Source organism: Ascaphus truei, chromosome 2, assembly GCF_040206685.1.
Source record: "Ascaphus truei isolate aAscTru1 chromosome 2, aAscTru1.hap1, whole genome shotgun sequence".
Lineage (NCBI taxonomy): Eukaryota > Metazoa > Chordata > Amphibia > Anura > Ascaphidae > Ascaphus > Ascaphus truei.
This window is the reverse complement of record NC_134484.1, coordinates 480,351,082-480,456,117: the sequence shown is the minus strand read 5'-3', so window position 1 is coordinate 480,456,117 and position 105,036 is coordinate 480,351,082. Positions and strand designations below refer to the sequence as shown.

General features: G+C 46.9%; 1 protein-coding gene and 1 long non-coding RNA gene across 3 annotated transcripts; one reads left to right on the top strand and one right to left on the bottom strand.

The window, feature by feature from the left end:
* Positions 1-21,874: 21,874 nt before the first annotated feature.
* LOC142488424 (uncharacterized) lies at positions 21,875-54,832 on the bottom strand. The gene is made up of 2 exons (XR_012799413.1): positions 54,767-54,832; positions 21,875-22,101 (listed from the first exon to the last, which is right to left on the bottom strand). It is a non-coding gene; the product is annotated as an uncharacterized LOC142488424 (long non-coding RNA).
* Positions 54,833-60,304: 5,472 nt separating this feature from the next.
* Positions 60,305-104,344, top strand: LOC142488404 (uncharacterized). Of its 2 annotated transcripts, XM_075588894.1 has the most exons (7): positions 60,305-60,663; positions 60,715-60,889; positions 71,916-72,127; positions 72,563-72,676; positions 73,573-73,686; positions 84,794-84,907; positions 100,867-104,344. In XM_075588894.1, exons 3-7 carry the CDS (start codon positions 72,109-72,111, stop codon positions 102,378-102,380), a joined length of 1,875 nt encoding a protein of 624 aa, XP_075445009.1. In that variant the 5' UTR covers positions 60,305-60,663; positions 60,715-60,889; positions 71,916-72,108; the 3' UTR covers positions 102,381-104,344. The 2 variants fall into 2 exon arrangements, with proteins under 2 accessions (XP_075445009.1, XP_075445008.1); XM_075588893.1 differs by having other exon boundaries at positions 60,305-60,889.
* Positions 104,345-105,036: the final 692 nt, after the last annotated feature.

Here is a 105,036-nt window from a genome sequence, read left to right as displayed (position 1 = left end):
TTCCCTTTTTCAGAAATGGAGGTTGACGAGGGCCCAAATAAGAAGGGGGAAAAGGAGGAGTGCTGTAAAATTCCCTTCCCCATCACTACTTTGGTAGGGAATACCCCAAATCAAGATGTTGAGCAGACACTTACCACCCCAGAACCGGATAAGACCCTCGCTGACATAGAGGTCAGTCCTGGGAGTTTTAAGAAGGCCCAGTGGGAGGACCCCACATTAGCGGTAGCAAGGGGAAATATACGGGACCAGAATAGTACTCCTGGCCAACCAGATAGGTCACTTGCTTACCCCTACTTCGAGGTAGAGAACGACCTAGTATATCGGGTTGATAAAAGGAAATCAGTTACAACTAAACAATTGTTGGTACCACGGACATTCCGTAACGTAGTATTACACCTCGCACATAGTCATCCATTGGGGGGACACCTAGGGGTGGAAAAGACAAAAGAAAAGGTTCTCCGAAGCTTCTATTGGCCTGGGGTTCTGGCAGAAATTACGAATTATTGTTCCTCATGCCCAGCATGTCAGATCACCGCCCCGTTCAAGGCGTACCGCAGCCCATTGGTACCCCTTCCCATAATAGAGGTACCATTTGACCGGATTGCTATGGATCTAGTAGGACCCCTAATAAAGTCTGCTAGGGGACATCAGCATATATTGGTAATATTAGATTATGCCACCCGATATCCGGAGGCAGTTCCCCTACGTAGCACCTCAGCTAAAAACATAGCAAAAGAGTTAGTAGTTCTGTTTTCCCGGGTCGGGATTCCTAAAGAGATTCTATCTGACCAGGGAACACCATTTATGTCCCAAGTAACGAAAGAGCTATGTAAACTCCTAAAAATCAAGCATCTCAGAACCTCAGTCTATCATCCACAAACAGATGGTTTAGTGGAAAGGTTCAATAAAACCTTAAAGAGCATGTTACGGCGGGCGGTTGATAAAGATGGGAAAAACTGGGATTGTTTGTTACCGTACCTGTTATTTGCCATTAGGGAAGTTCCCCAATCATCCACTGGCTTCTCCCCGTTTGAACTATTGTATGGCCGACACCCAAGGGGCTTACTGGATATAGCCAAAGAGACTTGGGAACACGAGGTTACCCCTTACAGAAGTGTAATAGAGCATGTTGCCCAGATGCAGGACCGCATTGCTGCAGTCCTACCCATAGTGAGGGAACACATGGAGAAAGCTCAAGAAGCACAGAGGAATACATATAATAAGGGTGCTAGGGTCAGAATTTTTTCTCCAGGTGATAGGGTACTAGTTCTGGTTCCCACCGTGGAGAGTAAATTCCTTGCTAAATGGCATGGGCCATATGAGGTCTTGGAAAGAGTGGGAGAAGTAAATTATAAGGTAAGACAGCCAGGTAGGAGGAAACCTGAGCAAATTTACCATATAAACCTACTCAAGCCCTGGAAAGATAGAGAAGTCTTGTTAACCCTAGTACCCCCAGGTCCGTCAGAGAATCAAGAAACTGACCCAGAGGTTAGCATAGCTGAAACCCTGTCTGTTCATCAGAAACGAGAGGTTCAGAATTTAGTGAAAAGAAACAAAGAAATCTTCTCTTTACGGCCAGGTAGAACTAGCGTAATTGAACATGACCTAGTCTCTGAACCGGGGGTCCGAGTTAACCTTAAACCGTACCGAATCCCAGAGGCCAAAAGAAAGGCTATAAGTTTAGAGGTTAAAAAAATGCTAAAACTAGGTGTAATTGAGGAATCCCAAAGTGGGTGGAACAGCCCTATAGTCTTAGTCCCAAAGCCAGATGGTACAACAAGGTTTTGTAATGACTACCGGAAACTAAACGCGGTGTCAAAATTTGATACTTATCCTATGCCCAGGGTAGATGAACTTGTAGAGAGACTGGGCAAAGCCCGATATCTCACAACCCTAGACCTAACAAAAGGGTACTGGCAGGTTCCCCTCACAGAAAGGGCAAAAGAAAAGACAGCCTTCTCAACCCCAGACGGCCTCTTTCAGTATAAGGTGTTGCCTTTTGGCTTACATGGAGCTCCCGCCACATTCCAAAGAATGATGGATAAAATTTTAAAACCACATGCTCGGTATGCTGCCGCCTACCTGGATGATGTGGTAATCCATAGTGAAGATTGGCAATCCCACCTTCCAAAGGTCCAAGCTGTGCTTGACGCAGTCCGGTCTGCTGGACTAACTGCTAACCCCGCTAAATGCACTATTGGTCTGGAGGAGGCCAAGTATCTGGGATATTCTATTGGCAGAGGTTTACTCAAACCCCAAACACTCAAAGTGGAGGCGATACAAAATTGGCCAAGGCCAGTTACAAAAAAACAAGTAAGGACCTTTTTGGGGTTAATTGGGTACTATAGAAGGTTTATTCCCAATTTTGCAACTAAGGCAACCCCACTAACTGACCTCACAAAAGCAAGAGGACCGCTAATGGTAAAGTGGTCCCCCGAAACCGAACAGGCCTTTAGAAGCCTGAAAGAAGCTCTCTGTGCCCAACCAGTGTTGGTCACACCTGACTTCTCCAAAGAGTTCGTAGTCCAAACCGACGCATCTGAGGTAGGGCTGGGGGCGGTACTCTCCCAGGAGTCTCAAGGTGAGGAGCACCCCATCCTTTATTTAAGTAGGAAACTAAATCCCCAGGAGAAAAATTACTCCATAGTAGAGAAAGAGTGTCTCGCAATAAAGTGGGCTGTAGAGACGCTCAAATACTACCTGTTGGGGAGAAAATTCCGGTTGGTCACAGATCATGCACCCCTTACCTGGATGTGTCAAAACAGGGAAAAGAATGCTAGAGTGACCAGGTGGTTCCTAAGCCTACAACCCTTTAAATTTTCTGTGGAACACAGGTCAGGGCACAAACATGGCAATGCTGACGGGTTGTCAAGGATGCACTCCCTAATATCCATGGTCGCTCATCCCTCGAGGTCTGAGCTGGGGGGGAGGATATGTGACAGAAACCAGGGGATGGTAATAAATTCCGTATATAGGGCTCCCAGGATACTAGACAGTTTCTATCCTGTTTGGCCTGGGAGTGCAGCCTTATAATACATACACTCCATCCCACAGTTTGGCAAGCGCTGGAACTGAGGGATGAGAGATCCAGACCAGAGTTTGTCTGCTGCCTGATTTCTGTCACCTGTCATGCTAATTAGGAATCAGGTATGAAAGACTGATTTCCTGTTTGCTCTGGTCTCCCCACAAGAGCCAGGAGGCTGGAAGGCTGCTGAACTACAGAGGGGAGAAGCCTCTTCCCCAAACAGGTTCAATCTTTCTGTTCATTTGTGTAAGACTGCAAAAGTACCGTGTTTTGATGTTGGAAGTGGAAAAGCCACTTCCAACCCTGAGTCAGGGATATCTAAGTTAAGTTATCGCTCAGGTGAGCAGCTTTTGTTTTGATCTGTTTTCTGTTGTATGCACTGTGGCAGTCTCAGTGCCTGGGACTGAATAAACCAGGCATAGCCTGTTTAAAGGAACAGTACGTGACGCCTCATCATTTAACCTACCCTAAAAGACCGTGTTCTAAACAGTCCCGGACAAACGACGGAGCCCCGGAGTAAGCCGTTTGTCACAATATATATATATATATATATATATATATATATATATATATATATATATATATATACACACACACACACACACACACACACACACATCTCTATCTAGACAAATCACCCAAAAATCTACTCGCCCCAGTCCCGCCTTTTAAAAAAAGAAATGGAATAAATTCCTAGTAAGAACTAATAACATTTGTTTTTGACATAACCGTTTATTTATTTATTGTATTACATTTATACTTTACTACAATTAGTCCTTGTTACTGTACATAGTTCCTTACGTGCGTGTGTGTAAGGGAAAATATTGGATGACCTCACTAATCTTGTAAAAAAAGACAGATATAAATGAGTGAGAGGGTGGGTGACGGAGAGTGTGGGTGATTGTGGGTGGGTGGTTGACGGTGAGGGTGGGTGACTGTGAGGGAGAGGGTGGGTGGGTGAAGGTGGGTGACTGTGAGGGAGAGGGTGGGTGGGTGAGGGAGAGGGTGGGTGGGTGACTGGGTACTTGTGGTGACACACACACACATATATATATATAGATATATACAGTGTTCGACAAATCACCCAAAAATCTACTCGCCCAACCAAAAAATCTACTCGCCACCTAGTCCCGCCCACAACCCCGCCCCCAACCCCGCCCCAACCCCGCCCCTAGTCCCGCCCCCAACCCCACCCCTAGTCCCGCCCCCAACCCGCCCCCAACCCCACTTTAAAATAAAATATATAAATAAAATACATTTAATAAGCCACAGGTGAATGACTAGTTTCCTGAACCCCTTAACCAGTGTCTGGACGTCCCCGCTTCACAATATCTAAAGCAGCAATCCCGCCTGGGATCTTACCTGATCCGCAGTCCCTCAATGTCCAGGTACCTCATTCCCGCAATGTTATAAGTTGGAGGGGATGTGTTCCCTACCTGTCTTCTGGGTTAGGGGGGATTCCGATGTCTTCCATGTGAAGCTTGAGTTAGATCTGGAAGAAAGCAGTATAAGTTATTTTGGTGTAGTATAGGACAGTTACGATATATAGGGTAAATAAGATATCCAGATACAGAGAGGGGGAGAGAGAGGGAGAGGAAGAGAGAGAGGGAGGGAGGGAGAGGGAGAGAGAGGGAGAGAGAGGAAGAGAGAGAGGAAGAGAGAGAGGAAGAGAGAGAGGAAGAGAGAGAGAGGAAGAGAGAGAGAGGAAGAGAGAGAGAGAGGAAGAGAGAGAGAGGAAGAGAGAGAGAGAGGAAGAGGGAGAGAGAGGAAGAGAGGGAGAGAGAGGAAGAGAGGGAGGGGGAGAGGGGAAGAGAGAGGAAGAGAGAGAGAGAGGGAGAGAGAGGGAGAGAGGGGAAGAGAGGAAGAGAGGGAGAGAGAGGAAGAGAGAGAGGAGAGAGAGAAAGAGAGAGAGGAGAGAGAGAGAAAGAGAGAAAAAGGAGACAGAGGAGGGAGAGAGAAAAAGAGACAGAGGAGGGAGAGAGAAAAAGAGACAGAGGAGGGAGAGAGAAAAAGAGACAGGAGGGAGAGAGAAAAAGAGACAGAGGAGGGAGAGAGAAAGAGACAGGAGAGGGATGGAGACAGGGGGGGGGGAGAGAAAGAGAGAGGGGAGAAAGAGACCAGAGAGAGGAGAGATGGGGGAGACCAGAGAGAGGGGAGACCAGAGAGGGGGGAGACCAGAGAGAGGGGAGACCAGAGAGAGGGGAGATGGGGGAGACCAGAGAGAGGGGAGACGGGGGAGACCAGAGAGAGGGGGGAGACCAGAGAGAGGGGGGAAACCAGAGAGAGGGGAGACGGGGGAGACCAGAGAGAGGGGAGACGGGGGAGACCAGAGAGAGGGGAGACGGGGGAGACCAGAGAGAGGGGAGACGGGGGAGACCAGAGAGAGGGGAGACGGGGGAGACCAGAGAGAGGGGGGATACCAGAGAGAGGGGAGAGGGGGGAGACCAGAGAGAGGGGAGACGGGGGGAGACCAAAAAGAGGGGAGACCAGAAAGAGGGGAGACGGGGGGGACCAGAAAGAGGGGAGACGGGGGGAGACCAGAAAGAGGGGAGACGGGGAAGACCAGAAAGAGGGGAGACGGGGGGAGACCAGAGAGAGGGGAGACGGGGGAGACCAGAGAGAGGGGAGACGGGGGGAGACCAGAGAGAGGGGGGCAGGGGTGACTGACTGACCGGGACAGGGGTGACTGACTGACCGTGGCAGGGGTGACTGACTGACCGGGGCAGGGGTGACTGACTGACCGTGGCAGGGGTGACTGACTGACCGGGGCAGGGGTGACTGACTGACTGGGGCAGGGGTGACTGACTGACCGGGGCAGGGGTGACTGACTGGCCGGGGCAGGGGTGACTGACTGACAGGGGCAGGGGTGACTGACTGACAGGGGCAGGTGACTGATTGGGGGGGAGGGTACCTCTGGTGTCACACACATACTCCCATACACACATACACATTCTCCCATATATATACACACACACACACACCCATATATACACACACTCCCATATATATACACACACACACACACACACACACACACACTCCCATATATATACACACACTCCCACATATATACACACACTCCCACATATATACACACACTCCCAAATATATACACACACTCCCACATATATACACACACTCCCACATATATACACACACACACACACACACTCCCACATATACACACACACACACACACACACTCCCACATATATACACACACACACACACACATATATACACACACACACACATGACAGGGGGAAGAGGAAAGGCAGCGGGACCGAGCACCACCACTGCCCCGCTCGCCACCGCTCCCTGTGACCATCTCCAGCCCCGCGCGGGACGCCGGGACAGCCAGAGAAGGGGGACACACCCCCACTGCGATCTGCTGCCCCGCGCGGTACGCCGTGACAGCCCGAGAAGGGGGGGGACACCCCTACTGCGATCTGCTGCCCCGCGTGGGATGCCGTGACAGCCCGAGAAGGAGGGGACACCCCCACTGCGATCTCCTAGCCAAGTTATGCGGGAACAGGGAGAGAAGGGGGAAGAAGGGGGAACAGGGAGAGAAGGGGGAACAGGGAGAGAAGGGGGAACAGGGAGAGAAGGGGGAACACATGCCTCGCGCGGGGAGCAAGGGGGCTTGCAGGGAAGGGGAGTAAGGGGGCTTGAAGGGAAGGGGAGTAAGGGGGCTTGCAGGGAAGCAGCAGTGGGGCCGCAAGACAGAGGATTGGAGAGTACTTACTTACTCTCCAAGAGCTCCGGCCGGAAAGAATGGCTGCTCGTTGGGAGCGGGCTCATAGAGCCTGGCCGCGCGCCCACAAAGCCTGGGAGCGCACGCCAATCAGCTGTCAGGTAGGGGAGTTTTTTTTGTTTCAGCTCGAGCAGGGGAAATTTCAGCGCGAACGGGGGAAATTTAAAAATAAAACACGTGTGCTGCTTGGGCCAATGTTTACTCGCCTGGGGGTTAAATCCACCCGCCCCGGGCGTGTAAATGTATACAATTGTCGAACACTGGATATATATATACACATATATATATACATACACATATATATTGTGACATAGTCCAAAGATGTTAGGCAGCTTTCTGCCCCATTTTAGAGCAGAAAGTGCAGGAATAGCTAAAAATGATCCGTTCCACAGCTTCACATTAACTCAGGCAGCTGGATGGAAAATCCAGACCACAGATTACAATGGCTCTAGTTCTCCCTCACCTGCTCTTCTAATCACATGCACAGGTATTTAGAGCAGAGAGGTTTTGCATTTCACTCTCTCTCCTTAGAGCCTGGAGGCTGGGGGTATCGCTGCTCCCCTGTTTCCAGTTTCGGGGTTGACGGCCCCTCCAAGTATCACAGTCCCAGAGGATTTGCCGGACACCTGGGTCCGAGTACCCACCACAAAACAGATAAGCCAAACAAAGATGTATTACTATTTGTAATGGACTATGCTGTATCTAGTGACCCTAATTGAGAGGGCATTATTTTAAGCTGGGGAACCAGGTTAGTTGGCCAGCAGCAGTTAGAGACTGATTCTATGTGTAGTTAGATCCCTGAGAGGGATAGGATTTTGTTTATATCATTTGGTTTCTTTTTTACTTGAAATAACAATGTGGGAAATACTGTAACACTGAAATGTGTGAACTGCTGAATGAAAGTATCTGAGTACCTCTAACCTTCACATGTTAAAGCTGCAGTACATTACTTGGATGAAAATAAAGCAGGCAGAAGCCTGAGTTAAGCAGCTTAATACTTTGCATGATCCTGTTTTTGTATTAAATAACCCTAGAAGACTGTGTCGGGAAGAACCCAGACAGGCGTCGGCACTACAAAAGAGGGGCGTTTGTCACAATATATACACACAGACACACACCAAAAAAAAAATATATATATATATAGCCTGGCCTTTCGGCAGCTATTGCTAATTCTGGGCCTTTCCTCTGTCAGTCCTGTTAGAATAGGCAGTGGAAAGGTTAATTCCTTCAGTTGGCCTGTTTGTGAGTTTCAGCTCTGAAGTATTGTAGCAATATTCAGAGGAGGACCTAAGCAACCTGTGAGCATGTTAATCCAAAGGGTGGATATGGGTTGGAACACCCCTTGATGTGTGTGTGAGCAAATCGGTATCCAGCTTTGAGTTGTAATGATTCAAAGTTAGAGACACTCCCTGAGGATATTCAAATTGAGACATGTCTCCAAAAATATAGTATGTCAGTTAGTTAGTGAGGAGTAGGAGAGAAGAGATTGAAGAGAGGGGACAGAGAATCGTTCTCCCCCTCTTGCCCCACCTGGGTAAGGAGGGGGGGGGGGAAGTTAAGCTGCCATGAGCAGAAATGCAGAAAGCAAGATCAGGCCTATGATGTTTTGTTGTATGCTGTGTATGCTGCTCTGAATAAAGAACCACAGAAAGAAGCAGCTGTGTGTGTGTCACTGTCCCTGGTGTGAGGAGTGTCAGTGGGGGTCTCTCCTCTGGAGACCCCAGGGGATCCCTGCTGGCTGGAGGCGCTGTGCACCCTGAGAGAACAAGGTAACCTGTCCCACACCTCCTGTCCCTGTCCTGGTTCTCCCCACAACACCGCGGAGCCCTCAGCCCTCCTGTTTACCAGCAGGTCACAGCACCCAGACCACTCAAAGTGACCAGAAGGAGTGTACCCCCAATCTCATGTCGGGTGGGGTACCATAGAAGGGTTACATATATATATATACATACACACACCACACACATATATATATATATTTATATCACACACACACACTATATATATCACACACACACACACACACACACACACACACACACACACACACACACACACACACACACACACACACACATATATATATATATATATATCACACACGCACACACTATATATATATCACACATGCACACACTATATATAACACACACACACACACACTATATATATATAACACACACACACACACACACACACACACACACACACACACACACACACACACACACACACTATATATATATATAACACACACACACATACACACTATATATAACACACACACTCATATATATATATATATATATATATATATATATATATATATATAGCTCACACACACACAAACCACCTCGCTGCAACCCCCCCCCTCCCGGCGGCCGCGCAACCCCCCTCCATCTTCCGCGTGGGCAGGGAGGCAGCCACGGTGATCAGGGGCAGAAGGGAGACACATCACACGCTCCCGCCTTCTCCCCCCCCCCCCCCTCTGGGGCAGTGCAACCCCCCTCCATCTCCCGCGCGGGCAGGGAGGCAGCCACGGTAATCGGGGCAGAAGGGGACACCACACAGCGGCAGATCGGGAGTGAGCACACGTCACTGGGAGACTCATGAATATTCATGAGCTTCCACTGACTGACAGAAGCAGAGGAAAAACAGATCCCTTCACTAATTATGTCACCAAATTTCGCCGATCAATAAATGGAGAACGAATTGACCTGCAGCTATACAGTTCTTTAGGTAATTAGAGATTGCCCACATGAAACTATTAAAGTAAAAAAATAAATTAAAAAAAAAGACTGAACTGCAGCTTTAAATTAATCATTATTGTCGAACCCACAAAATCTTCAACAAATGGAAAAGGAACTGACCCAATATTTTGAAATAAATAACACCCCTGACGTTTCCTCTTTTACCCTTTGGAAGGCCCATAAGTCAGTGATTGGAGGTAAACTAATTGCTCTGGCTTCTCGGAATAAAAAGGGAAAAACTAAACAAATTGAAACGCTAACACAAAAATGATCAGAACTAGAAACTATCCATAAAACAAACCCCTCCCGAAAAAACTATAGACAAATAATATCAGTAAGAGGCCAACTAAACCTTTTTGTTAGTGACAAACGCAGAAAGAGCTATAAGATGGACTCAACAGAAATATTACGAAAAAAGTAATAAGGCAGATAGAGTGCTGGCACGTAAGTTAAAGCAAAAACAAGTTAAAGCTAAAATCCATAATATTTACACCAAAAATGGATTGGTATCTCATAGCCCCAAAGCTATAAGTGATGCTTTTAAAGAATATTACACATCTCTTTACAATCTGTCTCGCCCAGTGGGAGACTCAGCTGAAAACAAAAAAGCGAAAAAGATTCATAACTTTCTAACTGAATGCCGACTCCACACATTGGACCAAATTATATCATAAATCTTGAAAAAACTATAGAGCCCCCTGAAATTTTGGAGACTATCAAATCTTTGAAAAATGGGAAGGCCCCTGGTCCGGATGGATTTTCAAATCTTTACTACAAGAAATTTTCCACAATACTTCTCCCGTACTTAACCAAGATATTTAATGAGATGCTTCTAGGCCTCCCCCCACCCAGAGATATGCAACGAGCAACCATAGTAGTAATCCCAAATGATGGAAAAGACCCCCTGTTGTGCTCTAGCTGCAGACCTATCTTCCTGTTAAACACAGATCTAAAAATATACGCAAACATTTGGGCCACTAAATTAAACAGTATTCTTCCAAGATTGAGCCATCAGATCAGGTTGGTTTTGTTTTGGGCAGGCAAGCCCTTGACAACACAAGGAGGACGGCGCACGTAGCAAAATAAACCACACGCCCATCTTTCATTAGATGCAAAAAAAAGCGTTTGATAGACTGGATTAGCAGTTTATGAAGGCCACGCTCTTACAAATGGGATTCACTCCCCAAATTTTAAACAGCATAAACACGCTATACTCTGTCCTAACGGCCATAGTAAAAAGAAATAACTCCTTGTCTAACCCTTTTCCAATATCAAATGGAACCAGACAGGGGTGCTCACTGTCCCCCTTGTTGTTTGCTTTGGCCATAGAACCATTAGCCTGCCAGATAAAATTGAATCCCAATATCACGGGTATTCCTGTTGGAAAGGAGGAATTCAAGATAGCTCTTTTTGCGTATGACATACTATTGACGCTTTCAAATCCTCTTATTTCACTCCCCAACCTTTTCCAAGTTTTATCGGAATTTGGCTCTCTCTCAGCATACAAATATAGCCAGGGTCCCTCCGGTTCCCCTGTCTCCCGGTTCCTTTTCCCCTTTTGTGTGTGCTGCTGTGGGAGCGAGCGCGTCTCCGAGGGCTCCCGGCAACATCAGTGGCAGGGCACCGCCATCTTTACTGTGTCCATGCAGGCGCGGAGGCTCGCGCATGCGCAGAAGTGCCACAGCGGCCAACTTGCGTTTGGCGTTAGGCTAGCGCGTGCGCAAATGCGATACGGCAGCCATTACAGGGAGTGAGAAGAGGCGCTCCATAGTCAGGGACATCCCCCAGTTCGCACATGCGAAGTTAGCAACGGCGGCAGCCATTACACTTTGTACACGCGGCCCAAATGTTAAAGAGGGCCATAAGGGACTACAACCCCCAGCAGCCTCTGGAGACTGCCCTATGATCCCTGTCACATGCAGCGAGACAGCCAGTAGAATTTGCAGCTTCTCCTGCTGGAGAAAGATACATTGTTGTACACAGACCATGCGAGTCAGTAGGAGCTGGGGTACAGAGAGGCATGGGAGGCAGACAGGGGAGTAGGTAGGTGTGCAGGGTCAGTGACCAATGCACTAGGCCAGGGTACCCTTCCCAGGCCCAGATAGCCCTGAGTCACCAGTGAGTTGGTGCAGCTAGGGACAGACCCAAGAGAGGGATGCTGCCACCTTAGCTGAGCAGGATAGCCAGCTGAGACAGTGTTGCTTTGCAGTGCAGCCACAGCAGTTTGTTTGGCAGTTTCAGGAAAGGCCCCTTCAGTGCTAGGGGGGGTTGCTTTCTATAGAACCCAGTTCTATGTGATATCACCGGTGCCAGTTGCACGCAGTGATCGCGGCCTGCGTCTGGGCTCAGACAGGCTCTACAGCAAGAGACTTTCCAAAGGTGGATCACTCCATGCGGGAGTCACCCACTGCCAGGCAGAGTTTCAGGACGTCCCAGAGGATATCGCAGAGCGGCGGATCCTTTGTGAAGAATCTGCAGCCCCAGGTGCTGGAGCACTGGGGCAGATATCGTATTATACGTGCACCAACAAAATCGGTACATCAGGCGCTGATCCCGCCTATAGGTTCTGGGTCTCTTAGTGGACTCGTGGGACTCTGGGTACACGGTGTTGGGGTAAGAATAAGGTGTGGGGATTAAGGCACTGTGAGAAGATGGATAGTAGTGCTTAGTAGTGTTACAGGGTGACACTGTTATTATTGCTGATGTATATGTAATGTGTTATGTTTTATTCTGCATATAGTGAACTGTGTATATATACTCCGGTGTATGTGGTTACTATATGTGGGTTCTGTGTGGGGAACATTCTACATTCCTAGAATCCTACAGTACACAGGTGGAGGCGCTGTAAGTAAAATCGTTGCAGAGGATTCACCCCAGGCTCTCACTGGCGGAGGCTCAGGTCTCCTGTGAGCCTAAAAGGTATATTGCACCACACCTGGTAACATATAGGTTCCCCCTCACATGCACTCTATATGCGATTGGGTGGGGGAATACCCGTCACACAAAATTAATCACTCTAAATCTATGGTCCTTAGCTTAAACCTTCCCAAAGATATGGTAAAACAACTCCAACTTAATTTCGACCTCAAATGTAATCAGAACCACATTAAATATTTAGGGGTCCAAATAACAAAGGATTACTCATTCCTAAATAAAATAAATTTTAAACCTTTTTTCGACCAAATTGCAAAAGATCTGACCACTTGTAATCCATATATAATAGCCTGGTCTGGAAGGATAGCCACTATTAAAATGAATATTTTACCTAGATTACTATACCTTTTCCAAACTCTCCCAGTAAAAATCTGCCAGAAGGATCTAAATAATATTCAAAAGAAAATACTGAAATTTGTATGGTAAAATAGACGTCCCAGAGATGTCCGCAAAGACATCCTTTATAAACCTAAGTTAGAAGGAGGCTTAGCCCTCCCAAACCTACAAAAGTACTACAGAGCTGCACAACTAGGGCAATTAATTAGTTGGCATTCGAACCCAAATGACAAAAGATGGGTGGAACTAGAAGAACTGATCTGCTCCCCATTTAAAATTAAGAATCTCCTCTGGCTTAATAAAAAATCTAGACCAGCCGAGGTTTGCAAAAACCCGGTGATATCCTTTGCCTGTAATCTTTGGGACTCCCTTAAAGGTAGGTTTCAACTAACTAGTCTCCCATCCCTCATGCAACCTCTGTTTTCAGATCACTCTCTCCCTTTTTACACTGATAACCACCAATGTAACCCTTGGGTCCAAAAAGGACTCTTAAGAGTCAATGATATTCTCATCAAAGGTAAAGTCCCTCCATTCACCTTGTTACAAACGAGCCACGACATTCCCTCCTCTAAATTTTTCAGATTTCTCCAAATTAGGCATTATATTCAATCCATCTACAAGCCAAACCAACCACACGTGTTAACTCTATACGAAGACTGGTGTCTACACCAGCCTCTTATAAAGGGCATTACTTCCAGGCTATATCAGTCTGACTCCTGTCAAAACTAGCCAAACCCCTGATAAATACATGATATCCTAGGAGGAGAAGTTAAATACCAATTTGGACCTTGATGTCTGGAAAGATATCTGGGAAGCCGCTTCCAAAAATTCTTCCTGTGTTGTGATTAAGGAGAATATTTACATGCTAATATTTAGATGGTATATGACTCCTAGGTTGAACTATTTTCTCCCAGGTGTCTCTCCTCTATGTTGGCGTGGTTGTGGTAAAATGGAAAATATACTGCATATATTTTGGTCATATCCAAAAATTCAGCAAACATGGAGGGAAGTATTTGCTCTAATACATAGGATTCTGGGAATCACTGTCCCCCAGGACCCACTAAATATATTATTGGGAAAGCCAAAGGCCAATTATAATAAAAAAGAAACTAAAGTCGTCTCCCAAATTTTAAATGCTACTAGATGCACAATCACCAGAAACTGGAAACAACCTATTCCCCAATCCCTTAAACCAAATAAATAACACAATCTGGCATATAGTCTACATGGAAAAACTCTCAGCCTACCTAAATGGTTCCACTTCACAATTTTCAGAAACATGGGCTCCTTTGTTTAGACATGCAGGTATATCCCCATATTTAGATTAGATTACTTTGAACAGAGTAATTTATGTTGAATTGACACTGTCATTTACTATGCTTTATTGTTTCAAATGCTGTCTCCTTCCCCCACCCCTAATCCCATTCCCCCCACCCCTAATCCCCTTCCCTTCCTAATGTGTAATCATCAGATTACTTGCAACATTGCATTATTGTATTTTTCCCTTCCTTTTTTCTTTTTGTACCTCTTTTTCTTACTTTTGAAAAAAAATGAGCAATAAAATGTAAGTAACAAAATTTTTAAAAAAAATAAAGGCCTACTCCGCTTTGGAGAATATCTAAACCTTTACTCCAGCCCTCTTTAACTGGGTGGATAGCTAAGATAATTACCACCCCAAACATATATATATATATACACAACAGTCCAACAAGAAAGTCTCTTATCTGTTTCTGTTGTAGCTATAGGGGAAGCCCTCTCTGTTCTCCTAGGTCAGCACCCTTGTGCACTACGGTAATGTCCATGTCCAGGTATAGAGGTCTTGTCCCCTTGTCTTGCTGTCAGCATACAGTCCTTCTGTGCGCATAAAGTCATCATCTTTTCCTCAGGTCAGCCCAGTTCTGGGCTAAGTAAAATCTCTCTTCTGTTTCCAACAGGAGACTTTTCTTACAGTCTTAATTGGCCAGGTGGAGTCTGGTTAATTGCCTGCTGCAACTTTTAGAAAGACAGGTAGGGTCAAGCTTTCTGTTTTTGAGTAATGGTATACACTGGCGACACACTTTATTCGAGCTTGGCTAGTCCCACGAATTCGGGTATACCCGGGTGTATTGAGGTTTGTGACTGTTTTCTGCCCGAGTGCATTGAGTTATTTTCCAAGCAGGGATTGAAGCATTTTATTCCCGCTGGCTGCAATACTGCACAGTATATATATATATACTGCATTACAATTCATGAATTTATGCCATCTGGTAGACACGCGAAGCATTGCAGCCTATTCAATCCTAATCATTATCATTTAACAGATCAGCCGCCCATCAGCCAGGCATGAACCCAGGCTGGGAAGGCAAACGCAACGGGGCTTATCAGAGGTGAGGAGCGGCGCATTCCAGGTATCTGCCAGGTACATACTGGGTATTTGCTCGAATAAAGTGTGTCGGTGCAGTAACTGTTGCATGTTTTGAAGGAGGGGGGAAAGGAGCCAGAGTAGAGGGAGGAGTTTACAATGTGTTTGAGCATAGGGATTATAGTAGGAGCAAGAGGTTTTAGGAGATGGGAGGGAATGGGGTCAAGAGGGCAGGTGGTAGAGGGAGAAGAGGAAATCAGCAACGACAACGACATGATAGTGGAAAAAGAGTCACGGAAGACTGGAGGAGAGTTAGGAAGAGGTGTAGGATGGATGGAGGATAGAGAGGGGATATCCTGACATACTGCACCGACACACTTTATTCGAGCAAATACCCAGTATGTACCTGGCAGATACCTGGAATGCGCCGCTCCTCACCTCTGACAAGCCCCGTTGCGTTTGCCTTCCCAGCCTGGGTTCATGCCTGGCTGACGGGCGGCTGATCTGTTAAATGATAATGATTAGGATTTAATAGGCTGCAATGCTTCGCGTGTCTACCAGATGGCATAAATTCATGAATTGTAATGCAGTATATATATATATATACTGTGCAGTATTGCAGCCAGCGGGAATAAAATGCTTCAATCCCTGCCTGGAAAATAACGCAATGCACTCGGGCAGAAAACAGTCACAAACCTCAATACACCCGGGTATACCCGAATTCGTGGGACTAGCCGAGCTCGAATAAAGTGTGTCTCCAGTGTATGGATTCCACCTTTTCCTTGAAAAAGTCAGCAAAGTCCTGAGGTGAGATGGAGGAAAAACAGGCAGCAGAGGGTGGTCTGCGTAGGAAGTCAAAAACAGAGAAGTGTCGGCGTGGTTTAGACTTGTGCGTGTTGATTAGTGAAGAAAAGTAGGGTTGTTTAGCTTGAGAGGGCAGAGTTGAAACAGAATAGCATAAATTTGTAGTGAAGGAAGTCTATGAGAGTGGGAGATTTCCTGTAGAGGCGTTCAGAGGAACAAGTGCTGGAATGCAACATGCACGGGTGGCAATTTAGCCAGGGTCTGGGGTTAGATGGGCGAGAACGTCAGAGAGAAAGCGGGCATGTCGATCAAGAGAAGAGGATAGGGCAAAATTGTAGTTCCTGACCAGGTTGTGGAAGTCTGGAGCAAGGCTGAGAGAGGAGAGAGAGGAGCGTAAAGTGGAATCAAAAACTGGTAAGTTAATAGAGTGCAGGTCTCTGCAGAAACAAGGGGTAGGTGGAAAAAGGGAGAAGTGAGAGAGAAAATTAGATGTGATGGTCAGAGAGAAGGGGGAAATTGAGAAATCAGAGAGAGAAGTTTTTTTAGTGAAATCCAGATCTAGGTATTGGCCATCCGTGTGGGTGCTGGCTTCAGTTCACTGTTGAAGGCCAAAAGAAGAGGTTAGAGTGCGAAAACGGGAGGACGAAAGGAAAGAGGGGTCATCAATATGGCAGTTGAAGTCCCCAAGGAGAAGAACAGGGGAGTCTGAGGAGAGAAAGAAAGAGAGCCAAGATTCAAAGTGAGAGAGACAGAAGGGGGGTTGACTAGAGCTAGGTGGGTGATAGATGAACACCACGTGGACAGGGATGAGGTGAGAAAAGCTGGACAGTGTGAGTCTCAAAGGAAGGAATAGCAAGAGAGGGAGGAATAGGAAGGGTTCAGTAATGGCAGAGGGAGGAGGAGCCCCACACCTCCACCCCTGCCATCAGAAAGGTGGTAGAAAGAAAGGCCACCATAAGAAAGGGCAGCTTCCAGAGCAGTGAGAGAGAAAGAAGTCATGCACAAAGAGGAACTTGTTAGAAAGGGGGCAAGCATTCGAAAGGGCACAGGAGAATGGGAGAGGAGAGGGAGGGTGCCAGGGGATGGGTATGAGGTTAGAGGGGTTGACATCAGAAGGAGTAGAAGTTGCATGTGGGAGGCAAGGACGAGAGCATGTAGAAATAAAGCAGGGACCAGGATTGGGAGAGATATTCCCAGAAGCAAGGAGGAGAAGCATGGCTAGAATGAGAATGTGTGATGATAATTTGTAGGGGTGTGTTGTAGTGAAGGGGGTATAGCTGTGTAGTAACAGAGGGCGCAGGTAAGAAAGGAGTTCATTTGAATTGAGAAGTGGCGAAGGAAGGAGAGATGGAGATATTTGAATAGATTTAGAGACATTGAGATGTGCAGTCTGGGTTAGATAATGTCCTCCTTTCCAGCGTTGTTCAAATCCAGGATTCAGGCCCAGTAGGTGTTGTTCACTTGTTTCACTCCTGTTGAACTCCCTGTTAAACTCCACACTGCTTGCCACTTAAAAAATGGCTACTTTAAACAGGACCTGCTTTAAAGTATAGGATGCTGCCTCTGCATAGGCTGCCTCCCCAGTGTGTCTCTAGTTATATAGGTCTTACAAGTCACCTGACTGAATTAAGTGCTACCCTGACAGCTCAATTAGCACATGTTCGGCACATAAAAACAAATGGTATTTCAAAACAGACTGTTGTCCTACTGATGTGTTACAAGTTGAATTTAATTAAGATAGACACAGTAAGTGGTGATTTGCAGAGACCGGATTGAAATATGGGTTTTACCTGAGAAGAGAAAGATGATGTATGTTAGGGTAAGAGAGAGAAAGAGATGACTCCAGTAATCCAATAATCTTCTTCCAATAAGCATTTTGTGTGTAAAGAGTAGGAAATAAATATTTGTAGCCATATTGGTCATTCGACCTTATGTAAAAAAAAAGTTGGGGAGAAATACTTTAAGATGAAGTGGGGCCTTCTTACGCATTATGTCTACATAAGGGAGAATCCTATGTGGGAACATAAAGATTACCTTACCAGGTACTAGCATTAGCACACAGAAGAGAAGCCTTTTGCTTATACTGTATATGCTGTTGAGAAAGCTTCTAACATAATGGGAGCATCTACACAGCCACTGGTTCATACAGAGTAGAAGCCTTTGTTTTCAGTAGACTGTGGGAATCAATTTAGCCACAAGGTAAGACACCTCCTACATCAGAGAACTCACAAAGGGTAGAAGCCATTTGTCTCTCTGGACAAAGTGTATGGATAACTTCTAAGAGCCCAAGGGCCACATGCATCAATGTAACAGCTAATGTTGCATTTCTTCCTTGAATAAAACATAAAAGATGACTGCATATACTGATGTCTCCGTACTGGACCACAGAGAAAAAACAGAAAACGTATTTTAACAATTATCATTTCAATATTTATCCTCCCGAGTGTGGCCCCATGCAGACTTATTAGAATGAGGACCCGCATAGCACCTATATCACAAAGGGTAAAAGCACTCCTGTGTCTTGTGGGGTTCAGAGTGGGGTGACATCACCAAGATCAAAAGATGGGCGTACCCTAGGAGGAGGAGCAACAGTTACAGTGAGGTTTGCAGCAGAACTAATGTTATACGATTAGACGTTAAAAAATAAATTTAGGTTAGAATTAGGTTTAGAGTTACACATGAATTAAGAGTTAGAAACGAAGTTAGAATTGGAAATGTGGTTAGGAATAGCGTTAGCGTTACAGCTAGAACTATGCTTTATAATAGACATTTTGATCAGAACAGGAGCGCAGGTCTCGAGATATGTAAAAGAAAAATAACACAAAATAGTGCAACAGATTCACAATATTCAGAGATCTGTAACTAGTGTCAGATGCACACACAAGTGTGTAGTGCTTTTCATCATACTTGAATCAGAATAGCTAGTAGTTGCTCACGTGAAGGTATACGGGGGATCAGGATACAGCAGTATGGTCGGTCTCGCGGCTGCGGGAATGTGCTGGTGCAGTATATAGTATGCAATGTCTTGTCAGTCCGCGGCGCACCGCAGAGCAGTCAGTAATGGCCCATCGGGATTAACCCAGCGGGGGTCCCTGCGTCTGAATGGGACTCGCGCTGTGTGAATCCTACCGGGCTGCACCTGTCTGTAAGGGACACCCACTAAGAGTGAGACTGAATCAGTCACTGTGACGGTAGGGAGTAGCCGGCCTTCATTAATAAAGGTGGAGCCTGGCTGGCTGCCCCTGAAAGAGGGGCAGAGAGGATTATGAGGAAGGTCTGAGTAAGAGGTGGGACAAAAGTGGTTATGGTAAATCCCAGGACCGGGGTAGAGATGACAGTACACACACACCAAAAAGATTTAAATCCACTTCTAATGATAGAAAGGCTAAAACAGAAATTTCTAAAAGAGAGACCCCACCACCTCCCCCAACACTACCACCACCAAAGAGAAAGGAAACTGATAATAGAATAGATAACACCAGAGGGCCTAGAGAGAATAGACACTACGAAAAAGAACATACCCATCACTACAGACCATACCAGTCTTATAAACCTCAGAACTATAGAGGGGACAGGGGTATGAATACCACGATAGGGGAGTGTACCCTAGAAGGGATCGTAGGAGTCGGGAGAGATCTAGAGACTGGGAGATGCGATTGAATAATGGGAGAGACCACAGGGGAGAAAGAGAAGATAGAGGATATAAACCTCATGGGAGAGACGAGAGAGAAAACCACTACGCTAGTGTAAGGAATCCGCTCCGCAGTTTACTGGTTGCCTTACCTTGCAGACTGTGCAGTCCTGGAGCACCTCTCCTGATGTTTGCTGCAGCCTGGATTCACTCACCAAAGCAATACACACTCCCTCTGGTATCTATTGCAGCTGTGCAGCCTATCACTGCAACCTAGACTTGCATTCACTCATTGGAGCAGTACCTTCACACCCCCCTCCGGGGATTGGCCCGCTGGCCTTTAAGTACTGTCTTCCCACAATGCTCCCTGCCGAGCATAGTCCTTACCGGATGTCACTACCTGTTCTGCCACAAGCTTCCGCTTGTTCTCCTGTGCTGAAGTGTAGGTCCCGCCCTGCATCCTTCAGCTTCCTTCAAGCTCCCGCTTGTTCTCCTGTGCTGAAGCAGAGGTTTTGTCCCTGCGTCCTTCAGCCTCCTGGATTCCTGCACTGAAGCGGAGGTTTCCCTGTGTATCTACAGCTTCCTGGTTCCTGGGGCCTACTCTTTCCCTAATCTAGAGAGGTCGTGTCCTGGTTCCTGCGCTGTTACAGAGGATTCTCCAGCCCGCTCAGGACTCTTGCGCTGTAGCACTGGTGCACCCGTGCAGCAAAGCGGTGTGCTACTCTGGTCTGCCTACCATCTCCTGTGACCAGTACCATGGGCCATGGTTGTCGCTCGCGCAGAGGCCAACCCCGCGCTCCTAAGCTGAAGCGGGGCTCTCCTGACTACCTGTTGCCGAACTCTTGCCTGAACAATGTTTATCCTGATGTCTCCTGTCCTGACCCTGGCTTGTGCAACGACGACGCTGTCTTCTCCTTCCCTGATCCTGCTACGTATGACAACGAACTGCGCAATCCGGATCAGCCTGCGCGGTCTCAGGTCGGTGCTTTTACAACCCTACCTCAGCCACGCGGTCCGACCCTGGTTTGTGGCGAGCAGAACCCTGACAGCTAGGACCAAAAGAGAGACAACGAGGGATAGAGATGGAGATAGGGGGGGGAGAAGAAGGTATGCGAGCCGCTCTCCCATTAAGAGCCCAGTTTGGGAGAGGCCCAAGCAGAATACAGCGGTGACTTTTTTAGAGCAGAGTCCCCCGCACCTACTACAGACACAGAACCGCTTCGAACCACTAACAGAGAAAGAGAAAGAAGGGAAACACTACAACAAAAAAAGAGACAGAGAGGAAAAAGAGGAAGAAGGAGGCCTTCCAAAGAAACAAACGAAATAAGGGTTTTTTTTAATATCAGTATTCACAGACACCCAACTTGGGCTAATAGGGAGAGGTTTAAATTTTGCCCCAAGCATAAAGTCCAGTGGTTTTAACATGTTTCTCGACGCAAATACATTTTTAAGAAAATTGACAGTTAAACGTTTTTTTTTAAACAAAGATGCCCAGTCCAGAGAAACACTGGGAGGAAGCCAAGTCACACTACAAAGCACACTGGGTACTCCAAGTCCAGAGGATAATTTTATCCACTCAGGATTAAGAGACAAATCAAAATTTTATCCAAGTAACAGTAGGGGACAACATCTAGAGGTCTTTACGCAGTTGGTTTTATAAGACCTGGAGAAAATTGCAGGACAGCCAAAAACGAAACGAGACAACCTCAGTAAGGAAGAGAAAGAGGCTCTAAAAACACTAGGAGATGACAGATCCATCACCATCAAACCAGCCGATAAAGGGGGAGGTGTGGTGGTGATGGATACGAAATACTACCTTAAAGAATCAGAACGGATTTTGGGAGATTCAGGGACCTATCAAAAATTGAATGGAGATCCAACAACAAAGGATAAAAAAATCATAGACGCCATCCTAGAGAGGGGTAAAACACTGGGCATATTAAACCTAAAGGAGTGGAGTTATCTAAAAAGAGACAATCCCATCCTGCCTGTGTTTTACTTCTTACCCAAAATACACAAATGCCTGGAGACTCCCCCCGGGAGACCAATCATATCAGGCATAGGTTCCCTCACTCAAAATCTATCCGAATACGTCGACACATTTCTGCAAAAATATGCCACAAGCAGTAGATCATATCTTAAAGATACCTCACAGGTTTGAAACATTTTAAACAACATTCAATGGCAGGACAACTACATTTTACTTACCTGCGATGTCAAATCGCTCTATACCTGCATCAAACACACAGACGGGGAGGGAGCTATAGAGCGAGTATTAATAAAAGACCCCACCATCCCGGAGGAACAATGCAAATTTATTTTAGACAGTATAAGTTTAATTTGCGGCACAATTCTTTTTGGTTCAACGGCGACATCTTTCTCCAGTTGTGCGGCACCGCGATGGGGATAAGGTTTGCGCCTAGTTTTGCGAACATTTTTATGGCGGATTGGGAGGACAGTCACATCTGGTCCGAACACCCGCATGGCGCGAATCTTGTCTCCTGGCATCGCTATATTGACGATGTGCTGCTCATATGGAGAGGAACAGAAACAGAGTTAGAGCATTTTATCAGTTATATTAATAACAATCAAGTTAACCTAGAGTTCACTTCAGAACATAGTAAAATCTCTCTACACTTTTTAGACCTCACGATTTCCGTGGAAAACAATATATTGAAGACAAAAACCTTTTTTAAACCTACTGACGCGAACAACTATTTATTGAATACTAGTTGCCACCATTCGAAGTGGCTTAAGAACATCCCCTACGGACAATTACGCAGAATAAAAAGAAATTTCACAGACCCAGAAATCTACCAGGAACAAGCCTCACTTTTAAAAGAAAAATTCTTAGAAAGAGGTTATGAACCTACCATACTAGATGATGCACTAAAAAGAACGGAATTAATCCCAAGGGAAAACCTTTTAAAACCAAACATTAAATCTAATGACACAAGTTTCCCTTTATCTTTCATTACAGATTATAGCACTGACTCTGGCAAAATAACAGCAGTTTTAAGGAAACACTGGCACATAGTGCAAAAAGATCCCATTTTAAAAGACCACATTCCGCCTCTACCAAGGGTCATTTTTAGACGGGCACCAACGATAAAAGCTAAGCTAGCCCCGAGTGTTTTTAAGAGGGAAATAAAAAAACCCACACAACATTGGCTACCCCCCCCAGTGGGTTTTCATAGTTGTTTTAGTTGCAAAGCCTGCAAACAGGCAGTGAAAGACGACAAAACCAGTTTCATCTCAAACGTCACAAAGGAAAAATTTAACATTAAAATTCTAATTACATGTCGGACGGAATATGTGGTATACCTGCTGGCGTGTCCATGTGGGCTCCAATACGTGGGCCGGACATCCAGGTCCCTGAGGGTCCGCGTGTTGGAACACATGGGCAATATACGTAAGCAGGTTATGACCCATAGCGTCTCCAGGCATTTCAGTCTGTCACATGGAGGGAATCCAGAGGGGCTTTTATATAAAGGCATAGAGAAAGTTGAGGCGCATTGGAGGGGTGGAGACCAGCTCAATAAACTAGCACAACGTGAGACCTTCTGGATATATAGACTCCAGACCCTAGTACCAAAGGGTCTCAACATCGACATAGACCTAGGGGCATCTCATTGATCAGGTAGCATTCCACCCCATCCCCTCTCATTTTAGAAGTATATTATCCCCAGTTATTTTTAGATGCTCAGCCGGGATGTCCTTCCCTGCCCTTAGTCCTTTACGGTACCCTGCCCCCCCCCTGGCCTATCACCTCCCCCCCGGCCTTTCGCCTCCCCCTCGTTCCTTCCCGCCCCCGCCCCCCCCCTCCCCTTCCCTCTCACTCAATATGTATATGTAATCTTTCAGCACATGGAAATATCACCTAGATATATATAGATACTTTTTACTAGTTGTATACCCCATACCTAACTATAGGGTACTAATTATGTTTTTGATTCATCTTGCAGATTTGGATCATCTAATAAACTTTTTTACAGGTTAAGGATTTATTTTATATGTTTAAAAAGCATCTTTTATATACAACAAACTATCAATACATCGGAGGTATTTTAATACATCAAAATGTATATACACGACCATGCAGGATGTGTATTAGGACTTGGACACTAAACTTTGATCCTTTCTTAATTATATTACACCTTTTTGCTGAATTAAGGAATAACAATGATTTCCTTGGGATAAAATATATTCATGTTACTGTACTGTACAAATGAACGCTTTTAAGTAGAGATAGCTATACCCTAATTAGAATGTTGCTTTTAGCTAAAAAAGTATTTTAAAACGAGTCCCAGATGACATGGCAATCGATCTATGTAAGATCCAATTAGGCTAATCCACACACCACACATGCCTAATGCTTAATTAAGATAAGCTGATTCTAGATTGAGGGGGGCGTAGTAGTTAGGATGACCACAGCATATAAAAGTGGAGCGGCGTGTCATACCCTTCCTAACTACGTAGCCTGAGGAAGCCCATAGGGCGAAACGCGTTGCTCGAAATCCCCCAACCATTTTGATCCTTTGCGGCCACCGTCGGGAGCAGGACAAGGGAAGTACAGAGCTCCATCCGGACGCGGAGCGAGCTACTGCAGCACCACGAGCCCTGCTAAATATCCCACAAAGACTGGCCTTCCACCCCTTCACACACCGCAGCTCACTGGTTGAGCAAGCGGGGGGGTCTGTTGCATACCCCTGTTTTTATTGTTTATTTATTTGTTTATTTGTTTATCTGCTTTAATAAAAGTATAGCCTTGATACTTTGGGCTTATAATTTCATTCACCAATCTGGGAGCAAGGAATCCACAACAGGAGCGGCTACAAACTCTCCAGCATAGGACAACAGGAACAACTAAAGATACCTTTTCAAGTGTGCACTCACACTTGGCCGTGTGAGTAGTAATACTTTATTATTGTCTTCCATTATTCACTTGCCACTGAGTCAGGTTTTGCAACTTGGAGCAGTGGGACCACCTCTGGGAGCCCAAAGATACCATTCCTTAGAGTGCACCCACACATGTCCGTGGTGACATCACACACAAGAAATAGGAGAACCAGCACGGACGAGAGGTGGAGAACTACAGGACAGAGCAGGAGAAACCATACCAACAAAGAAAGAAAGCCCAGACGAGAGACAGAGATCAAATCCATAAAGAAAAGAAGAGAGGACGTAAAGATACCTTGATGCGCAAGCATTCGCACAAGGCCGTGTGAGTGTTTGAGACTTTTTATAGATTTACAACACCCACACCAGCAGTTCAGAGTCTTACACACCTGAATCAGACTACACCATACATTATCATTCCACCTGTGCTCCCCCATCCCCTCTTTCTGCCCCTGAAAGTGTATGGCAATGGCTGAGAGTGTCAGCTCTTGTGTCTAATATTGTACCTTACTGTGTTGCCCTGTAATTTTGTTCCCCTTATACTGTCCCTCTTAGGGTTTTAAGCTAGGAACTGTGGGGTTAACTGTGTAAGCCCAGTGGGCTAGTTAATGCATTCTCTGTGTATTCCCTTTGATTCATGGGCCCGTAGCTGCCTATGCAAGCTTATAAGTGTATTGCCTTGTATGGGTGGCCTCTTATGAGAAATAAGCTGCAGGGCAGAGACTTCTGGAACATGAGGGAAAAGGGGGATATTTTAACCTGTATTGCCTGCCAGCAAGGAATTAGAACCCCCACATTTTAGGTCCAGGTGGGGGAGTGCAAGCTCTGGGGACCAAGGGTTAGTTTTGCTGTTTTTTTTTAAACTACAATGCATTTTCTGTTTGTTCTGTGAGAAAAAACAGTTTGGTGACAAAAGGCAGACAGAGATTGATTAGAATATCAATGCAGACCAGCAGATCAGGTAATGGTATTTCCTGTGCAAAGCCATGCAGGTTGTAGCACATGGCGAGGGGGGGGAAGGGCTGTGGACTGGCTATCTTCTGGAAAACCTTTGTTTCCCCTAGACCCCAGCCTCCTCAGTGTATTAGATAGGCAACAAGCCCTATATAAGGAAGAGCAGTGACGCAGCTCTCTTTCTCTTTTCCTGTTGGAGATTTGAAGACAAGACTCTGCTGGCGGGCATCTCAAAAGTGCTTCTGAAGTGAAAGAGCTATTCACACAGGGAAGCATGGAGAGGCCCAGCCAGCAGGCAGGTTTCAGTCCAGACGTTCAGTCCAAGGGTCCTTTCAAGGTAAGCCTTTACTGAACCAGGCACCTTGCAACTAGGAAAGCCTAGTTGTTACCCCCAGACTCCAGTAAGTGTGTATATTCTCTGTATTTTGTATTTCTGTGTGTTTCTGAGGTCTTATCCAAATAAACCTCATATTATTTCATTGTGTTTTGCCTACTGAATGATACCTTAAATATAAATGTGTTAAGAGACCTGGTCTACCGTGACAGTCACTCCACCTGCGCACCTCTAATAGGAGATCACGCAGTTTTTATTTTATTTTAATAACATTGTATTGAAGCAGGGGGTCTCCGGAGCTGAACCGCATTAATTTCAGCTCCGGGGAAAGTGACTGATTCAATGAGCGTGACCTCCTCCCCCGCGCAGTCACCGGCAGGAAAGTGAGGGAGAGAGGCAGCAGCAGGGGATGGCATCCTGTGGACGAAGGAAATAGGCGTCAACCTGCGGACGGAGGAGAGAGGCAGCAGCTGTGGAGCAGCAACCTGTGGACGGGGTAGAGAGGCAGCAACCTTTGGACAGAGGAGAGAGGCGGCAGCTGGGGAGCAGCAACCTTTGGACGGAGGAGAGCCGCATGTAGGTGTTGAAAGAGCCACAGGTTGCCGACCGCTGGGATAAGACAAAGTCTGCTGGGACGTGATTCTGATAAACTGTCCCTAAGGGATTCCCTTTATTACAGATTTGGGGTGGCAGCTGTCAGCTCTTAAAATGTATTTCTGGAATTCTTCTTGCGAAAGATGTCATTTGTATAAGTTTTTGCTGATCAATGAATAAATATAAATGTAAGTAATGGATTTGATGAAAATCATAATTATGTGTAAAGTGCACGTTTAGGTCGTTATTATTCAGATGATTAATAAAAGATAAAAGTGATTGTGCTTCCCATTTCCAAACAAAAATTAGATCTATAAAACGCTTGTAAAATACGATCTGATCTCTGAAAGGATTTCTATCTACAAACACGGGGAACGACTCCCACCATCCAAGAAATAAGTTGGCATACGATGGTGCAAAACTGGTAACCATGGCCGTTCCATGTGTTTGGAGATAGAAAATCCCATCAAACAAAGAATAATTGTGGGTGAGTAAATAATATACAGAATCTAAAATAAAAGTTCACTGTGCCGGTGAGAGATTGGATCTTTCCAAGAAAAATTTGACAGCTGCCACCTCTTTTTGATGTTGAATCACTGTATATAGGGAAGTATTTTTTTTTCTATGAATCCTAGCAGAGGCAGGATTGGTCCCCACAGGCACATACTCTCTCCAGGACAGACACGGAGACAGATGATGGTACAACTGGTATTTATTCCTCCTCAATTTTCCTGGAGCAGACTCCAAGGGCTTGAGGCCCCAAGAGTCCCTCCACTGCTCTTTTACCCACTGACGGGGCACGGGGAATTACTCCCACTCAACTGAGGGAGGGACGACACAAACTCACAATTTGGTGGAGTGCCAACTTTTATACACAGGGGAGGGGCTTGTAACCCTGCCCCATAACAGGGCAGGTCCAGGTACTGACAGGCATCATACCATCTGCATGTGACCCAATCAGTACCCTCCCCAGGTATGACACTCCAATCTGGCGGTAGGCCTGCCCCTGGACATGGCAACATTGTAACCATCCTGGCTAAAACTGCAAGCTAGGCCCAGTGCAGGAGTTTAACCCCAACACTGTCTGTTCCTATCAGGACTTATAGTGTTGAGGCCAGCGGAAAGGCTATAGCCAGGGGCACTTGGCTACAAAAGCCTGGTTGTACCATCTATGGAAGCTGAACCTGAAACATTGCTGCTCCCTTCACCATATGCGGAGCCTCAAGTTCCCTGGACTAATCATAGGTGAGAAAATTTGGAGACACGCTCCATAACTGTGCTCTAAAAAGGGGCATCAACCATCTTATCAGAGATGTAAATAATTCCAAGTCATTATAATATGAAACAAATTCCAACTGTGACTGCAGGCAGGCATGTAATCCGTATGCGGTTACTAACCAGTGTGTCAGTCATATAATGCTCCTAGTATGGGGAAGAAAGGTATCATCAGTGATAAAGGATAAAGCAGTGGAATGACCAAGTATCCAATGTGAATGGACAAGTGGCCCCCCATTAATTCCTAATGTCCTGAGATATTCCCCTGGTGCTAGACTGAAAGAACTCCAATAGATCAACACATGAAAGTTGATTGTAGTTCAAAGTACTCACACTTGGTAGCCGCAGATCCTGTTGACGTCACAAGTGGGGCGGGCCATTATGGCGACGGATTCCCCTATTTATACTGGCATTATGGGAGAGGAACTATACTCTTTGACAAAGGACAGGCCAGCCCGAAACACGTCAGAGGTTCCTCTCACATGGTTTGTGTGAGCGCTTGTTGCATGTTCTGACAATAAAGAAAACTTTTTTTATCTACTTTTGGATCCAGCCACCGTCATTTTTTTCATTTCCAACAAGCTGTGCACTGTCACCTTCCCTTCTCTATCACAGGTGAGCTCCAGCTGGAGTGTGTCCCTATGAATGTCTCTTGAAGGGGCTGTGGTCTGGTCACAGGCCGCATACACCGAGTGGCGTCCTTCACCGGGGTACTATCACTAAGCAACTACTGGGAAAGTGTCTCTATCTAGGGGCCTTCCCTGCAGCAACCACAAGCTGGCGGGACTGGGGCCTGTCTGGGGCAATCTGGCCTAGTCCAGGGAAGAAAAGTGTGTTTGCTCCGTGGTCACAGCATCTCCAACAGCCAACGCATGGATGAATAAAAAAACTTTATTAGCAACTAGTAATGAACATCAGCAAGAGCCACTCTGACGCGTTTTGTCCAGGCTTGGACTTTATCAAAGAGTGATTCCCCCTGCACATTGACAAACCTTATTTGCACTGCACTGTTCCCTGGACACTACCTGCTCCATTGAGGTCCCTCCTCCGACTGAGAGCGAGGTGCCTAGCGTGCCAAATGTATCAATCCCCCTGCAGGAGATCCTGGGAGCCCTATTGTTTGTCGCACGTCATACAGTATGTCTCTATCTCCCAGAGCATGTTGGGAGATGTAGTTCCCCTGCGGAGCCCTTTCTAAGATGGCTACCACAACTCACTGCCCATGCGTTGTGGACGTCTTGTGCATGTGCGAGTTTCAAAGATGGCGACGCCCTGTATAGGAGTCTGCCGAGGAGCTCCGGTGTGCCAGAGCAGGTCCCCAACTAGCCGCAGCTTCCCCGCCCGAACCGGAGGTAAGCGGGGAGTCAGGCTACATTGTCCCCCTGGTGGAGACTCCAACGTCTCCGCTTGGGAACATTGTAACACAAAGTTATATAATAAAAATGCAGGTATATTATACAACTTAACACAACCATAAAACTATAAACAATGTTATACAGCTCTGTAAAAATATTTATGACCGAAGCCCGCTTGCTCCTAGCCAGCTGCTGAGACTCATAATGGGGTTCCCCTAGCGAATCATATGACACTCTAGTGGGAGGGCGTTTCACTCACTGGCTCCTGTGAGTCTCTTGTTCAGCATTGTGGCAAGAGTGGCGTTAATCAGGGCATTAATAAAGGTATTATACCCGGCTGATTAACCCCACCTCGTATTGGGAGTGAAGGGGTTAAAAGTATATGCATGACACTAATTTATTTGCCCCTGTCCCAGCCTTTTTATCACCATTTTGCAGGCTGCTCGCTGCCTGCAGTAATAGAAATAAATGCAAAGTGTGCTATAATCTTTTTAGGCACAAGATGGCGTTGAGAGCGCCGAAGCCAGCGCTGATTGAATAAGCGTGGTTGGCGCTGGGAGGTCTGTTTGACGTATGGGTATCCATTTCCAAGCATTCGACTCTGTAACTGCAAGTCAATTGAATAAGTGGCATGCGGTTAAGGTTAAAGTGGTTTACCGATAAAATGTATCCGTACCTTGTTAGCTCCCGTAACTTGAAAGGCAGAAAGTCTATTGACGTGGGAAGTTGGTCAATTTACGCCAGAAGTAGGCGAACTTGGCTTCCCACCAGCAAGCCTTTCAATTAAGCAGGCTAACTCAGGAACGCAGGCAGCTAGCACTTTGGTGTAAAAGTCTAAATAAATAAACCACTCAGACACATATAAAAATTACAGTTGTGGTATACCCAGAACATATTGTTTTAATAAAGTGTATAATAGTGTAAGTTTAAAATGTACAGGCAGGAACAGTTTTTTCTGTGAGCCTGGGAAAAATCCTTTGGCATGTAAATGTGCCAGGGGTAAATGAGCTGAGGGTATTTTCCTTCCTACACTTCAAAGACACCCTGTTCAGTGGGAGACTGTAATTCTAGTGGAGTGCCGGGAATGAAAAGACTCAGAGGTCCAAATGGGGAAAGTGGCCGGGATGTTGCTGAGTGCCAGATACCGGTACTCAGCATGAGCCTTTCACACCATGGAGCAAAACCCCAGACCAAGGGTCGCCAGTAAAAGGGTGTACCCCAGGTATGCTAAGTCGCATGGGTGTCAAGCTCACACAAGCGCGGTGCAAACAGGAAAGCCTTTTTGCCCGGTTTTGCAAATTATGGGCAAATCGGAGATTGGTGGGTTAAGAGTTCCCACGGAGGGGATTGGGCAGGCATGTTATAGATAGGTCTGTGAACCCTATATGACTGCCCGCCGAGCTATCCCCGGTGTGATTCATGACGTAACCAAGCTTTGCACAAGATTCTGTTCGTGTACAGTGGTAGCGTTTCCAGAACGCAAGGGGTTAATAACATCACAACCCAGGATTTACCCCAAACTCCGGAATTCGTTAGCCCTGGTGACTCCCGAACAAATTCTTACGAACTTTCAAGAAATTCCTTTATTTGGCGGAGTTATTAGATTGGCAAATTTTGATCTAGCCAAACGGACTTTAAAGAGACTGCATTTCTTGCGCTTTCTTGCAAAGGACATTTTAATTTCTTTTCCCCATCCCAATAAGTGTTGTATTAAGTGTATTCTGAAGCTGTTGTGTGTTTGTCTTTGTCATATTCTCTAGCCTGCTGTACCCATGCTTGGCCACCGGGACTGCTGCCACTCTAAATGTATTGTTATAGCATGCAGTACCTAAACTTGTCCACCGGGATTGCTGCTGCTAAACTAGGAACATTCCAGAAGCTGATACCTGACACCTCTGCACCTGTGCTCCACCTCTCAGCCTGCCTATATAAACCTCCCTTTCCTGTTCCTCTTTGCCTGTTTATACTGGTTCCTTAGCTTCTGCAAGGTTCCTGTGTTTACTGCTGTGTTAGCTATTGCTATCATCCTGTTCCAGTTTCCTCGTTGCCGACCTCTGCTTGTTTCCTGACTTCGCTACCTGCCGCCTGCCTCGGACCCCTGCTTGTTTCCTGACTTCGCTACCTGCCGTCTGCCTCTGATCTCTGCTTGTGACCCCTACTTCGCTCCCTGCTGTTCCTGCCACTGGGATCCACTTCAGCCGAAGTCCAATCCTTGACAGAATAAACAGGCCCTACCATGGATTCCGCTGGAACAGACCCGACTCAGGCTCAGACACTCCATGACTTACAACATATCATGGTTGGTTACCAGGAACAACAAAGACACGTGTTTAATCGTCTTGGCCGCTTGGAAGAAAAATCCGCCACTGCGGAAGCTGAGAATCGTGAACTATGTGCAGCCTTAATCACATTGTCTGGCCAAAACACTGTGTGTGTGCAAACCGCACCCCGTATATCCCTTCCAGAAAAATTAGGGGGGAAAAAACAATCTTTCCGGAATTTCCTTAATCAATGCAGACTTGTGTTCAAGCTTCAGCCCATCATTTATCATACCGAAGAAGCCCAGGTGGGACTGATCATAACCCTGCTCAAGGATGAGGCCCTTGCATGGGTCTCCCCTATGTTAGAACAAGATAGCCCACTACTAAGGGACCTGGAGGAGTTCATCGAAGCCATGAGTCTTATTTATTTTTTTTCCACAAAAAGGTTTTTATTGTTGGACAACAGTACATTGCATACAGTGTCTACCAACCCAATGTCATTTTTTAATGTACCAGCATCCAACTTTTCTCGTTTCCACCTTCCTCCGGTCTTACAAAGACAAACTGGGTAGACCAACTCACATACCTAACACGTCACACAGACATACAAAAGGAAAGGTGGGGGGGGGGGGGAGCTCAGTGTCTTCTGCCTGTTCACCGTCTCACCTCTTTCTGTCCTACTTAGGAGCAGCTCTCAGCTGCGGGAGTTCCATGGATGTCTTCCCTACCTGTACCCCTATTATGCGCCGTCTGTACTGGCACATCGTAGGAGAATGCATTTAGGTGTATTATGGCATGATGGTGGTGGCACTCACCCCTGGAATATCGGAGTGGTCTAGCCACTTGGTCCAGATTTTCAGGAAATTTGTGCCGGTGTCGTTGACCAGACTTGTCAACTGCTCCATCCGGCAAATATACCAAATTCTGTTTCGAATTTTCGGAATGGTGGGTAAGTCTGGGAGCTTCCACAAGGCTGCGAATTCGCACCGCATGGCTGTTGCAAAATGTGCAATCAATTTTTGAGCCGGTCTGCCTATTCCCCGAGTGCGCCTGCCCAGCAGGAACAGCCAAGGGTCCAGGGGGACCGACTGTCCGAGAATACTCGTTAGCCAATCTTGGATTTCCTCCCACAAAGGAGCCACTTTGGGGCAACCCCACAGCATGTGAAGCAAGTCTGCCTGCTCCCCACATTGTTTTGGGCACAATGGAGGGTAACCTTTGACAAACTTTGCTAATCGTGTAGGGGTGAGGTACCACCTCATTAGGACTTTATATGCATTCTCCTTCAAGGTGGTGCATATGGAGCTTTTCGCTGCTGCCAGTACTATAGTGGACCAGTCCTTGTCTTCTAATGTCTCCCCTAAGTCCGTTTCCCATCTGGTTCTGTATGCCAATTTAATGTCTACGTCTCGTCCAGGACAGACCACCTCTCCGTATATCCGAGAAGTGAGTCCCGTGGTGTCCGTGCCTCTGGAACACAGCTGCTCGAAATTTGTGCGTTTAGGGCGTTTGGGGATTTTAGCGTAAAATGCTCGCACCTGGAGATATCTAAAAAAATTCGGAGTGGGGCATCTCTGTTTCTGCTCGGATTTGTTCGAATGATTTAATATTTTGGTGTCTCTCCAGGTGTAATAATCTGGTGATACCTTTTGCTTTCCAGACTGCAAGGTTCTTGCGTAACAGACCCGGAGCGAAATCGGGGTTCCCCATAATCGGGGTCATAAGTGTGTGCTGAGTTGTCAGTGCACACTTGTGTTTGGTGTTCTCCCAGGTCGCCAACGAGCTATTCACTGCGGCCAGCGGCTCACTCACTGTCAGATATGTCTTTTTGGGTAGCCAAATTAGGTCTTGTATCTCTACAGGGTCACAGCATGCTTTTTCCAGCTCCACCCATCTGCGTAGGCTTGGGTGCATGTGCCACTGAATAATTTGGGTTAATTGCGCCGCTTTGAAATATGATATCAAGCAAGGTACCCCTAATCCTCCTCTAACTGTTGGCCTCGTGAGAATGCTACTTTTTATTCGTGGTTTTTTATTACCCCAGACAAATTTCACCATAGAGGACTGTAAGCGGAGGATGTCATCCCTGATCACTTGTATCGGGAGGGTCTGAAACAGATACAAGATTCGGGCTAGGAGATTCATCTTAAGGCATTGGATCCTGCCGATCCACGAGATTGTGTGGCCTGACCAGATCCGAAGATCCTCCTTTAAAGTCCTAATTAGTCTGGGGTAATTGGCTTTGTATAGGGCTGAATATTCTTTGGTGATATAGATACCTAAATATTTAATGGAGGATGCTTGCCATTTGAAATTAAAATTCAGTTCTATTAATTTTTCGGTGACCTTTGGCAGGTTGATGTTTAATGCTTCTGATTTTGTCTGATTGATTTTGAACCCCGATATCTTATTAAATTCGTCTAGTAAGCTGAAGACATTTGGCAGGGAGGTAAGGGGTTTGGACAACATTAGTATAATGTCATCTGCATATAGGGCCACTTTGTGTGACTGATCTTTTATCTGTATACCTGTTATATCTGGAGAGTTGCGGATATGTGCCGCTAGGGGTTCTATACATAATGCAAAAATAAGTGGGGACACGGGGCATCCCTGCCTGGTGCCGCTCTTTATTGGAAAGTCTGCCGAGGGGAAGCCCTGGTGTCTGACCTTCGCCCTTGGTTCCCTATAGAGAGCCAGAATAGTGCCCAACATTCTCCCCCCTATGCCGAACACTCGCAGCGTCTCTGTAAGGTAGGGCCAATCAATGCGGTCGAAGGCCTTTTCAGCGTCTAAACTCAATGCCATAGACGGGATGTGTTTTTTCTGTGCCAAATCAATTAAATCTATTATCCGTCTGGTATTGTCCATAGCTTGCCTGCCGCATATAAATCCTACTTGATCGGGGTGGACCAGCTTCGGCATGACCGAATTCAGACGGTTGGCTAATAGTTTGGAGAAGATTTTCGTGTCTGAATTGATAAGAGATATTGGCGTATAACTTTTACAGTCTGCTGGGTCCTTTCCTGGTTTAGGGATCACTGTTATAGACGCCTGGAGCATTTGGCTAGGAATAGGGGCACCATCTAAAAATGAATTGAATAATCGGGCCAGGTGAGGTACTAAGGTTTTTCTGAATTTTTTATAGTACAAGTTGGAGAAGCCATCCGGGCCCGGGGCTTTGGCTGGCTTTAGTGCTTTTATTACCTCGGAAATCTCCTCACCTGAGAAGTCTGCCTGTAATGCCTCCCTTTCCAATCTGCCCAGTCTGGGTAGTTTTGCCTCAGTTAGAAACGTCCTCAGCTGCCTATGAGTGTTCTCACAATGGGAGACCTTCGCCCCGTCATACAGGGTCTCATAGTACTGTTTGAATTCCTCTACAATTAGTTTAGGATCAGAAGTAAGGTCACCGTTCTTGGTACGAATGGACTGAATATGGAAGTTACGGTTACAATTTTTGAGTTTATTGGCAAGTGGGGTATCTGGCTTGTTCGCTTTCTCATAGAATTGTCGCCTAGACCAGGTCAGCTCCTTTTCAGCTCGGGAGGACATCAACAGATGCAATTTAGTTTTAGTGTCACGCCAGGCCTGTAAGGTCTGCGCTTGTTTGGTAGTTTTGTGTAGGGCGGAGAGGGCTGATAGTTCGGATTGGAGGATCAGAATTTTCTTTTCCCTTGCTTTTTTCCGCCTACTAGCTATCCCCATGAGTTCTCCGCGGAGAGTTGCCTTATGGGCCTCCCATAGGATGGATTGGGATGTCACGCTACCGACATTCTCCTCAAAATAGACCCTGATTTTATCCCTTATTTCTGTTTCAATTTCAGGGATTTTTAGCAAGCATTCATTAAGCTTCCATGTCGCTGCTGGTCTGTCTAGTCTGAAGTCTGTGCACCGCAGCTCAATTGGCGCATGATCTGACCATGAAATATCATGGATGCCCGTATGGGAGATCTGTGAAACCATTCTGTTAGACACAAAGAGGTAGTCTATCCTGCTGTATCTGTCATGGGGGTGCGAGTAGAACGTGTACTCTTTTGCTCCTGGGTGTTGTTCCCGCCATATATCTACCAGCCTATTTGTCTTAAGGCCTTGGTTCCAGATTGCTCTACTTTGTGTGTGCTTCGGTGCTTTGGGTGTGCACCTGTCGGCCTTGGGATCTAATGTCAGGTTGAAATCGCCCCCTAAAACTATACCGCCTTGTGCCACTCTATGTAGGATGGTGAAGAATTTCGTGAAGAAAGTATCGGCTCCCTCGCTGGGGGCGTATACGTTAGCAATTGTGAGGGGCTGTCCTCCCATCTCGCCTACTACTATCAGGAAGCGACCATTCTTATCCTTTTTTGTTAGCGTGATATTGAATGCCAGGTGATTATGTAATAGGGTTGCTACTCCTCTTTTTTTTACGTTTGCTGTTGCGGAGAGCCACGTTCTATATCTGCTATCTAGGAACTTGGGGGAACTGGTCTTTGAGAAGTGGGTCTCTTGGAGTAGTATTATGTCGGGGTCTTGCCTCCGGTAGTCTGTGAATGCCAGTTTTCTTTTCAGGGGGCTATTAAAACCTTTTGTGTTGTGTGATAAGATTGTAAAATCCTTACCCATTGGTGTTTTCAATAGGAATTGCTGCTTTACCTCTTTCTAATGGGGGCATGAACTTCCTCAGAGTATGATCTTGTGAACTGCTTTGTATACTGCTCATCTGCGTAGGGGAGAAACACTGGGGTAAACACAATGGGAACATTGGGGAGACAACAAATAAACTTTGATAACTTTCGGTGACCTCAGAGGACCGAGATCCCCTGGGCACCTGAACTGCCCCACGTGGGGTTCCGGTTCGGGCGGGCCCACCTCCGATCACGCGAGGTTGAGCCTTACCCGTGTTCCCCGGCCCACCGGGGTCTTGCATGAATCTCCTGGGGTCTATCCCCCAGGTATCCATGAGGAGACTCATGGCGACTGCAAGAAGGAGGCCACCCCCCCCCCCCCATCAGATTTTAACCAAACTTATGGCAACTCGTTATAATCAATGTGAACGTCCGGCGTCTTCAGGACTGCAAGCTGAGCTGGTGTATATGTATACCCTATCTATGTGGGGGCTTTACCCATTGCTTAGCTATTATGTGGCGTGTGATATCTCTGTGCCCTGTGACCACTATCTATCCCACGGTGTATTACGGCCTTTTTTACGTGCTAGCTCTCTCCGAGCCCCTTCCTTACTGGCCCCTCATTTTGGAGCATAAGACTAGGTGGCCCTGCTCCCCTTTAATTAGTGGTGTTACTGCTGTCCGCTGTGTGGTGTTACTCCTCTCTGCCTTGCCGCACTGGGGTATTCCTCCTTCCCCTTACTTCCCTCGACATATCCTATCCCCTTGTCTAAGTTATGAGAGGGTAATGGCCTTGTCCATCGGGGGGGCGTCTGCATGCGGGGCCGGGGTGTCTTCCGGCGGGGAGTCTGCGGCCGGTGGGTCTGCGGGCAGGGCGACACTGCTCAGTTGTCCGTGGGGCTGTGCCTTGTTGTTTATGTGCTGCCGCGGGCATCCGGTTTCTCTGGTCTCAGGGCTGTTCCGGCGCCGTCTCGTGACGTAGATCCTCTTTTCCCACTGAGGCGCCTCTACCAAGATGGCCGCACGGCCATATCCGGTGACATCCTTCCGGTCTTGGCTCATTCACCGCCGGACGTCGACGGAAGTGGACGTCTTCCCGCGCTGGGCTCCTCTTCTTCCAGCCGTGCAGGTTGTTTGTGTCTCGCCACGAGGCGCGATGCCTCCATCTTTCCTAGGTGCGTGTCACGCGTCTCTTCCGGGTTGCGGGGCAGCCATTATCGCCGGAATTTTTGGTAAGTCTTTTCTTTTGCAGGCTTAGATCTGAACCCGTGGAATAGGATCTGTGTATCCCGCCTTAGATAGGTGTAGTTGTGGCATTACTTATGCCTACTCCGCTACTCAGCGCTTCAAGCTGTTAGCAGTCCTGAGAGTCCCAACTGTAGGCCATAACTTGTAGGCAACCAAAACTGGTAACAAAACATTTTATTGGAGCTGAGCATTCTTTGTTCTTTATTTGCTATTTCACTCCTTCTCCTGTTCACTGGCGGCTCGGGTCTTCCGGGATGTGCCGGCCTGCTGCCACTCATTGTCCGGCTCTCTCTCTGCCCGGGGGCTCCTGGGTTCTCCGGTCGTAATTCCCAGCCTGCGCAGGAATTCCTCCCCCTCCTCCAGGTTTTTCATTGAGGTGGCCTTTCCGTTCCTGATGACTAGTAAGCCGAACGGAAAGGTCCACCTGTATCGGATGGCTTTGTCCCTGAGGAGGCGGGTTATGGGCTGTAGCTTCAGGCGTCTGGCCAGGGTCAGGGGGGACAGATCCTGATAAAGTTGTAGTGAGATGCCCTCGAATTTACAGGCTTCCTCTCCCCGGGCTTTCGTAAAAACTGCCTGCCGGGTGCGGTAGTAGTGTAACCTGGCGATCACATCCCTGGGTTGCGCATTCGCCAGCGGTTTGCTCCGTAGGGCCCTGTGGCATCGATCTAACATTAGTTCAGCCGCTGGAGTGTCAGGGAGCAAACTCGTCATCCATCTTGTGAGGAAATCTTCAATCTCTGTTATTTCCTCTGGTATGCCTCGGATGCGAATGTTGCTCCGCCGGTCCCGATTCTCAGCATCCTCCTGTCTCTCGGCCAGCTCTGTGATCTGGTTTTGTAGGTATGCAGCACGTTTGTCTGATTTTTTAATTGTGGAGGATACCGCCACCATTTTGTCCTCCAGGGCCCTAGTTCTTGTTCCCAGGCCCTGTACCTCCTGTCGGAGTTCTTGGATTTCGGCTCTAAACAACGACTTCATGTCGTTGTACAGCCGGTCGAAATCACACCGCTGCACTGGCCGTTGCTCTGGTGTCTCCTCCCGGTCCTCCTCTCGTTCCGATCCCGATCCTGGTGCCGAGCCGGGCGCCATTTCTGCCCTCCCATCTCTGGATGAGGATCTACTCAAATACCTCCGCAGATCCCCTGTGTTCTTTTTTTTTTGTTGATGGTGGGGCCATCGCGGTGTATTCTGGCGTCGGTACACTTGCTTTTTCTGTAGATTTAGTAGTTTTGGTTAGCGTTATTTGAAAAAATGCTTTGGCGGGGGTGGGAGCTATACGATTAGGCAAACGTTCCCCTCACCATTGCGCATGCGCCTCCTCCATGAGTCTTATTTTTGATGACCCAAATCGTAGTGCAACCGCTGAGGCAACTCTGAACAATCTTCGTCAAGGAAGACGCTCGGCAGCTGAATACGCCGCTGAATTCCGCAGATGGGTTAACGATACTGAATGGAATGAGGCCGCGCAGAAATATCATTTTCGGCAGGGTCTCTCGGAGCAAGTTAAAGACGAACTAGCCCGGGTGGAGCCCCCAGAGAGATTTCAGGACTTTGTCCGTTTATGCATCCAAATTGATCGCAGGCTTACGGAAAGACGATTGGAGAGACAGGGGTTCATGCCAAGCAACCCTGGGTTTAGAGATGTCAGTACCCCAAGACGTTCCAGGGAGACTGAGGAGGAGCCGATGCAAGTAAATACACTGCGGGGACCCATCTCAACCGGGGAAAGGAATAGACGCCGAACAGAAGATCTCTGTTTATATTGCGGAAATGATGGGCACTATCTCGCTGATTGCCCAAACAACTCCAGGCGGTCTTCTTTCCAGAGCCCTAGGAGAAATCAGCTGCACGCTATTTCAAAGACTGTTTTCTCTGCTTCTCAAGGGAAAGATAACCCACATTCGCTACACCCTCACCTCCTGGTTCCTATTATAATCGAGGAAGGAACACATCGTTTTTCAACCACAGTAATGGTTGACTCAGGGGCGGCAGGGAATTTTATGGACATAGAATTCGCCAAGAACAATTCGGTATCATTTGTAGCCAAAGAATCGCCAGAAAGGATGGAAGTCGTTGACGGTTCTCCCTTGAGCTCTGGACCTGTTACCCATGAAACCAGTAACTTAACACTAATCATGGAGCCCAATCACCAGGAGAAGATTTCTTTTGGTCTCATTCCATCACCTTTGTTTCCAGTGATTCTGGGAATTCCATGGCTCATGATCCATAACCCACTAATTGACTGGAAGACAAAGACCCTCACGTTTCCATCAGAGCACTGTCAGCTAGCCTGTCTACCTAAAACTCCTATACCAGAGTGTGTAGGAATACATAAGATTTCCTCGTCTCAAGAAAATCTTCTGCCGGCTCCTTACTCTGAGTTTTTAGATGTGTGTGACAAGAAGAACGCAGATACGCTTCCCCCACATCGCTCTTATGACTGTCCCATTGAATTATTACCGGGTGCTGCCATTCCGTTTGGAAGAATCTATTCCCTCTCAGAACCGGAATTGAAGGTCCTCAATGACTACCTACAGGAGAACCTATCAAAGGGTTTTATCCGACCCTCTACTTCTCCAGCAGGCGCTGCGCTCTTCTTCGTGGGAAAGAAAGACGGTTTTCTACGCCCCTGCATTGACTATCGGGAACTAAATAAGATTACGGTGAAGAACAGGTACCCATTACCTCTGATACCTGAACTATTGGAAAGAATTTGGTCAGCCAAAATCTTTACCAAATTAGATCTCAGAGGAGCGTATAATTTGGTCCGCATTCGACCCGGTGACGAATGGAAAACAGCCTTCCGAACCCGTTATGGGCACTACGAATATCTGGTGATGCCTTTTGCACTCTGTAATGCCCCTGCTACCTTCCAGCATTTAATTAATGATGTCCTCCGAGAGTTATTGGACCAATTTGTAGTGGCATACCTGGATGACATCCTTGTCTTCTCAGATAACATCATGGATCATCAGAGACATGTCCGAATTGTCCTTGAGCGTCTCCGTAAGTACAAATTGTACATCAAGTTAGAAAAATGCGAATTTGAAAAGACCAACATGCAATTTCTCGGTTACATCATCTCTCCCGAGGGTTTGAGTATGGACCAAGCCAAGATTCAAGCCGTGGTGGAATGGCCAATCCCTCGAAATGAAAAGGACATTCAGAGATTTGTGGGTTTTGCCAATTTCTATAGACGTTTTATTAAGAATTTCTCTGGCATTATTGCTCCAATCACCCAACTCACACGGATAGAATTCCCCTTCAAATGGTCTCCTAAAGCGGATGCGGCATCCGAACAATTGAAGTCACTCTTCACATCTGCCCCTATCCTCATCCATCCAAATCCAGAATTACCATTCATCTTGGAAGTGGATGCATCAGACTCCGCTGTTGGTGCCATTCTGTCACAAAGAATTGGACCCAAGATGCTCCTTCAACCATGTGCTTTTTATTCATACCAAATGTCAACAGCTGAACGAAATTATGACATCGGAAACAAAGAACTCTTGGCTATAAAAGCTGCATTCTCTGAGTGGAGACATCTACTGGAGGGGGCCAATCATCCAATTACGGTCTTTACGGATCATAGGAACTTAGAATTCATTCGATCCGCAAAGAGACTGTCTGCGCGACAAGCCAGATGGGCTCTCTTCTTTGCAAGATTTCAGTTCCACATCTCATACCGCCCTGGCTCCAAGAATGGGAAAGCCGACGCCTTGTCATGGTCCTTTCCGAATCCTAGTTCAGACAAAGAGCAAGAAGAAACTATTCTTCCAAAAAGAAATTTTTGGGGTGTCACATTCTCTGCCGATCTCCTCACACGAATAAAGGGAGCCTACTCAAATGACACTTTTCTTAAAAACCCTCCTCCGGAAGCAGAACTATTTCTATGTGATGGTCTCTGGAACTGTAATGATCGTCTGTTCGTCCCTAAGGAGGTAAGATTAGAGGTGCTCCAATTAATGCACGACTCCCGACCCGCTGGTCACCCAGGTGTCCTCAAGACACAGGAACTGTTGTCTCGCTCTTTTTGGTGGCCTAAATTAGCACAAGATGTTAAAGACTATGTCCTCTCCTGTGAGACTTGTGCTAGGACCAAGACCCCTCGAGCATCACCTGTGGGTTTACTGCAGCCTCTTCCGGTTCCAACTCGTCCTTGGGGGTCCATATCAATGGATTTTATTGTTGACCTGCCACGATCTAATGGACATAATATCATCCTGGTAGTGGTGGATCGATTTACAAAGATGGCTCACTTCATTGCAGCACAGAATCTTCCTTCTGCAGACCAGACAGCCAAGTTGATTGTGAAAGAGGTGTTTCGGCATCACGGGGCTCCTGATGAGATCATATCCGATAGAGCGGTACAATTCACTCCAAAATTTTGGAGGACCTTCTGTTCCTCTCTAGGAATTCGTTTAAATTTATCGTCTGGCTATCATCCACAATCCAATGGCCAGACAGAAAGGACCAATCAGACTTTGGAACAATACTTACGATGTTTTGTTTGTCATCTCCAGGATGACTGGATTGATTTCCTACCATTAGCTGAGTTTTCATACAAAAACTCACATCATTCATCGACTCAGAAGAGCCCCTTTTTCTCAAATTATGGATTTCATCCAACCTTTATTCCTCGTTTTCCATCTTCGGGCCCCATTCCGGCAGTTACAGAGAAACTGGAGACTCTGCGAGACATCCAGGAAACCCTCAAAGAGACACTTCGTGAGACTCAAGTAAAGTACAAAAGAGCAGCAGACCAACACCGCAGACCCTCCCCAGAATTTCAAGTCGGGGATAAAGTCTGGCTTTCTACAAAAAATCTACGTCTAAAGGTTCCAACCATTAAATTGGGCCAAAAATACATCGGGTCATTTCGCATCTCAGCACTAATAAATCCAGTGTCCTTCAGATTAGAGCTTCCTGAGACCATCAAAATACACCCTGTGTTTCACTCTTCTCTGCTGAAACCTTCCCGTGAGAACCCGTTTCCTGGACGGAGACTTCCTCCCCCTGAACCCGTCCTCGTGGATAACGAAGAGGAATTCATTGTGGAAAGAATTTTGGATTCCAGGTTACACCGAGGGAAACTACAGTACCTGGTTCACTGGGGGGGCTATGGCCCAGAGGAGGGGTCTTGGGAACCCAAAGATTTTGTACATGCTCCGCGACTAGTCAAAGCTTTCCACCGACGATATCCAGACAGCCTAGCAAGGATCGTCCGGAGAACGCTCTTGGGAGGGGGGAGTAATGTCATATTCTCTAGCCTGCTGTACCCATGCTTGGCCACCGGGACTGCTGCCACTCTAAATGTATTGTTATAGCATGCAGTACCTAAACTTGTCCACTGGGATTGCTGCTGCTAAACTAGGAACATTCCAGAACCTGATACCTGACACCTCTGCACCTGTGCTCCACCTCTCAGCCTGCCTATATAAACCTCCCTTTCCTGTTCCTCTTTGCCTGTTTATACTGGTTCCTTAGCTTCTGCAAGGTTTCTGTGTTTACTGCTGTGTTAGCTATTGCTATCATCCTGTTCCAGTTTCCTCGTTGCCGATCTCTGCTTGTTTCCTGACTTCGCTACCTGCCGCCTGCCTCTGATCTCTGCTTGTGACCCCTACTTCGCTCCCTGCTGTTCCTGCCACTGGGATTCACTTCAGCCGAAGTCCAATCCTTGACAGTCTTTCAAGGAAATAAATGACAATTTATTTTGCCTCTTTGTCGTGTTCAATCGAGAATCCCAAAAATATAAAATGTGTTGATAAGTTTTGGTCCACCGTGACAAGCATTCTCTGCGGTGGAGAGGCTATCATCGGCTTGAGGCCCTGGCTCTCTCATTAGGGGTGAACCTGGGTTAACAGTGTTTCTACTTGGCATGAAATTCGGACTTTGGGGGTCGAGTGGCCGGCTTGTTGAAGCCACTGGGGAGGGTACCTGAGGCACAGGCCCATTACACTTTTATTCTGCTGGTGGTGCCCACCAGTCTCCATTGTAATTAGTGGAGGTTCCTTCCAAAGGATCTTGGGGGGATTCTACTAGTGAATCTGGAGTCTCTATGGACTCTTCTGGATCACTGGCTGTTACTATAGTCTCTGGTTCAGGATTGATTTCTCCCACTTGTGGAATGGATAGCAAGTGATTTTTGTGCCAGACCTTTACCCTGCCATCGGTGTCTCGTATGTGATAGATAGGGAGGCTCGGCATCTGGGACTCTACTTCAAAGGGTTCTTAAAACTCTGTGATACCCTTGCTCCACTACGCAGAATAAGGGTATGGGGGGCCCACCTTCCATGGGTTACAACTGACCTTATAGCACTCTACCAGTTCAGGGATGCCTTGTGGAAAGGCTACAAAGTAACTGACACTACCAAGGATCTCAATCACTACAGATGCCTGCGGAACATGTGTACAAGGCAAACAAGGCATGCAAAAGCACAATATTACTCTGAAAATCTATACCAGAACACATCAAACCCAGCTAACTTCTGGAAGGTTATCAACAATATATTCCAGCCTTCTAACCAACAACAACCAAGTAATATCACTAAATGGGATATTACTCTGACAAACCCCACTGACATTGCAAATGCATTCACTGATTACTTTGTGGGGTGTGCTACTAACTTATTAGCAAAACGCAACCCAAATCACAAATCTGAATCTCATCCTGGGAGTACCCATATAGCCCCACCCCCTCCCAACACTGCCCACAATTTTCAATTTGGCCCAGTATCCGAAGAGGAGATTGCACAAGCGCTCCTCAAATTATAACTAAGCAGCCAATGTGGACCTGACTTACTACAATCTAGGTTCCTAAGACTTGGTGCCCCAGCCATTGCCAAACCAATTGCTTCCATAGTCAACTCTATCCTGTCTATATGCCATATCCCTAAGACCTAGAAAACTGCCAGAGTTGTCCCAATCTTCAAAAGTGGGGACAAAAACACTGTCTCAAACTACAGGACAATCTCCCTTCTCCCAATACTATCCAAAGTCATGGAGAAATGTGTCCACTCCCAATTAAGCGATTTCTATAACAAGACAAATTCCCCTAGCCAATTCCAATCTGGCTTTCGCCTCAAACACTCCACCGTAACTACCCTGCTAAAAGTTTGCAATGAAATCTAGTGTGGAATGGAACGGGGACAACTCACTGGTGCAATATTCCTAGGGAAGCATGCTTTAAACTGGTTTCGGTCCTACCTATCAGGTAGATCCCAACATGTGTCCATCTCAGGCTCTAACTCCAACCCCCTGGATATCACCTGTGGTGTCCCACAAGGCTCTGTTCTGGGGCCCCTACTCTTCTCAGTGTTCATCAATGATCTTCCCACAGCTTGTAAGGAAGCTTAAATACATACATACATAGTCATTTGCTGACTATTTCAAGGAAAAGATGGAATCCATTCGTCAGAACATCCCCTCTGTTTCCTCCTCCCATCCTACACTGCTTCCTAACTATCCTCCTGCCTTCCTTGACTCTTTTTCCGCTTTCACAGAGGATGTATCACTACTGATCTCCTCTTCTCCCTCTACCACATGCCCTCTTGACCCCATTCCCTCCCATCTCCTAAAACATATTGTTCCTACAATAGCACCTATGCTCACACACATATTTAACACCTCCCTCTATTCTGGTACCTTTCCCTCCTCCTTCAAGCATGCAACAGTCATACCATTACTCAAAAACAGCAAGCTTGACCATACCTGTCTTTCTAACTATTGAACTGTCTCCCTCCTGCCTTTTGCCTCCAAACTCCTTGAACATCTTGTATTCTCTCGCTTGCTCCACTTTCTCAACACCTATTCTCTCCTAGACCCTCTACAATCTGGCTTCCACACTACTCACTCGACTGAAACAGCCCTCACTAAAATAACTAATGACCTCCATGCTGTCAAAGACAGAGGTCATTACACTCTGCTCATATTACTCGACCTCTCTGCAGCATTTGACACTGTGGACCACCCTCTTCTCCTCCACATTCTCCATACTCTTGGTATTTGTAACAAAGCTCTATCCTGGATCTCCTCTTACCTCTCCCATCGTACTTTCAGTGTCTCTTCTGCTAACACCTTCTCCTCCTCCATAGATCTCTCTGTGGGGGTGCTGCAGTGTTCTGTCCTGGGATCTCTTCTCTTTTCTCTGTACACGCTTTCTCTAGGTGACCTAATCACATCCCTTGGGTTTAAATATCACCTCTATGCTGACGACACACAAATTTACTTTTCAACCCCTGACCTTACACCTGCTGTACAGACCAAACTTTCTGAATGTCTCTCTGCGATATCATCCTGGATGGCCCTACGCTGACTTAAACTTAACATGACAAAAATAGAGCTCCTATTACTTGCTCCCAAACCTTTCCTTACTACCTCCTTCCACATTACTGTTCGAAGTACCATTATTCACCCAGTAGCCCAAGCACGCTGCCTAGGGGTCACACATGACTCCTCTCTCACATTCTCCTCTCACATTCAAAACGTTTCTAAAACCTGTTGCTTTTTCCTCCGCAATATTACAAAGATTCGCCATTTCCTCTGTTGCTCGACTGCTAAAACTCTGACTCAGTCCCTCATTCTCTCCCGTTTCGACTACTGTAACCTCCTGCTGTCCAGCCTTCCTGCCTCTCACCTGTCTCCCCTACAATCTATCCTAAACGCTGCTGCCAGAATCACTCTACTCTTTCCTAAATCTGTCTCAGCGTCTCCCCTGCTGAAATCACTCTCCTGGCTTCCTATCAAATCCCACATCACACATTAATTTCTCCTCCTCACTTTTAAAGCTTTACACTCTTCTGCCCATGCTTACATCTCATCCCTAATTTCTCGCTATGCACCATCCCGATTCTTGCGTTCTGCTCAAGGATGTCTTCTCTCTACCCCCTTTGTATCTAAAGCCCTCTCCCGCCTTAAACCTTTCTCACTGACTGCCCCACACCACTGGAATGCCCTTCCCCTCAATACCCGACTAGCACCCACTCTATCCACCTTTAAGACCCACCTTAAGACACAGTTGCTTAAAGAAGCATATGAGTAGCACCGTAGATATTACTAGACACGATACATAAAGCTTGGCCCCCTACAGAAGCACTTACCAAAATTCCCTCCTACTGTTTCTGTACATTCCTCCTACATACCAATTAGATTGTAAGCTCCTCGGAGCAGGGGCTCCTCTTACTAAATGTTACGTTTATGTCTGAAGCACTTATTCCCATGACCTGTTATTTATATTTATTTATTATTTGTTATTTATATGTTTACCACGTGCATTACTACTGTGAAGCTATACAAATAAAGACATACAATACAATACAAATACACATGTGACAGATGACACAATCCTATATGCACACAGCCATAGCCTCTCCGACCTTCAACACATACTTCAGTCTGACTTTTTGACTCGAAAACTGGATTTCCCAAAACAAACTGTTTTTAAACACTGACAAGACTGTAACAATGGTATTTGGGACTGTAAGAGACGTGTTCAAAGGTACACAATGGAGACCGTTTAAAGTGAAACTAAAATTAGGCTTTATTGTGCCTGTCCCTTTAACACAGCAAAACATATGAAAATAAGCCAAACAAAAAACAATCTCCGTTTTGGAGACTATCTACAGTACACATGTAATCCAGCACTCTCTAACTGGGTGGTTAGCTAAGCTATTTACCAGCCCCAAATATATAAACATATATACAGATATATAACAGTCCCATAAGAAAGTCTTATCTGTTTCTTGTAGCTGTGGCCTGGGAAGCAACAATGTCCGGGGCAAAATCCTTGACTTTGGTTAGGCCACGGCCTACCGCAGGGTATGTTTGTTTCTGGGGCACAGCCTCGACAGGCCAGCACTTCCCTCGGTCCACAACCTTGTAAGGGTAGTGGTCCATTTCTCGCCGGGAGGGGGCGCTACTCACCGGCGCAATCGCAGCATAGTCCCGGTCCGCTCTGGCGGTCAACACGGAAGTGATGTCATCAGGTGGAGACATCTCGGGATCCCGGTAGAGGGCCAAGTCCCGCACCGGAAGTACGTCATGCGCAGGACCTGGGCCTCGTCTCTGGACTCCTCTGCAGCAGCCTGTCGGGAGTAAGGGGGTGGTTCCCCACCGCTCCGCTGGCTCGCGATGGTCGTCGGTTCATCTGAAATAGTTGCAGGTACCGCCTCCGCATCACTGGGCACCACCATGGCCGTGGAATTTTGCCGCGGTCCTGGGCGCACCAGCGCTCGCCGTGTGGTGGTCTCTGGACTCGGCCGCTCTGCATTGCAGGTAGGTGGCTCTTCCTTCACAAGATCGCTGGGGTGGTCCGCCGGTTGGCGCATCACCACCATCCTGGAACTGTCGTCATCATCCACTGAAGTGGGTAGATACTGCTTCGCTGAAGACAGGTACCTTGGTACTACACATTGGAAAGCGGCTATGGAGCAAGGGCCATCGGACTTTGCTGACACCAGAGGCCCGTCTCTGGCCTCGTCAGGTTCGGTCACCTTCTCTGTGGTGGGTTACGACTCTGGAACCGGAATGCATGGACCCCATAGAACATTTATTATAGCGTACGGGCCCTCCACATGGATAGCATCAATGCGGCCCACTTCATTTGGCGTAACAGGTGGGCCATCACCCACTTTGGATATGGAACCCCTGCTACTTTCACTGCCAGGAGATTTCCGGACAGACTATACTTGAGAAAGTCACAGTGTGCCATCTTGGGCGTGAGTAAGGTACTTGGAGGGAGCAGGACAGGTAATATAAGTCCTCTCTCTTGAGTAACTCTGTGGAACCGAGGGTGCGGCAGCTTGAATCTGGCTCCTCCCCCAGTGACATTGATGGATACGGATTGAAGCTCACTGTGCCGACTCCCTCTGGTGAAGTTTAGAGGAGGGGCACACGATAGCATGGTGTAACTTCGGCTCCACTCTGAGCCATTCACAAAGTAAGTGGGCGCGGCTCCTGCTTTCGCGCGACTCACCTCACAGGGGTGGGACACTGCTTTTCGCGCTGAGGCCCGCACAAGTTTTGCAGATGATAGCATGCAACCTTCTGCAAACAGTCCATGCGGTCTCACAGGGTGGCGGGAACCACCATTTTGGATCACACTGCAGTCCATGCTCACTACAGGTTTAACTTGCGTAGTTATCACCGGCTGGAGATCAGGCACATCGTTTGCAGTCTCACACATAATCACAATGTCCTCACTGTCTGCTCCCTCTGGTGAACCCAGAAGATCCATGCAGGACAAAAAGGGCGCAGCTATGGCTTTCGTGCCATTCCATAGCAAACTTGCAAAAGTCAATTGTACATTCGCAGCATGCGGTGCACTATCACTCATAGCAGCTGCCATTTTATGTTCAGACAATTCTCACGTTGTGCTCCCTTGCTGGGCAATCGCCATCGTTGGTGAAATAAAGTATTCCAGCTAAGCGCAAACCGTCCTATGTAGTAAAGGGCAAGCTCTCCTGGTACATCTGCAGCACATGATAGTCTCTGCCTCGTGGAACGTCAATGTACCTCAGGCTAGGCAAAACTCTTTCATGTGTAGCATACTGCAAACAATTGCAGACCAATGCAAGTACTCTGCAGTTAGTAGTCTGGTTACTGGCTAGAAGTACTCTGGGGTCTACCGGCAGCACTTATGGCGTCACCTACTGTTGGCTACACATAGCGCAGATCCTACCAGAAGTTCCTGACCCAAGTTAACCAGGCTACCCCCTTAGGCATCATACAACTATCTGCCTCAAGGTGACTAGGACAGCTATAGCCCTGTCTCCAGATCTACTTCAGCATACATTATTTCTGTCAGCTTGTTTAGCTGAAAGCCTGTCCTGTTACTCTCAGCAGCGCCTCCAAATGAAACCCTGTTTCCCCCCCAGCCCCCCAATCTCACATAGGGACTCGTAGGGAAAATGCTACTCTGGTTACTCATGATAGTGTGGTGCAGACCTGCTGGTAACAGGGGGCCCTGAGTCTCCCGCGATGGTATTGGGAATAACAGAACAGCTTCTGAGGTAGAACTGAGTGGTACTCACAATAACAGCGGCTCCATCTCTTGTAAATCCCCAGGGCTGTGGGGAAGAACCTCTGCAGGAGAACTTCTCTCAGCTTCTCGTGGATAGATTCCAGTCTCAGGCAAGAAGTATGTTGAATCAAGAATATACTTTATTTCACAGTGATAGCACACTGCCCAGCATAACAGCATACTTAGCAGCACATCACAGCAGGTTGTCTCCTTCAGGATGTCAACACCGGCAGACACCTCTGTTGGCGGCCCTGTGTGGGATTGTGTGTGTGAGTATTTGTGTGATTGTGTGTGTGTGATTTGTATGCAGGGCTGCCAACAGGGGGGACTGGTGTTGGCGTCCTGGGCCCGGCCCCCCGGGCCCCCTGTGGAGCCGGGCCAGTTTATTTAAAAAAAAAAAACGCTCTCTGACGGCAGCGCCGGAAGTCAGCTGGGCTAAGCTTCCGGCACACCGGCGTGAGAGGGAGGCCCGGCACGCACGTGAGTAGCCAGCATGGGACAGACAGGTGCCTGCAGCGGGGCAGGGCCGGCGACAACTGCTGTGACCTGCCACCGGTCCCCCCACTGTCAGCCACGCCCCCCCTCCCCGCAGCACCGGCAGCCACCTGGCCCCCACCAACGCCCCCCACTGCCAGCCACCGCCCCCGCCGCAGCACCACCAGCCACCGGGCCCCCACCACGGCCCCCCCGCAGCACCACCAGCCACCGGGCCCCCGCCACCGCCCCCCCGCAGCACCGCCGTCCGCAGGGCTTTATCCTGTATATGTGTGTATCTCTCCTCCCTGCCTTGTTTTTCTATATATATATATATTCCCAGTAAAGTCAACCCCACACTGATGAGACCCATCAAGGTTGAAACAGCTGTCTGTGGGTGATTTTCTGGGTATGCACCATAACCCTGGCTGTGCTCAAAGCTGTGACCATGCAGCAAGCTTAAGCCTATAGGGAACCATGTTAAAAATGGTTATTGAGGCAAAAAGTGACACTGTGTGCTCATTTGCATGTCATTTCCCAGAATCCCTTGCTGCAGTGGAAGTGCTGTATGCTGGGTGATGATGGGGAAAGGCGGGGTTGCAGACCTGCCTAAGACATGCAGATGAGCATACAGTTATATTTGCATATATATATATATATATATGGGGGGGAAACAGGTCCTGTGTCAAGGACCGAAACGTCGGGTTTATGTGCCGGTTTTTCTACTGAATACACGCTGCTTTTTGTACCTTTGAGTGTGCTTCTCCTTCTTGCCTCGTGATCTTGGGATCCTGGATCTACTCGGTAAGGAACCTATCTATACTTTACCTGTATGGGACAAGCACCTTTTTACCACATATGTGTGTGCCATCTGTTTATTTTTATGTCATGACTTTATGAGATGTGCACCCGATTCAATTACCCTGGTGGTTTCTGTTTTGCTTAGGAAACCGCCTCTGTTTTTTGATACCATTCAGATTTTCATCTATATTTATTACATGGTGATTTTTATAAAGATGGAGGACTTTACGGACATGTCCGGGATTTTATCATCTATCTCAGAGAGTGTCAGCTATAGTGAGGCCGAGATTGCAAAAATAAGGTTTACTGATACCTTTGAGGAGGCATTAGGGTGTGACAAGGCACCAGATGTCTATAATGAGCTTATTAAATTGAAAAAGAGGGATGTTGACTATTATCTACATGGGGTCACTCTGTCGCACTACCACAGAGAAAAGTTGATCCCAAGGGGATTTCGCATTAAGAACCAACCCACAATAGGTCGTACTGACCCTGAATTTTGCAAAAAATGGGTTGGTATTCTTAATAAATGTTCATTTGACCTCATGATTTTAGTTATTCAACAATCAAGCAAAGAAATGGCACGTTTAAAGAACGAAATAGCAATCATTACAGACCAACATGCTGTTACATTAGCTTCCGATACATCTACCGATTGGACCACCAAAATACAAACAACACTTGACTCTTATCGTGATACCCTCACCGCATATAAACGTGAAAAACTTAAGCAGGTGAAAGGTGATTATCAGGATAAACGTGTCTATAGGTGGCTCCTTGGGCTTAGTGAACCAGGGATTGGTCGTGGTGGCTATAAGAGAAGCTACTCACGTTCAAAAAAATCTCAAAAACAACACACAGGTTATATCACCAGTGATACAGATGCCTCTGATACACCCGAGAATGCATCAAGGGATCCTTTTTTAAGAGACAGCACTGGAATGGCGCTCAGACCACCGATACCAGACTCAGACGTGGGAGAAAGATCAGGCGAGGGGGCAGGAAGCAGAAGATATCTGGAACGGGATTCAAAGCGGGGGAGAGGACGCACAAGGAGGAGGTAATTTTTAATCTTTCCTCCCATCAACTTACTTCAGCTGAGCTAAGTGTCCTCCAGAAAGGCCTCTCATATGTGCCGACCAATTGTCAAAATCCATTTTACTGGGAAGTAGACTTATTTAAATTGGATCGACAACTACGTCTTAAAGACTTTTTTCCAGGACTGAGACAGCACACTCCAACATCCTTCCATCTAACACGGCTATACATAAATTCAAGAACAAAAGTTCTTTCGACCCAGTAGTCACTAATCACAGCATAACGACCTTTATGGGATTAGTAGGTAGTGACACTAGACATCATATCAAGAACCATAAGAGGAGTTTTTCCAATCTGTCTGTTGAGGAAAAACAAGCCATCAAAACACTCCAGGCTAATGATAATATCATAATAAAACCTGCTGACAAAGGTGGGGGCATTGTGATTTTGAACTACATTGATTATAGGAATGAGATCATGAGACAACTTGGGGACCCTTATTACTACAAAAAAACTTAATGGTGACCCTACAATGAACTATAAGCGTGAAATTGGGAGTTAGCAACGCATGGATTTCTGAAGAAATCGGATCCTTCCTAACACAGTGTCATCCAGTGATACCAGTTATTTATGTACTCCCAAAAGTACACAAATCTAGCCAGAATCCACCTGGTAGACCCATCATAGCAGCGATGGGGTCCTTGTGTCAACCCTTATCCCAGTACGTTGATCACTTACTACAACCGTTGGTGGTCAATATGAGATCGTACATTAAAGACACTACATATTTTATTAACCAACTGGTTAAGATCACATTTGACACGTCTGATATGTTGCTGGTGACACTGGATGTCACCAGTCTTTACACGAATATCCCACACGTGGAAGGATTGGATGCCATTCGGGAGCATTATTCCATGATCACCAACCATGATGGTCCTCCCACAGAATATATTTTGCAGCTAGTAGATATCATTCTACATAAGAACTTCTTTCGTTTTGAACGTGATTTCTATCTACAGCTCACTGGGACGGCGATGGGATCAAATATGGCACCTTCGTATGCTAACCTGTTCATGAACAGCTACGAACAAGTACATATTCTAGGTGATGCCCCCCTTTCAACATACATTAAGCACTATGTACGCTATATCGACGATATCTTCCTCATTTGGGGAGGCTCAGAGGGAGAGCTTTCACAGTTTGTTACATACTTGAATCTGATTCCATCCACGATCCGTTTCACTGTCACTAAAAGCATGGACAGTATCACTTTCTTGGACACGATGATTTATAAAAAGGATGGCAAATTGGAGACTGCGATCTTCCAAAAACCCACTGATAAAAACTCCTTACTCTATGCCACCAGCCACCACCCTGAGCCACTCAAACGTGGCCTCCCTTATTCACAAATGCTGAGGGTCAAGCGTATCACCAGTGATCCCTCACTTGTTGAAGCCTCAATTTTCAAAATGGCCCAAAGGTTCATGGATCGGGATTACCCTAGAACGGAGATTGATGCGGCCTTAAAAAGAGTTCAGGCCGTTAAGAGGGAATCTCTCCTTCTACCACGTACAGCCATTAATGGAGATCAATGCATCAACATCAGCAGTACCTACTCAACAGCTTCTAATTACATTAAGCGAAATATTCGCAAGAATTGGCATATCCTAAGCAATGATAATCAAATTGGCCAATTGTGCAAAGCACCGCCACGTATGTGTTATCGTCGTGGTAGAAATCTTCGAGACGCATTGGTACAGGCTGATCCATCGAGCAAATATACACCGACTCCATCATGGCTTAGGAGGAAACCTGGCACGTATAAATGCCATGGCTGCATCAATTGCAGCTTCATGCAGATTGGACAATCATTCTCCCACCCACACAATGGGTATCCAATTCCCATCAAATCTTACATTAACTGTGAGACACGGTTTGTAGTTTATTTCATCAGATGTCCCTGCGGACTCTATTATATAGGGAAAACAAGCCGGATGTTTAAGGAAAGGATGGCCGTTCATAGGTCCACCATTAGAAAAGCTTTGTTGGATACTGACAACGGTGATGACCTACAACACCTTCCAGTGGCAAGACACTTCAGGCAATATAAGCATGGTTTATCCACAATGAAGTGTATGCCTATCCTACAAGCCAATACATCCTCACGTGGGGGTGATAGGAATAAGTTGCTGCTTCAACTGGAGGCCAAAATGATTTATGAACTAAGAACAATGTCACCACACGGTCTCAATGAAGATTTTCGCTTAGGATGCTTCATCTAATATGATAAAAAAACTCAACTTGACACTTGGGACATTTTTTGCACATTGTCTTTATTTTTATGCCATTTTTGCTTTTTGCTTTTGACTTTCTGTTTTTGTATTGGTGCATTATATTATCTTTGCAATTTTTTCTGCATTTTTTACACTTTTTGCGGTTCTACCACATTAGCTCTTTGTTGGTTGTGTCTGTAATTTTTTGCAATTTTTTTCTATTTTTCTTCTGTTTTGTTGCTTATTCTCCTTTCTATTGCCCTATCCACCTTATGTCCACTGTATTTAATAGTGATGCTTTATTAGTATGCCTCTGCTTTCATCTTGTGTCCAGTCCTCTGTCTTTCTGTCTCATTTTTATGCACTCACTCCCCATGTGTCTTGGGACTCCATGGTAACACTTCCCTTCCCGTCCCTTTAATTTTGTTATTTTTCCCTCCTTAACTATGGTTACCTGATGTTATGACACCTGTTCTATATTTATGCTTTTTAAACTCATGCTAGCCATGCATGTGTTATCATGCTTGCTTTATTTACATTGCGATTGAAGTTGCTGTTTGTGTCTTTTTGACGCTTTAATTAGGTATGATATGCGATGCTTTGCCCATGTGTTAGGTTGCCTATTTGAGCCAGCACTGTGTGCACATTGGTCGCTTGCGTCTTTAAGGATATTTCTCCATAGCTCATTGCAGTTACGTATGCTGTGCATGCGCGCCATTGTTGTTTGGCAGTGGTGGTTAACTGGTTACGTTTGACGCCATTCGACATGGTGTTTCCCAGTGCTGACGCCGGTATTTGAATGTTAGTCTCTACAGCTGCTATCTCAATTATGTATTGTTAGGATATGTTCCACAGATATGCTCTGTTGACCTTTTTGTGCAAACTAACATACGCATTGAATGCCTGTGCCTTCTAGGTATTCCCCTTATTTATTTAGTTGCGATGTATGTTTGTCAGGTGTCATTATGTATTAGCACTCCCTTGAGAAAGGTCCTGTGTCAAGGACCGAAACGTCGGGTTTATGTGCCGGTTTTTCTACTGAATACACGCTGCTTTTTGTACCTTTGAGTGTGCTGTCTCCTTCTTGCCTCGTGATCTTGGGATCCTGGATCTACTCGGTAAGGAACCTATCTATATATATATATATATATATACTAGCTGAGAGACCCGGCGTTGCCCGGGAGTCACACTGCCCCCCCCCCCACACACACACACACACTGTCCCCCCCCCCCCCACACACACACTGTCCCCCCTCCCCCACACACACTGCCACACACACACACACACACTGCCACACACACACTGACACACACACACTGACACACACACACACACACACACACACACACACACACACACACACACACACACACACACTGTCCCTCCCCTCCCCCACACACACACACTGTCCCTCCCCTCCCCCACACACACACTGTCCCTCCCCTCCCCCACACACACACTCTGTCCCCCCCCTCCCCCACACACACACTGTCCCCCCCCTCCCCCACACACACACTGTTCCCCCCCCTCCCCCACACACACACTGTCCCCCCCTCCCCCACACACACTGTCCCCCCCTCCCCCACACACACTGTCCCCCCCCCCCACACACACACACTGTCCCCCCCTCCCCCACACACACAATGTCCCTCCCCCCCACACACACACACTGTCCTTCCCCCCCCCCACACACACACTGTACCTCCCCCCCCACACACACACACACGGTGTCCCACACACACTGTCCCCCCCCTTTCCCCCCCACACACTGTCCCCCCCCACACACACACTGTCCCCCCTCCCCCACACACTGTCCCCCCTCCCCCACACACACACTGTCCCCCCCTCCCCCACACACACACTGTCCCCCTCTCCCCCACACACACACTGTCCTCCCCTCCCCCACACACATCCACACACACACTGTCCCTCCCCCCCACACACACTGTCCCCCCCTCTTCCACACACACACTGTCCCTCCCCCCCACTCACACACGGTGTCCCACACACACTGTCCCCCCCCTCTCCCCACGCACACACAAAGCCCCCTCACCTCTGCCAGGACTCACAGCACCGCTCCTCTCTCCCGCACTCCTCCGATTGAGTGTGCTGTCTCCTTCTTGCCTCGTGATCTTGGGATCCTGGATCTACTCGGTAAGGAACCTATCTATATATATATATATATATATATACTAGCTGAGAGACCCGGCGTTGCCCGGGAGTCACACTGCCCCCCCCCACACACACACACACACACACTGTGTCCCCCCCCCCCCACACACACACTGTCCCCCCTCCCCCACACACACTGCCACACACACTGCCACACACACACACACACTGACACACACACACACACACACACACACACACACACACACACACACACACACACACACACACACACACACACACACTGTCCCTCCCCTCCCCCACACACACACTGTCCCTCCCCTCCCCCACACACACACTGTCCCTCCCCTCCCCCACACACACACTGTCCCCCCCCTCCCCCACACACACACTGTCCCCCCCCTCCCCCACACACACACTGTTCCCCCCCTCCCCCACACACACACTGTCCCCCCCTCCCCCACACACACTGTCCCCCCCTCCCCCACACACACTGTTCCCCCCTCCCCCACACACACTGTCCCCCCCCCCCACACACACACACTGTCCCCCCCTCCCCCACACACACAATGTCCCTCCCCCCCACACACACACACTGTCCCTCCCCCCCCCACACACACACACACTGTACCTCCCCCCCCCCCACACACACACACACGGTGTCCCACACACACTGCCCCCCCCCCTTTCCCCCCCACACACTGTCCCCCCCCACACACACACTGTCCCCCCTCCCCCACACACTGTCCCCCCTCCCCCACACACACACTGTCCCCCCCTCCCCCACACACACACTGTCCCCCTCTCCCCCACACACACACTGTCCTCCCCTCCCCCACACACATCCACACACACACTGTCCCTCCCCCCCACACACACTGTCCCCCCCTCTTCCACACACACACTGTCCCTCCCCCCCACTCACACACGGTGTCCCACACACACTGTCCCCCCCCTCTCCCCACGCACACACAAAGCTCCCTCACCTCTGCCAGGACTCACAGCACCGCTCCTCTCTCCCGCACTCCTCCGATTGAGTGTGCTGTCTCCTTCTTGCCTCGTGATCTTGGGATCCTGGATCTACTCGGTAAGGAACCTATCTATATATATATATATATATATACTAGCTGAGAGACCCGCCGTTGCCCGGGAGTCACACTGTCCCCCCCCCCCCCCCCCACACACACACTGTCCCCCCCCCCCACACACACACTGTCCCCCCTCCCCCACACACACTGCCACACACACACACACACACACACACACACACACACACACACACACACACACACACACACACACACACTGCCACACACACACACACACACACACACACACACACACACACACACACACACTGTCCCTCCCCTCCCCCACACACACACTGTCCCTCCCCCACACACACACTGTCCCTCCCCTCCCCCACACACACACTGTCCCCCCCTCCCCCACACACACACTGTTCCCCCCCTCCCCCACACACACACTGTCCCCCCCTCCCCCACACACACTGTCCCCCCCTCCCCCACACACACTGTTCCCCCCTCCCCCACACACACTGTCCCCCCCCCACACACACACACTGTCCCCCCCTCCCCCACACACACAATGTCCCTCCCCCCACACACACACTGTCCCTCCCCCCCCCCCACACACACACACACTGTCCCTCCCCCCCCCCCCCCACACACACGGTGTCCCACACACACTGTCCCTCCCCTTTCCCCCCCACACACTGTCCCCCCCCCACACACACACTGTCCCCCCCTCCCCCACACACACACTGTCCCCCTCTCCCCCACACACACACTGTCCTCCCCTCCCCCACACACATCCACACACACACTGTCCCTCCCCCCCACACACACTGTCCCCCCCCCTCTCCCCACGCACACACAAAGCCCCCTCACCTCTGCCAGGACTCACAGCACCGCTCCTCTCTCCCGCGCTCCTCCGATTGTCGCGCGCCTGGCCCTTCTCTGCTCTCCCTCCTCCCGTCCGGGGAGCGCTGCGCACGCGCCCCCTCTCTGCAGAGCCGCCGGGAAACGCAGGGAAGGTGCAAGGCCTGTCCGTGTGACGGGAGTGACGGCCACCGGGAGGGGGGAAGGTGCAGGGCCTGTGAGCGCTGCGCACGCGCCCCCTCTCTGCACCTGTGAGCGCGAGCCGGCGGGAAACGCAGGGAAGGTGCAGGGCCTGTCCGTGTGACGGGAGTGACGGCCACCGGGAGGGGGACGGTGCGGGGCCTGTAGTGACAGCCACCGGGAGGGGGGAAGGTGAGCTGCGGTCCGGGTGACGGGGGAGAGTGACGGCCACCGGGAGGGGGGAAGATGAGCTGCAAGGGGGCCTGAAGCAGTGGTGTGAGTGTGTGAGGCCAATGAGAGGTGTGCGGGGGCGGGCGGTGAGTGTGTGAGGCCAATGAGGTGTGCGGGGGCGGGCGGGCCAAGGGACCAATGAGATTGCCGCTAGGGACAGGGAACACAGTACAGACAGAGAAACATACAATGCTTTCAGAAATATATAGTAAGATAAGACTGAAATAATGTTTGTGTGTGTATTTGTTCCCCCTGTGATTGGCCCACCACCTCATTGGCCTGAGGGTGGACTGATGTCACAGCAGGGCCTGCCCCTCACACCGCATGCTCCTCGGGCTCACTTGGAGTCGGCAGCTCACTTGGCAGGACCACACACTGACTACTTTGCTACTCACGCTCCTCGCCGCTGATCTCACCCTTCCACCCGCTCCCTTACTCACTCTCCCCCGCTCCTCACTCTCTCTCACACCCCATTCACACCACTACCCTCGGCATTGGCGGCACCGTTCTCCCCCCCCCCCCGTCTCCCCCTTCCTCCGCACCTCTGCGAGGGGGGGGGGGGACAGTCAAGAGAGAGGGGGGCAGCACCAGACTGACTGCCACACACACACATACACGAACTGACTGACCGACTGCCACACACACACATACACGAACTGACTGACTGACTGACTGCCACACACACACATACACGAACTGACTGACTGACTGCCACACACACACACACATACTGTACACGAACTGACTGACTGACTGCCACACACACACATACACGAACTGACTGACTGACTGACTGCCACACACACACATACACGAACTGACTGACTGACTGCCACACACACACACATACACAAACTGACTGACTGACTGCCACACACACACATACAAGAACTGACTGACTGACTGCCACACACACACATACACGAACTGACTGACTGCCACACACACACATACACGAACTGACTGACTGCCACACACACACATACACGAACTGACTGACTGACTGCCACACACACACACACACATACACGAACTGACTGACTGACTGCCACACACACACATACACGAACTGACTGACTGACTGCCACACACACACACACACATACACGAACTGACTGACTGACTGCCACACACACATACACGAACTGACTGACTGAGTGCCACACACACATACACGAACTGACTGACTGACTGCCACACACACACATACACGAACTGACTGACTGCCACACACACACATACACGAACTGACTGACTGACTGCCACACACACACATACACGAACTGACTGACTGCCACACACACACATACACGAACTGACTGACTGACTGCCACACACACACATACACGAATTGACTGACTGACTGCCACACACACACACATACACGAACTGACTGACTGCCACACACACTGACTGAATGCCACACACACACACTGACTGACGCACACTGACTAACGCGCACACACACTGACTGACGCACACTGACTAACGCGCACACACACTGACTAACGCGCACACACACTGACTAACGCGCACACACACTGACTAACGCGCACACACACTGACTGACGCACACACACACACACACTGCATGAAGCTGTAAAGCGGGGGGGGGCGGGAAAGCTGTAAATGTGGGGAGGGGGACCGGATTGATGTGAACGGGGGAGAGAGAGAGGGGAGGTTTGATAGAGAGGGGAGGTGTGAGAGAGAGGGGAGGGGTGAGAGAGAGAGGGGAGGTGAGGTGAGAGAGAGGGGAGGTGAGGTGAGAGAGAGGGGAGGTGTGAGAGAGAGAGGGGAGGGGAGCGGGAACCTTACATCCCGGGCATCGCCGGGTATATCAGCTAGTCCTGTATATATGTGTAGCCCCTCAGTGTTATTACAGCCTCAGGGTTTATGTCATATCCAGGTTACCTCATTGCTATCAAAAAGGAGGAACTGAAGCAGCTTTTCTGAAAAGAGAGAGGAGAGGGAGAAGAGAGAGAGAACAGAGAGAGGAGGGGGGGAGATAGGAGAAAAGGGGGAGAAGAGAGGGAGGGGGAGAGAAGAAGAGAGAGGAGGAGATTAATCGATCTTGTCTATAAAAACTACAACTCCCATGATCCCCTGCGTGTGAGCATGCACAGTAGAACATAGGGCTGTGACCCGGATGTAGTAGGCAGCGATGGGAGGAAATGAGTCCTGCACACAGACAGTCCTGTGAGAAATGCAGAGGATCTGTGAGTGATGCAGCAATGAGAAGTCACTTACTGTGCTGCCCTGTCTGTAACAGGGGGATCTATTCCTGCACTGGCCTCACCCGGTGGGAGGAGATTACTGCCAGTACAGAGCACTTCCATAGCTCACTGTGCTTATTGCTGGGACCCATCCCAATCAGGATCCCCCATAACTTACATTCAGCTATCTGTGTGAGGTACACCTCTCTGCCCTGTCCTGTAGGAGGTTAAGTTACAGCTCAGACATCATCTGAACATCTCCCCAGCACCCAGACCTGCACCCACAGAGGAGAACCACAGGTCCAACATCTACCCGGCACCCAGACCTGCACCCACAGAGGAAAACCACAGGTCCCAGCTTCTATACCCAGCACCCAGACCTGCACCCACAGAGGAGAACCACAGGTCCCAGCTTCTATACCCTGCACCCACAGAGGAGAAACACACGTCCTAGCTTCTGAAGTTGAGACAGATGAGAACCACAGGTCCAGCTGCTGCCCATCGTGCATCCAGAGGAGAACAACAGGTCCCAGCTTCTATACCCCCCTCTTCCCCTCCTGTGGCACTTAACCCCTCACCCCCTCCCGTAGCACTTAATCCCTCCGTCTCCCCCACAATGAGCACTTAATCTATTTATTACAAGGTTTATATAGTGCCCTTATCTAGGGTGCTGTACATTAGTTAATAAAACAAATGTGGGGTTATATATGGAACATTTCATGTGATGTGCATAGAGTAATTGTTAAGACGTCTTTGTGGTGGGCAGGGGTGGGGACATTATGGTCGGACTATGGTGGGAAGGGGTTGGGATCAAGCCTCTGGATGTAGTCTTGTGGGGGCATGGTGATTGGTCTGACAGTGAGAACTGGAGGCGATTGGTGAAGTGGGTGACTTTGGAGGGCTTTGGAGAGACTTTAGGAAAGGGGGAGGGTAGGGAAGATCATGGGCATTGAGGAGGGAGGGGATGGGATAGGAGGTTAACGTGGGATCGTGGAATGTGATGAAGAAGAGATGAATTTTGATTTGGCTTCTGAAGATAGTTATGGAGGGAGCAGATTGGATGTGGTGGGGGAGCTTCTTCCAGTGGAGGGGGGCGAGTAAGGCAAATTATCGGAATCAAGAGTGGGCTTGGGTGGGAGTGAGGGTTGTGGCTGGGAGCTAAGGGGACGGGAATGTGTGTAGTGAGAGTTGAGTGCTGCAAGATAAGAGGGGGGGAGACCAAGGAGCTATTTGTAGACAAGAGTGAGGAATTTGAAGAGGGTACGTTGATGGATGGGTAGACAGTGAAGTTGGAAGAGGACAAGGGTGATGTGGGCAGAGCGGGAGAGATTGAGAAGAGTAGAAGGGGAGACCCAGGAGAAGGGAGTTACAGTGGTCGAGACGGTAAAGATGAGGGAGTTGATGAAAAGCTGGGCTAGTAGAGGGAAATGAGTGGACACATTTTTCTTATGTTATATAGGTGGTAGCGACAGGTGGTAGTGATAGAGGTGATGTGTTGAGTGAAGAGCAGGGAAGAGTCAAAGGTGACTCCTATGTTGGGGGGCAGAAAGGGGGAGGAGATGGAAGGGATTGGGGTGGATGGGAGGGAGGAGGAAAGTAGTGAACTTCAGTCTTAGACTTTAATTTGTAGGAAGTGGAAGGACATCCAGGTGGAAAAGACAGGTAGAGATATGGGTGGAAAGTTTGGTTGAGAATTGTGGTAACGAGAAGTAGATTTGGATGTCATCTCCGAAAAAATGGATGTTGAATCCATGGCAGGAGATGGGAATAGTGTACATGGAAGAGGAGAGGACCAAGGATGGAGCATTTGGGCACAACCACTTGGAGGCTGGAGGGCAGAGAGGATGAATTGTTTAAGTTGACGGAGTAGTGGTGGGAGAGTTGGATGAAGCCATGAAAGGGTGATTTCACTGATACAAAGGTTTGTGAGGGTGGCGATGAGAGGGAGATGACAAAGGTGTCAAAGGCTGAAGAGAGGTCGAGGAGGATGAGTTTGGAGTGGTGACCATGGGAGAGAAAGTTCGGGGTGGGGAGGAGGGCAGTTTCAGTAGAGTGTGAGGGACAGAAGTCAGACTGGACAATGGCAAGAAGGGAATGGGTGCAGATGAAGGTGGAGATTTGGTTGTGCACGATGCGCTCAGAGTTTGGAGAAGTATGGACGGAGTGAGAGGGAGAAAGTTGGAGGGGAGGGCAGGGTTGAGAGATGTTTTTTCTTGAGTAAAGAGATGACCACAACAGTTTTGAAGAAGTCTGGGTATTATCCGTGGATAGGGAGAGGTTGAACAAAGAGTGATAGGGGAGGGAGGAGGAAGTGTGAAATGGGATCAGAAGGGTATGTGGTGAGATATGAGCATTTGATGATTGAGAGGAGATCATCGTCAGAAGTTGGGCGAAAGGAGCGGGTAGGGGTGGTGCATGGATGGGGGGAGGAGTGGTGAAGGAAGCACGGATGTTGTTAATTTTTTGTGAGAAGTATGATGCAAACTTCGTGGCGGGAAGGGGGCTTAAGCGAGATTATTTAGGATGGAGAACAGTTAGTGTGGATGAGGTTATAGTGAGGTGATAAGGGTGTAATAGTATATTTGTTTTTGTTATTTGAGAGTGGTTGTGTATTGGTGAAGGATGGATTGGAAGGTGGTAAGTGAGGATGGGGAACGGAAAGATTTCCATGAACTCTCGGCTGTGCGAAGGGAAAGATTTTTTGAGTTGGCAGGTGAGCCAGGGTTGAGGTGGCTTTGTGGTTGGATGCACAGCGTGGAGTGGTGCAATTGAGTCAAGGGAAGAGGATAATGCAGAGTTGAGGGTGGATAGGGCAGGGTTCAGTGGGAGAGAGGAAAGTGATGAGGGGGAGGAGGTAAGAGAGGATGGATCAATGGATTTGAAGTTTCTGCAAAGGATTGAATTGGGTGAGGAGGGTAGAGGAGCAGGGAGAGTGATGCAAAGGATAGTGGAGAGGAGGTGATTGGCAGGTGGGACAAGGAATGTGGAGGGGGATCTTGTCATGAGGATAAGGTAGACGGGTCTCCGTGTATGTGGGTGGGGTCAGATTCAGTGAGAGCGTCAAAATGAAAGGATGAAGGCCGAGCCAGAGGTGGGGTTGTTGAGGTGAAGGTTAAAGTGACCGAGGATGATGAGGAGGGGGGTTGATGGAGGAAGAGAGGAAATAGTCAAACTCATTGAAAAGTAGTGTGGGTGAGTCAGTGGGACGGTAAATTACGATAATGGTGATTGGTAGGGGGAAAGAGAGAGCAGGCATGGAATTGGAAGGATGGAGGGGAAGGAAGGAGGGTTGGGCGCAGGTGTCCAGGATGAGGAGACATGGGGACCAACTCCTCCAGTGCCGGTGTGACGTGAAGTATGATTGCGTAGATGTGAGGGCAGCACGGGTGGCAGTGCTTTTGGAGGTGATCCATGTTTCAGGAGAGGATACTTGGTGAGGGACTGATGATTTGTGAGGTAAAGATGAACAGTGGTAGTTCAGCAAGGGTTATGGGTAATTGTGGGGATAGTGAATGGAGGTGTCTGTTAGTGATTGGGTAGTCTGTAGGGGCAAAGGGTACAGTTAATGGGGAAATAATTTGTAATTGGGACAGTCATTTGTTAGCATTTGCGACAGTAGTCAATTTTGAGAGAACTGGGAAGGGAACAATCAGCTTGGGAAGCAATGGGGAGGGGAACAATTAATTAGCAATCACTGGGGAAGGGAACAATAAAATTAGGAAGCAAAGGGGTAGGGGACAATCTATTAGGAATAATTGGGGGAGACGACAATGGATTTTTTAGTACTGAGAACACGAAGGGAGGGGGAGACGGGACGACGACGATATAGAGTGGAACCACTGGGGAAGGGAGCAATCCTATAGATATTACAACAAGAATTAGGTAAATGTTGAAGCACATGGAAAGTGAACAATGAAAGCAAGGCACTGGGGGAGGGAACAATGTGTTTTGAGCATTGGGCGGGGGAGCAAGAAAAATATATAGGTGACGCAGGAGAGGAAGGAGGGGAGTATAGTTATATATTATTTCGTTAACAATAGTTATAGTTAATAACAATAAGCAAGAATATCTGATAATTGGTCAGAATAAGTGGTAACTGGTACAAGAGTCAATTGGCAGTTGGTAATATTGCTTAGGTAGGGGGAGATATTGATGGGGGGTGAGAGGAGGAGTCCTAGTAGTTCTGGTGGTTTTCGTTGGGGCGAGGCACTTTTGTTTGCATTTGGTCCAGGTGCTGGCACTTTTGTTTGCATTTGGTCCAGGTGCTGGCACTTTTGTTTGCATTTGGTCCAGGTGCTGGCACTTTTGTTTGCATTTGGTCCAGGTGCTGGCACTTTTGTTTGCATTTGGTCCAGGTGCTGGCACTTTTGTTTGCATTTGGTCCAGGTGCTGGCACTTTTGTTTGCATTTGGTCCAGGTGCTGGCACTTTTGTTTGCATTTGGTCCAGGTGCTGGCACTTTTGTTTGCATTTGGTCCAGGTGCTGGCACTTTTGTTTGCATTTGGTCCAGGTGCTGGCACTTTTGTTTGCATTTGGTCCAGGTGCTGGCACTTTTGTTTGCATTTGGTCCAGGTGCTGGCACTTTTGTTTGCATTTGGTCCAGGTGCTGGCACTTTTGTTTGCATTTGGTCCAGGTGCTGACACTTTTGTTTGCATTTGGTCCAGGTGCTGGCACTTTTGTTTGCATTTGGTCCAGGTGCTGGCACCTTTGTTTGCATTTGGTCCAGGTGCTGGCACTTTTGTTTGCATTTGGTCCAGGTGCTGGCACTTTTGTTTGCATTTGGTCCAGGTGCTGGCACTTTTGTTTGCATTTGGTCCAGGTGCTGGCACTTGTTTGCATTTGGTTCAGGTGCTGGCACTTTTGTTTGCATTTGGTCCAGGTGCTGGCACTTTTGTTTGCATTTGGTCCAGGTGCTGGCACTTTTGTTTGCATTTGGTCCAGGTGCTGGCACGTTTGTTTGCATTTGGTCCAGGTGCTGGCACTTGTTTGCATTTGGTCCAGGTGCTGGCACTTTTGTTTGCATTTGGTCCAGGTGCTGGCACCTTTGTTTGCATTTGGTCCAGGTGCTGGCACTTTTGTTTGCATTTGGTCCAGGTGCTGGCACTTTTGTTTGCATTTGGTCCAGGTGCTGACACTTTTGTTTGCATTTGGTCCAGGTGCTGACACTTTTGTTTGCATTTGGTCCAGGTGCTGACACTTTTGTTTGCATTTGGTCCAGGTGCTGGCACTTTTGTTTGCATTTGGTCCAGGTGCTGACACTTTTGTTTGCATTTGGTCCAGGTGCTGACACTTTTGTTTGCATTTGGTCCAGGTGCTGGCACTTTTGTTTGCATTTGGTCCAGGTGCTGGCACCTTTGTTTGCATTTGGTCCAGGTGCTGGCACTTTTGCTTGTACTACGATATCTCAGTGGTAGAATGAAACCTGCTGCTTCTGTTGTACGGATGACGTTGGGCTCCTCAGACGTCGGGCAGGCAGACGCACGTGGAGATAGTTGAGTAATTGATAGCAGGGAGCAGGTCACAGAGGACGGATGACAGAAGTTTGAAATGGCAGAGATATTTGATTTATAATGTTAGTCGCAATTAATCAAAATTTAAAATTTGTATTATATGTTAATCCCTTCCCCCTGGGACACTTAACCCTTTATCCTCTTCCCACCCTGTGCATTTAATCCCTTCCCCTCTCTCTCTTGAACCCCCCCCGGGACTTAACCGCTTCCCCTCTCATCATCCCCTCCCCCGCTGGGGCACTCAATTCTATCCCCTCTCTCCTCCTCTGGGGTACTCAATCCCTCTCTCCCTGGTACACTTAACCCCATTCCCCCCTCCCCACCTGGGGCACTTAACCCCTCCATCCTCTGTCTGGTACCCTTAACCCCCCCTCTGCCAGCTGTGACTCACCCCCCCCCTTCCCCAGGGGAACATAACCTCTTCCCCCCTGGAACTAAACTCCCCCCATCCTCCCTCTGGGACCCTAAACCCCTTCTCCAACCTCCTTGTGGGACTTTTAACCCTTCCATCCCCACCCTCTCTCTGAGACGCGTACGCCCTCCATCCTCACTGTGGCGATGAAAGGGTTAAGCAGGCCATTAATAAAGGCATTATACCCGGCTGATTAACCCTAAATCGCGTTGGGAGTGAAGGGGTTAAATGTATGTGCATCACCCCGATGTGTTTTCCCCTACACCACCTTTCTTGTCCCCATTTTGCAGTCTATTCCCTGACTGGTAATAAGAATGAATACAAACTGTGCCATTAGCTTTTCAGACACAAGATGGCATTGTGAACGCTGAACCAAGTGCTGATTGAAGATGCATGGCTGTGTATGGGAGGGCCGCTTTGAAGTATAGGTATCCATTTCTAAGCACTTGACCTAGCAACTGCAAGATTAATTGAATAAGTGGCTTGCGGTTTAAACTGAAGTGGATTATGGCAAAATGTATCTCTTGCCTTGTTAGCATCTTAACTTGAAAGGGGGAAAATATATTGACGTGGGAACTAGGTTAACTACGGACCTCACATCATAGCCCTTTCAATTAAGTACGCTAACTTGTGAACGGAGTGGGCTAGCACTCTAATTTTTGGAGTGCAGCTCTGAATAAAGAAACCATGCACCTACATATAAAGTTTATTCCAGTGGCACAAGCAGAACATACTTTATTAATAAAATGTATTTACTGTTGGTTTTAAATGGACAGGCAGGAAAGGTTTTTTCTGTAAGCCCGGGAAAAATCCTTTAGCATGCAAATCTGCTACGGGTGAACGAGCTGAGGGTATTTTCCTCTCCGTACTTCAAAGAGCCCCTACTAAGTGGGAGACTCTGAGTCTAGTGAAGTCCGGAGTTGAAAAGCCTGAGAGATACAAAGTGTGAAAATGGCCGGGATGTTGCTGAATGCCAGATACCGGTACTCAGCATTGGCCATTCACACTTTGTGACCAAACCCCAGACTGAGAGTCGCCAGGTAAGGGGTGGACCCCCGGTATGTTAAACCGCCTAGTTGTCAGGCTGACACATGCGCTTTGCAAAACGGAAAGCCCTTTTTGCCCGTTCTTCAAACTCCGGGCAAATCGCGGATTGGTGGGTTAAATGTTCCCCCGGAGTGGATTGGGCACACATGTTTGGGATAGGACTGTAAACCCTAGAAACCTGCCCGCCGAGCTATCCCCTGAGTGATTCATGATTTCTTCAAGCGTGGTTCAAGATCCCGTCCAAGTACAGCGGCAGCAGTTCCAAAACGCAAGGAGTTAAAACATCGTAACCAAAGAACTACTCCTACTTCAGGAATTCGTTTGCGCTGGGGATCTCGGAATGAACCCCAACGAACCAGAACTAACTTTAAACATTTGGCAGCAATATCGGGCAGGCAAGTTGCGCCCTATCCAAAAAAGATTGTAACCCAGAGACTTTGTTTCTACATCTTTCGTTCAAAGGACAATTTATTTTGTTCCCCCATCCCAGTAAGTGATTAAGTGTATTCTGAGGTTGTCGTGTGTTTGTCTATAAAGGAAATAAATGACAATTTATTTTGCCCGCCTTGTTATGCTCAATTGAGAATCCCAAAAATATAAAAATGTTGATAAGTTCTGGTCCACCGTGACAGGCTTATATTAACTGGTGGCAGCGTGTGGGATACTGATTGAGACTATGCTATAGTCTCCTGTGGGATTCTGTAGTATAGTGGGGGACCTCGTGGCTTGCGAGCTCCCCAGACAAGTGGCAACTTACACACACTTCTAAAGAGCACGAAATATTTCACTGTCCCCTTTGCCCATACCCCGATAGCAGCATGAGTAACTGCGCAAGGAGGTTCCGATCCTGGGAACGGGCACAGATCGTGGAGAGATGTGCAGGATATGGACTACCGACAGACGGTCGGTCCAAAGGGCAGCTGGAGGAAGCCTTGGAGCTTTATGAGGCTAGGATGGCCCCACCATGGGGGCCTGGCCCCATAGCTGCTGTGGCAGCGGACGCTAGTCAGCCCGAAGTGCAGGAGGTCCCTTCAGCTGCGGGACATTGCCACCCGGTACCCTGAGGTGGTTGCGCTTGCCACTATTGATGCTAGGGCAGTAGCAAAAGCATTGCTGACTATTTTTTACTAGGGTAGGTTTCCCTAGTGAGGTCCTAACCGATCAGGGGTCACAATTCATGAGTGAATTGCTCCAGTGTTTCTGGGATGCGTGCGGGGTGAAGCACCAGCGCACGACCCATTACCACCCCCAAACCAACGAATTATGTGAGAGATTCAATGGGACCCTGAAGCAGATGCTTAAGACCTTTATACAGGCAGAGGGGAGACTGGGAGATCCACCTGCAGCACTTGCTGTTTGCATACCGAGAGGTACTGCAAGAATCCACAGGCTTTTCTCTCTTTGAGCTGCTATATGGTCGCAGGGTACAGGGACCTATGGACCTATTCCATGAGGGATGGGAAGGGGAGAGTACCTGTCACATACGACCCCCTGCTAGCACGTGACCTGCATACGGGACAAGGGTTAATACCGACGCTCGCAAGCGTACCCACTCTTCACCCACTCAGGGGTCCCTCAAATGGGTTGTATCTCTCCTCACGCCGTCCCAATATACCACCGCCACGAACAGCACACAAGTGAGCACGTGACTTTAGATATGCAACCAGGGTTAATACACAAAGGCTTCTCTAGCAACCCCCCTTTCTCCTCTGCAAGGAACCAGCGAGTTAGCATTAACCCCCTACTCAATTGCACATCATAACCATCCACTGCCACCACCTGAGGTTGTGCAGATATGATAAAAGATCTTAGACTAAAATATCCGCCAAGGCCTCAGGTCCCTGTTTATTATAGGAAAAACTATGCACTCTAACACACAATCAGTTGTAGTAACATGTGCCTGAATTTAGCAAGTTATTCTCTCCAGCGTGCACAAAGTTCATTCAGAGCCCAAAGCATTACTTATTAAATGGTTTAATATATATAAAAATACAGTGCTTGAATTACAGAAAAGGTATTACAAAATAAACATACAATTACAATATAAGGCAGAGCAGCTTCTTAAAATAAAAGGGGTAAAACAGAAAATCCTATACAGTACATTACCACATGCTATGGATTTTTCCCAGAGAGGCACTGGTTCAGAAGATGAGGTCTGCTATGCTTTCCAAGCATGCCCCTGGACAGATCTGACTTGAAACAATCTCCCCCAGACTTAGATACAATACTTTCTTATGATGGTGCCTTAAGCCCACCCCTTTCTACAGAATACGTTGAAGCTGCTCTTCTTTGATTAAAACAATTGACACCTTGAGTGGGCTATCCAGGATGGACCCCCGCCCCAAGTAAGTTCCTTTGAAATTCAGTGCAGACAAACAGTCCTGACCAGTTTCAAACCCAGCATTTGGTATTTTGTACACAAGTGTAGCTCATTAACCCCTCAAGCACCAAAGGGATTAAAAATACCCAATATCTCATGACATTATCATGACAGTACCAATACTGATGCTTCTGTGCTTCAGTATGTGGTAGATCTCAGAGACCGGCTAGAGATGCACATGGGGCTGGCACAGGACAACTTTAGGGCTGCTCAGACCAAGCAAAAGACTTGGTATGATCAGAATGCCCGTAGTAGAGAATTCATCCCAGGACAGCGAGTACTTGTTCTCAAACCCACTCGGGAGAACAAATTAATGGCTGCCTGCTAAGTGGGATACTCTGAGTCTAGTGAAGTCCGGAGTTGAAAAGCCTCAGAGATACAAAGTGTGAAAATGGCCGGGATGTTGCTGAATGCCAGATACTCAGCATGGGCCATTCACACTTTGTGACCAAACCCCAGACTGAGAGTCGCCAGTGGACCCCCGATATGGTAAACCGCCTAGGTGTCAGGCTGACACATGCACTTTGCAAACCGGCAAGCCCTTTTTGCCTGTTCTGCAAACTCCGGGCAAATCGGGAATTGGTGGGTTAAATGTTCCCACAGAGTGGATTGGGCACGCATGTTAGGGATAGGAGTGTAAACCCTATAAACCTGCCCGCCGAGTTATCCCCTGTGTGATTCATGAATTCTTCAAGCGTGGTTCAAGATCCCGTCCAAGTACAGCAGCAGCGGTTCCTGAACGCAAGGGGTTAAAACATCTTAACCAAGGAACTACCCCTACTTCAGGAATTCGTTAGCGCTGGGGATCTCGGGAACGCACCCCAACGAACCAGAACAAACTTTTTACATTTGGCAGCAATATCGGGCAGGCAAGTTGCAACCTATCCAGAAGGATTGTAAGCCAGAGACTTTGTTTCTTCATCTTTCGTTCAAAGTACAATTTATTTTGTTTTCCCATCCCAGTAAGTGATTATTAAGTGTATTCTGAGGTTGTCGTGTGTTTGTCTATAAAGGAAATAAATGACAATTTATTTTGCCCGCCTTGGTATGCTCTATCGAGAATCCCAAAAATATAAAAGTGTTGATAAGTACTGGTCCACCGTGACACCCACCACCCTGGGACTCAACACATTCTTTTGGGACTCAACCCCCCTCCCCCCTTCCATATCTACACTTCATCCTTTCTCACCTACACTGCTTCCATCACGTTAGCATCCCATCACTCTCACCCCTAGATACGCCGTCCATCTAAAAATACATTTAATTTATAAAATGTTAATGAAATGAAAAACATTTTTTTGACAAGTATTAAGAAAATGTGTTATCAAAAGAAAACACATTTTCTTATGCATTTTCGAATAATCTGTTTTAATGCATTTTTCAACATTTTATAAAGGAAATATAAAAAAAATTCCACACAACACCATCTTAAACATGCCATTTTTTTAAATATGCCTGTAAGAGATGTGTGCAGAGGTACATATAATGGAGACTCTTTTATGGTGAAATGATACCTTGGCTTTGAGCCTGTTCCTTTATCCAGACAAAACATACAAAATCAACAAAACAACAAACCCCTATCCCTGTGTAAGGGCTAACTTACTTCCCTAGACCCTATCTGCAGGACTGGAGGGATATTCCCTTTACCAGCCTCACCCCAAAGTCTCAGGAGTTACCTTAAGCAGGTGGCCCTCCATGTCAGTCTCTGGCAGGTTCCTGGGTCCTCTGTGTCCAGGAAATATAGGTGTCTGGGTGTCTTGATCTCAGCACACCATTCTGCTCGAGACAGTGTCTGTTTGCAGGCTTCTTTGCTTTCCTGTGTCAGCCCAAATGTGAGCTAAGGAATCCCTCTCCTGTTTCTCACGTCGCCAACTGTAGAGACTGCGAAACGCGTAGAGTTGTGGTTCGGCTTGTACAGCCAGAGTCCCCCTCTCCTAATCTTTATTGGTTATTTCTTAAGGACAGTTTGGGTTAAAGGTATATAAATAATATAACCCACACGACTGACAATCCGTTTCCCATCCAGAGGCTTTTAAAAAACTCTTCTTTCCTGTTTGAGGATGCACCATGTGTTTTTTTGGTGCACCTGTCTTCTCCAACTCCTTTTGGGGTTAATAATCATTGGTTTGAAAGCTCGTACTAAATGCAGTATATTTGTCCAATAAAACAGATCATTGCAATTCTGTTTTCTCTCTTACACAGGCACAGCTGTCATCCAATTAAGATTAAGGAACCTCCGGTCAGCACCTCCAGAGCAGCACTGCGCACTGCCAGCACCTCCAAAGCAGCACTGCCCACTGCCAGCACCTCCAGAGCAGCACTGCCCCCTGCCAGCACCTCCAGAGCAGCACTGCCCACTGCCAGCACCTCCAGAGCAGCACTGCCCACTCCCAGCATGGATCCACGCTTGTTAAGTGAGTAACTGAGATATTTTGGTGTCTTTGAAATCTGCAAGGAAGGAATATCTGATTTATTTTGCAGTTGTATTGTATTGTATGTCTTTATTTATATAGCGCCATTAATGTACATAGCGCTTCACAGTAGTAATACATGTGGTAATCAAATAAATAACAGATAATATAAATAACAGGTCATGGGAATAAGTGCTTTAGACATAAAAGTAACAGTTATGCGAGTCAAACACCCAAACTAATCTTGTTTTCTTATAGAAGCACCAGCAGGTAAGAAGATAATACATCTTCAACTCCAAGTCATTTTCTGCCAGAAGGGCTAATAATTCATTTCTTTACAAGAGGTATTATATTATTCCAATATCAGAGGAGGTGAAATCACAAGAAGCGCCCCCACTCCCAGCTTTACATGATGGATTTTCCTGTTCTTATTGCCAGGTTTCCCAGTGGTTGTGCTGGAAAGGTTAAAGATTAAGTCAGAGAAAGAAGAGGCAGACACTGAGGAACATCTGACCACAATAAAGGAAGAAATAGATGCATTTCCTGTTTGTGGTAAGTACGCTTACATCCTCACTTGTCTTTATTCAGTATGTTTAAAAATGGACTGAAATGTCTGCAATATTTTGGGAAATGTTAGAAATCCGTTTATTTTATTCAAATGTATGAATGAGAACTTATATCAAGACCATTAAATGAGTATGTTTTGAGGTTTGCATATGTAAGCTAAAAGAGATGAATTCCAGTGAAGGTTTAATGCATAACAGATGCTGGAGGCTGGCTTAGGTATAGGGTTTCAAGGCCTAGTCTGAAGTCGGACATGGCTAAAGTTCTTTGTGCGTTAGGAACCCACAAGGAGAAAGGGGCCAGAGTTAGTGATCAATAAATACAGTTGTAATCTAATCACTCCCTCTCTCTCTCCAAGATCTCTCTTCACAATACCACTCTGCATGTAACATCAGCAGCATGTGAGAGACAAGGGTTTCTTTATTCTATCATCACTATCTGAGAAATCACATTATTATCATTGATTGAATTTCTATCTGTAAGTAACACTGTAAGAATAAAACTATAATGCTGTCTGCTGAACAACAATCTTGTGAAGTATTGGAATCTTTCTGAACAAGGAATAAAGTGACATTACTCTAACAGGAAATAATATTAAAGCATGCATAAAATTATAAGGTACCTGTTCTAATGAAAAAAATGATTTGTCTAAGGTTATATTGAGAATATTATTTTAATTTGAACATTGGTAGCTTCAAAATGTTTTCAGCACTCAGGGGTAAAAGCTCCCTCAGCACTCAAAGGATTTATAACAAAGTAAAATCAATCACTTCACTCCTCCCCTTAGGAATTAGTATAGAATATTAGTATAGAGTATACTGATATCACGTGAAGAACCCCCACTCCCAGCTTTACATGATGGATTTCCCTTTTCTTGTTGCCAGGTTTTCCAGTGGTTGTGCCAGAGAGGTTAAAGATTAAGTCGGAGAAAGAAGAACCGGACACTGAGGAACATGTGACCCCAATAAAGAGTGAAACTGTTCCATTTCCTGTCTCTGGTGAGTCCTTTTTCACCTTTGTCTGCACAAAGGGGTGTTATCTTGTTACAAGGAGCATGGTCACATTTAGCGAATATTCATGGTTCATTGCCTCTCGTAGGAAGTCCCCAGGCCTGCTGGGTGTTCTGGGACAATGCCACTGCTGCAATGGAAATGAGTAAAACCTGGAATGGTCCTTCTCACGGAGGTTATAAAGCAGTGTTTGTGGTGTAATTCTTTTGCCAGGACCCGGTGTCCCGGTTCCAACTGGTGTGCTTTGGTATCTTTAGGTACCGGTTGGACATCTTTCACCTGTGCATGGAGAGACTGAATATTTTTCATTAGTCCTTGACAATAGTTAAGAATGCATTCATCTGACATAACCAAGTCTTTAGACACAAAAATCCAAGTGGGGTAGAGACCCTCAATTGGACAAGAAACCCAAGATTGCACTCTATGAGAATAAAACACTTAGTGGGAGTGAACAATATATCCCAGGCTTATAGCCAAAGTGCTATACGACGCAAAACAAAAAAGAATTTAATAAATACATGAGGGAACAATATCAGGGAGTGTGGGGTATGAATAAGGGTGTATTTAAAAATACGGTAGATGGTGACCAGAATAGAGAGTGTTCTCTCTCACTCATCAGGTATAGTTCACATATAGGGGAGGCCACTGCTAAAGCTTATAGGGCATATCCCTGCAGCGAATACCTGGTAGTGGGCAATGAGGTATAGTGAGCCAAAGTCCTGACAAGGTATATGGTAGAAAATTCTCCCAGCAGAAGGGGATACTAAACACAAAATAACACTTAAAGTGTAAAGGAATGTATCCCTGGTTCATCTGAATCGCTTGAAAACATGTAGCATATGCAAAATGGTGTAACATATATCAATGGGTAAGTGTATCTAAACACTAAAGTGAAACAGAGGATTGGTATTTCAACATATATATATATACATGTATACCCATAATCCCCTGAATAAAGTTGTCTCCCATACATCAGACTGCATACAAAAGTAATTTCAAACTGTGTATATACAAATCATGTCAGGCTATGGCATAAGGCAAGAAGAAAGGGTAAGTAGAGATCAATTTCAAATACTACCCGATCAGCCGAGTTGGTGCTGGTTTACACGATACACCAGAGCTCCTGGCATTGCTGGTCACTGCTACCGACGTCAGAGGAGTGACGTCATTAAAAACCGACGGGCCGTTTCGCGTAGGAAGATACGCTTCATCAGGGCAGGAGTGGTAGAAAGACCACTTCACTGAATCCTTATATACCCATTTTCTTAATGAGAAGCAGGCAAGTCCCTGATAACTCCTTGTGAGCTCCCTATTAAGGGAGTCTCTAATCAACATGATCCTCACTAGGAGGTACGTAACAGTTCAATTTAGTGTTTTGCTGCACTAATTAGAGAATTGCAGGTAGCTGACAATTCAAGCAAAATAGATATGTGGAAAAAACATTTAACAGCACACCCCAAAATAACACTATCATTAGTATATCCAGTATAAATGCTAGATGACCTCAGTATAGGGATATGATGTCACACTTCAGAGTTATCAGTAGTATTGCAAACCATACTAAGATAAAGGCTAAACATGCCTAAGTGTGTTAATCCTATGTCATGGTGTATGTTTGTTTGGCGGAATCAGAAATAAAAAAACACAAATAATTACCATACTAAAAAGTTTGAAATATATGGAGTACCAGGGTATCGAACAGGAGGTAGGGGAATGATAAGACAACGGTGGTAATCGTGTGACCAATTGATGAGAGCCACCCCTCGTAGAGGATAAATACTCTTGATGATAGACCTATGATTTAGATCCCATGTAAATCATAGGGTCCAGCCTCCGAACAATGTAGCCATAGTATGTACTGTAGGAATGTGCACCCTTACATGGAGCCACCTTTAAGAGTCAAAATGGTACCGCTAGAGTATAAGACTCCATTATAAAATATATCCCTGGATCCCATGTAGAGGGCAGTGTATAATCAGGTAAAAACGGGCATACACAGATGGAAATTCATAAATGAATGCTGCACGACCTGAGTGTGTGAGTAATACATCAATAGTGCTTATGTCACTGTCATACTGTCACTGGTATTTCCAACCATACCACAATAAAGGCTAAAAAACCTAAGTGTAGTGTTTCTGTATCGTGGTGTATGTATGTGTAGCACTTGCACAAATGAAAAAAACCACAAAATAACACCATACTAAAAGGCTTAGGGACCGGAGATATATAGAGTAATGGGGGATCGAACAAGGGAAAGGCATGGACAACGGGGATCATGATGTGACTAGCTGATGAAGGCAGCTCCTAATAGGTGCTATACGCTCCTAAAGGTAGGTAGATACTTGGATCCCATATAAATCAACAGGCCTGGCTACCAAACAGGGTCATCGTTTGTATGTGATGTAGGAATGTATACCCTTACATGGAACCACCTCTAATAGTCAAAATGGTACCGCTAGAGTATATGACTCCATTAAAAAAAATATATATATCCCTGGATCCCATATGAGAGTTAGTTCGCACTCAGATGAAAATGAGAGCAAGTTATTAGGACTGTTGGTATCTGAGTCTTATGATGTACAGAGGTAGGGGTTCATAAGAATGGAGTGTATATGAACCCCTCATTGAGGCCATCTGGATACAATGTCTGCAAGGTGTATATCCACCTACATTCCACCTGCATTAAACGTCGGTCCCAGTCCCCCTTCCTTTGATCCCATCTCACGTGTTCAATACCACAAAAAATCACAGACGTCAAATCGCCATCGTGTGCCTCATTGACATGTTTGGCCACTGGTAGATCTTTAAGATTTCTGATAGACCCTATGTGTTCAAGGACCCATGTCTTAAGTTGTCTGTGGGTTTTACCCACATATTTTTTCCCACATTTGCATGTAATCAGGTAAATCACCCCTGTTGTCAGACAATTGATGTAATCTCTAACCTTACCCTATGCACCATGAGAAAATATTTTAATTAGAATAATTAGGAGAGCGATAAGCATTGTGTGTTTCATAACCAAGTCTTTAACTAATAATTCTTTAGACAATCCTGTTGTCATGGGTCTTCCTGTCAGAATCTCACGCGGTGTTAGATTATGCTTCCTAGCTGGAGTACTTCTCATACTAATTAGGGCTTAGGGTGGAGCGTCTGACCATTTAAAACCTGTCTTGGCAGCTATCTATTCAATCTTGGGCCCTTTCTAGTGCACCAGCTGACTAAGGGTGATATGCGTAATGAAACTGATAGGTAACAGCCTGCGGCGCATACCTTTCGCGAGAGTGGATTCAATTACCCCCCCTCCCCTTTTGTTCCTATGGCCACTCGTGGCCTAGGTGAACAAAATAAGGCAAGAAAGAGATGGGGCCGACGTGCATGATCTCCACAAGCCACCTGAAACTAGTGCACAGCCAGAGATTTACCAGGAAGCAATCTCCTCTGCTGAGGAGGCAAGTTCTGATCAAGAGGCTGATCAAGTACTATGAGCACTTCAATATGTGTCTCACCTGTGACCATCAGCTGTTTCGTAGAACATAGATGTTGTTTTGAAGGGCAGCTTCCTTCGCAACAGTAGCGAAGTGTTACATAGTAGATGAGGTTTAAAAAAGACATTCGTCCATAAAGTTCAACCTATGCTAAATTTAGACAACAGATACTTTATCCTATATCTATACTTACTTATTGATCCAGAAGAAGGCAAAAAAAAACAAGTGTTATATCATCCAATAATGTCTCATATGTGGAAAAATTAATTCCTTCCTGACTCCCAAGAATTGGCAATCGGATTACTCCCTGGATCAACATCCTCCCCATGTTTACTTATTTGGTATATCCCTGTATACCTTTCCTTTCTAAAAAGATGTCCAACCTTTTTTTTTTTAACAAATCTATTGTATCTCCCATCTCAGTCTCCATGGGTAATGAATTCCACATTTAACTGCCCTTACGGTAAAGAACCCTTTCCTTTGTTGCTGGTGAAATCTCCTTTCCTCCAACCTTAAGGGATGGCCCCGAGTCCTTTGACTTGCCCGTGAGATGAATAGTTCTTTTGAAAGCTTCTTGTACTGTCCCCAAATATATTTGTATATAGTTATCATATCCCTTCTTAGACGCCTCTTTTCTAATGTAAATAAATCTAATTTAGCTAGCCTCTCATAAGTTAGATTGTCCATCCCCTTTATTAATTTGGTGTCTCTTCTCTGCACTCTCTCTATTTCCATAATGTCTTTTCTAAGGAGTGGTGCTCAAAATTTTACTCCATATTAAAGGTGTGGTCTTACTAATGCTTTGTAAAGGAGCATAATTATGTTTACTTCCCTTCCATCCAAATAAATAAAAATAAATAAATAAAATCCATTGCCCATTTAATGCTGATAATATCTTGTTTGCCTTTGCAGCTATTGCATGACTTTGGGCACTATTGCTAAGCCTGCTGTCTACAAGCACTCCTAAATCCTTCTCCATCAAGGATTCCCCCAATTTATCACTGGATATATTACGTACTCGCTATACAGCTGAACTAATGTAGTGCCCATATAAGGATTATGAAAAACACCTATTGTGCCAAGCTAAACAGAATGAGCTTTTCACCTACGATTCCTACAACAACTGTCTAATCTTGTTACTTGCATATGACCCTGAGAGTAGCTCTACTCGAAAGCTAAACATTGTCCCTATGTCTGCTTCACTATCTCATGCTCCCCAACCACCTCATACATTTCTTACAAACTGGTCAAAACTAATTAACCCTTATGTCACCAGAGTGGTCTTAGTATACCATAATGTGTCTCAGAGACCCCATACCATAATTCAATTCTCAGGCCCAATTTCCACACTGAGTGTGTAAACATATACCCCTAGCTATACCTTCCTGGCCTCAGAATTATAAGTCCTGATAAGAGCAGGCAGTGCTGGGGTTAAACTTCCCTCATTTGGTTCAGCATGTGAGCCTCCTCACTGAGATGATATATTGTTCCAGGTTCAGTCTGGATACCGTTGGATTTTGCTCTGCAACCACTGCTGAGCCTCATAGTGGGGTGTCACAAATGAATCGTAGGCCACCCTAGTGGAAGGGTGCCTCATTCTTTGGCTTCTACAAAGCTCTTCTTTGTCCACTACAGTCTCTGAATAGTCTCTGGTGGGTGTGAAACAAGGACTCATGGGGTCCAGAGGAGGGCTCATTGGAGCCACCGGAGTATGTGTATGCAGCCTGGACCCATTTCCCATAGCTTCTTCTGGAGGTGCCCCTTGATTTCTGTGTGCCCTTTGAGAGGGTCCTTCCATAGGATTCTTGGTGGTTTCTATTACTTATTCCTCTAGCTCGCTGACCAATGGTGTAGCCTCTATTTTGGGGTCGTCATCCCCCACTTGCGGGATAGGCAGGAGAGGATTGTGGTGCCAGACCTTTACCCGGCATTCATATCTTTTATGCGGTAGACCAGGAGGCATGGCATCTGAGACTCCACTTTGTAGATTCCGTCACGCCAACGGTCAGCTAGTTTGTTTGCCGAGGATTCCCAAATTGCGAAGGAGCACAGCGTCTCCAGGACGAATTTCCCAATGACGGACCTTATGGTCATAGTGCCATTTGTTACCAGCGTTCAGATGAGCCGATGCTTTCTCTAATAGTTGGTAGGTGCTCTGCAGACTTTCTTGGAGCCTTTGCATGTACCAAAAGTGCGTCCTGTTGGGTACCCCATCGGTCAATACCTTCAGACGTATGTCTACCGGTAGCCGTGCTTCTCGCCCAAACATTAAGAAGTAGGGAGTTAACCCCCGTAGATTTGTGACGGGTGCAGTTGTAGGCGTGCACCAGGGACTCCATATGTTTACTCCACTCACTCTTCTGAGAACCTTTAGGGTGCCGAGCATGTCCAGGAGGATCCAGTTGAACCTCTCCAGCAGAGCATCTCCCTCTGGATGGTAAGGGGTCGTTCGTGACTTAGTGATATTCAATAGCTTTAGCAATTCCCGGATGAGGTTGCTTTCAAAATCCCTCCCTTTGTCCGAGTGCAAGCGATTGGGTAGCCCATAATGTATGAAGTACCGCTCCCACAATATCTTGGCCACCGTAATGGCCTTCTCGGTCTTTGGTTGAAAAGGCTTGGGCGTAACGGGTGTACTGGTCTGTAATCACTAGTACAGTACGTTGCTCATGCCTCGGGCTTCTGGTTCAATACATAGAAAGTCCATTAATACGAGGTCCAGAGGACCTGAGCTCTTCAGATGAGCCATTGGAGCCGCTCTGGTAGGTAGGGTCTTTAGTTGGATGCACCATGAGCATTGGCGGCAGTGATGTTCCACCAACTCTCTCATCCATGGCCAGAAGAACCAGTCTCGTATTAAACCAAAAGTCTTGTCAACTCCAAGATGCCCATGGTCATCGTGTAGCGATCGCAGGATTGTGTGTTGTAGGTTCCTAGGTAGAACCAGCTGAATTCTGACTGGGTAGTTATGGTATTGAACCACCCGATAGAGTAGATCCTTGTCCTTTTCGAACTTGTCTATTTCCCACATTAGTATTGCGACCGTGTCACTGGGGGCACGTTTCACTAATGAAGGCGTATTTTGCTGGACGGCCTGGCGGATAGCTCCGGCCACTGGATCCCGTATCTGATACTGCACTAGATCTTTCCAGACGATGACCTTGTCTGGGGGGGATATTCATTTTATCTGGATGGCAATAGGCACCCGGGATAGCCCTGGATTGGCATCCCAGAGAGTCTGCGAACCTTAGTTCTGAGAAGGTCACTCTGTCCTCCAAGATGGCTGAGGTCGAGCACAAAGCCCGCATTCCTGATCCAGGGATTTCCTCCCAGGGTCCGTCGTCCGGTGTGGTACTCAGTCTTAGTCTTCTGGACAGATCATAATCTCCTATGTTCAGAGGCCCCGGTTTGTACTTTAACATAAACTTGTAGTTCGAGAGAGCCGCCAGCGATCTGTGGCCGGTGGTGTCCAGTTTGGCGGACGTCAGTATGTATGTCAACGGATTGTTGTCCGTTCGCACTTCGAAGGTGACTCCATACAGGTAGTCGTTGCGTTTGTCCACGATGGCCCATTTGAGGGCGAGGAATTCCATCTTGTGAATGGGATAATTCTATGCGCTGGGGGTCAAGATATGACGGATGTATGCTACTGGCCGGAGACCCACCGGATACTTCTGGTGCAAGACTGCACCTAGACCGTTGAAGCTTGCATACACGTGGAGGATGTATGGCTGTTCGGGATCAGCGCAAGCTAGAACAGGTGCCTCCATTAGGCTTTTCTTTAGGCAGATGAACGCCTTTTCACAGTTGGTTGTCCACTTGTCATCTAGCGGAGGTGGCTTTCTGTCCAGTATCCTCGGGATATATCTTGAGAAGGTTGCTGAGGACCATCGCTTTGCTTGAATATCCCTCCACAAAGCGGCAATAGTATTCACAGAAGCCGAGGAAAGAGCATAGCTCCATGACGTTTTCTGGCCTCTGCCAGTTCACCACGGCTTCCACATTGCCAGGGTCGGTTGCTATTCCATCCGCGGACACTATGTGTCCCACGTAGGTCACTGAGGTGCGGCAGAACCTGCATTTGTCCAGGAACAGCTTCAAGCCTTCTTGGTCCAGGCGGTCCAGCACTTTTAGCAGCCGTTGCTCATGTTCTTCCAGAGTCTTACCGAAGACTATGATATCATCCAGGTAGACTAAGCATTCCCGTGGGTTCATGTCGCTGATCTTCTTCTCCATCAAACGCTGGAAAGTTGCGGGGGCACCACAAATGCCTTGGGGCATGCGGGTGAATTGGTAGAAGCCAAGGGGACATACAAATGCTGTCTTCTCCTGGTTTTCTGCACTCATTAGTACCTGATAGTACCCAGATCTAAGGTCCAGTACATTGAACCACTGGCTTCCCAACAGTGTGTTGCAGATTTCTTCAATCTGTGGAAGAGTGTACTGGTCGGGTACAGTGCGGTTGTTCAGGGTCCGATAGTCCACACATAAGCAAACCAACCCATTTTTATTCAGGACCACCACGATTGGGGACGCGTAGGGGCTACGGGATTCCGTTACTATGCCCGCCATCTCCATCTCGTGTAGGATGTCCCTCACGTCCTCCACATCTTGGGGAGCAATATGTTGGGACCACTCCCGGAATGGTGTGGCGTCGTTCAACCGGATTTGTGCTGGGCGTTTCGACTGCAGCCCACATCTATCTCAGTAATTGAGATTACTTTCTGGCGTTCTTCCAACTTGGCCGTTAGCCGATCCTTCCATTCAGCGGCCAGAGTTGATTCTCCGAAGTCGAATGACAGCCCGGGCTGTCTGCTCTTGCACGGTGGTGACATTCACTTGGATCATCGTCTCGACGGGAGTAACCCAACCGTTGACCCTGCTCGAGGGGCATGATGTAAGAAGAGATATTTTGGATAAACACCTTGGACTTCCCAAGCAGTGAGGACTTCCATTTTCGTACCCCTGGCATAAGATTGTAGCCTTGGTAGGCGTCTTCCTGGGGCGTACTCTCCAGAGAGAAGAGATGATCGGCCTCGTCTCGGCCCGGATAGCAGCATGCTGCATACTGATGTTCACTCCCCCTGGTGGAATCTCGGTCAACCCCTTGGTGTGATTGAACAGGTCACCACATCCTTCCTGGGCTGAGACCTTGCAGCACTCTTCCGTCAGAACTGGACGGATCCGTAGAGAAGACGTGTAGTTCGCCGGCGTCCTGTAGGTAGGCTCGAATTACCGCCCGCACCACATCGGCGTTGGTCCCCAAGATGATTGGGGAGCTTGGATGTTCACGCGGGGCATATCAGAGCCTCCACATCCATTATGTGAGACTTACCGGTGTTCAGCTGTGGTATCTTTATACGTACCTTTATCACGCCCTCGATGGGGTAATCCTCATTGCTGAGTCCCCACAACTTCATCTGGTCCGCCGACTGTAAGGGCAGGTGTTTAAGATGTAGGTCATAGAAGGGGCAGTATATAATGGTCACTTGGGACCCGGTGTCCAGCAAAGCCAATGCGTAGATGCATTCTACCAGGATCCTTATGATCGTGGCCGGTCCCACTTAACTGCAGGCTTCCGGTTGGGGTAAATGACAAGAAAAACAGCGCACAACATACATAGTGAAGTATGTCCAAAAAATAAAATATATTAAAAGGGTAATAAATCTGCGTACATCAGATAAAAATATAACAAGCATTCCATGTACTATGACATGGGTTACCAAGTGCCGTGATTGAACGGGAAAGATTTTGAACACCCTCTGATGGTATCAACCGATGGCTCCTGAAATGTGTAGTTCTCCCTCAGGTAAGTGGCCTCTCACGTAGTGGCACTATTAGTCCTCCTTGGTATAACCATCTCATCGGGTATTCTTCTTTGATGGTAACAGACTCAAGTAGAGGTATTGTTTGTACAGTCCATAATCTATGAGCAGTCAGATGACCCCCCTTATATGCACCAGATATATATACCAGATATAGTGCTGATAGAAATAGCTGATCATATGGCTTGGGACTGAATACAATTTCTACAGGGGTCACATATAGAGGCAAGTAGATAGCCGGGATATAGTAGTAGCAAAAACCTGCTGGGCTCACAGTATACACCACTAGCTGGCAGCAGTTCAGCGCTCTCATCGTCAAGACGCCACAAAGTGGCAAACGAGAACGGGGAAAGCACTTCACACGCAATTAATAGCATAAACTGCTAGAGCTCCAGAGGTTCCAACCTAGGCTTGTGATCCCAGGAACAGAATCAGGACGGTCGGAGAGGTGCCACTCGCTCACCATACCCGATTGGGAATTACTGAGAGGACGTGTCTGATTTTGAAGACCCAGAAAATCTGATTTGACATTGAAGCATTATCTCTCTGAGGGAAGGGGCTCTCACAAGGCCGTGTGAGTTGATTTATATAGTTTCACACATCTCTCTCCCTCCTCCCCTCTATCTCCCCTCCCCCCCCTCTCTCCCTGTCTCACATTCCACATTGTGGGTGCATTACTTTTTATGGTGTTAACAAATTGCCTTTATTATTGTCTTTCTAAATTTCTGAGATTGACAGTCTGCGCTGACCATTATCCCGTTTCCAGATAGGGATACCTGCCAGGTGCTCCAGCACCTGTTACCACCGAAAGGAGAACCGACGGTCCGACGCCGTTGCCCTCAGCGAAGGCGTCCACCTCAATGTGGGGTAGTGTCTGGCTGGAGTATCCCACCGTGATGAGTTTCTAGCTTTGCGGTGGTGGTTCGGTCCCAGACCGCAACTGCTTTGCGGCATTCTGCAGTGTCCCTGACACTAATGATGCTAAGTGGGGCAGTGTCCCTGTCTAAGGGACCTGTCCCTATAGCAGCCACAGGGGAGTCTGGGCCTAGCTGGGGCCTAACAAGGGGTCTCTGGCCTAGTGCAGGAGCCTACTGACACCCTGCACATACACCTCACCTCTATCTGTCCCAGCTCCGACTGTTGTGCTCCTCAGCACGCCAAATGTTGGCTGCCGTGGGCCATGTGTTGTTGCAGCCCTATGGCCTTCTGTAGTTGCTGCGGAGTCCTTTCTTTATTGGCCGCCGCTCTGTGGAGAGACACTGTGCATGGACGGGGGTGTACCAAGATGGCCGGCACAACTATTGGTCCATTGCGCATGTGTGAAAAGTACTGTGCATGTACACGCATTTCAAGATGGTGGTGCCCTACTAAGGGAGCCGCTGTGGATCTCCGGCGTCCCAGTTGCTCCTGCTTCAACCTCCCTGCACTTGCTGAGCGCACCCTGCACCTCCACTGCCACATCGGGAGGTAGGGAACCACGAGGGGTGGGGGGGGGGAGCCGACAAGGGGGATTCCCAAAGGGAAGACCTGGCCACATAATAAAATAAAATGATTTGTCCAATGTTTTATTGAGAATATTATTGTTATTTGAACATTGGTAGCTCCAAAATCTTTTCAGCACTCAGGAGTAAAGACTCCCTCAGCACTCAAAGGGTTAATAACAAAGTAAAATCAATCAGTTCACTCCTCCCCCTAGGAATCAGTATAGAGTATTTCCGTATACTTATATGTGAAGAGCTCCCACTCCCAGCTTTACATGATGGATTTTCCTTTTGTTGTTGCCAGGTTTCCCAGTGATTGTACCGGAGAGTTTAGAGATTAAGTCGCAGAAAGAAGAGGCGAACGCTGAGGAACATCTGACCCCAATAAAGAGTGAAACTGTTCCATTTCCTGTCTCGGGTGAGTACCTTTACCCCTTTGTCTGCACAGAGGGATGTTATCTTGTTACAAGGCGCATAGTCACATTTAGCGAGTATTCATGGTTAATTGCCTCTCATAGGAAGTCCCCAGGCCTGCTGGGTGTTCTGGGACAAGCCACATGCAGCAGAGTTAGAAGCGCAATATGGCTCTCGAACACGTATAAAGGTTGGAAATGCAGAGTTATGGGTATCTGACCAGCAATACTTTCGATAAAAACACATTTGGGAAAACAAATTTAAGGGACCCTTCCCCTGTCTGACCAGTGTATTCTGCCTGTGCTCATGTATGGATGTGAAACTGAAACCCTAACTGCGAAGATAATTCAGAAACTTCAGACAACTCAAATAAATAAGGTGAGATGTATGCTGGGTATTACCCAAAGAGACCGAGAAATAATGGATGAGTTCAAAAACAAACAAAACTCACATGGGAGAAAATGTAAAATAACTGTGGGCCGGACATATCACATAAAGAAATTACTGTCCTCTGGCAAATATGTTCCCTCCTCTCTTACCCAAAGTACTGCCGCTGCCTCCGCTCCCCATCCCGCTGGTGCGCTCAACCCCACTCTCATTACAGAGCGCGTGCGCACCCGTTCCTTTTACCGCTCATCACGGACCTTGGCTCCGCCCCCTCGGACGCGCCACGCCTCCTGCGTGCGTGGCGCACGCGTGACGTCGCGGAACGATTTCCAGCTGCGCGTCAAGCCCTAATGAGCCCCTTGTCCTCCTCCACCTATCCTGATCTCTGCTGTGGCCGCGCCCCCACTCCGCCTCCTTTGCCATTGGCTTCCTGCTGCTTAAATACCCTGCCAGTGCTCAGATGCATTGCTGAGCATAACTAAGTGTAGCCTTGTGTGGATCCTCTGTTGTGTCTAGCCTTGCCTTGTCCTAGTCTCTCCACAGCTTTACCCTTCGTGTACCGACCCCGGCTTGCCTCCACTACATTTACCTCTCCACGACGCAGGCTCACAGACTTCTACGACGCTGTCTTCTCTACTCCAGACCATTGGCTTATGGATTTTAACTACGCAGCTCTCTATAAACCAGGACCCATTGGCAAGTATATTGGATTAACCCTCTCTCTCCTACCCAGACCCGGCTACGTGAACAATCCGCCTTCTAGGCACGCCCCCGCTGCTGTGGGTACGTGGCACTGTCCTTCCCACCTCAGTACCGGGGTCTGGTCTTGTTTGTGGGCTCACGTAAGCGTTGCACTCGACCACGGCAAGTTCCCACGACGATTCGCACCTCTCCAACCCCAACCTCGGCAGGTACCTTCTACAACTCTGACCTCTCCAACCTGGCTACCCATTACCAATCTACACTCCGGACGCTCCCTTGCGGCCGGAGGTTGGTTATTCTCAAATCCCCGCCTTGACCCCATGGTCGATTCTGTTTGTGGTGAGCACTCCGTTACACTCTGCACTCGGTTCTTGAGGGGACTTTATCGGTATACCTTGCGGGTTGTACTGCGAGTCTCTTGCGGGAGACTAAGTTCCTGGGTCCTGCTTGCAGCAGGACTCTGAGTGGACTATCGGAACTAAACCCCTGTCTGTTTGAGGGGCCCGATTCCATATGCTCTGGTGCGTCCTGAGCCAAGAAACAAAGCAGAGAAAACCAAGCCAAGCACCCAAAGACTTTTTTAAGAATGTCTCCAGCCAGACTTCCAGTGACGTCACCTGACATGGAAGCCTAGGGACTTAGCTCCCGATCCCCTCGAGAAAGAAGGTGATAAAACAAGCAAAATCTGACCACAAAAGTTTCTCAAAGATACTGATTAGAACCAACCAACATCCAGGATGGCAGCTGACAAGCAGACAAAGAGCGTATCAACTTATTTTACCCCGTCGCAGCGCACTGCAGAACGGGAGGAGAGAGCCAAAAATGGCGCCGCGACTCGTGCGCTGAATAAGCCCGCCCGCGAGCAATCTCCAGAGGACGAAATGTTATTGGGACACGAAATGACAAGGGAATTCCTGGCAGATTATATGGACAAGATGTTTAATAAAATGAGGAGAGGCTTCCAGGAAGACCTGGCCGGGGCAGTTAACAGCCTTAAACTAGATATACGCGCGCTCTCCCAAAGAACAGAGGAGCTGGAAAGCAAGGTGGAAGGGATTGAAGCGATGCAATCCTCGACTGAGGAAGAAATAAACCGGCTAGATGGTGAAATTGCGATGCTAAAAGACGGTCAAGAGGACCAGGAAAATCGAGACAGGCGTCAGAATCTGAGACTGAGAAATATCCCAGAGTCTGTATCAGCGGAATCCCTTACCACCTACCTCAAAGAACTCTTCCACCATCTAGTTCCTGAGCTGAAGCAGGAGGATATGGAGTTGGATCGCGCTCACCGAGCCCCAGGCCCCAGACAGGAGGACCCAAGAAGGAGGAGGGATGTGATTGTCCGATTCCACTCCTACGGAACGAAAGAACAAATACTCACAAAAAGCAGAGAGAAGGGCCAATTAATGTTCCAAGATGAAGAGATCCAAATATACAGTGACCTCTCCAGAACAACTATCTACAAGAGAAGGGAGATGAAACCACTAACACAGCATCTACATGAACAGAAAGTCAGATACAGATGGGGTTTCCCATTCAAATTAATTGTACATGCCAAGGGAAAATTACACACGATATCTCGTCCAGAAGAAACCCCTGGGTTCCGGCGAGCATTGGGACTCCCTGCTATAAGAAGACACAGCCAGGAAGAGGATGAAGAGGATGATAACTTACCCCAGACAGACAGAGGTCCCAGAGCTTCAGAGAGGCGGCTTAGCCAGAAGAATAACAGACGAGAGACTTAAACAGAAAAGCCGTGAACCTAAAGACAAAGACAAAGATGAAAAAGCTGAAAGAATTTCAAAGACTAAGAGAACCAGAGACACTGCTGCATACCCCACTCTCCTTCTCCTTCCCTGCTACCCCTACTCCCCCCCCCACTCCCTCCTCTGGCTCACACACTGAAACACACTAATATGCATACACCCCCTAGAGCATAACCTCCAAGACACCCTCTAATTACCCCTCTCTATTGCACCCGCTCCCCCCCACCCTCTCCTGATCCTGTCCTCTCCCGCGCAACCACCTACACAATCCTACACCCATACCCCTCGACACTTCTACAGGTACAAGGAGACCGGGGAAAGACTCACCCCCACCCCTGGAGCCCCTAACTCACCTCAAAGCTGCGGATGGAGAGCTGGGGGATGTGGATGGAGGAGAGGACGGCGGAGGCTGAGACAGCTGCTGGTGTCCTGACGTCAAAGTCAAACTGAGCCATGCCAGAAAAAGCCACAAGAGGTCGCTGCAGACATACAGATGAGAGCTCCTGAGACATTAAAGAGACAGGACACAGAGACTCAATGGGAGAGACAATAAACATGAAAAACGTTAAAGAAAAAAAGCGAGTGCCAACTACAAAAAAGACTTAAAGCCTGGAGGAGAGTGGTGTGGTTCCTCACCGGCCTTGGGGACAGGTTAGATTAGAAATAGAATTTCAAAATGTACACTATAGGCACATATGGTCCATGGGAGAACCAATAAAAGATACTAACCCATATAGCTGTAACATAAGATACACACATATACCTAAAGCTTGCACATATACTTATGCACCTCCGACTTACCCTCCCCCACCCGTTACCCCTACCATTCCCCCAAAACTATCTTCCTCTCCTGCTCAGTACCCAGCACCCTCCCCCCCCCGCCGCCTCCCCCCCACCTCCACCCCGCTCTGCCCCTCAGCACTCCCCACGCCTCCCCAATTTCCCTCCCTCTTCTACCTCACCCCCTTGCCCCCCTTCCCAGCCTGTCCGACCCCTGCCCCCACCCCCTCCTCCCACCCCTTCTCACTGGGGGACACACTGCTATCATGGCAGGTAGAAATGTCTAGAGATTCCAATAAATCCCCACTACAGGGTACAGCTGTCAAAACATCTAAGAAGTGCCCTGAGAGTCTAGAGGGAAATAACAGAAAAACGCTCAAGAGCATGAAGATAATGTATAAGGTCTAAATGTTTGTATACTATTATTAAAGCTACAAAGTTAAGAATGTTTCCCCAAACTCAGATATACAATAACCTTGGTTCCCCCTCTTTGCTCGCCCCCCTAGAAACAAAAATCACGTATGAAGGCAACCCTGATGTATAGGTGTCTCACTACCTATCCCCACACCCCCAACCCCCGCCCCCCCTTCACCTACTCCTTACCGTACCTCCCCCTACACGGTTCCCCCTCCCCCCCAGCCCTACTCCTGCCCCCCTCCTATCTCCTCTGTCCCTGTCCTATCCTCCCCCTCCACCCCCCACCCCCCTATACCAGACCCAAATCCACACACCCCTCCGCTACCCTTCAGCCCCTTCCTCCCTCACCCCCTTACCCACCTTGCCCCTCCCTACCCCCACTACCCCTCGTATTCCCCCACCTGCTCTCCTTCCCTCCCTGCCCTTCACTCGCCCCCCCACCTACTCCCACCCATGCCTCCCTCCATTGTAAATCACCCTCTCCCAGCTAGATGTTTTATATGCACATTCTCCCCCGTATCCCCTGAAACCAGAAATTAAGAATAATCCTGAATGGATGGACCGGATGGGGGAAGGACGAGAGAGTCCATGCGCTGATCTTGATATGGTTATTATTGTTGTAAAGTATTGATCAAGTTGTTATTAAGTGTTACTAGCTTAAAGTGTAATACAGGAGATACCGTGCAGACAAAAGGGTCATATTCTTACCATACCTGGTTAAAAAGTTACACACACACACACAAAAATAAATAAATCTTCTTTTACAATATACAGGTCAACTTCCTTTGTGAAAGTCAGGGGATCAGGGATATGATCTCCGTGGGCTATCCGTGTAGGGTACTCGGGGTCGTCTCCAACGGGCAATAAGCCCAAACTCCGGATCACACAGGTGATCACGGATCCCACCTCAGGGTTTATCTTAAAAAACCAACTCTTTTTCTCTCCTCTCTCTATCTCCCTTTTCTCCCCATCCTACCCCTCCCCTACCGAGGCACAGATGGACGGAGCTGGGACACAGACCTGATCGGTCCTCAGAGGAGTATCAACCACCCTGGGAAAGTGATTGACCAAGACTGTTTCGGTTATTTAACAGAACTATGGCTAGCAAATCATCAATAAAAATAGTATCATTAAATGTCAAGGGCCTTAATTCCAACAAAAAAAGGAGACTAGCCCTACAAGAATTCAAAAAGACAAAAGGGGATATCCTGTTTCTCCAAGAGACCCATTTTAATTCAAACATACCGCCAAACACGTTTAAACAAACATATACCCAGGCATATTTTGCATCGGCCAAAAAAAAGAGGAGTGGCTATCCTATTTAAAAATAACACGCCATTCGTGGTTGAAGGGGTACTAGCAGACCCAGAAGGCAGATACCTATTAGTGAAAGGATCCTTATCGGGAAACAAGGTAGCACTCCTCAACATTTATGCCCCCAATGAATCCCAGTCAGAATTCCTAGAGGGAGTCTTGGAGACACTAGATCAGGAGGCATTATCTTCCTTACTGGTGGCAGGAGATATGAATATAGTTCACACTCCGGACTTGGACAAAACTATAATTCCTGGGGCAACCCAGTCTAGACAGACTCAAACAAACTCTAAGAAATTTAGAGAAATAAAAAAAAAAAATTGCATTTACAGATACATGGAGATCTCAGCACCAGCCCCACATCAGACCTACTCGAGGATTGATTATTTTCTAGGTACCAAAAATATTCTCCAGGCATCCGCCCAGTCTAATATAGGATCTATATCATGGTCTGACCATGCCCCCATTGAACTAGTGCTTTCTCCAAAAACATAGCAGATATTCGTGGAAACTGAACGGCTCTCTGTTAAATTCGAAAGAGATAGAGAGGACGATCAAACAAAAATTATCAAAGTATTTTGACCTCAACAAAGGCTCTGTGTCCTCACCAGCTATTTTATGGGAGGCACACAAAGCATCGATTAGAGGAGAGCTGATATCCATCGCAGCACACACAAACAAAGAGAACCAAAAACAATAGGAAATATCTGAAAAATTAGTTTCCTTAGAGAAACAACATAAAGATAATCCCTCAAAAAAACTCCTAAAATTACTAGAAAAAACTAGAATGGACTTAAAACGAATCCAAATTGACGAGGTAGAGAGAGCACTAAGGTGGACAGACCAAAGATATTATGAAAAAGGAAACAAAGCAGATAGATTATTGGCCAGCAAATTTAGAGGTCTGAGAATTAAATCTCAAATCCCACTAATCCGAACAAAAGCAGGGCCAATCACATACAGTATAATGAAAAAGAAATTGCACAGGAATTCTCGAATTTCTATACGAAATTATATAATCTACATTCCAATCAGGCTGGCTATACAGGATCTGCGGCAATAGCGGAGTATCTAGAGAAAGCAGCTTACTGACTCTGACAGAGGAAGAAGCACATATATTGAACAAAAAAAATTCCCAAGAAGAACTGTCGGATACTATAAAGTCTTTAAAAGCAAATAAAACTCCAGGCCCAGGAGGCTTCACAAACCTGTACTATAAAAAAATCAAGAAGGTGCTGTCCCCGTATGTTTTCGAGACATTCAGTTCATTCCTGGAGGGGTCCCCCATACCTTCTTCAATGTCTATGGCTAACCTAGCCATAATACACAAGGAGGGGAGGGACCCTCTCCAATGTGGAAGCTATAGACCCATCTCGTTGCTAAACTCAGATTTGAAAATTTATAGTAAAATCCTCGTGAACAGATTGTCGCCGATTCTGCCGAGACTAATACACAAAGACCAAGTGGGCTTCGTCCAAGATAGGCAAGCCTCAGATAATACCAGAAAAGTTATAAACATCATAGACCATGTGCACCTGACAGACACAAAGGCTATTCTATTGAGTTTAGTCGCAGAAAAAGCGTTCGATAGAATAAAGTGGGCATTCTTGGATCAAACAATGTTAAAATTTGGATTTTACGACCCCTCCCTGGAGGGCGTTAGAGCTCTGTACAGGACGCCCACTGCCTATGTTAAAATTTCAGGGGGAGACTCGACTCCTATTATGATCCAAAACGGAACCAGACAGGGTTGCCACCTTTCTCCGTTTCTCTTTGCATTATCAATTGAGCCACTGGCATCCACAATCAGAGATGATATAAATATCCAAGGAATCAAAATAGGCGAGATTAATTATAAAATATCTCTTTTTGCAGATGACATTATTCTCTCATTGGCTAACCCATTGATATCATTACCTAACCTCCAACGTCAATTAAACCAATTTGGCAAAATTTCCGGGTATAAAATTAATAATGATAAATCTGAAGTCTTGAACTTGACTCTTCCAATACCGGAAATGAAACTCTTACAGTCTAAGTTCAAATATAAGTGGAACTCCAACAATATTAAATATCTAGGAATCAAAATAACAAAAACATACCGGGATCTCTATAAGAGTAATTATCCACCGCTATTTGAAAAAATAAAACCAGATCTCCTGGATAGGCAGAATGGTCTCAGTCAAAATGAATATTTGACCAAGACTGCTATCTATTCCAGACCCTGCCGATAAAAATTCCAATAACCGAACTGAAAAATATTCAGAATAGACTCTTCCAATTTATATGGAATGACAAAAGACCAAGAGTGGCAAGATCGGTGATGCTAGCGCTGAGAGGGAGCGGAGGTATGGGGGTCCCAGATATAACCAAATATTATCAAGCGGCCCAGCTAAAACAAGTGGTATTATGGAATAATGATCCAATCTCCACATGCTGGTTGGAGATGGAATCGGTCTTCGCCTCCCCCCACTCTCTGAGGTCGGTCCTCTGGAGGGAGACAGAGGGTGGGGGACCAATTGGAAGATTTGAACTGGGGTCGATGATGTGCACATGGGAAATCTGTTCTAAAAATAAAAAATACTCATTAAATTCAAATCCCTCGCTATTAACCCCTATAATTAAAAACCCTGCGTTCCCACCAGGATGTCTGAAAAACTCCTTCAGGCAATTTAAAGAGCTTAATATTGTAATGGCAGACGACCTGGTGATAGAAGGGAAACTCATGACACTGCAAGAGGTACAAACAAAATACCAAATGCAGGACATCCACATTTTTAGCTTCCTACAGATTAGACACTTTCTGCAAACAATATCGCAGAACAAGAGCTTTCCGAATTTAACAACATTTGAAAGACTATGCAAAACCGGTATATACCAGAAGGGACTGATCTCGAGAATATACATGGAACTGACTGCAAAAACAACCCCCCAAAACCATAAGTATATGTTAAAATGGGCTGAAGACCTCAATATAGAGATAGACTGGGAGGATATCTGGGAATCGGCATCTAAAACCCCAATTTGCACAACGACAAAAGAGAATATATACAAAATTCTATTTCAATGGTACTTAACCCCGAGTAGACTGAGCCAGATCTTCCCAGGCACACCGGATCTATGCTGGAGAGGGTGCGGCCTGAGAGGAGATATGGTACACATATGGTGGACTTGTCCACAAATACAAAAATGTTGGCTCCGTATCCAAAATATGTTAATTGACATTTCAGGGGCAAGAACCCCTCGAGATCCTCTGATATACTTGTTATCCGAGCCCGTTGAAGAGACTCCCACCCCATTGAGGAAAATGATTTATTTTGTCCTCACCGCTGCCAGATGCTCAATAGCAGCTGCCTGGAAGAATATAAATGTACCTTCGAAGCAGACAGTAATTAAAAGGTTGAACATGATTAAACTAATGGAAAGCTTAACAGCCCAGCTCAACCAAAAATTAGAGGAATACCATAAAGTCTGGGATCTATGTTCCCTATCCTAAAGACAGATGATCGATGGTCAGAGCTCTGCCCACACGAGCCTCAATTTCCCTCCCCGCCCCCATTCCTTCCCCCCTCCCATCCCTCTCTCTTTTGCCCCCCCCTCTTTCCTATCTCTACTCTTGACCTATCCTTGATCATAAAGTAAGATTAAACCCAAATAAGAGAAAACTAATGGATACATTTAATGTTGTACAAGACAATGTATAAGATATACAGATGCAAAAAATGTTACGAAAAAAATTGTAGTTATGTTAAGAGAAATGTCACAAAAATGTAAATGGAGATTTACCATCCGTGTGATGCGGACAAAAAATGTTAACTGTGATCACATGTAAGCAAACCAATAAAAAAATTGAAACAAAAAAGAATGTCTCCAGCCATCAGCTCCTGCCTGCTTCAGAGGGCTGATACTATTTACCCCTTGCAACAACTAACCAGTAGAGGTCGGTCCCCAAACTAGTGGTACAGCCTCTACCAGTAATTTCTCCAAGGACTGTTTATCTATTGTGTGCTCGTGTAACGCTTGCGCTCACCATGAACAAGGCGGGACCCCGGTACTGAGGTGGGAAAGTATGAAACTGCGCACCCACAGCAGCGGAGGCACGCCTGGAGGGTGTTTAGTCAGCGTAGCCGGGTCTGGGTTGGAGAGAGTGGGTTAGTCCTGATACTTGCCGAGGTTGTGGGTAGGAGCCAGTAGAGTAGTCAGTGTCCGTGGTGCCGTGGTCAGGGGTTGGAGCCAGTAGAATAGTAGAATGTCCAATAGTCATGGTCAGGGATGGAGAGATACGAGTAGTCAGAGGCAAGCCGAGGTCGATATCCAGAGATGGGTCCTAAGTCAAGCCGAGTCGGTACACGATAGGTTAATCAGCAAAGGCAAGGCAGAGACAGGAACAGGAACGAGTGAACACAACGCTACAATGAACTATGCTCAGCCAAAGTGCCAGTGGCACAGCTGAGCATACCGTTGTGTGAAAAAGAAAGTACAACCTCTTTGAATTCTATGGTTTTACATATCAGGACTTAATAACAATCATCTGTTCCTTAGCAGGTCTAAAAATTAGGTAAATACAACTTCGGATGAACAACAACACATGACATATTACAACGTGTCATGATTTATTTAACAAAAATAAAGCCAAAATGGAGAAGCTATATGTGAAAAACTAAGTACACCCTTACTGCTTCCATAGGAATTAAGATGCTAAGTAGAAGACAGGTGGTGCTAATCAAATGCCCTTGATTAATTGATCATCAGCAAGTGTGACCACCTCTATAAAAGCCGAAGTTTTAGCAGTTTGCTGGTCTGGAGCATTCAGGTGTCTGTTAACACAATGCCAAGGAGGAAAGACATCAGCAATGATCTTAGAGAAGCAATTGTTGCTGCCCATCAATCTGGGAAGGGTTATAAGGCCATTTCCAAACAATTTAAAGTCCATCATTATGCAGTGAGAAAGATTTATTCACAAGTGGAAAACATTCAAGACAGTTGCCAATCTTCCCAGGAGTGGACGTCCCGGCAAATTCACCATAAGGTCAGACCATGCAATGTTCAGAGAAATTGCAAAAAAAACAAGAGTTACATCTCAGGCTACAGGCCTCAGTTAGCATGTTAAATGTTAAAGTTTATGACAATACAATTAGAAAAAGACTCAACAAGTATGGTTTGTTTGGATCATGGTAGCACAGCTTAGGCTTGCAAAGTTGCATCTGAACAAACCACAAGACTTCTGGAACAATGTCCTTTGGGCAGACGAGACCTAAGTGGAGATGTTTGGCCATAATGCACAGCACCACATTTGGCGAAAACCAAACACAGCATATCAGCACAAACACCTCATACCAACTGTCAAGCACGGTGGTGGAGGGGTGATGATTTGGGCTTGTTTTGCAGCCACAGGACCTGGGAACCTTGCAATCATTGAGTCAACCATGAATTCCTCTGTATACTAAAGTATTCTAGAGTCAAATGTGAGGCCCTCTGTCCGACAGCTAAAGCTTGGCCGAAATTGGGTCATGTAACACGACAATGATCCCAAGCACACCAGCAAATTTACAACAGAATGGCTGAAAAAGAAAAGAATCAAGGCGTTGCAATGGCCCAATCAAAGTCCAGTCCTCAACCCGATTGAAATGCTGTGGCGGGACCTTAAGAGAGCTGTGCATAAACAAATTCCCGCAAACCTCAATGAACTGAAGCAACGTTGTAAAGAAGAGTGGGCCAAAATTCCTCCACAACGATGTGAGAAACCTGATAAAGTCATACAGAAACCGATTACTTCAAGTTATTGCTGCTAAAGGTGGTTCTACAAGCTATTGAATCATAAGGTGAACTTAGTTTTTCACACATGGCTTCTCCATTTTGGCTTTATTTTTGTTAAATAAATCATGACATGTGTAATATGTTGTGTTGTTGTTCATCTGAGGTTGTATTTAACTAATTTTAAGACCTGCTAAGGAACAGATGATTGTTATTATGTCCTGATATGTAAAACCATAGAATTAAAAGGGTGTACATTCTTTTTCACCCTCTGTATATGAGGCAGACAGACCAATAGGACAGAGGGGTGGAGCGGCTTGTGCGGAGACAGGGATAGGCTGTGATGACAGGAGACAGGTGGGAGTGATTGACACGCAGCTGTGGAGCGGTGCATGGGCGTCACGTCGCAATCGGGGGCGGAGCCAAGCTCCGTGGGAGCAGTGAAAGCCCAGCGTTGGCACGCGCGCTCTGTAAGGTGCGCAGAATGATGAGAAGCGGCAGGTAAAGAGTGAACACGCCGCAGGGGTGTGCTCCCCGATTCCTTACAGCCTGCTCTCCAAGCAGCCCCCAGGACATTGTTGTACCCCATAACGGACTGTTTCCCCAGCCCGGAAACAGAGAGACTATTGCAGCTACCCCTGGCACTACCTCCTTGTATCCTACTCTGTGGGGAGAAATCCAATCCTTTCCCAGGTTAGAGGCCGGTCACAAAGTGGATAATTGTGTGCTTTGTGTACGTTTGTGTGCTTCTATTCTGTTGACCTTGCAAATAAACATCGTTTCTTGAACTCTGTGTCTTGGGTTAGCGATCCAACGAACTTGCTAGGTCTGCTCAGTACCGTTGTGTGACAGTCAGTGGTCCTGATTTTTGTCTTATAGAGTGGATATTATACTTAGACTTTTTGTTTCTCAATTTTGGTCACCAGCATCGAATCAGGCTTATTGGCCTTCTCTAAAAACAATATTTTGGTCCATTTCAGGGCTTGTTCAGCCTTGGTTACCAAGCAGAGGTTACGTTCCGCCCAAGTGTCATTCAGACTTTGGAGAACAGAGGCTGAGTTATTTATTTTATGGAGAACTGAAAGAGAATCTATTTTTTTCCCCTTATGACTAAAGACTACATGGGCATTGTAGTCACTGCATCACTTAGATTGTAAGCTCTCCAGGGCAGGGATTTCCTTTCCTATTGTCTGATTTTGTTTGTTGCACTTATTGTATTATAATTCCCTGTACTGTATTGTTTCTGCTGTAAAGCGCTGAGTACACTGTGGGCGTTATATAAAGACATACATGGGCATCTACAGTATCTTTACACTATACTGTACATTGCTGTCTTGTTTAGTTGATATAACTAACACACTAATATGATAGACCAGGAGTTCCTTAACTTTACTTCTCATGGACATCTTCAATGTTAATAATAATTTGGAGGATGTACATGTACTTGTGTTGTATCGGGTAGTGATTTATTAAAAAAACGGGTAACGGGTACCCGGCCAAAATCAATAGTTCTATCCAGCCGGTTACCCGGTTGGTACTTAACTACAGGGTGGAGGAAGACCGTGGCGACATCTATGCAGCAGCGGTCCTGTGGTGGTGACAGCATCCGAAGTGTCTTCAGCCGGCGTGTGAGCAGCAGGAATCCATTACACAGCACAGCAGCAGGTAAGCAGTGTGAGCCGGGGAACCATGTGACCGTAGCAGGAGCATTCCTATTGGACAGACAGCTGAAGACACACTTCTGATGCGGACACCACAACAGGACCTCATAGATGTCTTCCGTCGCTGGCTGCAGGTAAGTGATTTGTTTATTTTCAGCTACCCTGACATTACCCAACGCCGTGCCCACTTCTCAGTTGCTGGGTCTGGGTAATGTAGCTGAAAAAGTGCCGGGTAAGGCCGGGTACCGGGTGTCATGGGAGACCAGCACTTTTAACACCAAAATACCGGGATCATTGATTGAGCAAAGCGAAGAGATAATATAAATTGTAATTTATTTCCACAAATGACATACGCACTATGTTACACAATTACACTTGAAAATACACTTACGGGAACAGGGTCAAACGAAATAAAATGTTCCCAAAACGAAATGTTGCAAAACAAAGTCTCTAGGAGCAATTTCCCAGGAGCAAAAAAAGCCTGAAACAGTCCTCGATCAGCAGCGCAACTTGTCACTGCTGTTTACTCCGCCGGAGCTGCTTCTATCGTTCTGTCTCCGTAGTATTGCTTCTTGGAATCTCAGATCTTACGAAGTTCGTGATGAAATTTTTAAATCTTGAAGCTTATATGTTTCTTGCATGAATCTTGTTACCTTGGATGAATCTTAGGTGACGGGCAGCACGGGCTCTTATAGGGTTAACTTTCCTATACCTAATTAGTGCAGCCAATCTCTCCGTGGGAAGAAATATCCCCACCTATCCCGGAGTTGCCAATACTTCAGGAACCTGGCAGAGGGGATTCTCCGTCCGATAAGGGCATGCGCTAACCTCACACCTTTGCCGCTTAGCAAAGGAGACCCGTCCCCTTTACCTGGCGCTGTTCAGTCTGGGCAGGGCAGCCATTTGCCAACTGCCCGGACATTTACACAACATGGAGGGTACTCTAGATCCCTCAAACCTTTCTCGGTCTGAGCCTTTCAAGCTCCGGGCCTCTACAGACATTGTGGCATCAAGCCAGCGGGATGCCTTATTTTATTTATTTATTTATTTATAAAATATTTTACCAGGAAGTAATACATTGAGAGTTACCTCTCGTTTTCAAGTATGTCCTGGGCACAGAGTAAAACAAATAATACATGGTTACAAATACAGTTACATAAATGAACAAGGTATACATTTATATACAAGACATTGCATGCACAGTTAAAGAAAATATATATTATGAGCGTATGAAACAGTTACAGACCAGATTAAAGTGTGAGACAGCCTTAGATTTGAAAGAACTTAAGCTGGTGGTGGATATGAGAGTCTCTGGTAGGTTGTTCCAGTTTTGGGGTGCACGGAAGGAGAAGGAGGAACGTCCGGATACTTTGTTGAGTCTTGGGACCATGAATAGTCTTTTGGAGTCTGATCTCAGGTGATAGGTACTGCATGTGGTAGGGGTGAGGAGCTTGTTCAGGTAGCTGGGTAGCTTGCCCAGAAAGTATTTGAGGATGAGACAGGAAAGGTGAACTTTGCGCCTAGACTCTAGTGATGACCAATCTAGTTCTTTGAGCATTTCGCAGTGATGTGTGTTGTAGTTGCATTGGAGAACAAAACGACAAATTGAATTGTAGAGGGTGTCAAGTTTGCTAAGGTGCGTTTGAGGAGCCGAGCCATATACTATGTCTCCATAGTCAATAATTGGCATTAGCATCTGCTGTGCAATACGCTTTCTGACCAGGAGACTTAGGGAGGATTTGTTCCTGTAAAGTACCCCTAGTTTGGCATAGGTCTTGGTTGTCAGGGTATCAATGTGCATCCCGAATGTTAAGTGGGAGTCAAACCATAAGCCCAGGTATTTAAAACTAGTGACAGGTGTTAGGGTGGTTTTAGCGTTGGTTCTAATCAGGAGCTCAGTCACTGGAAGCTTTACAAATTTAGTCTTGGTCCCAAATACCATTGTTACAGTTTTGTCAGTGTTTAAAAACAGTTTGTTTTGGGAAATCCAGTTTTCGAGTCTCAAAAAGTCAGACTGAAGTATGTGTTGAAGGTCAGAGAGGCTATGGCTGTGTGCATACAGGATTGTGTCATCTGCATACATGTGTATTGAGGCTTCCTTACAAGCTGTGGGAAGATCATTAATGAACACTGATGCCTTAGAAGTCCGGAGTTGGATATGCTTCAGCTCATTTACAGGAATTTCCTGCCAGGCATTTCTAAGTGAGTGCAATTATCAATTAAGGGGTTCCTCTGTCTCTGGTGTTTGAATGACAATCCCAGTATGCCTATCCTGTTGGAACAATTAAAATAAGGGGCTTTCATTCATCAATATTCATATAAATGTATAAAAATTGCGTGATATGAATTTTCCTGTTTTCACCTGAAAGACACCCTCCGCAAGTTTCAGCGCTCTAGGCGCTTCCTAGTCAAAGTTAGCTGAAAAGCCTCTCTCTAAACTGCTGTGTGCTGACTTTTAAAAACATTTTCTTTTAAACTTATACAGAGAAACCTTGCCATATGATCCACTTTAACTTAAAAACATATAACTCTCGCCACCTTATACCTGGTGGGAGATGTACTGAACCCCCCATAGAGTTCTGCGGTTTTGTGCATATACCAGGGTACCGTGAATGTGATTCATTCCCCTGCCCGGTCTTACTATTCTGGTCTGTGCTGAAGCAGGGATTCGTCCGCTAGTCGACACTCCTTGAATAGTAAAACACACACATACAGTTTTATTCACAAAACCAGTGTTCCTGCCATGATTGGGTTGCAGAGCTAACAATTCACAATTCCCCAATATGGCTCAGGGGTACCCAGCCGGGCATAAGACCTTTATTAGTGGCCTGGGTAGCCCCTCACCGTCACACCGGTTAATTCCGGGTACTCTGTACATCACTAACATATACCCTTAAATTATGAATACAGTAATAAATACACGTTATATATGTATGAAAATTATTTCACTGTGAGAGCTGCTATAAATACATTTCAGGTCTTCGGGGACCACCACCAAAGTCATCAGGGGCCACTGGATGTACATAGGCCACCATTTTAAAACCCTGGGTGAAGAGAACATTTTGTTAATTAAGTATTGGTGGAGTAAATTCTTCAGTGTTTTGGATTTGTAATGTGCGTTCAGTAATTTGATTTACAGATTGAAAAACATTTGTTCTGTCTTTTTTGTTTATTTCTGTTAGAGATCGGCCTGAATGAGGAACAGAACTTGAGCTCTGATACATCCAGAAGCTGTCTGACTCCTCGCAGCCCAGAAGTGCCAAAAAACAATGATTCCTGCCACATATTGGACATGTACAAGGAACCAGTGCCACATGATGTTGAAATTACAGACCTTGTACAGCACACAGCACAGACTGACTCTAAATATGGGTCCAGAAAAATGTATAAGAGAGATTTAAGAAGAAGCTATGGTGATCATCCTTTTGCTTGTTGTGAGTGTGGCAAAAATTTCTCACTGGACAGGGACCTGCTCACACACCTTTGTGTCCCCACTAGAGAGCAAACCTTCACATGTACAGATGGTGGGAGCAGTTTCTCACTAAAGGGAAAACTTCTTTCACATCAGATGATTCAGACAGCAGTGACTCCTTTTACTTGTACAGTGTGTGGGAAACAGTTACGTAATAAGAGGAACCTCCTTAATCACCAGAGGATTCACACAGGGGAGAAACCATTCACATGTACAGAGTGTGGGAAACAATTCACTTTTGAGAACAACCTCGTCAGACACCAGAGGATTCATACAGGAGAGAAACGATACACATGTACAGAGTGTGGGAAACAATTCGATATTGATAACCTCCTCAGACACCAGAGGATTCATAAAGGAGAGAAACGATTCACATGTGCAGAGTGTAGTAAAAGCTTTTCTCGGAAGACGGAGCTCATCAACCATGAGCGGATTCATACAGGGGAGAAACCATTCACATGTTCTGAGTGTGGGAAACAATTCACAATTAAGAGGGGTCTCCTCATGCACAAGAGAATTCATACAGGAGACAAACCATTCACATGTGCAGAGTGTAGTAAAAGCTTTTCTCGGAAGACAGACCTCCTTCTCCATGAGCGAATTCATACTGGGGAGAAACCTTTCACATGTGCAGAGTGTAGTAAAAGCTTTTCTCGGAAGACGGACCTCCACATCCATGAGCGGATTCATACAGGGGAGAAACCTTTCACCTGTGTAGAGTGTAGCAAAAGCTTTACTCGGAAGACAGACCTCCTCAACCATGAGTGGATTCATACAGGGGAGAAACCATTTACATGTACAGAGTGTGGGAAACAATTCAGAGTTAAGAGCTGTCTCCTCAGACACCAGAGGATTCATACAGGAGAAAAGCCATTCACATGTGTAGAGTGTTGTAAAAGCTTTTTTCAGAAGATTGACCTGCTCAACCATGAAAGGATTCATACAGGGGAGAAACCATTCACATGTACAGAGTGTGGGAAACAATTCAGTAAGAAGTGCAGTCTCCTCAGGCACCAGAGAAATCATACAGGAGAGAAACCATTCACATGTGCAGTGTGTAGTAAAAGCTTTTCTCGGAAGACACAGCTCCTCAACCATGAGTTGATTCACACAGGGGAGAAACCATTCACATGTACAGAATGTGGGAAACAATTCAGTATGAAGTGCAGTCTCCTCAGACACCAGAGTATTCATACAGGAGAGAAACCATTCACAAGTACATAGTGTGGGAAAAGCTTTTCTCAAAAGAGCCACCTCCTCACACACCACAGGATTCATACACGAGAGAAACCATTTCCATGTTAACCTCAACCCCGTTATAGCGCGATCCGCTTATAACGTGGTCGGAGTGTGGCTCCCGATTTATAAACATCTCCAAGGGTTTTTGTTTTAATAACATTCAACGCTTTATTGACTTATCCGGCATCTGTAGCTCTCTGTGTCCACGTGCGCGGATTTCAATTTGACTTTCGAGCTCAGAGGAGGTTCACATGACCCTTCTCTGACCAATAACAGCCCAAGAGGGTCATGGGACCCTCCTCTGTGCTCGAAAGTCAAATTGAAAGCCGCGCACGTGGAAGCAGCCTGATGAAGCAGAGAGAGGAGAGAGCTGCAGATGCCAGGTAAGTCCTCGCTGATCGTGGCGGCCATTTCACGATCCCGGTTATAACGCGGTCTCATTATGTGGACCCCGAGCACCGCGTTATATCGGGGTTCAACTGTACATAGTGTGGGGAAAGCCTTTCACAGATAATCAGCCTCCTTAAATGCAAGAGGATTCATACATGAGATAAAACATTTGATTGTTCAGAGTAAAGTTGGATAATATACCGTTAGCATAGTAATATTGCCGTAATAAGAATGTCGGTAATGCAATACTTACCATTACTTCTTACCATGGAATTTCTATCTGCGGCTGCAGAGTTCGGGTGGGGACTGTGACAGAGAGAGGACTGAGTGTGGGTCTGGTAGAGACAGTGGAGTGGGAGCGGGTCTGGAAGCTCCATGCCTTTCACATGCTGCAGCTAAAGGGAATCCTCCTGCTTGTAATCTCACCCCTGCCTATTAACCACTTCCCCTCTGCCATGCCTCTTAATCCTTCCCTTCCACCATGACTCAATTCTTCCTCTCCTCCCACACATTTCTCTCTTCTCTCACCCATGCCTCTTGACCCCCTTCTCCCCCATGCCTATTAACCCACGCCTCCCCATGCCTCATTAATGTGTACCAGAGAAGGGGGTAATTGTAAATGGTGAAGAAAAGCGGCCTTGGTGTGGGTGTAGTTTATTAATTGTAAAATAATTTTAATTAAAAAATGTTTCATTTTTAAAATTAAAATAGACTAAAATGTATTTGCTTTTTTACATTTTATTAAGAATGAAATGCATTTGTATAAGAAATGTGTTTTGCAAATAGTGACCTCATTTTGACGACTTGCTTTTTGTTTTCAATTGGGTGTTAATATCTTGATGAATATTGTTATCATGATAAAAAAACTTCCCACCATAACAATATTAAGTAATTTAAGTGAATTCAGTGCCATTTAGAATTGTGCTTTATAAAGTTACAGTATTAAGCTTTGTATTTTCCATTATATAAATAATATTGGTATGTAGTGTATATATGGTTTCTCATGCGGAGACGATGAGGTCTTTACCAGGGAGAGAGTATAGCAGGGTACTCCCCCTTACCTCCTTAGCAGTATTGGTTCCGTCACTCGGGAGGATTCGTGGAGTTGCGTCGGCCATCTTGTGGTTGGTGCAACCACACAGAATGGGACTTGTGTGGCGCGGTGGCCATCTTGTGGTTGGCGCCGCCAGAAGAGGATGTCTTGGGCTGTGGAGGATTTCCTCCACGGACTGGAGACGGCATGACAGTTCTGACGGAGCCTTCAGAGGGAGAGGTAGTGTCCAGGGAGCTAGTCAAGCTTCCTGGAATAGGCCAGAACCATTCCCCATAGGCCCCAGGCAGTCCCTTCACCTCAGCAGAGTTTGTAGGGCCTGCCCACAGCATAGGGATTCCCCTGTAGTGAGAAGCACCAGCGGAGAAGGACCCGAGCTGGGAAAGGAGTTCCTCCGGTGGGAGGTATCACCGCATGGCTGCCAGACTTGAGGTGTGAGGGGCTACTGTCTGAGACCCCACGGTGTGGGATCCGACCGTTCTTGTTCCCCTGGAAACATTCCCTGGTTACAGGCCTATAACCAGGAAGGTAGAAGTGCACCACCACAACAACCACCTTGTGGTGGTGCACTTCTACCTTCCTGGTTATAGGCCTGTAACCAGGGAATGTTTCCAGGGGAACAAGAACGATCGGATCCCACGCCGCGCGGTCTCTGACAGTAGCCCCTTACACCTGACGTCTTAATATAGATTTTGACATGGGTGCATTTTTAGGAGATCAGTAGAATCCTCTTGGATTGTAATTGCCCTTTTTCAGTTTTAGAGTATACCTGCCTATATATATTCAGTTCAATATACTTCCAAGTATGCACCCATATTGATATGTACAGTACATGTGAGGATCATTTAGAATTTATAAAAAAAAATATGTATAATGTTTATTGTATAATTATGATGTAATAATTTTTTTTATTTTCATGCCACTAAGAGATTTCTATAGTTGTATGTTGTGATGCATGATATTGCTAGGCTGGATGCCATGGAATTTTGCATGAAACTAATCTTTGGCAGTTAGTCAATGGACACCAGCAGACTATGTAAAGCCTGGCAAGGTGAGAATAGTCAGTACTGCTAAGGAAGTGACCCAGAGCAGTTACGAAATGCGCTGGGTGGAGCTAACATACACAGCAGTATGTGGACAGGGAAGGAGACGGATCAGTGATGTTATCAAGGGAGACGAGCTGTCTGAACGCTGCTGCAA

Bases quoted from the DNA above. Each gene is read 5' to 3' on its own strand.
- LOC142488404 (XM_075588894.1), top strand. The intron at 72,677-73,572 runs GTAAGTACGCTT...TCTTGTTGCCAG, and splicing joins AGATGCATTTCCTGTTTGTG to GTTTTCCAGTGGTTGTGCCA. The intron at 73,687-84,793 runs GTGAGTCCTTTT...TGTTGTTGCCAG, and splicing joins TGTTCCATTTCCTGTCTCTG to GTTTCCCAGTGATTGTACCG.